Source organism: Emys orbicularis, chromosome 3 (genome assembly GCF_028017835.1).
Source record: "Emys orbicularis isolate rEmyOrb1 chromosome 3, rEmyOrb1.hap1, whole genome shotgun sequence".
Taxonomy (NCBI): domain Eukaryota; kingdom Metazoa; phylum Chordata; order Testudines; family Emydidae; genus Emys; species Emys orbicularis.
This window is the reverse complement of record NC_088685.1, coordinates 214,537,172-214,681,350: the sequence shown is the minus strand read 5'-3', so window position 1 is coordinate 214,681,350 and position 144,179 is coordinate 214,537,172. Positions and strand designations below refer to the sequence as shown.

The 144,179-nt window shown below is 43.7% G+C and overlaps 1 protein-coding gene across 1 annotated transcript; it reads left to right on the top strand.

Annotated features, from left to right (window-relative positions):
* Window positions 1–47,919: 47,919 nt before the first annotated feature.
* On the top strand, window positions 47,920–117,815 carry ZC3H6 (zinc finger CCCH-type containing 6). The gene is made up of 12 exons (XM_065400692.1): window positions 47,920–48,193; window positions 82,270–82,453; window positions 86,609–86,731; window positions 88,569–88,824; window positions 91,468–91,583; window positions 96,245–96,361; window positions 98,333–98,444; window positions 101,981–102,090; window positions 102,766–103,019; window positions 109,128–109,645; window positions 111,868–112,104; window positions 115,441–117,815. The coding sequence occupies exons 1-12, from the start codon at window positions 48,102–48,104 to the stop codon at window positions 116,943–116,945; spliced, it is 3,624 nt and encodes a 1,207-aa protein (XP_065256764.1). The 5' UTR covers window positions 47,920–48,101; the 3' UTR covers window positions 116,946–117,815.
* Window positions 117,816–144,179: the final 26,364 nt, after the last annotated feature.

Genomic DNA, 144,179 nt, shown 5'->3' with positions numbered 1-144,179 from the left:
CCTCCTTGTGACGCTTGCTGGATGCTGGTGCAGCGTGTAAACTTGGTGTAACAACGTGACGAATAAGGCCTGATGCCATACTAGACCTCCCTGCAGGGCACTACTGGTATGACTCCATTGGCTCAGGTTGAGTGACTTCTGGTGAATACTGGCGTAGCAGTCGGGAGCTTGAGTTGCATTGTGGCACTCCTAGATGTGCAGCAGTCTGTACTGCAGGGCTTGAATTCTTTAGCTCCTTGTTCTATATAACATGCCAAACCGGGCCCTGCCTGTGAGCCTGGCGCAGCTAGAGAATGCCAGGCCAATGGTTCATGCGCAGAAGCAGAGCATGGCACCAGGGTTCCGTGCCTTGCCTACTCTTCTTGTCATTCAGGGCTGCCTGCTGGTGGCACGTTGTGTCCTTGCCAGCTTTCCCATTTGTAAGGGTCTGAGTTTCTCACTCTGGCCCCCGCGTACACTGATATTTGCTACGTGACTCCCAGATCCACAGGTGAAGCAGAAAAAAAATAGACCTTGATACACGAGCAGACCCCATTAGAGAAGGGAAGTGAAATCTACTGATGTACCAGAGAGTGTGTCAAGGGGAAAACATGAAAGGAAATTGAACGGGTGAAAAAGGGAGCTGATCAGAAAGCTGTATTAGATGAAAACAGACCCTGAAAACAGCACATCAGAAGCCCACCCACAAAGGACCTAAAGTATATGAACAGAGAAAGTGGTTGGTTGAACACCTACTGAAGGAGTACAGAGCAAAGGTGCCTAATGGGAGAGTCAGGGCCCAGTAGGTGAAGACACCTGTTTGTGGATAAATTCAGTGCAAAGATGTAGAGCCACAGGAACATGTTATCTAAAGAGCACTTCAAGCCGAAGAGAAGCAAAGAAACAGGACAGCAAGAGTGGAGCTGGATCTACAGCCAAGGAGAGGAAAAGTTGATGCTTCTCTGACGTGACCCAGTATATTGTAGGGTAATCTCATTAATAACAGTGCATCTGGTATTCGCTGCTCAGAATGAGGAAGAGAAGCGTGTACAAGCTCACAAAGCAACAGAGGGTCCTGTGGCACCTTTAAGACTAACAGAAGTATTGGGAGCATAAGCTTTCGTGGGTAAGAACCTCACTTCTTCAGATGCAAGGCTTGAGGTTCTTACCCACGAAAGCTTATGCTCCCAATACTTCTGTTAGTCTTAAAGGTGCCACAGGACCCTCTGTTGCTTTTTACAGATTCAGACTAACACGGCTACCCCTCTGATACTAAGCTCACAAAGGTTAATGTGTTGATAGTTTATTGTAAGTAGTCAGTGCTTGGTAATGTTCTGTGTTTATGCTCCTGGTACAACTTTAGGGTTTTTTTCCCTTGTACAGTTCTAAAATTTTTAAATTATCCCTCTTGTCTTGGTTTGCCTCTGCTTCTCCTCACAGTTATCCTAGCCCAGTCGGGCTCCTGCACTAGGTATGCGGTGTTATTGCAGCTGTGTCGGTCCCAGGTCATTAGAGGGACCAGACGGGTGAGGGAATATCTTTTATTGGACCAACTTCTGGGAAACTAGTTTAAGCTTGAAAGTTTGTCTCTCTCACCAACAGAAGCTGGTCCAATAAAAGAGATTACCTCACCCGTCTGGTCTCTCTAGCCAGAATCCAATTGCCTACGTTTTCTTAGAACAATTTTTTGGGGGGTGCAAAAAAACCAGCTTTTATTTTATACAGGGGATCTTCTACAAGAGAAGCAAGGCAGTGTTATGTAGGGAAGTAGCAAGAAAGGGATTTTGGATTACTCCAGTAACTGACCCTATGGTGGATGTTATTATTTTCTTAAATCACTTGTCACCAAGCAGTGGGGATACTGGATACTGCACAAATTTGAAACTATAAAATAAATGGAACCCAGTGGCCCTGAAAAGCAGCCACTGCCTCAAACAAAGGGCAATGGTCCGAGAGAGAACCCCTGATAACGCACGTGAGCAGGTGGAGCTGAGTGAATAACTGATCGGTCGCTTCAGGGGTTGAACAAAAAAAAATTCAATTAGGGTCAAATCCAAATAATCGTTTTTGTTTTTTCTCACCCAAAATGGGGGGGGGGAATATTTGGGGGTGGAACAAAATGTTTTGTTTGACCCAAAATTATTTTGTTTTTGTTTTGTTTTACTTTTTTTTTTAAATTTCAACAAGCCTACCTAAATTCCAAACCAAACCATTGTTATAAAACCGAAAGTCGCAACGTTTCATTTAAAACAGGGGCAGCCAGCCTGAGAAGGAGCCAGAATTTAACAATGTACCTTGCCAAAGAGCCACAGTAATACGTCAGCAGCCCCCCCATCAGCTCCCCCCCACTCCAACCTGCAGCGCCTCCTGCCCGCCGGCAGCCCCACCAATCAGTGCCTCCTGCTCCCTCCCCACACCTCCCACCTGCCGCGATCAGCTGTTACGCGGTGCGCAGGAGGCTCTGGTGGGGAGGGGGGGAAAGCGAGGGCATGGCAGGCTCAGGGGAAGGGCTGGAGTGGGGGCAGGGCCTGGGGCAGAGCCAGGGGTTGAGCAGTGAGCACCCCCCGGCCCATTGGAAAGTTGGCGCCTGTAGCTCCAGCCCCGGAGTCGGCGCCTACGCAAGGAGCCGCATATTAACCTCTGAAGAGCCGCCTGCGGCTCTGGAGCCACAGGTTGGCCACCCCTGACTTAAAATATGTCAAAATGAATGTGGCTCCGACGTGGGGCTCAGCTGCTGTAGTCATTGGAGAAGGGCCTTGAACATAGGTGCCAACTGAGCACCCACCATCAGCCTCCCCCCAATCAGCGCCTCCCGCCCGCCGCAACCAGCTGTTCCGTGGCGTGCAGGAGGCACTGGGGGGGGGAGAGAGGAGCAAGGGTGGGTGTGCTCGGGGCAAGGGGCGGGAAGAGACGGAGGGGTGGGGCCTCGGGGGAAGGGGTGGGGTGGGGGCGGGGCCTGGGGCAGAGCCGTGGGGAGCACCGCCCGGCACATTGGAAAGTCGGCGCCTCTGGCCTTGAACTTGGGGATCCTCCAGCCCAGGTGAGTGGCCAACTGGCAGGCTACAGACTGAGAGTCTCTCTCTCTCTCTCTCTCTCTCTCTCAAATAATCTCAGGGTTCACCAGGACATGACTTGTGCTTTTTGCATGCTTGGCGCTGGCAATGCTGAACACCTCTCAGAAGACTGTATCCTAGCAGCCGTGGTTCTGTGGCCTGCTATACAAGTGGTGCTTGTCTATTGCTTGGAGACATGATTTCTTGGGGCCTTTTCCAGTGGGCACTCCGACACCTGGGACTGTAAGTTCTACCTCTGTACTGCTACAAATGTCTGGGGCACTGAAGCTCTTCACACATGACGGTCAACACGGTTAACAGAGCTTGGACTACATGATCACAATGATCCCTTCTGGCCTTGGAACCTACGAAAGGGGCTGAGGTTTTGTGCTGTGTGACCGTTTCAGGAGGAGAGAACACCACCTCGGAAGGTGCAAACAAGTCTTTGGAATCTCCAGCTGCGTGATGGACGAAGGAAGAGAACTGCCTTCGGTGACATGGTGGCTTTGCCAAAAGCTCAGCAGACTACACCCCCTTCTGGGCCTGTATCACGGTCTCCAAAGACGAGGGACTGTTTGCAACAATTTGTCCCACCTCCGTGAGTAAAATAAATTAAAAACCAGCTGCCAGATTTAATGTGTAAACAAGAAAACCATGGTCTGCATGCCTTTTTCCCAGGCTGTGGTTTTACTGGGGATGATCGTAGTCCTGCTTTGCACGGTGTATTATATTTTCATCTAGTGATTCAAGTTTTTTAGTCTGTTGCACCTGGATTCATTAAAACAGAAGGTGCCTGCTCTATTCCTGCCAGCTTTGAAGACCCAATCCGACTCCCATTAAATCTAATCATCGCCTCCATATTTGTTTCAATGGGAGTTGGCTCTGAAGTGACTGAGAAGGGACCAACATCCCCCACACCTAAACACCCCTCTGCATTGGGAAAGTTCAGCTCTGGATACAAACTTTGCAGCTCAGGCCTATTTCTAACAATGTAGCCTGCATCTGTGTTTAATTAATTAGCCTGGAACCGGAGCTATGCTGGAAAGCTCCTACTAAAGAGCTTTTTTGGATGCTGGTTACACTTCTATCTTTGCCCCTCTTGCTCCTTGAAAAATGTTTTCTTTGTTAAATAAAAGTTAAGCTTCTTGTTTAGGGAATCCAGAGCGGTGACTTTTGTTTTTGCAGTTGAAGCCTCCAGGGTTTCATTGCGCTGTTTATAAAACCAGAGTTGGGAATGCCAATGTTCTGGCCAATTTCCAATGTAGGTAATTACATTCTGTCTCCTGCACCCAAGTTCCCCCAGGACTTTCCCTCGGAGACGGCATTAAAGAAGAATCAAAATGACGTCTGGTTTTGCTGCGTGAGCTCTGAACAATGAATAGTTCGGTCCCTGTGAAACCTGCCTGCACAGCCTTGGTGCTTGGTACTGCCAAAGAAAGGCACCAGAATCCCCATCTAACCCTGTCCTTGTAGATAGCAACAAGTGCTTGAGTCAGGTTACTTTTGGGCGTCTCTCAATGAAATGTTCAAGAAGCTCTGTTGATATCTGTATGCAGGCGCCGGGGTCTCACCCATCACAACAGCCAACCTAGAGCTCTTCTGCAGTCCTCGGCGCTGAGTCTGTGAACTGAGAATTCCATCTGGACAGCTGGGCTCAATCGTCCGTAACTGTGTGCGTGGAGCTCCTGTCGTCTTTCATGTCTACAGCATCTAGATTTATAATTCAACAATTAATCAATTGAATCGTTACCTAACTACCCACCTGTGCAGAGTCAGACATTAAGGATTTTCAGGTTAATGGATCACTAAGGAATTGTTTTTAATGCAGATGATTTGCCCTTGAAAAAAATTCACAAAACTAAGCAAAGAAAACTTAAATACACTGCAAAAAATACTGGGGCCAAATTCTGCTTTTCTCCTTTATTTCAGTACCAGGATAAAGCTGGCTTATACTGACAAAAACATTCTGGGCTAAGATGAGGGACCAGTCCCGTGCCTCAGCCACAAGCCCATCCTTCCTACTAAAAGAGATGACATGAGCCTGTGAAACGTTTGAATTTTGAAGACACCCGTATAAAATTATTTTTGCTTCAGGAAGCCGAGGTCTATGTTTTTCTTGGAATAATTGCTCCCCCGGATGTGTTAGTAAAAGAAAAAGCAGGTTTTAGCAGCCGCAATCACATCTGCAGTGCTGGTGAGCCAAGACCATGGGGCACTGGCAGAGGACTCGGCAACCCACGTCTTATTTCTCTCAGATCCTCAAGCCATAAATAGGCTGCTGCACATACTTGCACAATAAAGTAGGTTAGAGCATAAAAATTAAAGCCGTGAAAGCCTCATGACTGGGACCTGGGCCGTGACTGTGGGCAGCAGGAGCAAATATCCAACTTGTGTTGGACGGGACACAGAGGCTGGTTTAGAGCTCACTGGATTGTAATTTCTTGGAATTTGCTGTGACCTGATGTAGGCATTGCATCCATATCCTACTGCTATAAATGTGCTTTTTCTAAATGGGCTAAAAGAGGTAACCCAGGAGAACGTAGGGTGCCTCCACGGGGCAGGATTCTTTCGGCAGTGCGCAATGTCCATACCGGTGTTACTCCACCCCACCTCCAGGGGTATAAATAGCAATGTAGACCGTGAGGCGTGGATTAAGCCCGAAGCACGTGAGTAAGTATCCTACATGTTCTCTACTGGCCTGAGCCTCCTGTCTACACTGCTAGTGTTAGCTGGATAGTGTCCTGCTCCCTGCTACTGCAGCCTTTCCCCTCCGCAGAAAAAGACTCCAGCAGCCCGGGGGAGGGGGCAGTGGGGAAAGGTTACCAGCTCCCCACAGCTCGAGCTCTTCTCCACTGCAGTGAAAGGCTCTGCGAGTGGGGAGGCAGCGGAGAGAGTCTACCACCCCTCTGCCAGACCCTTTCCTTGTCACAGTGCGAAGCTCCAGCAGTGGGCAGCTGCTTCAGTCTCTCCCCTCTGCCAGAGCCTTTCACTGACCCGTGTAGCTACACACTGCAGCGTGGACATGGTGTGCTTTCCACTGCGGACACCCCATCACCAAACGTGTGTCTTAGTGTAGACGTAGCCTTGGCACGGCCACGAGTGTGCCTCTTTTATATTCACATCATATAGACAGAGACGTTAGATAGATAATCTTGCTGGAAGGCTGCAATGTAAGATACTTTCATTCAGGGCCGCCCGGGGGGGGGTGTGCGCAAGTGGAGCAATTTGGCCGAGAATCCCTTCCCTGGCTAGAGGCGCCTTTTAAATTTTTACTCACCGGTCCGGGTCTTCGGCGGCATTTCGGCGGCGGGCCCTTCACCCACTCCGAGACTTCGGCGGCATTTCGGCAGCGGGCCCTTCACCCGCTCCGGGTCTTCGGCGGCATTTTGGTGGTGAGTCCTTCAGTGCTGCTTAAGACGCGGAGCGACTGAAGGACCCGCCGTCGCAGACTCGGAGCGCCGCCTGGTGAGTACAAGCGCCGCAGCGGGTGGCACCTTTTTTTTATGTCCGCTCCCCCGCTTTGCCCCAGGCCCCCTGAATCCTCTGGGCAGCCCTGCTTTCATTCTTAGACTTTAGAATGACGACACACCAAACCCAGAAACAGAGAGAGAACAACCTGCTCCCTAAGGCAGAGAGAAAGGCACAACTCGCCCCATCTTGCTTTAAAAATAACCTTAACTGGAAAGAGCCAAACTAAAAATAAACACCTTCAGGGTGAGGTATGGAAATTCATAGCTAAGACAGACAAACAACCTTAACTCTGCCCAACAGTGATGTTATGCAATAACCATGCAATCGTGATAGATGCATTTTAGTGCTGTGGTCCCAAATTAGATTAAACTGATTTTTAAAGCCCCATTTGAATTGTTTTTATATTTTTTCCTCATGGTCTCACTACAAGACAGAGATAAGGCAGTTTCTTTTTAAAAACTACTCATTGTATCAGATCTACTGAAGACGTAACTTCTCAGCCAATTTTTGCGTACGTATATAGTGCCTGAGATCATTTCAGATAAAAAAATGTCTGACATCAGCTGCTACATTTCTTAAAGCACCCACTTCTTAGTTCAGTTTTCATTCATAAATCAATTAACAGTTACTTGTAAATTCTCAGAAAATTTGTTCTGTCCTGAAAGAGAAAGTGATACGCTGTTCATGCATAATAGAGATTGAATTCCAGTTTTAAGTGTGAAACTGAACTCAAACATAACATGGAGTTGTGACCAACGCTTTCATAATTTAAAAAAACAAGCACATTTTTCATACAAACTCACTGATACACCCTATGGTTTTACCCACACTTGAATCATTTATGACTAAGTTTAAACCCCTTAATACTGGGCTTATAATGGAAACAAAATATATAAAATAATATTTATATTAAGGATATGAATTTGCTCTCCATCCCAATGTAACCATTGACCTCTGTGCTAAATAAAATCAGGTAGTGAGCTGTGAAGTGTTTCTTCAGTCACTTAGAAAGCTTACTTGAAATATACATCAAACAAATGGGATTTGTATTTAAATTCTTCAGTTTGTCTGCATACCTAGCTGCTCCTTTAGAAGACTGCTTAGTGGTGGTTTCTGCATTCTCCAGACACGCCCATGAGACAAACATTCACCAGGACTAGTTTAGAATTAACTTTCATGAAAGGTGATGCCCTTGACTGCAGATATTAATAAGGAGTGTACCAAATTAATAAGCACAAAATAATCCTGTTCACCTTGCCAGACATTGGATCTTCTGGGAATAACATTCCAGTCCAAATGAGGGGCACTATCTGTTCCCACTTGTGCGTTGCAGAAACTCAAGCAATATGCTTTCCCCCCTAAACCTTTATTGCCTAACTGAGGGAGTGTCTATGCTGCGGTCAGAGGTGTGACAGCAGCACCTGGAAACATACCTGAGCTCGCTTTGATCAAGCCAGCGCCCATCACAATACCAGGGAAGCCCTGGCAGCCTGGGCTAGTCACTTGAGCAGACACTCAGGGTCCCGGGTAGGCTTGGACAGCCTGGGCTGCTGCCCCTGCTGCTGCAGCTTCACTGCTGTTGTTCTTGGCGGTAGCTAGATCAAAGCTAGCTGGGGGTCGTCAACGCGTGCTGAGCTCACATCGCTGACTGCGGCGCAGCTCCAACATGTGAAGCTGGAGCCCCTTATTCGGGGAAGATCATCCTGAGATATCCCAGAAGAGCAGATAATGGCCACATGCCTCTCTGAAGCTGGCTAGACCCCAGCTAGCGCAAGAACATCCCCTTACATGGTCCTCCTTCTGCCATTGACAATACCACACCCACAAGACAGTGCTGAATCTGCCTGTAGACCTCAAAGGAATGTGGCATTTTTGTTTTGATATAAATGGGCCCAATTCGGGCAAAATCAATCCAAGCAAGCCATCCAGTGACATCCTGAGCTAACTGATGGGGGGATTGGTACTGGCACCTTTCACCTCTCCACCTCCTGGCCCAGATCAGCCGTGAGTATAAGTCATCGTTCTGTGACAGCTGGCCGGTGGCCTTTGTGAAATGAGTTGGATGATCTCAGTCTAGTGCCCTTGTGTCCAAGTCACTCAAAACACCCCCCTGATTGGCCTCCTTCGTGGCATTCTCAGCAGCAGAGAGGTCAAGGGAGCTCTAGAGACGGAACTATTTCTAGAAGCGGCTGCTCCAGGTCAGGACTGAGACGCACTGGCCAGGCAGCATGTGACGTTTGCACCGTCACTGTCCAAGGCGCCCTGGTCCTATAGATTAGCACAATAACTCACCGCGTGACCTCCGCTATCAATCTGAACTTTCCTGAGCGCTAACTTCAGTGTTAAACACCCAGCCAAGCTGTGGTCCTCATTTATAAAGTGGCAAAGAGTCCTGTGGCACTTTATAGACTAACAGACATATAGGAGCATGAGCTTTCCTGGGTGAATACCCATGCATCCAAAGAAGTGGGTATTCACCCACGAAAGCTCAAGCTCCTATACGTCTGTTAGTCTATAAAGTGCCACAGGACTCTTTGCTGCTTTTACAGATCCCGACTAACATGGCTACCCCTTTGATACTTGATTTATAAAGTGGTTTCTTTTGCAAGCTTCCCAAGGTTGTCATTATTTAGTATGTGTTAAGCACAAACAGTGTGTTTCATGGTACACAAAAAGGAATATGCAGGCGCTCAGCTGAAATGGAGTATTAAAAGGAAGAGCCTTCCCTTACCTCAGTTTATTCCTAATCACACACTGCTGCTCATGTTAAAACACAGTCATGTGGGAGCTTTCCTCAGCTCTGGGTCTAGAGATTTCCAGACTGAAGGGCCACTGTGGTCAGTGGCCGCTTTGTCTGTGGCAGAAGAAAGGTCTTAAGAGCTGAGAAACTTGACAGCAATGTAGGAAACAGCGAGATGTGACAACAACACAATCTGGACGCACTAGTGAAGCCTGGGTGGTTGTTTTTTCCCCCTGTTCTTCTCCATAGTTGCATGGACCCCAGTGGCCTCCACATATGCTAAAAATAATCATTTAAAAAGTGCACTATAGAAACAGGGTCATAGCTGGCAAATCGCGTATTCAAAATACTTTACACACAAATGTAGACTCCCTTGAACCTACCCACTGAATGCTGGGTAACCCATTTATGGCTGGGGTGTTATCTGTGTTGTGTCTAAGCTACCTACCCCCTGAGTAGCTAAGCTTCAGACAAGAATCATAGAAATGTAGGGCTGGAACGAACCTTAAGTGCTGAGGCAGGACCAAGTAAACCCAGACCATCCCTGGCAGGGGTTTGTCCAACCTCCAGTGATGGGGATTCTACAGCCTCCCTTAGAAGCCTGTTCCAGAGCTGAACTACACTTGTAGTTAGAAAGATTTCCCTAATATCTCACCTGAATCTCCCATGCTGCAGATTGTCTTACCTTCAGTGGACACGGAGAACACTGATCATGGTCCTCTTATGTAAGCAGGGTCAGGATGAGCTCTACCCTGACATCTGGTGGTGAATTATGGCTAGTGTGGAAAATATCTTCAGGGGCTGAACTTGTTTGCATAGGCACACCCACCCCACCTAGCATGAGCCCACGGCAGCCCCAAATGGTCACTTTGGCTGCTGTGGGATCCCCAGTTTCTCTGTTATTGGGGAAGAAGGAATAAAGTGTTGTTACCCTGATTATGGGAATCAAGGACAATTAAACTGTTTTATGACAGAGGGTCTCACCATCATCTAAGTAGCACTCACTAGACGAGGGACATGGGTTCCAAAACCCAGTGAATTGAGAGAGGTTGGGGGCAGGTATTTGTACCTGGTGCCCCCCCCCCTTGTGAGCCTGAAGCACCAATTGCACCTTCTCCTTTCTCCACTGTTGAATGTCAGAGCTAACTTTGATTCCATTAGGAGTCTAGTTACAGACTGCTGAGCTGAATTCACTTTGGGCCAATGGTGCACCAGCACTGGGGCTCCCCTACTACTAGCTGAAATCACAAAAGAGCTAAAGTTACTAAGAGCTGAGATCACTGAGTGCTGTGTTAATTAGTGGGGGAGCCTGAAGCTATATTGCTAAGCGGCTGGTGGAGCAGTTTGCGGGGATGGCTGGAGGAGCAGCTAGCAGAGCAGAGCCTTGAAGGGACGGTTGGAGTGGCCCAAGGAACGGCGAGCAGAGCAGAGCGGAGCTGCTTACGGGGACGGCTGGAGCGGGTCGGGGGGCGGAGCGGAGCAGCTGGTAGAGCAGAGTAGTTCATGGGACAGCAGGAGCGGCTCACAGGATGGCTGGTGGAAGTGGACTGGCTTGTGGTGAAGGCTGCAGCGGAACCCCCACGGAGAGGCGGCTGGTCGGCCTCAGATCACGTAAGGTGCCCCTTAACACCCTGCGTGCCCCCCTTTGAACTCTGGGGCTGCACTGACCAGGGACAGAGACTTTGGGGGTTGTTGGACTTTTGGGACTTTGGGTTATTTTTGGGTTGCTGGTTTCAAGAACCAATGGAAAAGGACACGACCCAATTTGCTGGGGTGGGTCTTTGCTCCTGGTTTGGTCTATGAACTCTAGTTGTGGTGTTTTCCCAATTTAATGCTATGTCGTTTACCTCATGTTATTAAACATTTTCTGCTACCCCGAGACTCTGTGCTTGCGAGAGAGGAAGTATTGCCTCTTCGAGGTGCCCAGGGGTGTGTGTAAGATTTTCCCAGGTCACTGGGTGGGGGCTCGAACTGGTTTTGTGTTACACTGTTGGGAGGGGACCTCTATGTACTGAACCCGGCCCTTGCTGCTATCAACTCGGCCTGGCAGAAGGGTTACACTTATAACAGCCCTTCACATAACAGTCTTCAGATATCAGGTCCTTCCTCGGTTTTCTTTTCTCAAGACTAAACGTGTCCAGTTTTTTTAACCTTTCTTCATCGCTCAATTTTTCTAAACCTTTGATCATTTTTGTTACTCTTCTCTGGCCTCTCTCCAATTTATCGACACCTTTCCAGTGTGGTGTGGTGCCCAGAACTGGACACAGCGCTCCAGCTGAGGCCTCACCCGTGCCCAGTTAAGCGGGACAGTTACCTCCCGTGTCTTACACGCGACACTCCTGTTAACATACCCCAGGATGATATTAGCCTTTTTTGCAGCTGCAGCACATTGTTGACTCCTATTTAATTTGTGAGCCACTGTAACCCCACCCCCAGATCCTTCTCAGCAGTACCACTGCCTAGCCAGCTAGTCCCTGTTTTGTAGCTGTGCATTTGATTTTTCTTCCCTGAGTTAATTAATCAAAGACCACGGGGGATTATGGGGCTACAGATGGGTACCACTCCTTCCCAGCAAGAATTACCGAACGTCAAACCCTCACTGGGACCATGCAGGGCCAGACTTTCACAAGCACTTAGCATGCAGCCTCTCCCACTGAGAGCACGGGGAGTGCTGGGCACTGAGCTCCTAGGAATATCTCGCCCGTGAATGCAATGGGAATACGCTGCTGGTGATGGCTATCTGGGCACTGTTAAACTCTCTGCTCGCTCTCTTCCTTGCCACCAGGTGTCTCCTGCCTCAGGCACCTACAAGCCCCTTCTCAAAGCCATATCCTGCCGGGAGTGTAGCTTCATAGTTTTCAAGGCCAGAAGGGACCATTGTGATCATCCAGTCTGATCTTCTTGCATGGCATGGGACAGAGAACTCCACGCAGAGATTCCTGCCTCCCCCATATCTGCTCATAGGCAGAACAGGCATCTAACCTCAAAACACGTTCTCCATCCTTGCTCCAGCACCAGCTCTCACCCTCATCTAAACACACACCAAGGGCTTTGCAGAAAGGAAGTGAAAGCGTGAAAGCCCAGCAAGAGACTTCGCCACCAACTGGCACCAGGCGTGCCCAGGTGGTGAGTGAAGGGCAGGCTCGAGTTCCATGCCAAACGGCCAGCAAGCCCTGTCTGTCTTAATCTCGGCTGTTTGGCTAATTGACCAGATATAGAAACTCATCAGTGCAATTGTGCTCGACTATCCTACGGGACTGACTCAGTACCATAAGGTAAGTTAACCTGTCCGGTCTGTTCTTTGAGACTGGTAACCGTTAGACTCTTTGTTAATTGCACCAAGACAACAACTCCAGTTTAAACCTCCCTGTTTAGTCCAGGAAAAAAAGATACATTATGCTTGAGAGTCAAGCCACTGTATCTGTCCAATTACACCTCTACCCCGATAGAACGCTGTCCTCGGGAGCCCAAAAACCTTACCGCGTTATAGGTGAAACCGCGTTATAGCGAACTTGCTTTGATCCGCCGGAGCACGCAGCCCCCCACCCCCACCCCCACCCGGAGCGCTGCTTTACCGCGGTATATCCGAATTCATGTTATATCGGGTCGCGTTATATCGGGGTAGAGGTGTACTACATTACAGATGAAGGTAACACACCAATGCCATCAGCTGTAGTCTTGGGAGCTGCGGTTGTACTTATGTGCACTTGGAAATTAAGATCAAAAATAATTCATGGAAAATAACGGAGCCATAAATACTCTGGATTTATTTACTGAGCATGATGTGCATCAGCTAGTTGCTCTAGCACAAATTATTACTGTAAGCTCATCTCTATCGTCCCAATATCAGCCTCCTGGGTGAATGGCTTCCATATGTGCGGCAAGCAAGAAGCAGTTGGCAATTGGAACTAGTCTTTCTCCAGGATCCAAATGTTATAAATGCAAAACTAAAATAATAAACAAATGTCATCTTGTAGTTTATTGGGGATGTGGCAAGCGTCTGATAAATCAGGGCTTTCATAAAATACTCGGTACTTTTTGGAAGTGTATTTAATGCCATTTATTTATTTATTTAGATGTTCCATTTATACCATGCACATGTATCTCTGTAATTCCAGGAACACAAAAATAGCTTTAATAACACACATCATAATAATGCTGAGTTACCCCTTTTAACCGAGGCCAGCAGCCAATATGCAGGCCCTTGCGGGTTGTTTCTGTTTAGAGGAGAGATTGCTGGTGGAGTCAGGTATCTCTTTGAGGCAATCCTGGGCATTTACAAAGAATGCACACAGTACCGTTTTCTGGAACGCAGCAGGCATCAAACAGGAGATAGTTTCTTTCCTTGCAGTTTCAAGCCTCTTTCCAGCCAAAAGCTCTCTGTCTGTCTTAGCGTTTTTTCTCGGGGTCATGCTACCAGTGCTTCTCTGGTTATCTCTAGGGCTTCCTTGCTGCCTTCTCTGTCTGCTTCTGTGGTGTTTTGCCCCTTCTCTCTCACACCCAGCCCCCTGTGTTTGTATTCAGGTTCCAGGGAAAACCCCCTCAGACCACATGGTTCATCTCCTACTCCGGCCTTGCATGTGGCCTGTGTCTTGGATGGTGGCTCCTATAGTTTCAGCTATTTATTCCATAAAGGAGCAAAATTTCTTCTGACATTTATGCGGAATCACAGGCGACTGGCATGCCCATAAGGTTCCTCCCAGCCCCAAGGATAATGCCTGCATCTCCAATGATTAGGTCTAAGCTTCCTAGTTTGGCCTTAGGTAACTTCACCTCAGTATCTGTAGTACTTCTGTAGTCTGAGTCCTGCAAATACTGAAGTAACTATCTCTAGCGCCTCCACATTTCCCCAGCCAGCACCCACCCTGTCCTAGTCAGACTGAGGTAAAGCCTAGCTCTCTTCCAAACCCCAATCTGACCCAGACCCCTGGATAGCCACATGATGGGAGCATCTGGGTCTGATCAAACGGAGCTGTAGCACCGAGTGCAGCATATCAATGGTGGCATTGGATCCCGGCCGGCTTCGCAGAGTACACAGCGTTTGGGCTGGCAGGCCAGAACCTAGTGGCACCCTGCACAAAAGAACCTTGGGGCAGATGAGAGACCACCCAGAGCTACTGTGCGGATCCCCTCCGAGAGAAAAGAAAACCACCATTTATCCTGCAGCAACCCGGGGCCAGCAGAGATCTAAAGTCGCCATGGATGCTTGTAGCCCGATTCTCCATTGTTACTATGACTATAGGATGGTGTGACTCCATTGGCTGGGGAAATTGAGGAGACAACCTGGTCCTTGGTGTTTGTGCATCACCAGGAACATCAGCCGGTGATGCTGTTCATCTCTGCAGCATGCCCCGTTAGCACCAGACTGAAAAGGGTCCATGGAAGCTACCTCCTCACAACTCCCTCAGGAAGGGATAGTTCGAGAGAGGACAATACAGGTGGTGAGTGTCAGGAGATGGAAGGACACCGTGGAGTTGCTCCACTTTGCACCCGCTGCAAATCTGACCTGGCTCTTGGAGCAAGGGCATTCAATCGCTTTACAGTGCTTTTTACCCTTGTCTGTCCTCTTATCACAGCCCTTTCTCGCTACCCCATTCATCATTTTCTTCCTTCCCTTTTCCTCCCACTCTGTTTCTGGTCCCTTCTCTACCTCTTTTGTCAGTTTCTTTCATCTCCGGCATATTCTCAATGTTGCCTCTCTCCTCCTTTCACTGCTGCCTGCTACAACTCTTCCACATCAAACTCCTCTACCTCTTACTCTCCATTACCAATTCTGTTCCTCTTGTCCTCATTGTAGACAGACACCACCCCCACCCTCCCTTGATGGCCAGGACATTAAATCATCCACTCTCCTCTGCAATCCTGCTGCCTTCATCCCTCTTTCAGGAACCTTTTCTCCTTAACTTCTGTTGTCTGTCTCTCTGACTCACATGACTTCAAGTCCCTTCGATTCCTTGCCTTCCCTTTGGACGGACACCATCATATCTATTCAAATGCAGTCATTCTTGGCTCTTTCCACTGCCACTTGTCCATTCCTTTTTCCTCTGCACTTCACTAATCAGCTCGTCTTTTAAAATTGGATTGGCTGTCTGTCAATGAGTGAGCTAAGGTGGGTGAGGGGATATCTTTTATTGGACTAACTTCTGTCGGTGAGAGAGACAAGCTTCTGAGCCACACGGAGCTCTTCTTCAGAGCTGGCCAAGCTACTCAGAGTGTCACAGCTAAATGCAAGGTGGAACAGATAGTGAAGCATAAGTAGTTAGCACATATTATAAAAGACCATTCAAGGGGAAGTGGCCCCATAACACATCTGCAGTCACAGGACAACAAAGGGGAGTTAGCGGGTTACAGATTGTTGTAATAAACCATAAATCCAGTGTCTTTGTTAAGTCAATGATTTTTAAAGTCTAGCAAAGTTATGAATTTAAGCTCCCAGGCTCGTCTTTTGAAAGTGTTGTGCAGGTTTCCTTTGAGGATGAGGACTGAGAAGTCAGATATGGAGTGATCCCTCTGTGAAAAGTGTTTGTCTGCAGGTGGTTTTGTCTTTTATAATTTTTCTCTATGACTGCATTTGAGAGCGCAGTGATTGTCTGGTTTCACCCACAGAGTTGTTATTGGGGCATTTAGAGCACTGGATGAGGTACACCACTGATAGGCTTGTGTGGGCATCTTGAAAGATGTGTTGTGGGGCATATTGATTATTGTATCAGCAGAGATAGGTCTACAGGTTTTCATCTGTTGTTCTGGCAGGGTCTGGTGCCGCTTGGAGTTGGTGCATCCTGGTCTGAGAGGAGCTTGCTTCCGATGATGAGCTTGGACAGGGTCGGGGGAGTTGTTTGAAGGCAAGAAGAGTGAGCTGTCACTCAAACATTCCCTTCCTACCGCCAGCCAGCATTTCCAATGAAATTCACACCCATGTATCCAAGTCTCATGCATCGGCACTCACCCTCCAAAAAATAATCATAAGATTGGATTTAAAATCATAAGGTTATTTAACAAAGTAACTTGCACTGTTGGGGGGTCCTGGTGTATGTGTCTTCTGGTGTTTGAGCCACTGGGGGGGAGCGGGCCACCCCCATTTAGAGTGTGCTCACTTCAGGTTCAAAATTCCAACTTACATATACACAAAACGCACACGCAAAAATGCTGCATCTCCACTGGCTGCTAGGCTCAGCCTTCCACTTGCCCTCTCCTAATCCCCTCTGCCGTTCTGCCCTTCATTCCCCAAGTCTCGTGCTCTCTCCATGCTCCCTCACAGTCGCTTCTCTCTCACTTGCCCCTAACTTCACCTGCCCCTTTATTTCCCCCTCCTTTCCTCTGACACTTCCACTTCTGTCCTGGACCCCATGTTCCCCTCAAGCTCCTCAACAGTCCTTCTGCAAATCCCAAGTCTCCTGTCCCCTCACACTGTCCTATCCAGTTTCCCAACCATGGAGCTTAGAGGGCAGCCATCTTCCTTGAGGGCAGCCTGGCTTCGGTCTCCATGGAAACAATGGGAGATAGTGGCCATCTTTACTAGGAGAGCTTTACTGTCACCTCCAAAGGCTGTTGTGAAATGTTGATCACCTCAGCGAAGGCAACTTGTGGCTCCAGCCCTATGAAAGCCATGCGCGAGGGAAGCCATTTTGAGGTAGGGGGAATATTGTGAGAGAAGCCCCCAAATCATGAATGGCTTTAAAATGAAATCTTCTGCGTGTGTTGGAGGCTGTGTCGTCCTCTTTTTGGTTTAGTACTTTTTCTTTGTATTTTGTAGTTATTTGAAAACTTTTCAACAGAACATACTCAGGCCCCAGAAGGAAACGTACAAAAATGCCTGTGTCCCTTCCACAGGGCTGGACACCAGTGAGCTAGCAGGGCAACCAGATGTAGAGAGAGAGTGAACGATGCTTCTGCCACGGTGTTCAGGGCAGCACTAGGTTCTAGTCAATGTGATGCACCTGTTGAGCATCCCTTTGGGTTCCCATGTGCAGAACGTGACTGAAGCAGGTGCATTCTCCCAGAGCAGAGAGCTCTCTGTCTTTGTCTGACCACCTGAAAATGTCTAGCCAGAGCACAAGCCCATGTGAAGCCTTCCCAGCTCTCCTGAAGGGGTGACACACTGCTAACAACAAACTCATTACACCTTCTACTCCTGTCTGTGCAGCAGCCCCAGAATTAAACCCCAGAGTGAGTTTAAAAGCAAGCGTAGTTAGCTAGCCATTGTCATCCAGGAGGCAGAAGTCATCAGTAGCCTATTAACTCGGACTAAAGGGCAGAATAACTTCTATGTCCCCCTGTGAAAGAGGGTTATAGCCTTGTGCAGCCTGTGGGACAGACCCCAGCCACTGCAGCTGCTGCTACTGATGGTTTGGCAACAAGAGCGAGCTCTTTTGGGGAATAGTGTGTGCACATGGCGGCCGTGCTTTGGAGTCAGCAAGTCTGGAATCCCAGCAGCCGGAGGAAGTCATTCCCACTCTTTCGGGGAAGTCAGCAGCGCAGCTGTGCAGAGCTAGTCTGCTGTTTGTCTGGAGAACTGAACATGTGAACTGCTCCATAAATATTAGTCGTGGTGTTGATTTTTCCTGGACGGGAAGAAGAGAAAAGCTGACTGAGGACAGAAGGAAGCAACGCAGACTAGAGCTGTTCTGAGCCCAGGTGCCTGAGCAGAAAGTAGAGACAGCTCTTCATGGGAGAGAGGAGAAAGGGCTTGGTGACAGAAACTAAGGAAATCAAAAATGAGAGGGCTAAGCTGCTGAGACGCTGGAGAAAGGGATGGCGGGATGCGCTTGGAACCGAGCTGAAAGGTGTCCAGGTTAATTCAAGGAAAAGAGAGACACTTTGGGCCAGGACCTGCCAGCAACGTGGCACCGTTGCCACATCCCTACACAACACTGCTCTCAAGCCAGTGGATCCAGTGGATGATTCCCCTGGAATAAGGGGATGCTCCAGAGGCAGCTCCCGTAATGGCTACGCTCCTGTCCTGCCCTTTCCCAGCCCTGACGCACCTTCCCCCATCTTTGCTGTGGAGGCACAAAAGGCACAGAGCTGGATTCCTCAGCTGTGGCTCGTTAAAGTCCCTTTGGGCCACTGTGGCATTGCAAAGAGACCTTAACCAGAACCCAGGCTCTGGTTCCTTTTATTCACACTGGGGAAAGGACCCTTAAAAGAGTTTCTTTCACTCGTCTTAGAAACTTGAAAGGGAATAGGAACTGCCCAAGGTCCTTTCCACACTGTTCCTGTTAAGTAAACCCAACACATTTCAGTACACTTCCACAAGCCAAGCAAAACAGATTTTAAAAATTCCACATGACACCATGCAGGAAGAGAGTTTAAAGAACAGCACGTTTCCCTGAAGGGCTCATAATTAGAGTAATAAATGACATGATTTTATTGACCTGGGTCCTTCTATGTGCTGCATTAACATGTCAGCAGTAGCCACTCTGGAATTTGTCCATTTTAACCCCATTTTTTACACAAATAAGCAAGTGCAGAGTAAAAGGCAGGATTCATAGAATAGAATCAGAGAATCGTAGGACCGGAAGGGACCTCGAAAGGTCTTCTAGTCCAGTCCCTGGCACTCAAGGTACGGGAATGGTTTGCACAGCAGATAGTTTGAAATGCTCCTGCAAAATACTGATAACAGTATTTTAAACAGAATAAACAGCCCAGGATTAATGGAGGAAGTTCCTTTGCCTGGAAACCTGGACCCCACAGGCCCCACATACACAAAACTTTTACTGAACTCAGTAGGAATTCCACATGCTGAGGTCATGCAAGACTGGGCCACCAGTGATTATTAACTCAGTTTGCACTGACAATAGCTAACTGTATGCAGAGCACGCAACGTGCCGTGCTTCCAAGTGTTTACCTTCCAAAAGTGGAAAATAGCAAATCTAAATCAACCAAATGGACAGAGAACAGATCCTGTCACTTAATCTTTGGAACCTCCTGCATTCTATTTCTAGTTTGCAATGCGTATTACTGCTGGGATAAATGAAAGAAAACAAGTCCAAGATATAAACAATGGGGTTTCCTTTGATAGTTGTTTAATGCAAAAATGTTCAAGACCAAGGAAAGGAAAGGAAGAGAAGAGAGCCCATAATTGTACAATTACAATAGTTCAAGAAAATTCTGTTTGTTTGACAGAAAGAATGACACACGGGATCAGATTCATCCCTGGTGCAATTCCACTGAAGTCAACAAAACTACACCAGAGAAGAATTCGACCCCTTATTTTTATGGTCTTTCCTCGCCAGCCCCCATCGGGAAGGGAACTCACATGGATGCAGGTCCTGATCGCAGAGGAATGTGATCCTTCCTCCTATATAAGGAGCTTATTTCCTGCCAACAGATGATTTTGAACCAGGCACATAAATGAAACCAAGATTAATGTGCCTGTGAAAATAACACATTTAAATAGCCCATAGGTGCAAAATCATGTTAAAAAATAACTGACCGGTCTGACACAAACCTTGGGCTCGTGGGGTTTGAGCGTTTTAGGAAACAGAGAATTAAGAAACATGCAAGTTTAAGTATCTCCTCTCCTGCTTGACTGTGCCTCTACAGAGCCCCACGATAGCTCATGTGTACCGAATGATGTGGCCATGGAACCTTTCAGTGCCGTCACACACATTTCCCACAAGCCTTTACTGCTCTGGGCCCAGGGTATAAACAGCCTTTCCCTACGAACAATTCCCAGCTTCTCTCTTTCCACCAGACATGGCAGGCTAGGAACCGCTCCCCTTTTTCTCTGTGCAGGGCAGGGTGACGCCATTTTCCTATGCACAGCTACTGCATATAGATAGTGTCACATGGCCTTCATTTTGTTTTCTTACATCGTCACCTTGAAATGTAGATTATGCCTGGTCTGATCTTCTGGCAGACCTGACGCTGAAAGTGCAAGAGTTGAAGAGAGGCATTTCTTGCCCCGAGAAGTTTTTTTCCTCTGACGGGCAAGATGAATGTTTTCTTTGCCTCGGAGAAGGGCATTGGGCCAAACATTGCCAGGGGTCACGCGAACAGAGATCTAAAAGAGAGAGAGGGAGTTCACAGAGCACAAGTTGTTCTTCCTTGACAGCTTCAGAGCTGAAGGCGGCAGAGTGAAGGAGTTGGTCTCTCACTGTCCTTTCAGTGTGTTTTCCAAACACTTCCCAGTCCGAGCTGAGTAGCACTGGGCAAAGAGACGCCAGCCACCAGCTCCATTTCGGATGTTGGTAGAAGAGTTTTTCCGCAAACGTTAGATGCTAGCCAAACTTTAAAGGCCCCATGTGAGTCACATTTTGCTTCAGAGGTTTGGCTGAGCAGGACGCTGTGGCTAGCAAGCTAAGTTCTTGGATTGTGGTTCCTTCAGGGGAAACCAGAGCCAATGCCGAGGGATCATTTCTGCAGCAGCAGAATCATTTCCAGCTGATGCTTTCATTGGCCAAAAAATGTTAAAGGTCAGGATTTGAAGGGAAGTTTTCTTCCCAGCACAGTCCTAGTTCCTGTGATGTGTTGAGCAGTTCGGGCAAATTTCCTGCTCTGACAAAAACTTCCCAAGTTCTCCAGCCAGAATGAAGTGATTCCCCTGGTCTGGTGAGAGAAGACAGCACAGCGCTTTCGCCTCCCCACAACTGCAGCTGGGTGCCCTGAGATAGCCGGAACCCGCTTACAGCTCTCCAGGGTGGGGACCCTTACACTAGTCATGGGGAGCCTCTGACAAGTCCCGTAGCCTGCTTGCCCTCGGGTAAGCAAAGCATGCACATCAGTCAAATTTAGAGGCTGCAGGTCCAGGATCATTGTTCCACTTCAGAAGCACAGAGGGGCCATGTAAGTGATGGAACCAGCCTCAAAGGAGAATCCGATCTCCCCTCCTAGCATGGGATTGTTATGGATCTCCTGACAGATCAGGCAATGTTTACGGTTAGCTCTCCAGCGGGAGAACCTCTTAAAATAGACATTAGCCCATGTAGCAGCAACTCCACAGTCTAACAAACATTCCTCAGGCTAGAATGTGGAGCTAGTAACTTCTCTGGAGGCTGTAAATATCCCATCGGCTAAGGACAATCACATTTTAAAACCAAAGCAATAGCTAGTGATGGGCCCAAATCTGTCACCCTTGCTCATGCTGATCACAAGCAGCCCCACTGATTTTAATAGGACTGTTTGTGGAGTAAGATATCACCTCCAAGGGCCAAATTCTCTGCTGGTGTAATTCAGCACAACTCCATTGACCTCACTGGAGTTACTTCAGCTGTCCAACTTCTGAGAATCTGGCCCACTGTGAGCCAGAGTGGCAGAATCGGGCCCTAAAATAGCAAATGAACATGGGCAAAATCCACAGCTTTCAAGTGATATCGCTCCCGAGAGAGCCCTGAAGATGGGACAGCTGTAGGAAATGTTGCTCCGGTCTCTTGGCTAAGTGTGACTAGGCAGGGGGCCGTGTCTTCCAGTGGGGAGGCCCTGGCTGGGGAGAGGAGTTGGACATGACTCTCCCCAGGAGGAGGAGATAGTGTCCTCAGAGCTGGCTGGAGTCTTAGCCTGTCAAATGAGACCAGGGGTTCCAGTGAACATCTGTCATTAAAAACCCCACGGTTTTCAGGTCTGGGTGCCAGTTTGTGCCCGTTCCCCATTTTCTAATGAATGCTGAGAAAATACGTGGCCCACCATGCAACAGGCATTTGGATTGGCATCAGTTAATTCACGCTAGTGTTGTCTGACAGCGGGGATGTTGGTCAGGATGCCACGGTCATCACGTCCTCACCGGTCCCAACAATTATCCAAAATATTTGTTAATAGAGTTAGTCGCTCAGTACCACGGACCCCTCCTTTTCTTCTTCCCTCCAAACACACATGTGCAATTCATTGTGACCTGAGCTGTTCTTGGAGATTTCAGACCGTGGTCTTCTGAGCTACAGGCGAGTCTTTGGTGCTCTGGGACTCCTGTTGCATTGAATAGTCTGCTTGCCTCAGTGAGGCCTCAGAGTTGGAGTTTAAGAAAGCATCACTCCACGCTATGCATTCCGCAAAGGGCAGGGGTTTCACTAAGTCCCCCACATTAAGCCATACAGTATCCAGCAGGATTCACTCTGTAGCCTTGGCATGACCCCATGGAAAGCTTTGTCTCCTGCACAAGTGTGGCACTTATGTGCATCTTGCCGGTCAGTCAGGCCCTAGTCCTCAGTGGGGGTGAGTCAGTGTCACTCCATTAATGCAGGTGCAACAATTCACACCAACTGAGAGTCGGCCCTCGGAGTTTAGAAAGGGCCTTGTGCTGATTTAGGGAAAAACACAAAATTTTAAACAAAAGCCAAGCTCTGGTAACACTCCATAAATGCAAGTGAAATGGCTCTCCACTACTCAGAAATCGGAGTCACACCTTATATTGAAAAGGATCCCTCTGCGTTAGTACCATGGGCATGATCCAAAAGCCATTACAATCAATGGAGAAACTCCTGGTAACTCTAGCAGACTTTATATTGGGCTCAGGACCTCGCTTGTAGGTGTTTTCCAAGGGATGCTGTAAAATCACCAACTCCTTTAAGTCACATTCCAACTTTAAATAATAGGCTTTGGGTCTATCTGGGAACCCTTGGATCTGACTGCAGTCCCATGGCAGCGTTTGTTGTTCCTGTGTATACGGCACCCAGAGACAGCCAGTGGGGCTTTTGTTAGGATATTTCCTGTGAAATACACCTTTCTCAAGCCTGTTAGTTTATTTTTATTTTTATTGTAAAGCTTTTCAGCAACTTCATGGTGTACCTCTTGAATGAATCACAAAATAGTAATTCCATGGAGACCAAGAAGATCTCATAGACTTACAGAGGGACTTAATAAAAGGAGATAAATGCCAAGACACTTTCAAATTCATGCTTTGGTGCTTGGAAAGAAATGTTCTCCATTGTTTCTTACCCTCTGAGGCTATAGCCAGTATTAAGAAGAATCTGTGGGCACCTATGATGGTAAGTGATAACAAGCTTGTTCTTAATTCCTGTGTCGTGAAAGAAAATGAACAGGTGTGCTAAGTGGCTCGTAATTAATGGATTTAGGTAGACAAGAACACAGTGAAAACCCATGTTTTTCCATGAAATCGTGTTGATGACTACTAGAGTATCTGGGTAGCCCAGCAACTCACTACATTAGCTGTTGCCTGATCTATTGGTTAGGGATTATTTAGAGTTTCCAATGTAACATTCCGTGGTTTGGCAGGATTCATTTGTCTTGAGATCAGCCATGGTATTACAGCTAGTTTGGGAGTGAGGCCCCCACCGTATGCAAGAGAGATACTCACACTTAAGGGAGACCTTTTGAATGTGCAGTGGTTTTATTAGCACAGTCAGCAATATCACAAACACTACATCGTAGCAAAGTAGAGATAATCCAGAATTTGTGTACATATACCATCTTATGTGGGGAGCCCCATAGTAGGTAAGATGATCCCCGAGTGGTCCTTGGCCTTGCAGGTTCCAGGAAATCTCCCAGGAGTGCATGGGCCAAGTGCCATCTTTAATCAGAGGTTAGCTAATCCCACTATGCCTAATGCATATACAGTAGGGGGCTCTGCCCCTTTTCCTTATGTGTATTTCCTCACTCTACTAATGTCAGAGTGTCCTTCCCCCATAGGTTAATAGGCCTTTTACTTCAAGCTTATTAGCATATGTATCAATTAGTTACTATGGCATTCTTGTGATTGGACATCTGCTAATGCTCCTAGCTTAAAATATCTAAAGCTGGTATAAACTGGCATCTTGCGGTTACCTGGCAGCAGTTTGGCAAAACTTGCTTATAACAGCACTCTGTCTTGTGCTATATGATCATTTACTCGTTAGTTGCTTATGTTAAGTCTTTAGGCCTTGGACCTTAGTTAGTTTTGCTAAACTATTATCTTTACAGGCTTGAGACCCGTAGGCTTTTGCATTACTGCCTTAATAAATACGTATACCTTATTTAACATATGCCCATATCTTGTGATATAGCATGGCCAGAGGGCAGCAGGGGAGTGATAGATGGGAGATATGTAAGCCCCAGGATGATGAGAGCCTTGTTGCCTGTAGAGGGAAGAGAGGCTGCCACAGATAAATTAGAGCACCTGAAACCAATTAAGCCAATTAGAGCACCTGAAGCCAGTCACCGATAAAAACCCCCTGCTTCAATCAGACAGTTGGAGGAGTTGAAGCAGTTTGAAGGCATTGAAGCAGAGTGGTTTGGTGTTGGAGCGAAGAACAGTTTGGAGGAGTTGAAGCAGAGTGGTTTGGTGTTGGAGCAGAGAGCAGTTTGGAGGAGAGCAGTTTGAAGGAGTTGAAGCAGAGTGGTTTGGCGTTGGAGCAGAGAGCAGTTTGAAGGCATTGAAGCAGAGTGGTTTGGTGTTGGAGCGAAGAACAGTTTGGAGGAGTTGAAGCAGATTGGTTTGGCGTTGGAGCAGAGAGCAGTTTGAAGGCATTGAAGCAGAATGGTTTGGTGTTGGAGCGAAGAACAGTTTGGAGGAGAGCAGTTTGAAGGAGTTGAAGCAGAGTGGTTTGGCGTTGGAGCAGAGAGCAGTTTGAAGGCATTGAAGCAGAATGGTTTGGTGTTGGAGCGGAGAGCAGTTTGGAGGAAAGCAGTCTGAAGGAGTTGAAGCAGAGTGGTTTGGTGTTGGAGCGGAGAGCAGTTTGGAGAAGTGCTGTGGCGGGCCAGAAGACCAAGACCCTAAGTAAAGGGAAACCCGGCTTGTGCAGAGCAGAGGGACTCTACAGACACAAGGGGTTGGGAGAAACTTGGCCCAAGCGGAGAGAGGGCAGGAAGCCCCACAAGCTGAAGGGCCGGAGAGGGAAGTAGCCCAGGGGAAGGAATCGCTAGTTCAAGTGGTTCGCCGCTATCTCTAGGTGCCCTGGGCTGGGACCCAGAGTAGAGGGCGGGCCCGGGTCCCTCCCTCTCCACTCCCCTTTTCTGGGACACTAGTAGAACAGTTGATACCCCAGTTCAGGGGCGAGAAACAGTGCCCTGAAGCCCCCACAAGAGGAGAAAGCGCGGGACCCATCATAATAGTGCCGGCAATTTGCCACAATCTGTAGCAACATAGCAGGTTACATAGCTCACCAGGATCACGAGCTGAATGTTCTTCGGTAATTAGAATTATTATTCATTCTTAATTACTGTCAATTCTTAATTATTCTTAATATTCATTCTTAACTACTGCTAGTAGTAGTATTATGGTAGTGTCCAAGAGTGTGTCTATAGTGAAATGTAAACCCAGGGTTAGTGGGACTCGACTTTGCAGACCCTGGGTTTGGATGGGGTCAAGCATCCACCATCATCGGCGACCCTAGGTTTACAATTTCTCCAGCATCCACACCACAGTACACAAACCCAAGTCAAATCACCATATCCCCGGCTTCCTAGCAACCTCCTGTTGTGGTTATTGGACCTACAAAGTTACCCTAAGCTCAGTTGTAAAAAGTATGTGAAAGATAATAAGATGTTACAATAACCCTGAAAAATAGGTCAAGTTGTTTATGAAGATGAATGTTGTAATAAGTCCATGAAAACCCAAAAAAGAAGTGGTATTAGTCCAAATAAAATGGCCTACTAATGTAAGTCAAGGACTGTGGTGAGGTCATACTTGGTAAACAAGAAAATGTGGGAACAAAGTTACCTCTGCCAAGTTTGGCCTTATGGAAATGGATTTAATTGGTAGACAAAATAATGAGGATAAAATATGTCACCCATTTTTCCTCCTTTTGGGGGTTCTTAAAAAGAGACTTGGGGGGAAAAAATCATTTTCCTCCAAACTCATCCCCTGGACCTGCCAGCCCTGCAACTCATCTCGACTCATCAAAAGGACTTTCTTCTTGCTTTCATCTGTGAGGGCTGAAAGTCATCCCATTATCATGACATCCAGTCCTCAGCCTGTCAGTGGGTATAGCTAATTGCCGTTGCCACAAAGGCCCATAAGAGCCTGGGTTGTAGGCCGTTCTCTTGTTGTGCTATTTTCTGCCCCACTGTTTCTTTCCTTCTATCCTATCTCATTCTCTTGGCTTTTCATTGAATCCTGAAGTCAACTACACGGCATTCATCCAAACCTGCCAGGTCTAAGGAGAGTGAATCTAACCAGATGACAGCCCTGACCAGACCATAACTAACCAGAGTCTAAACAGCACGTGTCATGGTTGACTTGCCAGCCAAAGCATCCACTCATAACTAACCAGCAGTCCTGTGCTTCAAAAACATCAACAAAAGCCGCATTTCACCCATCTTCTCGTTCCTGTCTCTCCTCCACTTTGGGTCTGTCTGTTTCTGAAAAACAAGAGACGTGAAAGCCCTTCACACCAAGACTCAGAGTACAATTAACCTTCTGATGAAAAGGAAAAAGGTTGTTCTGATACTTTGACTCCAACAGGAGAAAGATAAAGCCTGACTGTTTTGCATCATCACTCAACCACAGTTTCAGTACAAATGTTTGTCTTCATGTCTTGTGTTTAATCTGTAAACTTTCAATTTAAATAAATGCTTTTGAGTGTTTGCCACATAACAGAAGAAAAACCAAAAGCTCTGTTTAAAAATAACCCCAAGCCCATCTCTTACTGTTTAATGTTAGACAGTAAAAGAGTTTATAAACACTTGAACTCTTTAAGCCTTTGAGGCTATATCTACACTGGGATAAAAAACCCACAGCACCACGTCACAGAGGTCAACTGACTCAGACCTGCAGGGCTCAGGCTACGGGGCTAAACAGCAGTTTAGACATTCAGGCTCAGGCTGGAGCTTAGGGTCTGAGACCCTACCACTTGGAGGCCCTGAGAGCCTGGCTCCAGCCTGACACCAAACATATACACTGCAACTTCATAGCCCTGCCGCTTGAGCCCTGTGAGCCTGGGCAGCCGCAGCTGTGCCATGGGTCTTGTGTTGCAATGTAGCCGTACCCTAAGATCAATGTCTTTGCCACACCTGCCAGCTGGGGCCGCTCTAGCCCCTGGTTCATGGGGCGGTGGGGTACAACTTGACTGTCAACCCCCACCCGTTACAGGAAGTTGTCACAGCCTGCCAAGTTCCCAACACAACTCGCCGAGCTGTCTTTTGGGTCTGTGCACACCCGGCAACATGCAGGAGTCGCCATTTCAAGAGCTTCTCTTGCTTATGCTTTCACTCCTCTTTCAGCAAACGGGCAGCGCAGCCAGGAGATGCTGGTGGACATTCTGGCGGCATTTTCTGACCTCCCAAAGGTGCCTCATGGAAGATGAGGACGACAATACAGACCTGGCAGACTCAGATTGGCTTGTGCTGCTCATGACTCTTGGTTTAGCCACCAGGGCCCCCTACATCGACCGGCATCTCTGAGCAGGGCCACAAGCACAGACTGGCGGGATCAGATCGTCACACAGACCTGCAGCGACCAGCGGCAGCTCCAGAACATTTGCAGGAAGAAAGCGAAGTTTCTGGAGCTTTGTGAGCAGCTTGCCCCAGCCCTCCAGTGTCAGGACACGCAAATGAATGCAGCCCTCCCAGGCCAGAAGCAGGTTGCTATAGCCCTCCGGAAGCTGCCTTCCTCTGACTGCTACAGCTCCGTTGCTAACCAGTTCGGTGTTGGAAAGCCAATGGTAGGTAAAGGGGTGGTGGAGGTTTCTGAGGCAATCGGTTGTGTGGCTTACCCCCAGGCGGCGGGCATGAACAATAACCCGGAAGTACTTGCTGGTTTTGAGAGAGGGGGTTTTCCAAACTGCGCCAGGGCCATTGATGGGCCTCGTGCCCATAGTTTGCCCTCCTCAAGGAGCATGTGAGTACATAGACCGCAAAGGGCACTGCAACACTGTTATGCAGGCCCTTGTGGACCCCAGAGGCTGATTTATGGACGCCAGCGCGGGCTGCACTGGAAGAGTTCTTGATGCCAGGGTTGCAATGTTTCAGGGAGTGTCCAAAGCCTGCGATAGATGCTTCTATCCCTGAGCCGGCAGCGACGCCATTAGCTCCTAATTATAATCCCTTCCTCACATATAGCACTTTCCATCAGCAGATCTCCAAACCCATTACAAAAGAGGTTAAACATCATTGTCCCCATTTTAATTATGGGGAAACTGAGGTACGGAGCAGTCAAATGATTTGCTCATGGTCACACAGCAGGTAAGTGACAGAGCCAGGAAGGGATCCCAGGTCTCCTGAAACCCAGTCCAGTGCTCTGTCCACTGCACAACACCGCTTCCCTCCATTGGCTAGCTGAGATCAAGGACTCATTGCACAACATATTGTACAAACGCCTAGTCAGAGAGTCCAGGATTTGCAATCTACGTGGCTAAAACCAAGAAGGGAATCTTTATTACTACCATTTTACATGGTGCGGGGGAGATTAAGTGACTACTGCAGGGGCAGGAATTGAAGCCCCAGCTCCTGAAAGGCCAGCGAGTGCATTAACCCGAAATCCAGCCTTCCCACCCATGCAGCCTCGCTGAAGCAACTGCCCTGGCTGTTAGTTATCCGAAAGCGCTTCTTGTAAAAACAAGAGGCTCATCTCTCACACTGTCTCTGTCACCTGCTCTCTGATTCATCATTTTAAACCCCTGGCCACAGTACACCCCTACCCTCCTTGAATATGTGGCGGGGTAATGGCTTGCCAGAGCTGGGGGAGTGGAGGTGGAATCCTGAGCCAGATGCTGTAAATTGTTTGCAAAATCTCTCGCTTCCTCTTTTCAGTGGACTCCCAGTAAAAAAATTGCTCCTGAGGCTTAGAACTGACTGCTGTACGCTGTTCCAAAAATGCACCTAAGGAAACTCCTTCATTGGATTTTGGAACCTACGGCCCCAATCTTGCAAATACCAATGCATGTGCTTAGCTTATGCACATACCTAAATGCTTGAAAGATCGGGGCCTAAACGATTAAAGTCTGGTGAATCAGCGAAGGTGTGATGGGAGATATAAACCCCGCACTGGTGCTGAAAGCATTAACGGGAGGCCAAGAGCTCAGTGCAGCTGGCGTCCCCTGGAGGGTGTGTCAGTTTTAGCTGATTTAAGGGGGGGGCAAACAGGCATTAAGAGTCCTGGTATCTTCTCCTAGGGAAGCTGGTGCAGGGGAGACTAGGCCTTGGGATTCTTTCCTGAGCCAGGTGCTTTGGCAAAGGATCCAGGAACTGGAAAGCCTTGGAAAGGTTGTAGGAGGGAGTTTGCACCCTGGAACCGGCTGAGAAGGGCAGCAGGGGCGAAGGAGACTCCTGAAGCCGGCCTGGGAGAAGAGAGCCTCTAAGGAAGAAGCCCTGTGGGTCAGAGGCTGGGGAGGAGCTGGGAAAGCCCTGGGCAGCAGCACTCGGCAGGAGAGCAAAATGGAACGTGGCAGACCCGGGGAGGGCGGTGAAGAGTGTGCGAGGACTGAGCCCAGGAAGGGCGGAAGAGTTTGTTCCTTTGCGTTTAGTTTGGACATTGGGTGCCCCAGAAGGGTGGGGCTACACGTGAGCTGGTTGGAGGGCCAAGCCCCGAGAAGTGGACCCCGCGCAGGCCTGTATGGCGTCGAGTGGAGGCGATTGAGGAGAAGGCCCTGCAATGCCATGCCCAGCCACAGGGGGCAGGTGTGCCCATTGGCGACACGCTCGTCTGCATCAGGCAAAGCTGCGGCTTGCACTCAGAGTACAAACGCCCTAATCCAGCCCCGGTGAGCCGTGACCAAAAGCCGCCGTTGAACACTGTTAACACCCGATGGGGTTCAAGTGCTTCTGTAAACTAATTCAGTGACCCCACCCTTGCATTTCACACTGCCTGACAAGCTTGCCGCCAGCCTCAGCAGACGAGCCAGAGTGGCTGTGTCTTCACTGGCACACAGGAATGGGGGGCTGGACTAGAGCGAGATAGCTAACTCGCTGTAAGATCCTAAACTTAGCCAATGCCCTTAGAGTGTTGGCTGTGAGGGCAGCACTGTGCCCACTACCTGAGTTGGCCTCTTCTAGTTCACATGGCACTGCAACCAAAGTACCTTGTTTCTACACTGTGGATACAGTGGTAGTGAGAATGCATTAGGCCTGGTCTACACTAACCCCCAAATTCGAACTAAGGTACGCAACTTCAGCTACGTGAATAACGTAGCTGAAGTCGACATACCTTAGTTCGAACTTACCGCGGTTCAGACGCGGTCCACACGCAGCAGGCAGGCTCCCCGTCGACTCCGCGGTACTCCTCTCGCCGAGCTGGAGTACCGCAGTCGACGGCGAGCGCTTCCGACCAGACGCGATAAATCGAACCCGGAACTTCGATTGCCAGCCGTCGAACTACCACGGTAGTGTAGACCTGGCCTAAGTTATCCCATGGTAAAACACCCGTTTTTTTGCCCGTGCAGAGGCAGCCTACATGTGCCATGCAGATCGAGTTACCCTCTCCTTTCTAGTGGCCATCCCCGCATCTGCAAATGAAGGCACATCCGAAGGACAGCGTGAGAAGCATTCACTGAGCTCGCGGATTGCCAGTATGGCACTTTGAATGAAAGCTAAATTCAAATGGAAATGTTGAGTAAAAAAACTACTCTTAACGATTTTGCAAACACAGTGAAACGTCAGGGGAGTTCAGTTTACAAGCGCATTCTGTCACTAGAAATGAACAGACCAATTACTGCCCTGGAAGAATGAATTTGCAGGGACGAGCTGTATTTAAGGATAACAAAAAGTGTCATTTCCTTTTGGAAATCAACTCTTTATGAGGTTAGGAATAGTGGTTTGGGGGGGCTGCCTTCCTGCTCCAATGGAAATGGATATCGGATTGATGGAAAGCATTTCCTCTTTTCTAACTCTTGCCCTTCTGGCCTGGAAAGTGGATCTGGAAAAGCTGCCAGAAGAACTCTTACTTTGGGATTTCAGTGGCTCTCTGGCTTCTGAGATCTATTTGAACTAGTTCCAAATACTGGCGCCATTTCTTAGCAATTCATGGCTCATTCAGCAGGTGTGGGAAAGAAACATTAATGAAAAAATAGTAGGAGCAACATTTTTATTCTTTCCCAGGATGGTGGTTTCTCTGAAAGAAAGTGGACTAACAAACTCCAATTGGTGCAGTTATGCCAGACGTCCACTCAGCCAGAACCTTTGCTGGTCAGTCTGAGTCCTCCTTTCCTATTGCCCTAACGAAACCAAGCTGCATGCTTCCCTCTCTCTTAGTTACATTTGCATACCTGCTGATACTTTATTCTTCCTTTGAAGAGTGGAAATAGCATCCATCCCTTTTCCAATAAACATGCTGCAAGGGAGGTGGAATATATACTAGTATCTTCCACTCAGACATCAGTTTAGTTCAATTCAGGTACTGTAATTTTTTAATGAAACAGACCTTGAGACTTGGCATTTCAAATGGGTTTATGGTTTAGTCCTGTCACAGGCTGGCTGAATCTTTACGAGTTGGGCTCAGCCACACCAGCACCAGATTAGCTCCCTCCTCTCCCCCAGCTGGTACTGATCAGCTGGGTGATTTCTTTAAAAGGGCTGAGAGAGGAACCACAGGGAGCAAGTTGGGCTTCTGGGAAAGGCCCTGAAGCCAGGTCTGGAAGGACTCCAGGGAAGGAGAGAAAAGTAGGCTGGGCGGCTGAGACTGCGAGGGGACTCCACGGAAGGAGCCTGGGAGTCAGGACTCTACCCCAGAGCAGAGAAACTTAAAGGTAGCCCAGAACAGGCTGGGAACTGAGCCCAGAGGGTGGGGCAAGGAGCCCAGTGAGGTGACAGAACTCGTTTGCTTGGACCTTTCTTACCCAGAAAGGGGACTGAACTTTGAGTGCAGCCCAAACTTCACTGTAAACAGCTTACATTCATGCCCACTAAGCTGTAAACATGACTATGTTGGGTATATAAACGTCTAGCAAAATCACCTACTTAGCCATAGCTTCTTCTGGTAGACTATCTCCGGAAAGTGAGAGAGTCATCATAGTCTAGGACAAGTGTATAGTATTTCCAGCCAACGTAAATGAATCTAGGCCTACTTTGCTCCAGGGGGCCAGTTCTTCCTTTGCTACCAACATGGGCTCTTTCCCTCCACTTGGCCTGCATTTTTGGCATATATGACAAGCCTTGACAGCGTCCTCAGTGTCACTCTTCATTGGAGGCCATTATAAAATGTCTCTGGCCCTTTTCTTAGACTTGCCAATCCCCAAATGACCTTCATGTATCCTTTTCAACACTCTTCTGTAACACCATAGGAACCTCCATTCTGGTGCCTTTAAACAAAATCCCCCTCAAATTGATAATAGGATCTGGGAAGACCCTGTGCTCATAGCCTTCATTACTTTCTGCAGGCTGTCATCCTAAGCCGTAACTCCGGCAATCACAGGCCACATTTCATCTGAGGTGATACAGGATGGTTGGGGTTTTTTTTCAGACTGACGTGTAGAAAAATCTAGCTCTGGACTTTTCTCCACTGCACTTATATCAAATGTTCTAGTGTGTGTGTCTGCAACCACCCAATCTCTCCCAGGTTTATCTTCACAATCCCATCTTTGTTATCAGTTCATAGGATTTTATGGCCAGAAGGGACTAGTAGATCATCTAGTCTGACCTCCTATATATCACAGGCCAGAGAATTTCACCCAGTGACTGCAGCATCATACCCATACCCATGTCTGAACTAGAGCATATATTTCAAAAAGAGACATCCAATTTTTATTTTAAACCTTCAAGTGAAGCAGTATCCATAACACCCCTAGGTATATTGTCCGCAAGGAGAGAGCTGTTATCCTGTGGGAACTTGCCACTAAAGGAAGACACAAGCAGGCCCCTTAACAAACAACACAGCCAAGAACAAACATACGGCAGGTTCTTCCTGAGAGGCAGTGTGGCTAAGTGATGGGATTGGGTCTGCCATATTAGGGTTCTGGGCTTCAGTCTGCCATGCGTAACCAGAGTGATCCTGGCTCTTGCTCACTAAGGGTTGTGAAGGGTTTAGCATTTTTAACAGCAGCGGAAGGATGATCCCATTGTTAAGTTTTGTTCTATCTTGTTCTATAAATGGGGGTAAGCACAAGTTCAGGCCTTTCTCAGTAGGGGTATTGTGCTTGTTTATGTTCTGTAATCTAAAGACAAAATTTCTCTGGTTGACATCTCAACCTCAGATTGCTGTTCCAACCTCTGATTCACAGATCGACAGCTTTTCCACACCTTGGAATAACTTTATCTGAGAGGGTTGCTCTATTATACCTCGAGAGCTGATTGGGGTAGTTACTTTGCTAAGAGAGCTGCAGAAAAATACACTAAGTGAAGATGCCATTCTTTATAGCTCAGATAGTCTGAGATACAAGAGTATCTCCTTTGAGTTGCATTCTTACACAACAGGTGGTCCTGTCCACATCTCCGCCGTAAGATGCCTGGGCTTTCCATTTCGCTCAGACCACTAGAATGTCTGCATGTCCCTCCCCTCATTTACCCGTCCCCTCCCCCTCCCCAAATGTATCAGACTCCACCTATTCAAAGAACTTTGGCATTTTTTTAATATGGGGCCAAAGCTTATTGACAAGTCCCCCAAACGACTGGAGAGATGGAGTGGACGAGAGGAGCCAGTTCGTTATGGTCCAAAGGCTGTCCAAGGAATGCACAAAGTTTCACAGTTATCAGGGCTTCAACCTCCTGGAATTGTCAGTCCTTATCCCAGACAAAGGCAGCATCTGTCTGGATCGCACCTTATTGCAGGACTGCGTGTCTTTTTCTGTCGTTCAGATTCATTTGGGGAGATTGGTCGCCTCTATTCACTCCTGACTTGGCATCCAGAGCTGATGCTTGTTTGGCAGTTCTTGCTCACCTAGGACTCCTCAGCCTACCGCCCGGGGGGGTTAGAGAGCTCACTAAGCTCCCACAAAGGGGAATATGCAGAGGCAACTCAAAGAAGAAATGGTTCCTTATCTGTTACCAGAGTTCTTTGAGATTAGCCTCTGCCCCATTTCTTCCGAAGTCTCGGGTTAGGAATTCCTGAATTCATGGAAGGAACTGAAGGGTGGTTTGGGCCTTGCCCCCTTTGATACACTCTAAACCCGCGAGGATGAGAGAAGGCAGAAGGGGCAAGGGGCCTCAACGGACACTGCTCTATAGAAAGCTCCGGAAGCTCGCGTGCAGGTGCCTTGATCCCCCAAGTGTGACTATGCAGAGGCCATTCAAAGAATTCCAGTTGCTGGTAAGTTACCTTCATTTCTAGGCAAATCACAGACAATATTGTGATATTCATTAGCTTCTAATTTAGCCAAATCCGAATAGATTTCCATGGAGCCAGCTAAAGGCATTTCTTTTATCCCAGGACTATTCTCCTAAGAAATGTCAAAGTCATGATGCAAACCATGCAGGTCTCAGAGAGCTTCAAAAAAGGGTCACAAGAATCTTTTATACTGGACAGTGTTTGGCAATGTTAATGAGGGGTCACTGCCTCCTTCCACCCACCCCCATAATATAAAACTCCAGTGCCATTTGTTGTAAAATACGTAAATAAACATTTAGACTAAACATAGCTGGATTGTCTTAAACAAGAGAACAGTAGTGCCATTGTTTAGTAACAAATTCAGTTACCTGATTGGGGGGGGGGAATTAAATATGTAAGAAAAATGAATCAAACATATTAATCTTGAACTGCACATTAACAAGTACATGTTGTTAATTTAATAAAGAAGCAGGCATCTTTTTAAAAATAATTATTCTCTAACCATGGTACATGCATTAATTTTATGTTGTCTCCTCACTTTAAATAGATTCATATCACAGTTAAAGATGTTTACTAGATCCAGTAAGCAAGCACACATTCCAAAACACTTATTAATTCTGTTACAGGCTTTAATGAAACATTGAACCATAATATTTTTATTTGTTATGGTTGCTAGGTATGTTGCTAAGTTATACACATCATACACTGCCTCCAAGTATATTTGTGATATTTGAGAGCATATACTGGGGAATTTGTTTAGCTGATTTTTCCAAATTTAGTTATACTTTGAAAACTATGAAAGAAGAACCATTTATTAGCTTCCTATGAATATATCCTTTTTTTCCTTGACAACACAAACACATGTAAATATATTTAAACAAACAGTTGAACAGCACATGTTCTTGACACACTTTTCTGTTACTTTAGAATTAGTTTTGTCATTGCAGGGGAAAAAATGATTATACATGTGGATTTGCAGAATAGACTGAGAAGGTAAAAAAGTCATCTATCTGGTGCGGTAATGGTACATAGTGCTTTTACAATGTAAACAAAGACACCTTGGAAGCAGACTTCATAGTGATGTTGAACCTGCAGGTATCAATACTCAATCCTGTGTTTTGAAGAGCAGAATAAATGGTCCACACATCCACCTAGACAAGTAAAAGATCCATAGTGAAAAAGATGTGATGGGACATGTAAAGGAAGTCAGAATACAGCCACCTTTCAGGTTAATATTTCCCTTCTGAGTCATTTGGTGTGTTGTTATACTAGTACCTCTATTTAAATGTCTTGTTTTGCACAGATGGAATTAAAATAAGGTTGAACGATGCTTTACATATGAGAGCAATGTACTTCAATGGAGCTCCTATGGATTTACCCCAGCTGGGCTGAACCTGGCCTGTTGCAGCCATTGTAATGTAATCAATTTACTGATAAGTGTTCTTAGCTATCCCCCTTTCTGCCCTCGTATTCTACCAACAGAAGTGTTAGTGAACAATCATGTCAGACAATGAGTTTGACTTTTTTAATAATGAAACAAACAAAACCTGACCTGTTGCCTCTGAACTCCATGACAGACAACAGACACTCGATATCTCATTAGCAGCTAGTTGAATGAGACATTTCACATCTTAGTGTCTCAGCAGTTCCCAGAGTCTGTTTTAATGGTAGAATAATGGTCTTTCTTCATTGCTTGAAGACGCAGAATCTAATCCTGCATTCCTTGTGCATCCAGAACTTCCAGTGATTTCCGTATGAGATTTGGGTGCAGGGGGAATGCGGGATTAAGCCCAAATGTTGAACTGAAGTATGGCATTAAGCCATAGTCTTTTACTGGGGGTGTTAGTTTTTGTGTGCGAACATCACTATTAGACCACATGCTACATACAGCGTAGTAATTCTTACCAAGTGGAATTTTAATTGTACACTGCACAGAGAACCTGCAAACCCTTTTATGTGGCTAAGAGAGAAAATATTGTGACTGCACAGGCAAAAGAAGAAGCATTAGGTGCTCAATAATAGCTGTCATTGGAATAGTTGATCTGTGGCTCTTTTTTAATGCAAATTAAATGCAGGTTTTGAAAATGGGTGTTCTGACAATAGAACTGCAGTGGATTTGCAGTGAGTAAAATGCACAAAAGAGGTTTTAGCCTGGTATCCCCTGCTAAGTCATAGAGAAGCTCACGCTACACACCTAGAGTGAACCAGGATTCTGCATGCTCAGAAATGTAAGACATTTGGCACTTCAATTATACAGAAAATATTTGGAAGCAAAAAACTGTCCCCAAAAGTCCTTGTATAATGTGCTCTGGTCTCCAGGAGAGCAGAGATTCCATACTGTCTAAGGTCCTGATTCAACAATGCACTGAAGCACATGCGGGTGCTCTGCAGTCAATGGGACTATTCACTTGCTTAAAGTTATGCATATGCTTAAGCGTCTTGCTGCATCAGGACTTAAATGGGAAAGGAGGGTGTGTAAACCGAAAGATGTATTAACTGGCTCAGAGCAGATCTCCTCTATTGGATGTGGCTTGATGAACTGTTTCATCAGGAGCAAATGAGTCATGTTCTCACGGGCCAGTCAAGTCCCAGGGGCTGATGAGAGGCCCACAAGACAGCCCTTGGAATATAGAGTGTTTCACAATGCTCTGGGCTCCACCACGCTAAAGGCCATGGCTGGGATTGTCAAACGGGCCTGAGGGAATTTAGGTGCCCAAATACCAAACTCCCTTAGCTCCAGCCCCGAGTCACACTGAAGGCACTGCTGGAGCACAGTGTCCTTAGGACTCTGGGGCTCACCAAGGCTCAGGGGCTACTTAGGCAAATCAACTCCTCCTGAGGCCTTGTCTCACCTGCTTTGAGGATACCCGCACCTGATCCTTGCTATATATGGCAGTCAGGGCATGGGGGGGATGAGGTCAGGGAGATGGATGAGAATGAATGGGCCAAGTACCTCAAGCAGACAGCGCCACTGGGAGATACAATGCCTCACCTGGCTTCAAATCAGCCACAAGGGTGATGTGGGGAGAGACACGGACAGGCGTTTTCCCAAGCTGGCTAATGAGGATGAACCCTGATAGCTAAGAAAAAGTATCTTTTCAAAATTTCTCCAGGCCTTTGTTTTCTTGCAAAGTGAATCCATGAGGGTACGACTTTGCTTTGTAATTATTCACAGTGTTAATGTTTTTATATCACTGGGAAGTGTGTGAGTGACGAGGATATTTACTGCTGCTGTTTAAGAAGCCATCACCACCATCAGGGTATTCACAACTACTGAAAGACTGCTGAGCATGGATAGTTCACAGATGCCACCTGATGGGCACAAAATGAATGTCAAGCAACGAGCAAATTATGCCATGCAACTGTAGCACTACAGGAGAGCTGCACAGATAAACTCTTCTTTAGTGTAGTCTTAATGTACCATAGTCACAGACATGTCGTAATGTAGCTTTTCTTTTTCTTTGTTGGAAAAGAATCGCAATGTGTTTGGTGTGGAGAAAAAAAAACCTTTGTCTGATGCTGGATCACAGGAGTTGGAGGGCAGGGATTTTTCCCAAAGATGAATCAAAATTTACTTGTTTTCTGCTTGTGTTTGTCAGCACCAGAAAACACCTACTCACAGACCCACAATAGCTTTGGAACCACTTGGGGTTGCTATATAACAATAGGTTGACCAAATTAATTTGGATTTTCAAATAGCCTTTGACAAAGTCCTGCACGATAGGCTATTTAAGAAATAGTGGTAACGTAGTTAGACTCACAGATAAATTTCTGTCCTGGACTAGAAACGGGCTCAAACACAGAAAACACAGAGGTCAGTTTTTCAACATGTAAAAGCTTAACAGGTGAAGTATCCCATGGATCTGTACTAGGACCAGTGTGGTGGTTAGGCAGATGAATATACATTTTAAAGAAAAGGAGGTGAGTAATGAGGTGGCAACATTTGCAGATGACACTGAATTATTTTGTTCAGTCAAGAAGACTAACCTAAAATTAAGGTTCTTAACCAAAGCTAAGATGATTGTGAAGAACCTCAAAGGAACCTTTCCAAGTTATGTGATATGGCAACACAGTGGCAGATGAAATCCAAGGTTGAAAATACAGAATAACGTGCATTGGAATAAATGTGCATTGGAATAAATAATTTGAACTACTCAGACACATTAAAAAAACAACAACAACATCTGATGAAGTGGGTTATAGCCCCAAGAAAGTTTATGCCCAAATAAATTTGTAAATCTCTAAGGTGCCACAAGGACTCCTCGTTGCTTTTGCTGATACAGACTAACATGGCTACCCCTCTGAAACCTGTCAGACACATTACTGGCTTATAAATTAACCTGAAGGTAGCATCTGCCAGAATGGATGAGACTTTAGGTCCATCTTGTCCTATATCCTGTCTTGAATGATGGCCAACATGAGATATTTCAGAGGAAGGTGTAAAAACCCCTCAGTAACAGATGTTACTGCACCCCGCATTGGATCTCATCCTGATCTCTAATAATTAGTGATCACCTTTAAGCCCTGAAGCAGGAAGTTTAATATCCCTTGTCATGACTAATTACGATAACGCTGAATATTCTTATCCATATAAATGTTCAATCTTGTTAATTTTTTGGCCTTAGCAGTTTCCTGTAGCAGTAAGGTCCTTTTACCAGATTTGAATTTCCCACCTTTTAATTGAAAGTCCCCTTGTTCTTGTGTTACCAGAGAGAACAGATGTTTCTGATCTTCCTTCTTTACACCATTCATTATATTTTAGACTTTTATCATGTCCCCTCTTACTCCTTTTCTTTCTCAGGTAACAATCCCAATCTTTTCAATCTCTCTTCACAGGAGATTTTTTCCAGGACCCTCTTTTCAGACCCTCTAGATCTGCAATTTCCTGTTTGAGATGGGATGCCCCATACTGCACACAGTATCTGGGTGAGGCATTAGAATATTGTCTGTATTGTGCACTAAGCATTAGAATATTATGCACCATCTGTATTATGCACCATCTCTTTCCTTATGCATCTAAACGTCTTCTTTGCTTTTTTGCTCGCAGTCCCTTTCCAGAATTGATACAGTTAGCTTAGGACCCTGTAAGCTGTATGAGTAGTTTAAATTTTACCCTTCAATGTGCATTACTTTGCATTTATTGACATTGGATTTCATTTGCCATTGTGTGGCCCATTCTCCCAGCTCGTGTTGGTTTTTCTGAAATTCCTCACAGTCCGCTGTGGTCCTGACTAACCTAAATAACTTTGTGTCATCTGCAGATTTTGCTACCTCACTGCTCCCTCCCCTTTCCAGATCATTAATGAATATATCAAACAACATGGGACCTAGTTTGGATCCCTGAGGCCCTGCTGTTCATCTTTTGCCATGATGTAAATTGACCATTTAATCCTACTCTTTGCTTTCTGTCTCCTAGCCAGGTTTGGACCCATGGCAATACTTTGCCTCTCACTCTATGACTGTTTAGCTGCTTCAGTAGCCTCTTGTGCGGGACCTTGCTGAAGGTCTTCAGAAAGTCTAAATAAACTATGTCAACCCATTCTTCTTTATCCACTACTTTACTGACATGCTCAAATAATTCTGAGATTAGTGAGACACGATTTTTCTTTACTTACATTCCCTCAATCCAACCTGCCCTGTGCTCAATTTTTAAAAGGGCTCCAGAGGTGACCCTGGCAAGTGTCTCTGCAATGTCCAAAGAGACACTGCTTCCAAAGACACTGAGCACACATCAGCCTGTTAGTTTGGCTGAAGACTCACACTTCACTTTAATACACAGCACTGGGATGGTTTTGTAATAAAACAAGAAAAAGTGTGTTTAACAAAGAACAGAGATTTAAGTGGTGCTAAGAAGGATAAAACAGACAGGTATGGTTAAATAAAACAAAATAAAACACACTTTCTGGTAATTAAAATTAATTTTAGTAAATTGCAATCTTTGTCGAAGCAGTTTTCTTACTTACTTCCAAGTAACAGCATCCACAGTTCTCTAGACTAGGGGTTCAAATTTCACAGGCTCAGAGGGTGCTGTAGCCTATATGTCCCCTTAATGATAGATAACTAAGAGGTCTTTTTGCTCCCTTTATATTACTCAAAGATCATTATATCAGCCTCAAGAATCAGGAAGGCTTCCTAGGATGCAGACACTGTCCCCCAACATGAGTGTTAAATGGTCTTCTCCCTCTCTTGTTTAGCTTAATGGCTTTGTTTATCTTATATGTAAATGTACTTTCATTGTCCTCTGTCTGTAACCAAGCTGGTCAGAGAGGTAAAGCCACATTTCTTTGTCTAGGGCAGGCTGGGTTCAGGTGCTGCCTTCCAAACACATTTTAAGAATGTATTTGCAGCACACATCCATAACTCTTTGTACAAAACCGATATATACATTACGCAATGATTTTGAGACCAGCGTGTCACCACTTCTCATATGATACCTTACGTGACACCTTGAGATATATAATATGACAACAGTGTATTGGGACACTGAGTGTGTCAGGCCTGATGTGAGTTACACTATGGGGTGCCCTCAGTTTGCACTGAGGAGCTCCTGGAGTCTCAGTTTTATAGTGTTCTCATGTCTAGTAGCACCAATAAACTCTAGGACCATTAAATCCATACACAGTCCAGTTCAATCTAGCTCTTATAGTTAATGACTATTTCATCTATTATTAGAAGTAAGGAAAAATACATACAGGAAGGAATTAGTGAGGGAGGGAGAAAGAGGAAAGTCATTACAGTTGGAAGCAAGATCAAAGGAAAACTACTTACAATCCCAAAAGCAAATAAAAAAGGAGGTTACACTGAAAATATACATAATACCCCAAACCAGAAGAAGTCAAAACAACGATAGGAGATCAAAGAAATAAGAAAACGCTGCAGGACATATTGTGCCTTTTTGTAGGAAAATTGCAAAACCTGGAAATACTGCCAGATTTCTGAATGCTCTGTGAGATTCTGCCCTTTCGTAAGTGTAAATTTCACTCTGACTGGCAGCACCAGCAATTTGCACTGCACGTCACAAATGCATTGTTAGCCTTCCGCCGACAGCAAACACTGTATCTGGGGGCGTAGATTCTTTCCTGTTAATTTAAGGTGCCGTGTTGTGCCTCCAAGCATAATAGAGGCCTCCCTCATTTTGTTCCTTGAAAGTACACTGCTCCTCCCTAATACTATCTAAAGTAAATGTATATTCCTGCTAAAAGACCAAAGTTATGTCACATCATCTGAAAGATTATTCCAGAATGGATTACCTGGGAATGCTTAGTAAAAATGCCACATATCAGAGATGTGGGCAGCTGGATCTTTTGCTCTGATACCATTTGGATTATACTGCATTTATTTTTAGGAACCAATGTTTTCACAGCCATCCTCCATTTTTTAGGCCCCATTCACTTACTCTTAAAATCAACTTGCTTCGTTTGCCGTATTGAAATACCCTGCTACATGGCAGGGTCATGCATACTGCTTACTCCATTGTTCTTCTGCAGAAATCCACTTTTAACTCATTCTGGCTGTGAGTTTTCCCTTTAATTAGAAAAGTTATTTAAAACCCTTCTTTCACTGTCAGCATGTTGATTGATTCTTTACTCTCATATTCTCTCTCTTCTGGAAACTGACTTTATATAAAATGTCCCCTGATACTGTTGGGATAGCAATAGAATTTTTGATGCAAGGTTTGCATCAGAGGGCTGGTATCTTCTTCCCTTCTGAGATCTTCTCAGTTCTTTGGGTGTTGGTAAAGGTAGGGTGCCCTCTAGATGATTAGAAGGTTTTCTTGGCACACCAGAAGCCTAGCTGGAGAGAATACCGTAGGAAGAAGCGCTCTCTACTGTTGGTCAATTTCAGACATAAATCGCTTCTCTTTGTGCAAAGGCTTTTAAGATAAATGATCTCACTTCAGAGCCCAGACACTGAAGCTCTAGTTCAGACAGTTTAGCGTACCAAGGACAAGAGCCACCTTGCACTTTATCTCACTGAAAAACAAAGTTTGCAGAAAAGAAGCAGCTGCTGCTACTGAACCATTCGTTACTGAGACACAACATTCTCAGCTTGTATGTATCTGTTGCTCCATGGTCTTCAGGGGAACTTCCCCCGCTGAGAATCGGGGCCAATATTTGTACCTTTCTGAAAAGCCGGCCAGTACCCTTCTCTAGTTACCAAACAGTCCAAAATAATTCCATGCCACTGACAATGACAGCACCTTCTGTTAATTAGTAAGATGATGCTTTAATTCGTTGTATTTTAAAAATTTGAAGAAATCAATAAAATCAAAAAAATCAACATGTGACAGAGTGAACTCTTGACATGGGGGGGAGCAAGGGGGAAAGTACATAAGAACGGCCAGACTGGGTCAGATCAAAGGTGCATCTAGCGGTGTCCTGTCTTCCGACAGTAACCAATGCCAGGTGCTTCAGAGGGAATGGACAGAACAGGGAATCATCAAGCATCTGGAAAAAAACCAAGCACCTGACTCCAGTTAAGCAGTCTGCTCAGAGGCTGGGAGTGGGATGGGTCTGGGCCTATATAACCCAGACCCATCTCATTCCACGGGAGGAGCAAATGAAGGTGCACTCTGGGAGGCCCAAGCAGTACCTAGGAAACAAAACAGCTGCAGAAAGGGGCAGGAGAGGAGATAAATACCAGCTGGGGGAAAGGTTCAGGGTTTGGGGAGAGAAGGGCACAGGCTGGGGTCCACCTCCCCAGGAAACTGTGGACTTGATAAGAAATAAGATAAGAGGACTAGAGCCTGGGATGTAGATGATAAATTAAATACTGATTCACCCCTTTTATTAGAATTAGTGCATTAATGACTGTCTGCTGAACCACCGGGGGCTGGTGAGAATCTGCCAGTTCATCCATTTGTATTGGAGCATAAGAAGACAATACTTGTGAAGGGATAAGGTCTATATCAATTTTAGACAATTCTCATTGTTCTCCTCAGTGACTCAGGAATCTTTTAAGTACTTAATAGAGCTTGTACAGCAAGGTTTACAGCAGCAGATATGCAGGGTGTATCTTGAGGACATCCAGGAAAACTTCACTGACCGTCTCCATCACCTGTATGTGCGCACACAGAAAGTAAAAGACTGCCTGGGACCAATATTCATGTCCAGTTCAGCTACACATATACCAACTTTGGTTTTCACAGGTCAGTGTATGTGAAGCTGTGATTGTCTTTAATGTCCCACAGGGCGGAGTGGTAGGGATAGTGCAGTGACCCCTGATGCCATGTAGAATGTTGAGGGGGGTATAGGTAGGTCCCAATATTGAGTTCTCAATGGGCTGCAGAGGAAGGCAAGCCCAGGACTGTTGAACCTGCAGGTCCACCAGAATCTGCAGCATCTGTGTTTTCTGCCTGACAAGACTCATTATGTCCTGGTGCATCTCCCTCTCCTTTTCCGGCTGGGACTCCCAGACTTTTCTCCTCTCCACTCTTTCCTTCTCCAGGTTGCCCTCAATGTTCATCCTCCAGGCCCTGTGCTGACTGTCCAATGCAACATTGGCTTGCAGGATCTCATTGAACATGTCATCCCAAGTCCTCTTTTTTCTCCTTATCTGGCTCAGGCGTTCTCTGGGTGTGGAGGGAGAGACCCTGAAGGCCACAATGGCAGCAGCTGCAGATAAGACACACGGAGGTACCATTGTCAGTCTATTCACTACAGAAAACGAAAGTTAAGATGTGAAACTCACTCCCCTGGCTCCCTAAAGTTTTAAGCACTATGTTCTTACTTCTGCTTGGGATTGCTTGTGCACCATGTCAGTCACAGTACCAGCCTTGGTGAGTATGGCCCGCCAGAGGTGAGGGAAATGAGGGAATTGCTCGATTGCATGAATCTAGTGGTATAGAGCATTGGCACTGAATACTGGCACTGTTTTCCACAGGCGGGGGTGATTTTAGCTGATATTTCACTCCGGAGAGTAACAAAGGCAGAGAGAGCCCAGCTGCTGCTGGTGTCCCATATGCTGCTAGCCTGTGTACTGCAATGGTGCAAGCCGAAGTGATCGCTGACTGACATGGGAAAGTGTCCTACCGCAGAGGAAGAAATAAGGCTGCCATCCCTGGAGACCTTTGGCAGAGGACTGCAGAGCTCCTCAAACCTCCATGAAAGTGTCATCGAGATGTCTCAGGAGGATTCAAGCAACATCCCTGTGCACATAAACAAACTGCTCCGCATGGTCTCTCCTGCCTCTGAAAAGCAGATAACAACCACCTGAATAAAATAAAATAGAGGGAGAATGACTGGGTGCTGGGTGCAGGAGAATACTGTATGCAGGAATGAGACCCAGGGGACAGAGAATATGGAGAGTAAGAGGAGACGGAGTAACAGGGATAGCAGAGAAAGACTATGTGAGGGGTAGGAGGCTTTGAGGAGGAACAAAGGTAAACATGGGGGCAAGTGAATGTAGGGGACAGGTGGAGGACAGGAGACTCATGAGGAGCATAGAAGGAGAATAAGAGAGTGGAAAGAGACTTGGGGCTGCATCCACAAAGAAATTTAGGTCCCTAACTGCCACTTTAGGTGCCAAAATCCAAAATTTAGATTCTCAACCCCTCTGCTCAGCTCACCTAAGTGTACGTAGGTGTAGCCATGTCAGTCCCAGGATATTAGAGAGACAAGGTGGGTGAGATCATATCTTCTATTGGACCAACGTCTGTTACCTCACCCACCTTGCCTCACCCCGTTGGCACCTAAATTCCCTAGGTGCCTACATTTCTACCAGTAAAGTCCCCTTGGCGCCTAAATTTCTGCTGCTGGGCATGCCCAGAGCTGCCTAAGTCCTGACACCCAGCCCCAAGCTCACGCTGAAGCCCTGGCGTGAGCCTCATACTAAGGTGTGCAGTCCCCTGTCTCCCACATCCTGTGTGGGCGCTCTAACCACTGAGTTATAGCATATGGGGCGGGCACCAAATCCTCCTCCTCCACCTTGGTTTTGTTGTGGGAAAGGGCTGACGTGACTGGGGGTGACTAACTCTAGGGGATGAGGTTCATGGTTGTGAAACTCAAGCAGAGAAAGTCACCTCCCTCCATCCGGGAGCTGGCGCCTAAATCTCTCAGAGGGGGCATGGCTTAGACCACACCTCTCTCCTGGATTGGCCGGGGTTGTAGCCAGTCTGGTGATGACGGGAGATGCTCCAGCCCACTAACAAATTTCAGTCCTACTGGAGGGAAAACCCCTCTGATTGGCTGCTTTCCCCACTGCCCCACCTCCTGGTGAAGAGCAGCCAATCAGGGCTGCTACAGGAAGGCAGAACACTTCCTCCCTCTCCTCATGGAGGGGAGGGGAGGGGAGAGAGCAGAAAGAGCGCAGCAGCTCAGGGCATCCCTACCTCTTGCTCTGAGCAAGGTCCCCTCTGCACCTCCCCCCCTCCTGTGAGTAGGGTTGCCAACTGTCTAATCACACAAACCCAAACACCTGTGCCCCCCTGCCCCACCCCTTCTCCGGGACCACGCCCACTCCACTCCCCTCCTTCCGTTGCTCACTCTCCCCTACCCTCACTCACTTTCACCGGGCTGGGGCAGGGGGTTGGGGTGTGGGCTCTGGGCTGGGGCCGAGGGGTTTGGAGTGTGGGAGGGGTCTCTGAGCCGAGCCTGGGGCAGGGAGTTGGGGTGCAGGGCGGGGTGTGGGATGCAAGCTCTGGGAGTTTGGATGCAGGAGGGGGCTCCGGGCTGGGGTAGCGGGTTGAGGTGCAGGAGGAGGTGCAAGGTGCAGGCTCCAGCCAGGAGGCGCTTACCTCGGGCAGCTCCCAGGTGGCAGCGCAGCGAGGCTAAGGCAGGCTCCCTCCCTGCCCTGGCCCCGCTCCCAGAAGCGGCCGCCATGTCTGGCCCCGAGGAATGGGGGCAGGGGGCTCTGCATGCTGCCCGCACCCGCAAGCGCTGGCCTCGCAGTTCCCATTGGCCACGGTTCCCAGCCAATAGGAGCTGAGGAGTCGGTGCTTGGGGCGTGGGCAGTGCGCGGAGACCCCTGCCCCCCCCCACCTCCTTGGGGCCACAGGGACATGCTGGCTGCTTCTGGGAGCGGTGTCGGGCCATGACAGGCAGGGAGCCTGCCTTAGCCCTGCTGCGCTGCCAGAGTTTTAGCACCTAAAATCTCCCGGTTTGGCTTCAGTAGCCTCTGGGAGATAGGACCTGATTCCGGGAGACTCCTGGCGAAACCGGGAGGGTTGGCAACCCTATCTGTGAGCTCCCTGCACTCCCTGGCCTAGGAAGGGGCAACAGGGGTAAAGAAACCCTGGAGCTGCCCTCACACCTGGCTCCCAGACCTGGGGAGGGCAGCAGTGGGAGAGTGGCTAAAGAACCCCAGGAAGAGCAGAGTTGGGTCTGGGGAGGCAAAGCTGGTGTGTGTGGGCATAATTTAGGAGCAGCTGGTTGGGGGCTGAACTGATGGAGAGATTGGGGATGGGGCAGCTGTGGGGGCTAAGGGTCAGACAGAACTGATGTGGGGAGAGAACCAATGCCGGGCCTGGGTGGGGGTGAGAACTGATGTAGGCACTGTAAAGACGGGGTTGATTTGAGGGTAGAAATAGCTGTTGGACAGTGGACAGGGAGACATGGGGTGAGAGCTCCTGCAGCAAGGTCCAAAATCGCCTTACCAATACGTATTTGGGAGTGTGGGCAACACTACCTGTCACCCCAACGGGCCATGATTTTGGAAGCTCTGGGGTTGGCAGGACAGGGCTATGGGAGGCTGGGGCAGGGCAGACAGCCACAGCGGGGAAGAGGATGTCTGGTGTTCCCCTTCAGGCAGGCAGCCAGGGCCCACGTCGCCATGTGCTCTGCCACAGCGGGCTGGGCTGCGGACCTGAGGGGGGCACCCATGGGTGGGGACAGGCGGCTCCCTGGAGGGTCAAACACCAGGTGTGGTGGGTTTGTTACAGCCACTGGGTTTGTTATTTATCTGCTGGGGTACGGGCACCACCCAATGCTCCTGGGCACTGGCAATAGGGGTCTGCACCTCCCCCCAGCCCTGGGCCAGACCCTGCGGTCCCGCCCTCTCCCCCTTTAGCGCCTTGAAAGACACGTGACACAGGCGGACTTTTTTCCTCTCCCTGCCCTGAGATATCCCTGCGCCGCGGAGGAGGACGCTGTTCCTAGCCATGCCTTTCAATCTGACCAAGGGGAGGGCGGTGATCGGTAAGGCCCGCCTCCTCGCGTCCTGCGATCGGCAGCGAGTTCTCCCAATGGTCGGCTTCCCGTTCCGTGACGCTAGCGGCGCGGCCCAATGGGAGCGCAGGGGCGGGGCTCGGCGACGGCTGTACGACGCCATCGCCCTCCGACTCCTCCTGGCGCGGAAGACGCTGTTGTTGTTGGCCGAGGCGCTGAGCGCGTTCGGGCCGCGCCGCCGCCATTTTGTGAGAGTGTCTCGGGCGGGCGGGCGCCATGTTTGTAAGGAAGAAATAACCGGGCATCTCCGGCCACCAGCACTCCCTACCCCCCGTGTGTCCTCCTCCTCCTGTGCCCCGGGCCTGCTCCTCCGGGCCGCGCCGCCGCGCCGCCGGCCCCGCCTGCCCGCGCGGACTGCCAGAGCGGGCCGCGGGGCGGCCGGGCTCACCCTGTGCAGCCTCCTGCACAGAGTGACTGTTAGTGTCTCACTAAGTAACCGTGAGTGAAACCTTCATCATCTCTCCTCGCTGAGGGACCGACCCTCCTCCTCCTCCTCCTCCTGCGCCTCCTCAGCGAGCCTCCTGCGCCGCCGAGTGCGCGCCGCCTCCTCCTCCTCACCACCACCACGGGCAGCAGCAGTGTCCTGCCTTCCTCCTCCACCTCCCTCCTCCTCTGCTCACCCCAGGGCCCGCACCATGGCCTTTGAAAGCCTGTTCGCCAACCCCCCAAACCCAGTCCTTGGCCCAAACATGCCCGACTCTGACAGGCACCATGCGGGGGACGAAAGGTCGAGTAACATTCTTCTCTCTCCGCGTCTCATGCCGGTGATGCTGTGGGTTAATGTGCCTAGCGGGTGAAGGGGGTGCGGGGCTGGGGGCCAGGTCACCTCCAGGCTGCGAAGTGGGGGGTTAATAGGGCGGGGGGAAGGGGGTGGCGGGACTCCTGAGTACAGGGGCATTTTCTTGCATGCATTTGACATCTCATTTTTTGGTTCCATCTCTTTCCATACAATGCACTTTGCAGCGGGTGTCTGTTGACTGTCACCGTTGTGTTTGTTACCCCCCGCCCCGTGCTGCTCGTCAGGTGGAAGAGAATGTTTTTATCTATGCAGGACGCTTCGCACTAGGGCCATATTTAACCTCCTTTTCTCGCCAGATTACACCCGCCACATTTAACGGGATCTTTTTTTATGCAGATTAAGGTCTGACTGACGTTTTCTTTGCCACCTCTCAATCCCCATGCGCAGCAAACCAGAGTCCTTTTCCTGATGTAAGGAGCTCTGTTCCGGCTCCCTCCCTTTCTTTTCTGCAACTGTGGTTGGAAATCCAGATCCGATCCTCAGACAGCTCTGGCCTTCCTAGCCACTGCCCAAAAATTCTCTTCTAGCCTCACCACTCCCCATCATTCAGGGCACGTGGACAGAGAGCGCATGAGTGCCCTTGTAATGGTGATTTGCAACAGCAGCCCAACCTTCCCGCAGACTTCCCCAACCACGTACAGTGCTCTTATCAGATGATTGAAAAACATGACACACCCTCTGATTAAACCTCAAAACACCCCTGTGGGGTAAGAATTATTAATCCTATTTTTTTACTGGTAGGGAAACTGAGGCCCACATAGGTTAAATGTCTTTCCCAAAACACACCATGTATCCCTGATCTGGAATAGCCTCTAGATTGTCTAACTTCTAGTCTCATGATTACCCCTCCCATCTTTAATTTTAAAGTAATCTAAGTGCTACTGCATATAAAAGTTAATGATGGAGAAGGCTACCTTTAAATAAATTTGAAGAGTTCAAGGGAAGATACATTAAAAAGTAATAATATTGTATCACTAGTCTTGAACTGTGACAGCATTGTCCAAAGAACTTGCTTAAAAGGTATACTTGCATACCAGTCAAATATTAATGGAACATGCACTTTTTACCATAGAATATAATTCAGGTTTTGTAAATATTTGGTTCACATTTTCATTAAGAATCTGTGGTGATGTTGGGGCCCAAGAATTCTTTACCACTATGTCACTAGAGACTAATATTTCTAATTTGAAATTCTTCAGAATCAGTATTATAGCTTAAATTGTTACATGTAAAGTGTCTTTCAAAAATTATGCTCACTAGTATACTTATTCCTACACTGGGAAAACTGGTAAATTCTTATTTTATAGCTTTGTTTAAATATCTTCAATTTAATAGATTAATTGTACCATTAACTTATTACATTTCTTCACATCTATTTATACTATTTTTTAATTCTAGAAGAACATAATGCCCTAACAATAAATAAATTAAACATGCCTTATAAATAATACATTTAGAGACGATCCTGCTGACTATCTGGATTACCCCTATTAATAGTTTATAGCAAGGTGTGTTCACCATACACTTACCATAATTAAAAGAAAAATAGTAGAGATAAAATATATGCCTTCTCATTTTACAGTAGATATGCAAATTCAACCCAGTCAAAATGCATTATACATTTTAGGAAGTTTACAGATTTTCCTTATGGATTGATTACTCTGAAACAGGCACAAACTCATTTAAACAAAAACACAGTCCCAGAAAACATGATTAACACTTTAGGGGTGTGGATTTCAGTTTGAACAGCTTTAGGTGAAATAGTTTTGCTTGAACTGTCCCTTGTATTATCTTGTTGAAAAGAAAAATGCAGTGTTTTTAGGTTGATACTTTGGATAAAATCTGAGTAACTGATCAATGTCCATTCCAAATTGAAGAAGTTAATAGAAGCAGTACTATAATATATTTTAGTAGCATAAAATTATAGTGTGTATAGTCTGAGCCAATTCTGCCTTTCATTCAGTGTTTTACTACATAAGTAGATCAGTAGTATGACTTTACTATGGCAGTAGTCCCATAGATAAGTAAGGGTGGCAATATAGTAGGTAACCAGTACACAAAAGGTTGCAGATACTGATTTTATGTAAATCAGTGACACTTCTATTAACATTTAGCAATCTTGGCATTAATCTAATCTTTAGAATTACAGAAATGAAATTTTCATTACAGCTATAGATAGTTGCAAATTACCTTTCACATTTACCCCCAGTTTGATCTTGTTTGTTTTTAAGAGGAAAGTATTGCTTTGGGCTGTAACTTTTCACGGCCTTACTTTAAAGATAAATTTTTAAAAAACAGAGAAAATTAATTTAACTCTTTTGACTGAGTGTGAGGAAAATACTTTTCTCCCCCAAAAAGCTGTTTAGGACTTTTTCTACATGCACAGATAACTAAATAAAAAAAGCTCAACTTTCACATGAAGTTAGTTCTCCTGAAAGATTACTCACAGTGTGCATTTTTTAAAAATATGGAAAAAATAGAAACAACCCTTTCCTTACACAAACAAGAAACAAACAAATTGAGACTACAGCAAATAAACACTAAACACAAAAATACAGCCCTATTTACATATACAAAGAACCACAACATTTCTGCAATAAAGCAGGTGTCTTAAGAGGATAAGTGAAGAGAACAGTCTGTGATCTCAAATAAATACATAAACACGGGCCCTAATCCTGCAACACATGGTGTGGACAGACTGCTGGACTGCCCCCAAGAGCCCCACTGAAGTCAATGGGACTTGGCATGGGTGCAGCAGTGTGCTGGTGCTTCTGTCAGTTGCAGGATCAGGGCCTTGCTTTTAAACTGTGATCTGCAGGCATGCATATTGTTAAATCACGCAGTAGATGATTTTACTAGATATATCCCTGCATGTCTGGCATAGGAACTGAATACTTAGTTTTTACAGATACAACAGAATATGGCACCAGTACAACTCTGACTACTTTGGTCTCCTAAATAATATTGAACTACAGGCATATAGGGGCTTGATTGCAATAAGTAGGGTCATGTTTGCACTAGTGCCATGTTTACCGCAGCAGGAAAGTTTAAAAATATAGATCTTTCCATGTTTTGGGATGAATATTTTTATTTGAAAGTTCAGATCAGGTACTGGTTCCATTTTTGCAGGTGTATAAGGCCCTGTTTTGCACCTCTCTAAATATATAGTCAGGCTTTAAGATTTTATACCAATAACTATTGTAAAAAAAAAAAAATTAATGACCTAATCAGTCAGAATGTTTAGGCACTAATTATGGAGGCTTTACTAGTGATTCTTTAGTTAATTTTGTGTTGTGATATCAATTTAAAGCATGACTAAAATATACTACCTCTGTTTTATATGATGAAGATTTAATTTAGTCTCCAAATCTGACAAAATAACTCTCCAAGGGACAGTTGAACTTCTTATGTAACTTTTGCAGTGAAATTTAACTAATTTTTGCAGAGGAAACATTTGAAAATGTTTCTTTTTTTGAAAAATTGGCTTGTTTCATGTTTTTGGTTCCTTTTGCTAACAGCCACAAACCCCAGTCATCACACAAGTACGCATTCTGATATCCTATGCACATTCTGATAGTATCTTTGAGGTAGAACATTTCTGACATTTTAAAATTAAACACACAAGATAGCCTGTTTGAGTTTCACTGAGGTTAGCCGATGGAACAGCTCATTCTGTTACTACCATTTTCTGATGCTGTCCCGCCTGTCTCAACTCGCCAGCTGTCATCTGCGTATATCCAGGTGAGCCAGATAGACTCATGGCTGCCCAGCCTGTCTGTCTCACAGGTTTTCTGCCTTTCCTGTTCCCTGTGGCTCCTCCAGCTATCCCAGGAATTTCCTGGTCCCTTCTGGCACCCCAGTTCCTTGGCACTTCCTCATCCACACCCTGGCAAGCATAACTTCAAGGTCTGCTACTGAAATAGTACTTATCTGACAAACTTCCTGTGGTTTACCAGAATGGTGCTCTGCTCTGATAAGTCATAAGGCCAGTGGGTGATAGAGAGTAAGGATTGTGGTGGGAGAAATGGGGCTGGGGTTAGGTAGGCTGAGCAACAGTGAGCTTAAATCGGCATACAGTCTCTATCATTCTCTGCTCCACTGTAGTTTGCAAGTTCCTCGCCCCCAGCCTACCTAGGTCTCACTGGCTCCCCAATTGCATGGAACACTGGAGGATTGTTATTCAGGGGAGTGAGGGAGCAAGAAAGTTGGAAAGACATTGAGCTTGAGAGCCAAAGCGCAGAAAAGCCGAGGGGCTTGAGAGGTACAGCCTAAGATATTCCTGCTATCCAGCATGCCTGTCCTCCTAGTCCCCCTTCTCTGCTTTCCTGCTCCTCTATTAATTCATCCTGGCTCCATGCTATTCTGTGTAATTGCTCTCCTTTTCCAGGCCTTCACTCTATACCTCTTGTAGGCCATTGCCCTCTCTCCATGCCCCCTCTTTTTACTCATGAGTGTTCCAGGTCTCTTCTCCCTGTTGAATTTGCAAATATTTGCCATGACCAGTTACTTTGAAAATTTTAAAATATATAAATATTTATTCACCAGAGGAAAAAAATAATTAAGGTGGAGTTAAGCTTGTGGCCGCATAACATTGCCTAGTGCTGATCATACCTTTCCTGGACATGAGTTTAAATGTCCAACTTCAAACGTTAGAAAATCAGAAAACGCAGAGTTAAGTTCCTCCACGTGTCTCTTACCATAAAGGAATGGCAAATGCCAGAAAACTGGGAAGTAGGGAATAAGGTGACAGCATGCAAGATAACTACTCAAGGCAGTGTCATGTGGCTGAAATCTTAACTCCATCTTAGCAAAGTCTTTTTTCTGCTGAATTTCCTTAGTTATTTTAAATAATAACATGAGACTTGAGAACAGTGGAACCTGGGATTAGGGGGAGTAGTCCCTTCTTTGTCCCTGGCAGCTTGCCATTGCTCTTCCTGGCAGAAACCCACTCTGATCATGTCCCCATAGCCTGTTTGGAGGTGGGTTTCCCAGTGCCCTACCTACAAAAGGCAGACTAGAACCCAGCCAGCTCAGTGTGACAGGAGAGCAACAACCCTTCCCCAGATGATTTCTCTGCCTGCCCTTCAATTTGAAAAGCAGTGGCTAAAACTAGTGGACACCTGAAAATTCTGATAAGTTACTTGCTCTGCATCACATAGGAAGTCTTTAGCAAAGCTAGTTCTCCTGAGTCCTATCACCTTAACTGCAATCATCTTTTCTCTCCTGCAGCTCCCTTCAGTGTTCAGTCAGAAGTCCGATCATGTGCAGTTATTTGCTAGGGCAAGTTTATCTGTATGTATGTTAGTTGGTCACAGGCTTGGCCGTGTTGTGTAGACAGCTTGGCCAAGAATGTAGATTTGACCTGATCTTTGTGAGAGGCAGCATGGCTTAATGGATGAAACTTGGCTCCGCAATAGGCTTGGCAGAATTTGATTTTTATTTTTTTATAATCTCAGTGGATAATCTCAGTGTTTATTTTTAAGTATTTTTTCCCCGTTTTTATTGATTTAAACTTTCATGATTGTGCAAAATTATGGGCTTCAGGTATTTTTTTATTGATTTACATTTTCAGTTTGGGGACATTATGGGGAGTTCAGACACAGGGTCAGACAATAATTATTTAATGAAAGTAGACATTGAAAAGTTAAAGCTTTATAACCGTTAAAACACATTGTCAGCATTGCATGTCAAATTATAAAAAGTAAATATCCTTAAATCAAACTCATGTTGTCAGGAAGCATTTTTCTTATTGTGCCTATCTGTACACTTTGATTATTATTGATGGAAATATTTTTTCATCAGTTTGTGTGTGTGTATAGTGACATCTATATATAAACATTTAATCTTCCAAGCCTATATACGAGACGTGGCTTCTATTTCTGGCTATGCCAGAAGTGGTGATCTGAAATCTCTCTGGTCCTCAGTCCTCCCATCTGTAAAAGGGGATGAATACGTGCATCCTTTCTAGTTTTAATATAGATGAAGCTTTTCTCAGTGTGAGTTGCAAAGGGATTTATTAATGCCAGTTATTGGAAGAAGGGAGTGTAGAATTACTGGTTTCCAGTGGAGTGCTCGTGTAGCCTAAAAGGGATATTTTTATGAGGGCAAGTAAGAAATTTGCTGGTTCAGAGTGTATGTCATATCTCTCTCTTTACCCTATGTAAGAATAATGCAACTGGGTAAGAAGCAACAGAGGGTCCTGTGGCACCTTTAAGACTAACAGAAGTATTGGAGCATAAGCTTTCATGGGTGAATGCTTGCGTCTGATGAAGTGGGCATTCACCCACGAAAGCTTATGCTCCAATACTTCTGTTAGTCTTAAAGGTGCCACAGGACCCTCTGTTGCTTTTTACAGATTCAGACTAACACGGCTACCCCTCTGATACGCAACTGGGTAAAAGAGTTATTCTGCTACATCATGTAATAGATGTCTGCTTTGTGATGTTAGAGGTCTTAGGTTCAAATCCCTGCAGAGAAGCGTTTTTCCTGTCCCGTATGTGTTCTCTTTTAAGTTCAAAGGGGGGCTGGTGTTGAAGCTGTGTCAGGAGTTCCATCAAAGTGTGTATGTTCCATGCTCGTAATCCATAAGAGAATTGCCAGCTCTGCCTCATCTCACTCTGTAGTTCCCAAAAGGTCTGTTAACTTCATGTTTACAATTATGGACCTTCTTTTTTGGTACCATGCACCAGATGTTAGCTAGGAAAGTTGAGTGATATATATTTTATGCAGTTCTTGCCCTGTTTCTTTCATAGGTGTATATAAAAAAACACTAGGACTTGTCTACGTGGGGAAATTTTCCAGCACAGCTGTACTGGTATAATTATACTGCTACAGCTATGCCAGTATAACTTCTCCAGAAGGCATGCTCTTTTGGGATTAAGAGTACCTTTTTCAGTTTAGCTTGTATGTCTCTTTGGAAGTGATTTAAGCTAAAGTGGAAAAAAAAGGCACTCTGAAAAAGCATGTGCATGGGGAGTTATGCCAGCGTAGTTACAGTGGTATAATTATACTGGTGTAGTTAGGTCAGTAAATTTCCCTATGTAGATATGCCCTTAAAAAGCTTTTTGCAACTTTGGAAAAAGCTCGTTTTAGGGTGCCCCTGTCTTGGGAACCCCCTTGTTCAAATGATTTGGATTTTACCCTCTAGGTCTACCTTGGCCCTTGACTCAACTGACCAGTTTTCTTTGGGAATTTTACAGAGTGTACAAAATTGGCTTTAAAAATATAGCTTCTCAGTTAAGTTGCAGTTGTATTTAGCATTTCTCCATAACCGGTGACGGTGTGAACGTAAGTGAAGGAGGGGTAAAAGTCCATGGAGCCATACACCTTCTGCCTGGCACTGTGCCTTCCAGGGGACATGTGGGCATGAAAGATGGGTGTGTGAAAGAAGCTTTAGGGGATAGGGAACCATGAATGGAAAGGTTGGGGGAGAAGGGTATTTTGGAGGACTGTTAGAAAGGGGGAGAGAGTGCACAACTTGAAGGAATGTAGAAGGCAGTTACAAGGGATGTTGACAGACATGAAAAGGGGACAAAATGGGGGAGGAGGTAGTCATGGAAACAGGAAGTGTGTTCTCTATGTTAAACTTGACTGGTTTAAAACATTTGATATGTTCAACATTGATAACATTTCCCCTCTTAAGTGCCCCCAATTGGTATTCTACCAGTTATAACCTTCCATCCTACATCCAAACACACACACTCCACTACATATGTCCAGACATCTGTAGAAGGTGAGCCTAGTGCAGTTACATGCCTGCTGCATTGAACCTCATACGACCAATTAGAGCACTTTTGTGTTCCGGCAGCATTTATATAAAAATAATTTAGTTTTCTTGCCAATTAAAAACTAGGGAAATTCCCACATGCAAATTAAGGCGAATCAAGTGTATTTCCCATCAATACAATCAATAAAAACAAAGAAATCACCAGCTAAGCCAACATTTTCATCCACACCAATCACAACTCTCATACAATACTACCCAACTATACACAAGCCACACATTTATTTTCAGTTCCAATTTAGAGCACTCACTGTGATGATAATCCAGTTCTTCAGAGTCACATTGAAATGCAAAACATAAACTCTGACCCCAGAAAGATAAATATCTTTCCGGTAGAATAGCTGTAACAGTCAAGTCTAGATGTCATTTATACATGAGGAAATTAGGTAAATATTTAGCTTTTGTGTTTGAGTGTAATTATGAGGAATTGGACGTGCATTTGGAGTGGCTCTGTGTTAGAATTACAAGTGAGTTGCTTATGAAGTTTCAGAGTTTGTGACTGTTTGGCAGTAAAGTTGAGAGAGTAGAGGTGAATGTAAATGTGAATGTTGGCTTAACTGGTGATTAACATGATATATTTTTATTATTGTGCTTGTAGGAGATGGACTTGAGCAAATTTTTAGTACAAAGTTAGCAAAGTTTTTCCGGGTGGGGGGTATTACATAGAGGGATGTCAGGAAAATGTTTTAACAGTTGGCTTGAATCTTTCACTTTGTTATTGCAGGGAGTGCTTACTAACAAACTTGGATGTTCCTTGTCTTTAGCCCCCATCCTGATCATATTTGTGTAGACTTTGCATATCTTGCGCAGTGGCCTATTTTCTGTCTGTAGGTCTAATTATTTTTCTACTGAACTTTTTGGTAAATTAAGTACTTATCACCTCCATTGCCCAGTCTGTTTTATTGCTCTTGTATGTGATCTGTATGATTTTAGTAACCACAACTTCTTGTCACACAAAAAGGTCCAATGTATACAAAATATACATGTCTAAGAACTAATCTTTCCTAACAGAAAACCTCTTTTTACTCTCAACTGAAGTTTCAGATAATAGGCAAGACTAATGTTTCAACACTGAATTCTAATTTAGGAAGAAAAGGATTCGGTTTGGTTGAATGGACATATACTGGTATTACCATAATAGCTAGGTTTAAGCAATTTCTTATAAAATTTCAGAAATTGTAGGAGTTCTGTTCATGCAGTCTGTAAAGATTAAGAAAGCAAGTTTGAGTAGTAAAAACATTAGTGTAAGGTTTGCAATTTTGTCATCTTTTTATCTTTTCTTTTTTCTATTACACATCTCTGTAAATGATAAGTTAGATGTAGAGTTTTGAGGCTTGTTAACTTGTATGTACTTTATACTTTTTCTGGTAGTAATGTCCTGCAAACTATTGGTAATTGTTTCCCTTTAAGGCTTCCTCTAACTTTAAAGTTGTAAGTGACAGCATCCTGTTTTAAAGCAAAATCCTTAATTACTTTTTAAATGAGACCTTCTCTTTACTTCACATCTCATCAGTCAAAAATAGGTTTAAACAGAGGGCAAAGATGTCTATTAATAAAAAATTAAATTAAAAGTTTAATAAAATAGGATGTGTGCGCGTTGTGGTAGTTTCATGAAGTAATGGATGCTGGTATAGTCCACTACAAATGCTGGGAAAATGTCTGCACTCCCACAGTATTGCACTTTGGTGCGCTGGTTGTGCACACACCTGATCCAGAGAATTTTGCCTAGCAGTATCCATACAGTGGCGGCGCTTGCGCCTCGTGGCCATAGCCCATCCCCTTGCTACATGAGGCAGCAACGCCGCTACACCTATATTCCTTCTTACCAAGCATGGCTGAAGTTGGACCTCTTTGTGGTTTTCACCTCACAATCCCTCTAATTTTAGTGACTTTTCTAGTTGTATATAGCTATTTAGTACCCTTAATATAGTATTAATTAGAGTTAGTGTTAGTTAGGTGTAGTTTAAGTATTTCCCTGGTGATGCCCTTACAAAGGTTTAAACATTGTCCCTCATGTAGAGGAGCAATCCCCAACAACGATCCCGATACAGGATGCTGGCTGTGCCTAGGCGAAACCCACATCAAGGAGCAGTGTTCAATTTGCAGATCATTCACCAAATGGACCCAAGTGCGGAGGGAGCTTCGTCAGAAGCAGCCCTTGTCGAACAGGCCATGCATCTGCTTCGGCACCAACGCTCTTGTCAAATTTAGGTTGCCCTTGAGTTCTGAGAGTGCTGCCGCTTCGCGTGCTGGAGTTGATGCCTTTCCAAAGAGATTGAGGAGTTGTTCCCTGTTGAGTGCACAAAGGAAAAGGTCACATCAGACCGATTGAGGCCACTCCAGGTCATGTGGGGACTCATCTCCTTCCTCCAGATGGAGTGTGGATCGGCACGGTGAATACCAGTGCATGGGATGGAGCAGGTCCTATCAACTGCTCCCTGGTAACAGTCAAGGGGGTCGGAGATCCCGTACCATTGACTCTGTTTCTGGCCCCAGGGTGTCTGTTGATTCTGGTACCGATGAGGGTGATGCTAGCACCAGCTGTTTCTGCACTGGTGCATGTCAGGCAGCAATATAACCTCGTCTGCCTTTCTGTCCCAACCACGCCCTTGGTCCATGACTTTGCCAGGACTGCGTCTTTTATAGCCCTGTTGGCTGTGCGGGCCGCCGAACCTGTGAGTCTGTCAGCACCGTACCGTGATGTTTCCCTTTCACAGTCAGTAGAACTGGGGCCGGTACCAGGCTCAGCACAAACTCCCCCCCCACCCCCACCCCCACCCCCCCCGGTACCAGGAGCGTCTTTGGCACCCCTGTGACCGCTGTCACTGATATTACTATGGTGGCATTCCCTGCCTTCCACTTTGGCACCATCAGTTTACCTTGGTGCACTGCCGACTTCGGGGTCGACACGGCTTCCAGCACCGGAAACAACAGAGGCATACTCAGTGGTGCTGATACCGTTTCCACCGTTGGCGCCATCTCCCTTGTCATTCTTGGCTACAGACAACTCAGCGTGGTTGCTCGCACTCTCAGGGCTGGCTGTACCTTTATCCTCTGCAGCCTGAGACTCTTCGGCATCCACGGCGAGATCTTCCTCCTCTCATTCTCCATCGTGTGACCCGCGTCTGAGACCATTCTTGGAGCATTCTGGGTAGCAGGATTGGTGTTCGTCTTGTGGTCGGGATGTGGGCCCCTGGCCTGGCATCTACTGGCCATCAATGCCCTATCTATACCAGTGGTATCCGTGGGACACTCCTTGGTCGCAGAGGTCCCACTCCTCATCTCGCTCAAAGGCGAAATCACCAACCAGGTGTGTAATGGTGACTATCAAGTCATCACAGGCCAGGCACTGGTGAGCCTTCCCCTCGTGGAGCCTCCAGAGTCCTCATATCCAGGCCCATCAGCCCTGGAGTAGGATCCAGCTCTGGCACAGTTAACCGCTTCATCTTTGTCCCCAGACAATTCCGCGGTGTCTGTCTCTTTCTTCCCTTTGGTACTGGAGGATTTCAAGGTGTGCCTGAACCTTTTGCGGTGCTTGGCTGCTTCCCAAAGTATTCAAGCAGAGTTCCTGTAGGAGAACACCCACGAGTTAGTGGATATCCAGCAGCCATCTGCTCCTGGGAAAGTTGCCCTCCCTGTTCACAATGCACTCCTTGAGCCTGCTAAAGTCCTCTGCAGCATGCTGGCTTCGGTACTGCCTGCAGCAAAGCACTACTTCATTTCGGTGCAGGGATTTGAGGGTTTTTACTCCTATCTGGCCCCAGATACCCTGCTTGTAATCACGGTGAATGATAGAGCCAGGCAGGGCGGGTTTAAGTCCACTCTCAAGGAGAAGGACTCTAAACAAATGGACCTGATGAACAGGAAGATTTACATCTCCTCTTGTGGATGCAGATTGCTAACCGGCAGATATTACTGTCCAAGTACAACTTTGTGAACTGAAGGACTATGTCTAAGTTTGCAGACCAGTTGCCCAAAGCCTCGAGAGAGGAATTTCAGGCATTTGTCACCAACGGCTGATTGGTGGCTAAGACTTCATTGCAGTCCGCACTGGACGTTGTGCATACTTTGGGCAGAGTGATGGCCTCGGCTGTGACCATGAGACGGGCTTCTTAGCTGCAAAATTTGGATAGTGCTCCCAGTGTGCAGCAGCACATAGAGGATTTACCCTTCAGTGGCCAAACATTCTTTTCAGATGAGACTCTGCACTCCTTCAAGGACTCAAAGGCTACTCTGTGTTCCTTGGAAGCATACACACCAGTGGTGCAGAGGTGATCAACAGCAGCAGCACTATCGTCCGCAGCACACATTTAGGCAGCCTTTCCCTCCCCCAAGACAGCAGGACTACCCCAGAAAAGGGCATACGTCCCATAGGAGGAGGCAGTCTGATCCAGGATTTGGCCAGCCGACATGCCCTTTCCTGGCATCCCCAAGAGACCATTTTGACTCATTAGTCCAGAGCAGTGTTCCAGTCATCACTCCTATTCTCCCCTTTCCCTCTGTTTGGGGACAGGCTGGCTCACTTTCACAATGGCTGGGGCTTTATCACCACCGACATCTGGGTCCTAAGCACTGTCAGATTGGGCTATGCCATCCAGTTCTTCTCCATCTCTCCCCATCTCTCTTCAGGGACCCCTCTCATGAGATACTGCTCCTTGAGCAGGTTCACTCTCTACTGGCTTGGGAGTGGTGGAGGAGGAGGTTCCGCCAGAACACCAGGGTCATGGCTTCTATTTCTGTACTTTCTGGTGCCCAAATCTAAGGAAGTGGCAAGACCCATTCTTGATCTTTGTGGCCTCAACAAAGGTGGATCGGGCCAAGCTCATTCTCATTGTACTGGCATGGCCCAAGGCAGTGCTGGTTCTCCAGTCTTCTCGTGTTGTCAGTTCAGCCTCTCGTACTGCTTCCTCTCCATCCCAGCCTACTCACTTAGAATCACGGCTGCACCTCGTGTCCCACGCTCAGTCCCCTGCATCTCACAGTGTGGCTGCTTCATGGCTAAATGAAGAGGAAGAGTGGTGTTCTGCAGCTGTTCAACAGGTCCTATTCAACAGTACAAAGTCCTCTATTAGAATGGTCTATTCAGCAAAATGAAAGTGATTTTGGTGTGGTCATTGACCCATGGAATTCAGCCAACACTGGCTTGTATCCTGGACAACTTGGAATACTTGCTGCATCTTACTTGCTCTTAGGTCATTGAGCGTATAGTTGGCAGTGCTACCAGCATTTCATCCCCCCAGTCAAGGAAGATCTGTCTTCTCCAGTACCATGATAGCAAGATTTTTTAAAGGGCTTCTTCATCTCCATCCTCTGGTTCAAGACCTGGTTCCTTTGGGGGACCTTAACATGGTCCTAGCAGCTTTAATGGGACCTCCATTGAACCACTGGTGGTGCAGTCATGAAAAAGGCAAATGTAATCCTAGGATGTATCAGGCAAGTTATTTCCAGTATTACAGTATTTCCAGAGATAGACAAGTATTAATGACACTGTGCAAGGCACTGGTAAAACCTCATCTGCAACAGTGTATGATTCTGATCACCCATGATCAAGAAAGATTAATTTAAAAAGGAACAGGTGCAGAGAAGGCCTATTAGGATGATCAGGGAATGGAGACCTTGTCTTATGAGAAGAGAGTAAAAGAAATTGGCTTGTTTTTAGCTTAGCAAAACAGGTTGAGAGAAGATCTGATAGTTGTCTATAAATACCTTGTAGGATAGACATCAGGGAGAGAGAAGAGCTATTTAAGCTAAAGGATAAAGTTTGTACAAGAACAAATGGGCATAAAATGGCCATGAATAAATTTAGACTGGAAATTAAAAGGTTTCTAATCATCAGTGGAGTGAGGTTCTGGAACAGCCTTCCAGTAGAAGGAGTGGGGATAAACTTGAATGGGTTTATATGATGATGATGCCAGCAGGGGATTGGACTGAATCCATAAGATCCATTCCAGTTGTAAGTCCTATGTTCCTATTTTCTTGGGATGAGTCTTCTGAAGACCCTTGGGCCCCTCAGGAAGGGACAACTTCCTTTTTGTCAGTTCAAGGACTTTATGCACAGCTCTAGGAAAACACCTTTTAAAATCTCCTCTTTGTTCTGTTCTGAAACCACTTCTTTAGTTTCCTATTCTTGGCTAGAGGCATAGATATTATTTTGGTTTTCCTACTGTTCCATTTGATCCAACCCTTGTCTGTACAGGCTACCATCATTTCTGAAGCAGAGTTATGATTTTTTCTTCAGAAAGCCTGACAATTTAATTGTCTCTTGTTATAAAATGCATTTTAACATTATAACCAAGAATAGAGTTGAATTCATTCTCTTTGCATTTGAAATGTAACTAGATAGCTAAACCAGATTTCCCTGTCGTGTTAAGGACTGTGTTTTTCTTGTTTTTTAAGAGCTATCAAGACCTATTATAGCTAACTGCTCACATCTGTGGTTTCTGGCACAGTGGACAAGTACAGATCTCAAATTTTGTGTGATCTTGCATTTGAAAAATTATGACGTATTAATCACACAATTGAGCAATTTAAATTTAGTGGTAATTTTGTCTCCTCAAATCAACACAGATTGCATTCCAGGGATGGTAAGAAGTAGGTTTAAAAGTTTTATTTAGCTTATGCTAAGGACTTCAGAAAGTCTAAAGATATTCATCAGTTTTCATAAGGGAGAAACATCTAAAAACCATCCTTTGACTGATGGCTTAAAGACGACAATCTATTATCCTACAGACAGCTTGAGCAGTTTTTTCTTGTTTGAATGGTATTCTGCTAGGGAGATACCCACTCCCTTAAACTAATTGAAATACATGACTAAAAAAAAAATTTACGGTTTTTCAGCTTAATTTTATAGAAATAATTTTTGAACAAATAACTTTGTGTTTTACATTTTCTGTCAAGTATAGTGGGGAGTGGAATATAGAAATATCAATTATTGTTTCCCAACCTTGAGGGGCCAGTCCAGACTAGCTGAGGGGATGGGGGAAAGTGAACAACAGTGCGGGTAGAGAAACTTGCAGGACCCCAAATCTTATCTTTACAAATACAAATGTATTACAGCAGATGGAGGTGAAGCAGTGTCCCTTAATGAACCATGCTGCAGGAGAAGGTCAAATGCACATGACTGCAGGCTTGAATAGTAACTTCCAGGCCAAAACTTCTCTGTTCTGTTCATTCAGTGCATTCAGTTCAGCTGCAAGAGTTGGTTTTGGTTTTATGGGAGCCATCAATTAATGCCCCTATCCAAGTAGCATGTAGTCCTGCTTAATGGGAAATGGAGAAGGGGTGCCACAAAACAAGAGAACATAAAATAACAAAAAACTAGAAAATAAATGCAGATGAAGAGAAAACCAAAGGAGAAAGGCAGAAAAGAAAATGAACAGAAAATATGACAACTGTGCCAAGGCAGGAGCATGGGAACATTGTGTGTGTGTGTGTGTGTGTGTGTGTGTGTGTGTGTGTGTGTGTGTGTGTGTAATATCCCATCTCAAAGTAATTTCGCCTCAAAAGATTGGAGAACCAACAACAATTGATAGATACAGAAGATGTCTCCGTTGGTCACTAATCCTGTACCTGAGGTAGCGCCAGTATTGAGCTATGAACTGAAGTCTTCTCAACCTACTCCACCAAACAGCTGTAGGATTTCCACTGTGTTGTGGATGCCATAGCCGAATTTTAGTATTTTGATATGAGATGATTTAACATATCTAGGAGGAGTGGATTGTAGTAACTTTTAAAGTCTCTAGTTAATGCCAAGTGTGATGTTTTGAAATAGTAGATGCATTTTGAACTTGATATTGATAAGCACTGTCTTGAGACGGGTTTATTTGGCTATATTTCCAAATTCTAACACTTTGGAATTAGGGCTTGTGTATGGAGTGGAGACTATTCTTAGAACTATAGATGAGTTTGGTATCTCTGTATATTTCAGAACCTCAATAGATTGAACTAACTGCCTTTTGTTTATATGTTTAATACATCTATTTTATGAAAAATAATCATTCTTTTAAATTTTCTCTTCCACAGTTCCACATTACATTATAATAATTTGTTTTCTTATCTGGACTTTTTTCCAGTTTTTGTTATGTCCTTTGTGAGATCAGGTCACTAACACTAAATCCAGTATTCAAAATGAGGATTTACCCTGGTTTTAAATAGCATATTTTCCATATTGTTTGCTATCCCCTTCTTACTACATCATAACACCTTATTTGATTTTGACCTTTGCTGCATATTAAGAGGATGTCTTACTGAGCTGTCCATGTAATTACCTAGATCTTTTCGTTAAAATGTGGGGTGATATTTTAAAAAGATGTCCAACTTCCAGTGACTTTCAGTGTCTAATTCCCTTAAGCACTGCCCACCAGTGAGAGCCAATTAAATTTAAATGGGTCCTTTTAGTATGGATTATTTTAATTTGTTTAGATTAAATTTGATCTATTTTCATATTGCCCAATTTTCTAATTTTGTTCTTTTGGAGTTCCTCATAAGCCTTCCTGCTTCTGTGTTCACTTTTGTTTTCTCCCTCTGCTGAGAAAAACAAGATCTTGCTCATCTTTCTATCAAGATTTTGGTCTCATTGCCTCTTCGATAGTGGTGGAACATACTCCTCTATGTCACTACAGTTAGGCTAGCAGGCCTGCTGCCTTGTTCAGAATTGCTTTGGGCTCCTACACAATTTGTACCTGTCCTTGGTTTTCCATGCAGTGCTGCTCCCCCATCTGGCTCGTAACTCAAGAGAGATTGGGAATGGATGGCATCTGGCTGGTCCTCTCAGGCGTACAGGCCGCATGGAGGGTGGAGTTTGGATGTGTGTTTGCAGTAGAGCATAAAGGAGAGGCAAGGAAGGTTGTGGTTTTCTCTCCTAGGTTCCTGTTCACAGAGTAGTCAGCAACTGGCATCAGACTGGGTTGATAATACACTGTGAGAGCAAGCTCAAGGTGGATGTTTCCAGCAGAAATGACAGGGCCAGTTGCTCTACCTGTCAGTGGCTAAAACCAATTTTTCCTGCCATAATACTCCCAAGTGGGCCCTAGACAGATGAAGAACTGACCTGTCCTTAAAGTGCTTAATACCTTGAGATTAGGTGATGTCCAGAGAATTAATTCTCTTGTTCCAAAGTCCAAATAAATTATCTCTTCCCTTTCTATTTGTTTCCTTCTGCTGTTACTGAGACTCCTCAAATAATGCTGGCATTAGAAAGGCATGATTTTCATTTCCAAATGTTGTTGTTGCAAGTTTTTATTAGTTTAATAGCTTGATAATGTCATGATGGTTGAGCTCCGTCCAGAATTCACCTGCAAACTGAAAAATCTTAACATCACAAAAATTATACGTTATCTGAAAAGGGTGCATTTTATTATATATTCAGACAATAATGGATACATTGCACATTATTTGTTTTATGGTGTAGTATACACTTTTACAACTTAAACAGTAAAACAGTATGGTTAATTAGAAAAATTGAATTGTGAATACTTTTTATGTGCAATGTGACTAAATTAATGTTGGTGTTGAAAACTTAATTTTTGCATTTTCTTACATTTTATGATTTTTAATTGCAATTTTAAAGTTGTAGTAAAATCTACTTCTGCTTTATATTTATTTCCAGTTAGACTTTGAAGCTTGCACTTCACTGAAGTGAATGAGATGAGTTACCATGTTAACTTCTGCTGTTTGGTTAGAAACAGTTCTCTGCAAGATTGAGTCAACAGTGCAGCTGCACTTCTGTTTAAGTTGGGACGTATCTTTGTAATGAAAATGTGATAGTGAAACTTTTTTTCAAATTTGCAGAACAGTGGAGAATACAAAAATATTGTGGAGATCCTAAAATTGTTAGATCTCCAATTTTTTACACTGTTTTCTTCTGAAAAAGCCGACGGGTGCGGAGGAGCACACGGTTCGGACAGAGACATCCCTTAGGGGAGGATCTATTAATGAGGATTCTCTATATCCTAGTAAGGAGGAGAGGATGGAAGATGATAAAGTACAGGTAGGATCTGATGAGAAACAGTCAAATGAGAGTCCCATTCAATTACATCACATAGTGGCAGACAGCTAAAAAGTGACAAATTTTATAAGTGCTTATATACAAATGCTAGAAATCTAAATACTAAGATGGGTAAACTTGAGTGCCTGGTATTAAATGAGGATATTAATAGGCATCACAGAAACTTGGTGGAATGATGATGATCAGTGGGACATGGTAATACCAGGGTACAAAATATATAGGAATGACAGAATAGGTTGGGCTGGTGGGGGAGTGGCATTATATGTGAAAGAAAGCATAGAGTAAAATATAGTAAAAATCTTAAATGAACCAAACTGTACCATAGAATCCCTGCTTGAAATTCCATGCTTGAATAATAAGAATATAGCAGTAGGGATATACTACCGACTACCTGACCAGGATGATGATGGTGACTGTGAAATGCTCAGGGAGATTAGAAAGGCTATAAAAATAGATAACTCAATAATAATGGGGGGATTTTAGCTATCCCCATCGTGACTGGGTACATGTCACCTGAGGACGGGATGCAGAGAGTTTCTTGACACCATAAATGAGTACTTCTTGGAGCAGCTAGTCCTGGAACCCACAAGAGGAGAGGCAGTTCTTGATTTAGTCCTAAGTGGAGCACAGGATCTGGTCCAAAAGGTGAATATAGTTGAACTGCTTGGTAATAGCAACCATAATATAATTAATTTTTGGGAGGGAAAGGGGAGACACCAAAGAAGCCCACCACAGTAGCATTCAACTTAAAAAAGGGGAACTGCACAAAAATGGGGCCATTAGTTAAATGGAAATTAAAAGGTACAGTCCCAAAAGTGAAATGCCTGCAAGCTGCATGGAAACTTTTTAAAAAACACCGTAATAGAGGCTCAAATTAAATGAATGCCCCAAATTAAAAAACAGTAAGAGGACCAAAAATGTGCCACCATGGCTAAACAAAGTAAAAGAAGCAGTTAGAGGCAAAAAGGCACTCTTTAAAAATTGGAAGTTAAATCCTACTGAGGAAAACAGAAAGGAGCATAAAGTTTGGCAAGTCAAGTGTAAATGTATAATTAGGCAGGCCAAAAAAGAATATGAAGAGCAACTAGCCAAAGGCTCAAAGTAACAGCAACTAAATTTTGACGTGCATCAGAAGCAGGAAGCCTGCTAAACAATCAGTGGGGCCACTGGACAAGGTGGTAAAGGAGCACTCAAGGAAAATACCGCCGTTGTGGAGAAACTGAATGAATTCTTTGCATCAGTCTTCACTGCAGAGGATGTGAGGGAGATTCACACACCTGAGCCATTCTTTTTTGGTGACAAATCTGAGGAACTGTCCCAGATTGAGGTGTCATTAAAGGAGGTTTTAGAACAAATTGATCAACAGTAATAAGTTGCCAGGATCAGATGGGAGTCACCCAAGAGTTCTGAAGGAACTCAGTTGGGAAATTGCAGAACTACTAACTGTGGTATGTAACCTATCATTTAAATCAGCTTCTGTACCAGATGACTGGATGATAGCTAATGTGATGCCAATTTTTAAAAGAAGGCTCCAGAGGCAATCCTGGCAATTACAGGCCGGTAAGCCTGACTTCAGAGTAACAGACAGATTGGTTGAAACTGTAGTAAAGAACAGAATTATCAGACACATAGATGAAAATGATTTGTTGGGGAAGAGTCAGCGTGGCTTTTGTAAAGAGAAATCATGCTTCACCAATCAATGAGAATTCTTTGAGAGGATCAACCAATATGTGGACCAAGGTAATCCAGTGTACACGGACTTTTGGAAAGCCGTTTGCAAGGTCCTTCACCAAAGGCTCTTAAGCAAAGTCATGGGATAAGAGGGAAAGTCTTCTCATGGATCAGTAACTGGTTAAAAGATAGTAAACAAAGGGCAGGAATAAATTATGTTTTCAGAATGGACGGACGTAAACAGTGGTGTCCCCAGGGGTCTGTGCTGCGACCAGTGCTGTTCAACATATTCATAAATGATCTGGAAAAAGGGGTAAATAGTGAGGTGGCAAAATTTGCTGACAATACTAAATTACTCAAGATAGTTAAGTCCAAAGCAGACTGCGAAGACTTACAAAGGGATCTCACTAAACTGGGTGACTGGCAACAAAATGGCAAATGAAATTCAATGTTGATAAATGCAAAGTAGTGCACATTGGAAACCATAATCCCAACTATACATACAAAATGATGGGGTCTGAATTAGCTGTTACCACTCAAGAAAGAGATCTTGGAGTCATTATGGATAGTTCTCTGAAAACATCTGCTCAATGTGCAGCGGCAGTCAAAAAAGCTAACAATGTTAGGAACCATCAGGAAAGGAATAGATAATAAGACAGAAAATATAATGCTTTATATAAATTCAGTGTACGCTCACATCTTGACTGTTGCCTGCAGATCTGGTCGCCCCATCTTGGAAAAGATTTTTTAGAATTGGAAAAGGTACAGAGAAGGGCAACTAAAATGATTAGGGGTATGAAACAGCTTGTGTATGAGGAGAGATTAGAAAGACCTGGGCTGCTCATCTTGGAAAAGAGACGACTAAGAGGGGATATAATAGAGGTCTATAAAATCTTGACTGGTGTGGAGAAAGTGAATAAGGAAATGTTACTCCTTCACATAACACAAGAACTAGGGGTCACTCAAATTAATAGGCAGCAGATTTAAAATAAACAAAAGTTAGTACATCTTCACACAACGCACAGCTAACCTGTGGAACTAGTTGTCGGGATGTTGTGAAGGCCAAAACTATAACAGGGTTCAAAAATGAACTAGAAAAGTTCTTGGAGGATAGGTCTATCAATGGTTATTAGCCAGTATGGTCAGGGATGCAATACCACACTCTGAATGTCCCTAGCCTATGATTTCCAGAAGCTGGGAGTGTATGACAGGGGACGGATCACTTGGTGACTGCCTGTTCTGTTCATTCCCTCTGAAGCACCTGGCTTTGGCCACTGTCAGAAGACAGGATACTGGACTAGATGGACCATTGGTCTGACCCAGTATGGCCTATGTTGTCCCTGATATTAAGCAAGTGCTTTTTATTTTAATTAAGAAAGAGTTTTCTGTATTTTTTTTTTACACTTATTTTCCTCATATATATTGCTCTATCAGCAGCTCCTCTGTCTGTTAAGATGGTGAGAGAGAATGTGCAATGATATCATGGGGTCGCAGGGGCAAGGTTTTATTAGCACATGCCCTGTGGATATCCATTGGATTTTTTGCAATCACTTATAACTTACTTTTCCCCTCCAAAACATTTTATTTACTCCTCAATGGGGACAACAGTATATCCATGCAAAGTTTCATGTTTTAAACTTTAGCTGTTGTTGCTGTAACCAATTTATTTTTTAAAAAGTGGTTAGATATTTTACCAAATTGGAAAAATGTATCTTTCACTCTCTCATAACTCAAAAACAACTAAAAGGATTTTTCTTAGTCTGTCAAAAAAAATCACCTCTGGGCAGAAACCAAGCACACGAGAATGTCAGCTTCAAGGGTAAAGGTCTCAGAAAGTTATCTGCATGTTACGAGAGGTTATAATACATTCCAGTCTTGGGTCATTTCTCATGTTTGACCTACTATCTTTCATTAACATTGATTTTTATTTTTTTATTCACTTTTAAAAATCTCCCTGGAAGAATATATTCAGGATAAAGTGCTTCAATAATTTCTTTAAATTGTTCATTTTGTACTCCATGGAGGGGTTAATGTGGGCATAAAAGAAGGTTGCATCTTCCTTATCAAGTTCATCTTTCAATTTTCAGTTATTTTTATAGCCTATCTGCTGATCTTTTTATAAATCTATTTTTATTGATTTTAATATACAGAACTGTCTTGTACAATGCCAATAACAAGAGTCAGAAGATCAAAAACACAATTAGAAAAGATGGTGTATGCCTCTTATGAGTAATTACATGCTGTATCTTTTTTTTTTTTTTAACTTAAGCTTAAAATCAAGTATTCTGGAACAAGTTTTTTCAATATAAAGTGCTTTAATTTAAAGTTCTAAATTGTATGAGCATATCCCTTTTCTTCTGAGATACTGAATAATATACATTACTATATACAGTACATTAATCTGACAGGTTTTCTCCAGTTGGGCTGTTGGCTGAATTGTCCCCAAAATATAAAACTTTTTTTCATGGAGGACTTCTGGGAACTATTCATGGATTAGACCTCCTCGTTTCACCACAGTGAAGGCAGTTTAGGCTTGTTTTATTCCTTTCATCCTTTGAGTTCAGACTCTCTCTGCTGGACTATTTAAGCATGGCATTCCAATCTTGATTTATTCAGTCTCCCTCTGAGCAGCTTTAGGCTCACTGCTGTTAAGAAACAGCGTTTGAATGTGGGAATTTTATCTCACAGACTGCTGAACTTCAGATTATGTGTATTTTTCAGTAATCATAACCTGTTGACTTTCCTTTTAAAGCAGACTGAGGATCCAATGTGTTTAATCTTCATTCTTTCTGGTTCCCTTTGCTCAGAATGTGTGTCACAGTGGCCTAACTCTGCCTGCCATTATAGCACACAATATACTGTTCCAAAAATTTCTGTGGGAAAATATATATATTTACAATACTATTCAGCTCCTTAAAAATAGTTTGAGTTCTTGATTAAAGTGGCTGGGTGCAAATTAAAATGTCCTGCATCATCTCTGCAAAGTTACCTTGGTCCAAAGTTCACCAATAAAAAGAGAAATTAAGATCCTTCACACAAATCCCATGTGTATTATGGTGTCCTTTTCAATGGAACTAAGTTATTCGGACAATCCCTTAGAACACTATCTTGGGGTTCAATCCAATCTGAACAACCTGCTTTCTCAGTATTGCTTTTTAATCAGGGATGAAAAAACATTGTGACAAAAATATAGATGAGCTCCTTATGGAACATGCAGTCATTCCCACCATCTTGTTTTACTGAAGTTAGAAAGTATTTTTCCGGCTTTGCAGAATGGAGGTCAACATAGATCTTCCTTCCTTTCTTCAACTCAAAAAATAATCTATTGAGGAATATTTAAAGCTTAAACATTTGACTTTCTCTTCTGGACCAAGTCTACCTCAGATGTGTTCTGTGTCATACAGAAATTGGGTATCTTATAAAATTTAAAGAGATTGCCCCTCTTTACCATATATGCTATATAAAATCTAGACATAAAAGCCAAAATCCCAATGTCACCCGCAAAACATCATCCTGATATTTTTTCACATCATTTATGGTCCCAATGAAAACAGATGACATCTATCTGTTTTCGACATATGTCTGTAATGGAAGCAAAATTCAAAATGGAAAATATTCCATAACTCATTCAAGAAATGGCTTCACTCTATTATTCTGTTCCATAGATCTGAAGAAATTAACTTTTGTTTTCCCATCTGATCTCATCTCCATCAGTCTTATTTCCTGCGTTTAAAGGAAAATGCCTGTTCATGTCCATGTTATTTGGTATTTCGTCTTTTCCTGTAATGTGCAAGGTGATGTAGCTCATTAAGATAGCATTTACATCTGTTACTTGAATGACCTGCTGCTGAAAATGTACTTAAAGGCAACTTTTCTTCACATAGTCAGTTCATAATTAAACAAAAATATTTTTGTGCATACCCTCTGGACCATACCCATATTGGAGCTCATTTTTAAGACCACTCAACTGGGAATTCTCCCTTTATTCTGATTTCTAAACATCCAGATTTTAACCGGTCTGTTCCAGTGTTCTGAACATGTAGTTTCCTCCCAATATCTGCACTTCATACTTGTGTTGGCATTGTGCATATAAAAATCCTGTGGACAACACAGCATCCCTAATTCCTTCAGTTTTTCCTTTTAAACAAATGACACTAACTTATCTTAGCCTGATGTTGCCTTTAAAGCAATCAGCAGTGCCATTGGAGCCCTCCATAAAATTAACAGGACCATCTCATCTCATTTCACATCAGGAGCAACAGATGAACAAACATGGCTTACATAAACTGTCTGGGAGGAATAAAAAGTATAAATCTGAACCATGTGGCCTTTCATTCATGGAGAGGCAAAGTCCATCTGTCTATTGGAGCAATATACACCAAGGACATGGCAGTTCTCAAATCCAGCTAGCTCAGTTGCCCAAGGGTGGCAACAGACAAGTTGGGAGTCTTTGATTCATATATTCAGCAAGCCATTTTCTCTCATCTGAACTTATTTGCAACTGAGAACAACAGGAATTGTACTTGTATTTTGCTTTTGACAGTGGCATCCCTAGATATGTTACATGGACACGTTCTCCTTTCAGTGGACAGATATACTCATGTATTGAATGTCCTCATTTTCCTCTTGTTCGAGAAGATAAGACTGATCATCTGTAATCAGATATAAACTCTTTGTTTCATAGATCTCAGTTTTGTAGACTTATAAAGATGGCAGTCTGCTATATTTGGAAGCCTCTAGTTTTTCCCCAGCCATGTTCACCTTCCCCACCATTTCCCCAGTCAGCCTCAGTCTGCTCCTTCAACAACCTGATTATTGAGAATTTGTCAACTTTCTGTTAAAATATCAGAAGTCTTCCTTACCAAGAACATACAAGACTTGGAAGACTTGTTGACCTGATTCATAGACCTGAGCCTAAATATGTTCATATTGTTTGTTAGAGACATCCTGGCCTTCGTAAGAAATTATGCCTTAGGTACTTAGGGATACATCTACATAGTCCACAGCAGCAAGCCTCTGAGCCTGAGTCTACAGATGTGGGACTCATTGCTAGCACTCTAAAAATAGCTTTGTAGAAGTGCTTTGAAGTTGCAGCACAGCTCTGAAGCCTAGGGATGGGGGGTGGGCTTCAGAGCTCAAGCTCCAGCCCAAACTGCAACTTCAAAGTGCTGTCTACACAGCTATTTTTAGAGCACTATCACAAGCCCCTCAAACCCAAGTCTGTTGACCTGGGCTGGGAGGTTTGCTGCTGTGGGCTGTGTAGACATTCCTACTATGTTCAATCCACTGTCCCCAAGATTCCTAGTATCGGTCTCATCCCATTTCTTCCTGGCTGGTGAACGAGAGACTCCCAGTGGAACTATAACACTTCAACCTCATTTTTTTTAATAAGGTGGTGGAGGGCTCCCTGTTCATTTGATTTTCATTCTTTATAGCAGTGTTGCAGCGGTACACCAGAGGGTATATGAAATCAAAGGGGGAGGGTGGGGAAAAAGCTTCCTTGGTGGTGGAATGAGCAGGTCCAACCCATGAATAGTGTCCAGCCCACTGTATGCCCTTTATAATGAAACATTAAAAATTACAGGTAAGGAAACATTATTTCTTTTTGTTGCTTCGATAAATGATGTCACTTGCTATTTCAGCTGCTTTAAGGATTCTGAGTTTGTCTTCAGTATTAGTTAAGACTTCATGGATGGTGTTGCCAATGTTGTCCCTTTCAAGATTTGCACATAGGTATCCTGTAGCAAAAGAGGGTCTTGGTTGTACAGTAACTCCTCTCTTAACGTTGTAGTTATGTTCCTGAAAAATGCAACTTCAAGTGAAACAATGTTAAACGAATCCAGTTGTCCCATAAGGTTTAATATAAATGCGGGGGGTTAGGTTCCAAGGAAATTTTTTTTGGGCAGACAAAAGGCATTATACTGTATACTGTACAGTACTGTAGTGTGGTTGGGAAGTGCCCCTGGCTTACCCCACACAGGCACAGCCCGCGGCAGGCAAGGACGCTAGGAAGCACCTTTGCAGCGGCAGCTTCCCCAGAGAACAGGCTCGGATTTTGCCAGGAATGCTCCAGGCCCGCCTCTTCCTGTCCCCACTCCACTCCAGGCCCACCTCTTCCCACCCTCACTCCACCTCCTCTCCGGAGCATGCTACATCCCTCCCCCCCAAAGTCCTAAGCGCTGCCATAGGACTTTCTGGGAGGGAGAGGGAGGAGCGGAGACGCAGCGCTTTCCCGCTCCTGCCCCTCCCTCCCAGGAAGTCCTAAGCACGAAGTGCTGGGAGGGAGGGGAAGGAGCAGAGAAGCCCTGCGTCTCCGCTCCTCTCCCTCCCTCCCAGAAAATCCTAAGCGCCGCTAAACAGCTGTTTGGCAGCGCTTAGGACTTTCTGGGAGGGAGGGGGAGGAGGCAGAGAAGCGGAACTTGTGCAATGCTTCCTTGTAAAGTTGCTGCTCTTCCACAGAATCTTACAAGCAGGCAGCCGGACAATGTTGTAAGGGAGCACTGCACAACTTTAAACAAGCATGTTCCCTAATTGAGCAGGGACGTAACATTGAAACAACGTTGAATGGGACAACGTTAAATGAGTTACTGTATCAGTTTTAGGTGACTTGAAAAAGAACCTAGAAATCGAAAATTATGAGCTCTCATCTAGTTTTCTAATTTGTGCTGTCTCTTCTTTTGTTTGGAAGTTCTTTTTCATTAAACATTTTGTGAGCCTGGACATTTCACTTCCTGCTTCTTTTTTGGTGGTCGAGTCCACATGACTAGCCATTTTTTGTCATTGTCCATGTGAGAATCCAGGGTTGATTATTTTCCCTGACAGACTCAACTTCTTCCTTAACTGAGGACATAGACTTTTAGAGAACATATAAAGCTGAAATTATCTCTGTCTGTTATGGGAAAAGGTAGTGTGGGTATGCCCCACTGCATAACATAGTCTTGGTATGTAAAAGTCAGCCCCATGAAGTTTTGCTGTGTTCTTCCTTACCTGTTTCCATTGTAACTGACCACAAGGTTCCTGAACAGGCTGACACACGCCCGCCCCCCTCCCCCCCCATCAGGAAAAAAAAGAATGTTGCATTAATCAGACTGTAGGAATTTACAACTTCTCAGAACCAAAATTACCGTGGCCACCACCCACAATAGATTTTTCCCAATTTTGGTGTGACAGAGGAACAGAGGCTGCTCTTGAATAAAGAGAATGTTGAGGAACTGCTAGAATGCCTGAAACTGGGATTTGAATTATACTATCTTTGATGTTTGAGTGGCATTGGTAGCATTAAAAATGTCTTGCCTACAGGGTCATCAGACTCATTAATGCACTTCAGTAAACAAAATCTCATTCAGTGGCTCATTTGATCATGAAGAGTCTGATTTTTCTGCACCATTTGAGATAAGCATAAACCCTTTCTATCTTGCTACTGTACATTTTGTGAGAGTTGCTTACATTTTACTTTAGGAGAATTATTTATGTTCATTGTCTGTTAAATCATTTGTTTCCTGCTGCTCCAACTTTGGGCACATTGAATCAGAAATTCATACAGTGATGTTTGATATCACTCCATTTGCAGTATTGATTAGCAGCTTTCACCTTTACTACAGTTGAGGAACCACCACTTATTGAATTCAGCACTGTGAAGACTAAAAACAAGATGAAATAGCCAGCTTCATATAGAACTGTTATCAGATACCCACCTCCCAAAAGATTCTAGAATCTTGCACATCAAGTGCCTTAACAGTTCAGAACTTACCCTCCCCCCCCCACACACTTTTCTCAAGAACCACTGATAATTGATCCATCTACCAGCCATACACCTCTCTGAAATCACCAGTGTCTTCACTCATCCTCTAGCTTTTGTGGGAGTTCTCTAACTTTCTTATCTCTAACTATCTTATATTTTCTTACAGGCATAACAAGTACCTTGATATTTTCATGACTTTCATTTTTTGACACTAGTTTGTTCTTTTTCAAGTCCAGGTCCCCATGGTTATTCACTGTGGGTACGTGTGCCCAGGACCAGTAATACTTGTGTAGCAGTTACCGTTGGTCCATGCCTGCACCTCCTCATGCTCCCAAGTAAGGGCCTAAGCCGTATGGATGGACTGCCTCTCCAGTTCTTTTTCTATCTCTCGTGGTCTGGAATGGAACCTCCTGTGTCCATTTCTGCTCTTCAGCATTCTGCTTCTTCAAGTCTGTAAACAGTTGTTAAGTTTGGATAGTTGAGTTTTTTAGTGCTATTTAGTTGGTGATTGGGGGGACCCCCAGCTCCTCTACCATTTCAGGAACCTATTATGCCCAATGTTCCAGGCTTCAAGCCTTGCCTGGCCTGCCCCCGGGTCTTCCTGGTGAACAACCCATACAAAACCTGCCTGTATTTCCTCAGGGAATCTCACATCCTTTCAAAGTACAGCATCTGTCTGTATGTGGGAGGAAAGCATGGCAATCTCATGAATTCTGACTCCAGACACACCTTATGGAGCTCTTCATGAGGCCCCGTTTGGATCCTGGGCCTTCCTGCTGCACATTCACCCATCCCGTACAGTGTCCCGACCCAACGGATCAAAGTCCTCAAGGACCTATAGGCACTTCATGAGGCAGAAATACAAAGAAGACAAGGGCAAACACCCCCACAAGAAGAGGGACCAGTTTCCTCTGAAAAGAAGTTCTCCTTGCCACTGGAGACTCCATGCCCCAGAATGGTTGCTCCTGGAGCTCACAGGAAGGAGGAGGAGCAGATGGTTCTGGGAGCTCCTAGTGCCTCAAAACCATGCACTGAAAGGATGATGATAACATCTGCATGGCAGAAGGGATTGTTCTCCCTCTGTTTGACATTACTGCCCTTGCACATGTTATCTTAGGCAGGACCTCCGTCTGCTCTCCTGGAGGGCCTATGTATACAACCTGAAATTTCTAATTTTCTCAGAACTGATCATACTGCAGGAAGTCCCAATGCCATCCACTTGGCATTTGCCGGTACTGGAACCCAGCCATGTACTGGCAGGTCAAGCTTAGTCACCGTGCTACCCACCTGCTCCCATTACTGGTTGGTAGGGATTGGATCCCATGGCACCTTCAGCCCCATCATTGGATCTTGAGGACTCTTTTTCATCAGACAAGAATAAGCCAGTACCAACAGCTCCCCCCCTCCCCCCACTACCTAACTGAGAAGTATCAGTTCAGACAGGACTTCCAGATCCACTCTTGCCCTTGTCTCTTCACCAACAGCATTTCTGGCCTACTTGGCCTAATTGTCGATAGTGCAACATAGCTTTCAGTAGCGATGTTCCTGTCTTGGGATCTCTTCACAACGTAGTGGAAAAGAACTGTCTAGCATGCTGCTTTCCAGGCCACCCACGGTCTCAGTTCCAGAGTGGATGCCTTCCTGGTATAATGGTCAGATCCACTGATACACATCTTCCTTCCCATTCTCCTGTTTCCTTGCATTCTTAGGAAGATCAAGCTCTACAGAGTGACAGTAATCCTGATAGCAGCATGGTGGCCAGGGCATTTGTGGTTTACCACCATCCTACAGCTATCTTACCATTCATGAATTCACCTACAACCATTACTGGGCGTGCTGTCCCAGAACAAGGGCAGGATGAACCATCCCAACCTAGCTTTTCTGCATCAGATAGCGTGGTTTTTGAATGGTCAATGTACATAAAGAAGAGATCATGCTCTGAGAGTTTACTCCATCCTGAATAACAGCAGGAGATCCTCGACGCAGAAATGCTGTGCCGCTAAATGGAAACAATTCTCCTTGATGTCAGCAGCACCATTTACCTCCTAAGGCATCAGGAATCTTCCTCATGCTGGAATATCTTCTCTCAATGAAGATGTTGGGCTTGTCTCTCAGCTCCCTATGGGGACATTTTGCAGCCATCAATGCTTTCCACCCCCCAATGGAGATGTGTTCAGTCGTTACCCATCCTACTACTGCAAGGTTCCTAAAGGGCATTATGAAGATGTTCCCTCCAGTTTCAAAACTGGTCCTGATCTGGGATCTAGCCCACATCCTTTCTGCCCTCACAAGACCACCATGTGTACCCTAGGTCTCCTGTTCCCTCCTGCACTTTTCTTTGAAAGTTGCCTTCTTGACAGCTATTACCTATGCTACAAGGATAGGGGAACGTGCAGCTTTTATGTATACAATTTTTCACAAGGACAAGATTTCTTTTCAACTGTATCCAAAATGCATACCTAAAGTGCTTTGTGAGTTTCACTTTAACCAAACTATTCGCCTTCCACTGTTTTACCCTTAACCTCACCACAGCACGGAAGAGGCAAAACTGTATTCCCTAGGCATGCACCAGGCTCTAGCCTTCTACCTGCACAAAACAGCACCCTTTCGGAAGTCTCTAAGGTTGTTCATTACTATTGCCAAAAGATAAGTAGATTTCCTCCTGCATCCTCTTTTGCTAGGATCTTATAAAAACCCCTCCTCAAACTATTAGGGCTTACTGTACGAGAGCCCTTGGAGATATGCAGAGCAGCCACTCGGGGCTTCATTCATACCTTCACCACACAATTGGTTCTGGCTTTGGCTGGGGATACCTCTTTTGGGCTTAGTGGGCCTCCTTTCTGTAGTACAGCATATTTACTTGCACCCTCCTCTTCAACCAGCACTGCTTGGAAGTCACAGTGAATACCCATGGGAACCAGCACTCGAAGAAGAAAGGAAGGTTACTTACCTTTTAGTAACTGGACTTTTTTGAAATGTGTGGTCTGTATGGGTATTCACAACCCGCCCTTCTTCCCTTGTGCTCAGCTCATCATGTGATTCACAGTAGAGTCAGAACTGGAGAGGCGGTTAGTCCACACCACTCTTTCTGCCCTCACTTGGGAGCACAAGGAGGCACAGAGCACATGCGCACCGACAGTGAATACCCATAAGGACCATGCATCTTGAAAACAGTCAGTTACTAGAAGGTAAGTAACTGTCTTTTTTCATTCACAGATTGAAATTACAGTTTGATGTTTCTAGTGTCAGTTTTCAAATATAGCTTGTGAAAGTATTGAAGAGTGACACAAATTTTAAAACAAAACAAAAACACAACCTTTGATAAAACCTGAAAAGAACCACTAAATTAGGGGGTTTTCGGGGGAGAGGAAAATCAACCAGGTTTTTACACAACCACAAAATGATGTGCATGGCCTAGTTTATACAGTAGCAATCAATACATTCTGTGTTTTGATTAAAAACAGATTTATAACTTCATATATAGTTTGCTGCTTCAACAAAGAAGCTCTTTATTTTCTACCTATTGTAATTTGGCTGTGTATAATGTTCACCACAAGCATATCTATTAATTTTTTTGGTATATGATCATAGAACTGCACACACAGAATAAATTTCCACTAATTGGAATTATCAAGTCAGTAGCATAGATGGCCTACAAAGTTTGAGTTTATTTAGATAGTTTTTGCATCCTTCGCAAGTTGCTAACAGTAAGAATTTTTGTTAAGTACTGGTATATCAGAAGCAGGAAGCCTGCCAAACATGCCATGGGGCCACTAGAGATAACCAAGGTGTTAAATGAGTACTCAGGGAAGACAAGGCCATTGCAGAGAAGCTAAATGAATTCTTTGCATCAATCTTCACAGCACAGAGGTGGGGGAGATCCATCAGAGCTATTCTTTTGGCGTGGCAGACCTGAAGTACTGTCCCATATTGATGTGTCAATAGAAGAGGTTTTAGAACAAACTGATAAACTAAACACTAATAAGTCACCAGAAGCAAATGGTATTCATCCAAGAGTTCTGAAGGAACTCAGGTACGAAATTGCAGAACTACTAACTAGTATGTAACCTATCACTGAAATAAGCCTCTGTATCAGGTGATGGGAAGGTAGTTAATATAACACCAATTTTTTAAAGGAGCGATCCTGGCAATTACAGGCTGGTGAGTCTTACTTCAATACTGGATAAATTCGTAGAGATGTAGTAAAGAACAAAATTATCAAATATAAATAAACATGATTTGTTGTGGAAGAGTCAGTCTGGGTTTTGTAAAGGGAAAGCGTGCATTAGCAATCTATTAGACTATTTTGAGGGGGGCAACAAACATGTGGACAAGGGTGATCCAGTGTACTTGGACTTTCAGAAAGCTTTTGACAAGATCCCTCACCAAAGGCTCTTAAGAAAACTATGTAGTCATGAGATAAGAGGGAAGATCCTCTTTCATGGATCAGTAACTGGTTAAAAGATGATAAACAAAGGGTAAGGATAAATGGTCAGTTTTCACAGTGGAGAGAGGTAAATAGTGGGGTTCCCCCAGGGTCTGTACTGAGACCTGTCCTGTTCAACATACTCATTGATCTGGAAAAGGGAGTGGACAATGAAGTGGCAAAATTTACAGATGGTGCAAAATTACTAAAGTTAGTTAAGGCCGGGCCAAAGCTGCCTGCAAAGCATTACAAAGGGGTCTCACTAAACTGGGTGACTGGGCAACAAAATGGCCGATGAAATTCCATGTTGATAAATGCAAAGTGATGCATGTTGGAAAAATTAATCCCAACTGCATATATAAAATGATGGATTCTAAATGAGCTGTTCCCACTCAAGAAAGAGATCTTGAGTCAGTCATCATGGCTAGTTCTCTGAAAACTTCAGCTCAATGCACAGCAGTGGTCAAAACAGAATGTGAGGAACTATTAGAAAAAGGATAGAAAATACCAAAATGCCACTATATAAACCCAGAGTGTGCCCTTGAATACTGTGTCCAGTTCTGGTTGCTCTATCTCAAAAAGGATATAGTGGAACTGGAAAAGGTTCAGAGAAGGGGAACAAAGATGATCAAGGGTATGGAATGGCTTCTATACGAGGAGAGACTAAAGATTAGGGCTATTCGTCTGAGAAAAGAGATGATTAAGGGGAAATATGATAGAAGTCTATAAAATCATGAATGGTGTGGAAAAAGCGAACAGAGAAGAGTTATTTACCCTTTCCCACAGTACAAAACCAGGGATCAGCCAATTAAATTAATAGACAGCAGGCTTAATACAAACAAGTGGAAGTACTGTTTCACACAGTGCACAGTTAACCTGTGGAACTCATTACCATGGAAAGTTGTGATGGGCAAAAGTATAACTGGGTTTAAAAAAGAACTAGATAAGTTCATGGAGGATAGGTCCATCAATGGCTATTAGCTAAGATGGTCAGGGATGCAATCCCATTTTTGAGTGTCCCTAAACATCTGACTGCCAGATGCCAGGAGGAGAAAATAGGGGTGGATCGCTCCAAAATTACCCTGTTCTGTACATTCCCCCTGAAGCTTTGGTACTGGCCACTGATGAAGAAAGGCTACTACATAAGAACGGTCATACTGGGTCAGACCAATGGTCCATCTAGCCCAGTATCCTGTCTTCTGACAGTGGCCAATGCCAGGTGCCCCAGAGGGAATGTACAGAACAGGTAATCATCAAGTGATCCATCCCCTGTTGCCCATTCCCAGCTTCTGGCAAACAGTGCCTAGGGACACTTCAGAGCGTGGTTTTGCATCCCTGCTCATCCTGGCTTATACTGCCCATTGGTCTGACCCAGTATGGCAGTTCTTAAGTTTTTATGTCACGGTAGTGTTCTTTTTCTAACCTAGATAGAGTTAATATAGTGAAATGTGTGAAATTAGTCCACCTTCAGTTGCATTGTTTAGGACTGTTAAAATCAGCTTGCTTCTTTGAATAGCTGCTTTAGCATCAGAGTTATAGGGCAAGTTTCTATAATTCTTACTTATGAAACAGTTCCTTTGTCTTCAGGGGGATTTTTCACATGGGGTAAGCATTGCAAATTTGCTACAGTTATGGGCCCAATCTCAGTTTTATGATAAATTTTGTTCCTAAAATGAAGAAAATTCATTTGTATGAAGTGTAGTGTTTTCTAAGGGTGGAAGCACTTCCACGTTTATTGTATAGTCCCACTTACTACTCAGCTTTCTAAGAGCCTTACTCATCTTTAATTTATGCCCTGACTACGCTACATACACAACAAAATTAGGGCTCCTGGTGGTAATACTGTTGTTCTGTAATTCAGTGGAAAACATTATAGTTTGTAATGTAAACTGGACCTTAACTCTCCTTGATGATCTGGTGAAAGCTGTGGTCTGACCAAGGCTTTTAGCCTGGTTATGAAACATAGTTAAAGACCCATTGTACACTACAAATCAAAACTGTAACCAAACTAGGACACTTTGTAGTTGCCAGTGCCCTGATGTGTCTGTATTCCTAATGTAGAGAAGACCTTAGTTATGAGTGGTTTAAATTTATTGTCATTTTTATTTGTATATAAACTACTTCTGGTATTGAGGCCAAGACCAATTTATGATTTAAATACGCTATTTAAACTATGGGAGAAAATCATAGTAACTTTTTGGGTGAAAGTTTAAAGATTTATTGTTTAATAAATTTAGTTGAAGAAAAGAGACTTGGTAGTAAAAAAAAAATCTTTATTGACTTTTATTGTTGAAAATGGGCAAATGAGCAGTTTTGTACTACATGCTTTTAATTTAGGAAATTCATATTTAATCTAAATCATACCTTTCCCATACAGGGAAGATGGTGAGCTAGAAGATGGTGAAATAGATGATGCAGGATTTGAAGAAGTTCAGGAAGAACAGGATGCAAAAGGGGAAGATAAACAGAAAAATGAAAAAGCACATAGAAAATCACGAAAGAAACGCAAAAAAGAAAAGGAAAAGAAAAAATCAAAAAGGAGAAGACGGGATAAACATAAGGTTAGAAAATGTAAACCAAAATATTGGATATGATTACTGTAACTACACAGTTTACTTTTTCTTGTCCAGGAAATTGGACAACATATCTGAAAGTTGTTTTATCCCTAAGCACCTAGCACTTCTTTGGACACTATATGAATGATAGAAAAAATTGGGCCACTGTATAAAAGGCCCCTCAAAAAATGTTTATCATGGAATGTTGATGTAAAATACTGGGTTGTATTGGCTCTTAACATAAACACGTGTAACGCCACTGACTTCAGTGACAGGGAATTTGTCCAGGACAAGAGATGGTAAATCAACAATTTCTCTGGCTACTGCGCTGCAAAAATCACAGTTTCAGAAACTCAGCAGCTAGCTTGTTATAAACTCCAAATTATTAATACAAGTATTTCAGGTAGTTCCCTTTCATTATATTACTGCTCTATTAGTCCCTGTTCAGGTTTAGGTGAGTTATAAACTGTTTAAAATCTCCATTTTTCTTCTGTTGCTTGTGTATAGTGGGAAACTTTTGGCAGCATTCCAAAATAACTGAAAACAAATATTCTAAAAAGTAGGCCATCGGCAGCCAGAGCAGCCCCATGCACTGGCCTGGGAGCTGTCAGAGCAGCTGTTGCAGAAGATTGTAGTGGAACTGGGCTGGGCTCTGCTCCTACCACACATCCTGGACCTAGCACGTGGGGACCCAGTGTCCCATCTCTCCTCTGGAGGCACCATGTGGGGCAGAAGCTCTCCCATATCTGGGCATAGAGACTCATTGTGAGCAGAGTTAGTTGACGTTATGCTTAAATGCTGGTTGCTACCCGGAGCCTTAGGGGTGAAATCCTGGCTGACTTCAGTGGGACCAGGAGTTCACACTAGAGGTCCCATGCTTGCTGTCACTAGTGCCGCTGAACCAGTGGTGGCAATGGTGGGAAATCTTTAGTGAAAACGTCTAGTGCAGGCATCCTGGAGGATGCATATTACATCCACATAGAACTCTGAAATGTAACACTGAATAACACAGAAACAAGTGGAGGCAGTGTAATTATGCCTATCCTCTCAGGACTTATTAATATTTTCATAAGTTAGAGATGGGAACCTTTGAGATTGTGTAATGTTTTATTATCCATGTAAATTACAAAGATTTCATAGGAGTTCTATTTTATTTAATAAGTGATAAAGTATTGACTGTCCTTTGCACTTAATCTGGTGTAGTCATCAGAGTATTTCTAAGTACTTTACAAAGGTTGGAAAGTATACCCATTTAATAGAGAGGGGGAGAAGGAGGTTAAATGACTTGCTCAAGGTCATTCAGAGACAGTAGCAGAGCTGGAAACAGAACCTAGATTTCCTGACTCCAAGTCTCCTGCTCTTAACTATAAGATAGCATTTCCCAGTCTCACTTTATTTTATTCCTTACCTTTTTGCTTCATCTAGCAGAAGAATTTTAGGACTGTGAAGAATAAAGTAAATTTGGTTTTAATTATAAAGTTATACAAGATCTGAAAGATACAAATTCTATTTGTGTTTAAAAAAAAGTAATTAAAAAACAGGACTAAAACTATAAGCAGGCCTTCCCCATACCACTCCCTACACCCAGCACAGGGCACAAGAAGCGCATCACCCCTCTGCGATAAATAGCCTTCTGCTGCAAATGTGTATAATAGAACTTGTTTTTTCCCCCTTTAAACAACAACTAGGAAACCACATACTTTTTGTATGTTAAAAGAAAGTTATGTAGTTTGAAAAGTCAAGCACTTGAAAGTTAGAAAATGCCAGACTTACAGTTGCCTGTGTAAACTTAGTTCTGCCTCCGTATACATTATGCAATATTATTCAGTCTTTAATTACACAATCACATGCTATTTTTTCCATAGGACCCCACTGCAGTTCACAGGTGGGATGCAGGGGGGGGCACAGTTAAGGTTGCATAGGCAACTCTAAATCTGTCATTTCCTAACTTTCAGGTGCTTGATTTTGCAACCTAATAACTAAATGTGATCCAGGGATGCATAAACAGGGAAATCTCAAGTAGCAATAGAGGTTATTTTACCTCTGTATTGGTAGTGGTGTGGATGCTAGTGGAATACTGTGTCCAGTTCTGGCGTCCACAATTCAAGAAGGATGTTGATAAATTGGAGAGGGGTCAGAGAAATAGCACAAGAATGATTTTAGCTGTCCCCATTCCCTGCCTACAAGCAGGACTCCAGCAATGTCTCCCTGACTCTGCTGCCTGGCTTCATGGAACAGTGCAGTTAGCATGCACTGTAGTCCCACTTAACTGCTTTTGTGCAAAGGAAACTGGAGAGAGGGGCATTTGCAGATAGATCCCAGCTGGGCAGAGAGAGAAAACAAAATGTGAGGTGCCTTTCTATAGCAAGATGATGTATTTGATGATAAAAATTCTGAATTACATGGCCCCTTGGAAAATGCTAGATGCCATGGTTGTGCAATTGCAGATTCCACAGTACCCTGATTGAAATTACTAGGATAGATTGCACGACTTGGAGCTATTATTTCAGGCTCTCTGCAGACTAAGGAATCAATTAGTGAATTGTTTAGTGCATCAGTTTAGTCAATTGTTTTCAGTGTTCTATCATTAACCATAAGGACAAGAAGCTGATTTTATAAATGAAAGCAGATTCTGAAGCTACTTATTGGAAATCTTTGATGGGGCTGCTCAAACAAAATAAATTCTCTCTTTAGTCTTCTAAATGAGTCTAAACACATACAGGTCAGCAGATGAAGAGGGAACACTGTCTTGTGTTGTCATATCCCTCACATATAAGGTTCTAGCCATAACTCAGATTTCTGTTAGTCTCCAGCAGATGGCGGACACATTCTTTTCCTGTAATAATAACCTTGGGGGACAAAGAAGCAGGCCTCAGACACTTATAAGAAGGTGTAGTGATCAGTTGCCACAGCAGCACATGTGAGGCACTGACAGCTTGGGACCTTCAATCCCATAAGCAGCAGAGGACCCAGTACCTTCCCCTGTGCTCCCAACCTCCTTACCAGGTTTCCAAAATGGCTGAGAAGGAGCAAAGGTCAGAATCATTCTAGCATTACCAGCCATTTCTGCCTCAAGTGCAGGGGCAGCTTACACTCCAAAGGGAAAATTAGGGAAGACTGTCCCCTCAGAAATCCCTTATAGGGAGGAAGCTCTGTGAAGAACTTCCCCTCCTCTTGCCAGGGATTCAGCCCCTCTAGAGTAGGAGGGAATTCTGAAACTACCCAAATGGATTACTACCTCAGAGTCCAGCAGCCTCACTCGAGGGCAGCAGCTCCAGCCCCCAGAATAAAGGGGTGGTTATAGTACAGATGCAGTCTCAGCTCTGCCCCTGCCCTTAGGAAAGGTATTGGCACAGGAAAAGAACACGGAGAGCAGGAAGACCCTCGTTCATCGATCTAAGCACCATGGTCTGATCTGCACTTTAAGTTCATCTCACCCCACAATCCACCCTCCTCCAGGAGTCAGGAGCAGCTCTGACAACAGAGGGTTCTCCATGGAAAGAATTCATCCTCAATGAGAGATCAGGAAGCCAGAAAAAGTACAGACTGTTCAAGCAGCAGCAGCACTGAGAATAAGTACCCTGCAGTCCTCCCACCGTGAAGAATGGAGAAGCTGCTTCAGCTCTTCTGTCAGCCCTTGTAGAACGCAGCACTTCAGCCCCCTAAAAATCATGGGGAAGATTCAAGGGCATCTTATTGGATTTAGCTCTGCCTAGAGATCCTTACCAAGCATGATCAGATCTGACCCCTCATCTTCTGTCAAGGCAAGGAAGGGGATTAGTGGCAATAAACCATACGCCTTTCTAGGTTGCCCCTGAAAGCAGAGAGAGATAGTAGATAGTCTGATTTGATATCATGAGCTAATATTTTTATATCATATACTAATTAATATATACAGTCCTTTGTATAAGAACATTATAGAAGCAACAGAGAGTCCTGTGGCACCTTTAAGACTAACATGTATTGGAGCATAAGCTTTCGTGGGTGAATACCCACTTCGTCAGACGCAAGACGTATTCACCTACAAAAGCTTATGCTCCAATACATCTGTTAGTCTTAAAGGTGCCACAGGACTCTCTGTTGCTTTTTACAGATCAAGACTAACACAGCTACCCCTCTGATACTTAACATTATAGAAGTAACATTGGTTTTCTCTTTCAGCATAATTCCCCCTCCAGTGATGACAGTTCAGACTACAGCCTGGATTCTGATATTGAACGTACAGAAAGACCACATAAGAAGGGAGTTGGTTTGTACAGAGATTATGATAGCTCATTCCTTCAGGTATAACTTATAAAACTGATTTTTCATTTCTTCCGTTTATCCACAATTTTTAAATAGTATTGTGCTATTTATAAATCCATATGTTCCTAATCCATGCTCAACAAAGATTTCATTCTGGCAATATATTTAGATCTCATTTCTGTTGGGTAGGTTTCCAGATGTACTACTGTATTACCTTTTTAATGAACCTATAAAATTTTAGAATAACTCTGATTTTACAGTTTAACATTTCCTGAGCAATGGTACAGGCAAGTGGGAGTATCTTTTCCGCTATCAGAAAAGAAGGTGCCAATGGGAATTAAATAACTTTCATTTCTGCCCATTTCCAATCCTTGTAGGCATTTTTTTTCAGGGAGTAGTTGTAAGAGGACCCCCTCTATCCCTCTATAGTTAATATGGTGGAAATGGGCTGTGCTTCTGTGGATATGGCAGTAGTTCTCTCTAGAAGCTACCCAATAAAAATATACAGCTTGCATGCTGTTTGGGGTTTTTTTAGTGTAATTTGTCCTGGCTTTTTCAGTTTAGACCATCAGATATCCCTTTAGAAGCCAATGGAAGAAACTGACTCTGCCTTTCCCCTGAAGGAGGGACAGAGGAGCTGAGGCATTGGATCTCTGACTGAGAAACTGGAGAAGGATAGAAGACTTTCATGAAAACTTGAGTGCAAAACCTCTTCAAAAAACCTTTTGGATAGCCTAATTTATTTATATCTCTAGTAGTCTAGTCATCAAACTCAAGAGTCTGCCTGCTGACAGTGGAAAAAGAGTGGAGCTGAGCATGCTTCATTCTATTTGGCATCACCTTGTCTGATTAACTGAGAGACAGACACACTTACTTGTTTGTATCAATGTCATCATGCTATGGGAAAATGTTAAGAAATCTGATTTTACTTGAATTTTCTAGATTTTACTGTAGACATAATTAACAACAATTTTTTTATCGGAATATCACATTTCTCCTTTTCCATCAGATTCTAAAATACATCAATAATTATTATTTTATTTAGATGTTAGTTTCAGTCATATCAGTAGCTGAAAAAAGTATGTTTTTTACTTTCTATAAATCTAATGTATGTTTGTTGATCAATACCTGAGACAACCTATCAGTTCTGCCATGCGTCTACTGCTTTGGTAATTACAACTAAAATTCAAAGAAATATTTACATAACTGTTTCATTTTAATTCACTCTCACAAAAAATCTGTTAATTTATCAGAAAAAGCCATAGCCTTTCTTTTTTTAAATACATTTGATGATCATCTATATGTAACTTACTTTTCAAGTAGATTGATCATAGTAAAAAATTTGATATGCTAGCAAATTTTGTATTTATACAAATAAATTTAAAGTATATTTGAACTAGGTGAAAGGTACATTGCCAAATCAGTTTAGGTACTAAATTTTTGTTTTGTGAACAGCTTTTTTTCAAAACGGAACATCAACGGACGTATTTCCATGACTTTTAACTTATTTTTAAAGGAATAACATTCCCCTGACAGTGCGATATTACAAAGGAATTGTGGTAGCAGATCAGACTAACGTCCATTTAGTCCATTATTCAGTCTCAGACAGAGATTTGTATCAGAAGTCCTGAGGAAGGCGTAAAAGCTACATAATGGACAATTATAGTATAATGATCGTTTTGTTACTGAATAATTAAATTGTACTTTACAACAATGACGTTTGCTTGTGCAAATCGTGGAAATCATGGAAATAATGAAACACTTGATAGTAAAACAATTGTGTAGAAATAACCATCTTAATAAAGTGAGGACAAGGGGGAGTTTGGGAGAGTGAGATGTTAAATTGCTTCTAATTGCGACTACCCCTTTCATGCAGCATGGACATTTATCAGGAAACTACATGACTTCCCAGAAGGCACAACATAATAAAAAATTAAAAAATAAGGAATATGATGAATACACTAATTACAGTGATGATAACTTTGGTAACTATAATGAAGAAGAAAAGGAGGAGGATTTTGCTGATCAGTTAAAACAATACAGAAAAGCTAAAGAAACTTCAAATACTGATTTAGGAGCTCCATTTCCTAAAGAACCAGTGAAAAAACAGGGGATGAAAGGAATCCAGAAAGGTACGGTTTGGTTTAATAGCTAATTTAGTTCATTTCAGAAACTTTCAGAATGGGATGGTGTCCTACAAATGGTGAAAAAAAAATTAGACAAGGTAGGTTAGGGTAATATCTTTTACAAGCTTGTCTCTTTCATCAACAGAAGTTGGTCCAATGAAAGATACTACCTCAGCTACCTTGTCTCTCTCATATCCTAGGACCAGTCCAGCTACAACAACACTTCAAAATTATAGGTCATACCCAATTTTTCAGTAGTTTCTCTTAGTTTAAGTCCAGTATTTCAGAAGTCTCCTATAAATCTTGCTGGTTTTTAACACCTGAAATGTTTTTATGATGACAGCATTTTTTATCTATAGCTGATAGGATCCATTGTTTTTTGTTTCATCTTCTCTTGTTTTTTTTGTCTTCCTCTTGTTGTCTATGGGTTGCTTTTTCTTGTCTTGCTTCTGCCCTCAGTGCATCTTGCCTCTACTATCCAACTGTCGGAGCTGTACAAACGGTAGATGGGTGCTGGTAGTTTTTCTACCAGAAGGCATCTATGGTGTGTCATGCTAGTAATTAAATGCAAAGTGCTGACTGTAACTCTCCTCTTCTTATATACAGCTAGCAAACACATATCAGTAATAAAAATTACACAGTCACAGATCAACAAGGAGTCCGGTGGCACCTTAAAGACTAACAGATTTATTTGGGCATAAGCTTTCGTGGGTAAAAATTCTCACTACTTGAGAGGTTTTTTACCTACAAAAGCTTATGCCCAAATAAATCTGTTAGTCTTTAAGGTGCCACCGGACTCCTTGTTGTTTTTGTGGATACAGACTAACACGGCTACCCGCTGATACTAGTCACAGATCAGTGCTGCATATCCAGGTTAATGTTCCGTGTTCTGCAGTGAATAGTGTAATTTTTTTAATAAGTTAAATCTTGCCAATTGTTGTCAGTTGTATAAGTATTTGAGTAGTAATATTGCTTCAGAATTATTTTCTATATGATGTACTCTATGAAAGTGTCATACATAGAGCTGGGTGGGAAAAATTATATTTTGAATAAGGCCAGGTTTGTAAAGGTATTTAAGCACCTAAACATGCAGATTGATACCTAACGGGATTTTCAAAAGTGCTTAAGATGCCTAACTTCCATAGGCATCTAAATACATTTAGAAATCTGGTCCTTAGCCATGATCATGCCCCTTTTTGTTCATTTTTTCACAAATTTTCGTATGTTCAAAATTTTGTTGAATGCTCATGGAAAATAAATATTGGAACTATACCTAAAACAACTTACTTGATAAATTAATTATGCATGATATTGATATTATGTAGCATCCACTTAAGAAATTAACCTCGGGGGTTTGTGAGTAAAGGAGAGGAGGGAGTAAGGTAGTTACAGAGAGAGAGGTAGGTGGAGGGGAGAAGATGACTAGCCTGAGAAGATCCATCCCTCACCAGAGGGGCCTCTGTTTCAGAAGGGTTGCAAGGGAAAAGATGGTAATGAAAATAACCTGATTCTAAAGCCTGGGTATCATCTAATTCATAAAATTGTTTTTTCACTGTTGTTGCAATTGTTTCATTGGGGTTTATTTTTAGTTTAAAATAGGTATAAAGTATCTGTCCACAGGCTTTGATTGATCTGTCAGTTATTTAAAATCACAAAATACAAAACCAAAATGCAATGTTATTGAATATTCTCTGTCAAGTTTTTTTCAAGTTTCACAAAATTTCAGAAATTGGTAATAATGGTACCTCCAATATGGTTCCCTTTGATTAGCAGATTATGGGCACTTGAGTCACGTGGTTTTGTTGATGTCATAAACAATTCTTCTTACCCAACTAAATAGGAAATACGGTGGTTAAAGTAAATTAAATGAAGAAAATATTGGATTTACCATTTATCTTACCCAACTGTTCTCTGGGAACATTTCTATTCTATAATTAGGCTTGGCAGAATTCAATTTTTATTTTTTATAATTTTGAGAGATAATATTGATGTTTATTTTTAAGCATTTATTTTTATTTTTACCAAATTTAAATGGTCATAGTGGCTGGAAATTGGGAGAGTGTAATTACAGTAGACATTGAGATTCAAAACGTTAAAGCTTTGTAACTGTTAAACACAAATTTTCAACATTATATGTTAAAATATAGAAAGTAAATAGCCTTAAATCAAACTCTTAAGTTCTCAAGCAGCATTTTTCTTACTTTGCCAATTTGTAAATTTTGATTATTATCAATGGAAATGTTTTCCCTTGGTTTTTGTGTGTACAGTGAAATTGACTTTTGACATTTACCAATAAAAATCTAATCCTTCCAAGCCTATTTGTGATTATAGAGATTGCATCATGTGTAGGAGAGAGAGATCTGTGGGTGCAGAAAATAGTATTTTGTTATGTGCATATGAAGGTAACATCAATATTTCAGTGATTTTTATATGTACTCTTTAAATATTAAGGGTATTTAAAGGGAATTCATGTTATACATGGTATGTTAAGGAATTTAGAGCTGAAATGTAGTATCTATATAGTAACTATATCTACTCTTCTAGTTTCTCATGTCAGTTAAAGAGGAGGCCACGTTAAAGAGCTTTTTGCTTCTGAAGAATAGTCTTTTTTTTTTTGAGGTATCTGAAATATGTTTTAATATTTTTCAGGTATTGCACAAAGGGGTTTTGGTGTTGGTCGAGGGCGTGGAATTCAGAAGAAGTTGAAGCGTAAAGATCGTGGAAGGGGGAGAGGGGCCAATAAAGGACCTGATGGCTTTCAAGAGGTACATGGAATTGAAGTTAAAAACACATACATGTATTTGCAAACACCTGGATACTCCTTGTTAACAGAGATGTAGACAGAATTGCCTAATTATGTTTTCTACCTATTTTGTTCTGTTCTCCAGAGGTTAAGCTAATTCTTTTCTAAGAAAGGAAGTTCCTAGCCCATCCAGTTGAGAAAATAGTCTTGTTTAGTCCGCACCCAGAAAGACTGAAACAATACTAGCAAGAGAATTATAAACTTCACTTTTTAATGGGATGTTAACTTTGAAGCTTTAATAGCATCTTAATTGAGGATTAATTCAAGTTCTGAGGAATTGGCTTACCTGCTGACACCAAATCACGGGGGGGTTTTTTAGCCAGCATAATTAGATTGGGAGACTCGATTCAGTTCCTAGCTGCCTACTCCCATTGATCTTCCTCACAAGTTTTTCTCACTTTCATCTAAAATAAAACGTTAGACTGTAGTCAGTGTCAGCTGTTCATCTTTTCAGCTGTCAGGACTCTCTTACTCTATTCTTTAGACAGCCTAAACTGTGGTTCCTTTTCAAGTGATGGTCCTTATGTATATTCCATGCATACCCACCATACACCTGAGTCTGGAATTTTTTAGTAAGCCGTGTCCACTGGTCCATACATGCGCTATAGTTCTCCTCATGCTCTGAACTGAGGACATAAGGGATGATGCGGACCAGTGCCTCTGTGGTTTCTTCTTACCAATGCATGGTCTGAGTCAGAATCTTCTGTGTCCTCAGCACCTTCTGCTACTGTATCATTTCTGTAAATAGATTGAGTTTGGTTTTAGTATTTTTCTTCTTTTTAGACTCTAGTATAGTGTAGGTAGTTAGTTGTTTCCACTTTTTCCCCACCCCAGGGAATTTTTCTCCACGGGGGGCAGTGGAGAAGGTATAGTGTATGATGTGCATGTATATCCCATATGTGGAATACAGATAGGGCTCATGCGTCTCAAATATTCTCTAGTTACAGGTAAATAACCACCATTTCTGGCTCTTTCCCACTCCCTGGCTGCAAACTGGATTCTTGCTCAACTGGTTCTACAGGACCCCATTCAACCTGGTTCTATAGATAGAATAATTAAAGGCGCATGTACCATAATCCAGTTAACTCTCCTTTTGGAGAAGGATGCAAATGAGACAAATACAGACAGGCCCTAGCAGGACAGGAAGAAAAAAAATCCTACAGATGGTTCCTCAGATTTCTGGTAGGACCAGAGTACTACCAGTTCAGAGTACTTCGGTTTGGGCTACTACCAGCACGCAGAGTCTTCAGGAAGGTCCTCTCCGTGGCGGTGGCCCAGATGAGATGAAACAGTTAAACCATCTTCCCATACCTGGACAATTGGCTCCTAATAGGCAGATCCAACCAGGAGGTCCAGTCGGCTGCCCTATCCTTGTTTATCTTCTGGCATCCTTGGGGATCTGTGTAAACAGAGAGAGGTCTACTTTGACTCCCACAAAAAAACTTTATCGGAGCAACCCTAGACTCAACCTCAGCAAAGGCCTGTCTCCATATGGACAGAGCCCAGGCCGTGAACAGCCTGATAACACAAGTCACCCTCAGACCTTGTCCCTCTTTCCCTGCTAGGTCACATGGCCTCATATATCTATGTAACACCATTCACCCAGCTTCCCCTCCATTGCCTACAGGCCTGGCTCTAGTCTGTTTATTCACCAGAAAGAGACAACAGGAATACTAAGGTAACAATCCCTGCCCAATCCCTGGCTTCTCTTGTATGATGGACAGACCTTCAACAGCTAGCTGCCTGCCTTTCCTTCCACCCACGCCTGACACAACCATGATCACAGAGGCGTGTATCATAGGATGGGGAGCCCACCTGGGCAGTTACACTGTGCAAGGCACGTAGATTCCTCAAACGACTAGGATGCATATCTATCTCCTACAGTCAGCCTAGCTTGCAATGCATTCCTTTCACTTATACGGTCCCATCATATCCAGATAATAACCGACAACTTGATGACCATCTTCTATATAAACAATCAGAGTGGAGCGAAATCTCTTTCTGTGTAGAGGCAGTCAGTTTATGGAACTGGTGCATCAGGTACCACATATCACACTCTGCATATACCTACCAGATGTTCAGAACTCTATGGCGGACAATCTGGCACTTCATCACAGACCACAAGTGGGAGATACATAATTCAGCCCTGAAAGAAATCTTCATTCAGTGGGGAAAGCATCCTGGGACCTGTTTGCCTCCAAGATGAACAAGAAGTTCAGTCTGTACTGCTCCAGAGCAGCATTGGCCGGGACTCTGGGCACGATGCCCTTTTGTTACCCTGGACAAACCACCTGAGATGCACTTTTTCTCCCATCTCACCGCTACCACATGTTCTGTGAAAGATTTGGCATAACAAAGCTCAAATCATTCTCATTGCATCCAGCTGGGCCCAGACAGGTCTGGTTTCAGGACCTTTTACAATGTCAGCCCATCCTCCCATCAGCATCTGACCCTTCCTGGATCTGTTAACTCAGCAGAACTGCAAGATCAGACATCCCAACCCGGACCCTCTTCATCTTATGGTCTGTTACTTGGATGGGCGTCAAACCAAGAGCATTTATGTTCAGAGACAGTTCAAACTATTCTCAATCACAGTAGAAAAAGATTCCACCAGAAAATGCTACATAGCTAAATGGTGGCATTTCTCTGCCTGGACTCAAGAGAACCATCTATTTCCAGAAGATGAAGATACTCCTGCTTTTTAAAATTATCTCCTCACCCTCAAGACATCAGGACTTGTCATTCGTTTGCTGCAGGTCCACATACCACAGCACTCCGTGCCTTCTATCCTCCCATAGAAGGCTCACCCAACAGTCAGATACCTGAAAGGTCTCATTATGACCTTCTCACTGTTAGAACCTCAGTCTTGTGCTCTCAATACCTACCCTTTGACCACTCAAGACCACCCTTTGAACCTTCTCCTTAAAACACATGGTGTATGAGTCAGCCATAAATGCTGCCCAGTTCACTTACCCTTCTGGCTAATGTGAGGGCGACAAAAAAAAGTATCCTTCATTGATAGGTGGGACATCCTCACACCATCCTCCTGTTTGAATACTACTTACCAATCATCCACATGTGGAATACACACAGGGACCAGCACTCAAAGAAGAAAGGGAGGTTATTTATCTGTAACAGGAGGTTCTTGGAGATGTGTGGTCCCTATCTGTATTCCACTATCCGCTCTCCTTCTCCTCTGCTTTGGATCATGACTGGATTTGCACAAAGAGGAGGAATTAGAGGTGTCAGAGATCGCTGCCGCTTATACTCTTGGTACAGAGCACTGGGGTCGGGGGTGCATGCAACTGCACAGGCATGAACTTGCTGGAAATCTCTAGTCTCAGACACATGGAGCACATGAGTACTTATGTGTAAGTTCAAGAACTGACTCCGGTATGGACTTCCTGTGTGACCTTGGGCAGGTCACTTTATCTCTCTGTGCAGCAGTTCCCCACTTGTAAAATGTAGGTGGTAATATTTCCCTTTTACTGTCTTGTCTATTCAGATTGTAAACTTCCTGGGGTAACAGCATTCTTCCTGTATTTGTACAGCACTTAACACAGTGGGGCCCCAGTTTCAGCTGTTGGGGCAGAAGCTAGGGGGAAAGCCCAGAGCTGATGCAGCAAGTTGTTGACACTTCAAGTTCTCCCCCACCACCAGGAGCAGCCCTTGATGCGGTGTGTTCAGCTGTCACCCCTTCTAGGTTCTGCCTAGTTCTCCTCACGCAGCCCTGTTTGTGCCCTTCCCTCCCACATGTGTTGGGGCATCCCCTTTTCTGTGAACATCCCTGGACCTCTTCCTGCTCATCAATTGGGTGGAGGCAAACAGTTCTGTAGTGGGCCTGATGGATTATTTTCAATCTGGGTTGGGAAGTAAAGTCCCAGCCAGAGGAGGGTTCTGAGACTGGCAAAGTGACTGAAGAGGGTGGTGAAGACCCCATCAGCACCATTCTGTTGTCTTCTTTCTGATTTTTTTCCTTAAGAAGAAAATACCAACCACTAAAAGTTTACATTAAAATATATAACGGAAGGAGACTTCATATCAGATTTGAGAGTTGGCTTATACTGCTTGGCTAGTAACTGTTAGTATTCTGGCATTCCTGAGGGAACTCCTAGTTGCTGTATTTGGGCCCTAAGCTAGTGACTAATCTAACTGTAACGTTATTGTCTTGAGATCATTGAATATATGAAGTATTAGTTACTGTGTCCCATACAACAGTGGTATATTTTATTTTTTTCCTGTATACTTTTGCAAAACTGAGATGTACAAATCTTTATGGTATCTGAAAGAAGATTCTAAATTTGTTGCATTTATAACAGAAAGCTTGCTATTTTCACCCAAGAATTTTATGTTACTTGGTCTTACAGAACAATACTAGAACATCAAGAAAATTTAAGATGCATATTTGGTTTTACTTTGTATTTTGAGATAGAATAGCCTTTCTCTGAACTGCGTACAGTAATCTGAAAACACTCAAGTCATGAATTACTGTCATTTTATTTTGAAATTTTATTCCACTTTGGGGTAACTACTGCTTTGAATGCTGTAATTGTTGTTTTGCAAATATATTTAAAATAGTAACTGTAACACATAAACTTAAAATATTTTTATTTCCTTTTATAGGAAGGCAAACCAGTGAAGAAATGGGTGAATATGAGTCAGGAATTCATAAATCAACATACGGTGGAACATAAAGGAAAACAAATTTGTAAATATTTTCTCGAGGGAAGATGTATTAAGGTAAATATATACTTTATATGCATGTATATATCTCTAGCGGGAGTCGGGGAAAGGGTGGGCATTCTATTTCAATTTAGCTAATATCAGGAAAACTTGTTTTATGTAACTTTGGTTTTTTGCCTTAGTATTTTTTGGCAGGAAGTATAAATAAAATAAATGCAAGAGAAATTTTTGAGGGAAAACTATTAAACTACATATCCTTTCACTGTGCAATGTAAATTATATAAAAATGATATACTATTGATCACTTATTAGCAGTTACAGTATGATAAATACACCTGTGTCCAGCAGTATTAGAATCTGAAATTAGTGTAATATGTAATCTGTATTTTTTATATTTAATTTTGGACATATGAAGGGTGATTTAGTGATTCATTTCTGTTTTAAAAATAATGTTTTCTTGGATATTATAGATTTTGAGATATAGTGAAAAACAGTGCTTTAATTATGCACAAAGAGTACTTCTCTCTCCAGCCTAAGAAAGGGGGAAAATATGCTTTCCCAAACATCCAAGAAAGGCAGACCTGAAAAACCTCAGCAGCTAGGAGGGGTTGGGAAGCAGGAAGAAGAGAAATTGAATTAGAATATTAGAGCCAGACATAATCCATGGCATGCTAGCCTGCCATTATGTAGATTCTGGTATTGCATCATTCTGAAACTAATAATACAATGCAGCTTAATTCTCTGGTACCAAAGTTAATCTTTTAATCAATTATAAGATATAATATAGAAATTTGAAATAAATTATGAAAAAATTACATATTTGCTCTTAATCTGATGTGTGTATGTCAAAAATGTTTATTATGTCACTTATTCCTAGTTCCACTGTGAATTTGGAGGTACACAATTTTCTGTGTCTTTTCATGATTGTGAACTTTTTTCTTCATCATTTACTTCCAAAGTAAAAATAAAATGTAATTAGGCTCTTTCCAAATTCCTGGTGGAAATATAAGGTGATAGCCATAAAATAGTCTTGAATATTTTCATGGCTTTGTCTGTTATGGTATTTAAATCCCATGGTTCCCAATATGATGAGTATTTAGTGCCACCTACAGTTCATAGAATCATAGAATGTCAGGGTTGGAAGGGACCTCAGGAGATCATCTAGTCCAACCCCCTGCTCAAAGCAGGACCAATCCTCAGACAGATTTTTGCCCCAGATCCCTAAATGGCCCCCTCAAGGATTGAACTCACAACCCTGGGTTTAGCAGGCCAATGCTCAAACCTCTGAGCTATCCCTCCCCTTATAAAGTTATAAAACAGTTATAAGATAATTTACTTTATTTTTTGAAAGTACTTTCAAAAATTATTGTTGTGTAAAACTTTCCATGGAACTAGTCATAATGTAAAGTAATGCAGTTTATATGATTTTTTTGATTGTCTAGATGGGCAGCCCCTATATAATAGTTTTTAATACTTTTTCATAGCATAAACCACCTCCCCTTGCATTTGTGATCACATAATTTTTTGCAACAACTACAGCATTTGCTTAAATTGAAAGATAATATTTAGTAAAGTATTTAATGTTTCTTCGAGTAGTGTCCCTATGAGTGCACCACTTCAAGTGCACACGCACCTCAAAGTGGTGCACCCATAAGGGGATACATCTCGAAGTACTCCGATTATTGCACAAGGTGAGTAACCTCTCCATTTTTAGCTTCTTTTAATGCAATTTACCAGATGGAATCAAGGAAAAAAACCAGTGCCATGTGACCAGCCTACTCTCCATGGACTACCAGCATATACTCTGTGGACCCTAGTCTGAGAATGTACTAAAATGTTCTTTATCTCCACTTCTTTTTGGAATCTCAAGAAAATTGACACACTTGTTAAATACATGTATTGTCAATAGAGAGAAAAGTTCAAAACTGGATAAACAGGATGAAAGCATCATTGTTAAAATACGAAGTTGAATAAATTCAGCATTTAGAATTGATAATCTTTGTCTCTCCTTTTCTGTCATATTTACAGGGAGACCAATGTAAATTTGATCATGATGCAGAGATAGAGAAGAAAAAGGAAATCTGCAAGTTTTACATACAGGGTTATTGTACCAAAGGAGAGAACTGCATTTATTTGCATAATATCCTTTGGGAAAAACTATATTTGAATTATAATCCTAGTTAAGGTTTTTATATTTTAGTATAATCTGATTTTTCTTTAGACACTTTATAAACACACTGACTGTGTTTTATTGTGAAATATCATTTGCCATGTTTGTGCAATTAGTGTATGGTGATATGTGCGTGAAAGAGAGAAGTTTTTCAAATTATAGTTAGGTATTTTCCATGGATTCTTTACAATTTTTCTTTTGAGATTTAACCCGATTATATATAAAAAAAATTAAACATTACAGTTGGTTCACAAGCTTTTATCCCATGAATTTGTTTTTATGAAAGCAACATTGACAAGATAAAATTATAGAGTACTTAATTTTTAAAATCCTTTTTGCTATTGGGGTATTATTGGAAGATTAAAACTGAGAACTCTTAGAAATTAGTTTACTTTTTACCACATATTTTGTGTGTCTGGCATCCCATAAAGACATACATTAGGGAGCCTGCAACATCATAGTCACCTCTTGATTCCTTCAGTGGAAATGGTAAACACAGCAGCCAGCTCTCTCTGTGGTAAGAATGAGATATGACAACTTCAAGATCTCCATGTCCTTCCAGTCTGGAGCAGAAGGTGCAGTTAAGTACCATCCTATACCTCCTTAGCACAAGGAGCTGGTGTACATCATTATTTGATCCTATTTCTGAATGAGGGGGCAGGACAGTGGTTTGTGTGAGAGGAGGATAAGAGCTGAATGGGGACAGGGTGGCTTTTCCCAACACACACACACAAAACACTTTTTGGAGTTGGAGGGGGGAATGGGTTACTTGCACCTGTGTAAAGTGAGTATAAAATACTCCTCGTTGAATAGCATTGTACACCTGCTTTGCTCACATATTGCACAGATGTAAATGACTGCACAAATCAGGTCTGCAGTCTTGAATTGTTAAAATAGCACTTGTGTATTGTGCATGGTTATACAAAGCCACAGAGTTGGTACAACTATTTCATGAACAAAAATAAGGCATTAGTTTTTATGTGCGGTTGTGTGATGGATGGTTAACACTGATTCGTATTTTGTATTCACTGGAGTTCTTTTAACTGTGCAAGCAGAGTTAATTTTTCCCTGACCAGCAATCAAACTTTTCTATTGAATTTGGATGGTGAGGGTTTTGTGTATGAGAGAGAGAACTGGATGTTATGGTTGCTGACAGTTATGTAATCTTACCTTGATTGCTTTAGTGTGTGTGATGTTTTTAGTGATCTAAATAATGGCATGGCTTGTTTTGAAATGCCCTTACCAATCTAAAATAAAGTTAAAGTTTTTGGGGTGGGAATTCAGAGTCAGATTAGCTTGCTTTAATGAATAAATGAATTTTACTGCTCTTTATTCCATTTAGCAACACAACTAAGGCTTGGTCTACACTTACCCCCCAAGTCGAAGTAAGGTACGCAAATTCAGCTACGTGAATAACGTAGCTGAATTCGACATACCTTACTTCGAACTTACCGCGGTTCAGACGCGGTCCACACGCGGCAGGCAGGCTCCCCCGTCGACTTCGCGGTACTCCTCTCGCCGAGCTGGAGTACCGCAGTCGACGGGGATCACTTCCTGGTTCGATTTATCGCGTCCACACCAGACGCGATAAATCGAACTCGGAACTTCGATCCGCAGCCGTCGAACTACCCGGTAAGTGTAGACTAGCCCTAAGAGAGAGAAAGCAGGAGTCTCTTCTTTCATTGCTTCCTCAACAGAATTGTTCACTGAATTTTAATCAGCTATGCTTGTGCAAATCCTACTGAAGGCAGCTGGGTTGCATGAGTGTCACTAAGGGTATAATTTGTCCTGCAGAGCCTTTTCTACTGATGATCCATGACAAGGAAAGATCATAGTTTAACTCTTAAAACCTGGATTAAGTTTGAAAGTCTGGCAGTTTAAAAAAAAGTTTATTTGCAAACTGAATATATTTCAAATTGTACACGCAAACCTGGAACCTGACAATAACACTTTATCATTTTTTAGAGCAGAACCACACTTTATAAAGCTGTGAGTGTGTGTGTGTGTGTGTGTGTGTGTGTGTGTGTGTGTGTGTGTGTGTGTGTGTGTGTGTGTGTGTGTGTGTGTGTGCGCGTGCACATACATTAAAAGCTTTGTTATCTGGTATGATGGAGGAATGGGGTGTGCCGGTTGATCAAAAATTCCAGTTAACTAAGAGTTATATTTACCAATGGAATACCAATTTTCAAATAATTAGAATACAGTAAAATGAATAAAATACATTAAATAGCATACAGATACTCACCAATCCAGTAGTAGTACTGCACTGCAGAGTGGTTGGTTTCTTGAAGCACTTAGGTGTATATAGGTAAAGTTTTCTATATAGTAGGTTATCTTATGACACTACATATCACTATGGGCAGCACATGGCATACACCCAAATCACTAAAAATACAGTTAACACTAAAACTAGACTGAACATAATTTAATCTTTGATCATTCAGAAGGCACTTCAGGATCTTGCAGTGCCTCAAGGTCATTATTATCAACATTAATTATCATTGTGGATGTAGACGGTGTAGGAGCTTGGGCTGGATCTGTAATGACCCTATGACACACCCTGGAAGCTGCTTTTTTGAATAAATCCCTGATATCAGCTTGCTTACTTGTCTTCTGCCTCTTTTGCATAAAAATAGAGTGGAGAATGTGCAATTGCATAATCTCCTGGGCAGTATACTAGTCCCGGTTACTAGATTGAAGATTTGTATTGGGAGATATCAGAAATGCCAGTTAATAGAGCTTTCTGGCCGATAAAGTGCCGGATAACACAGCTTTTACTGTATATAAAAAACCCCAAGAGCTGCTGTTTCAACCATTCTCCCCCTCCCCCCCTCCCACACACTTCAGTGAAGATTCCCTTTTCTTACACATAATCTGTCCCTAAATTTCATGGACCAGTATATGGTTTTTAATACAAATAACAGGTTTTGATTATTGATTAATACTAAAATTGTACAAATTTTAATTTAAACAGATAAATACCTGGAAATTTAAAGTCCGGGATAAAACTTCATATTTAATCCCTGTCATAAGTAATACATCATTTAAAGGATTAAATTTCTCTTGCTTCAAGAAGAGACTATACCTAATAATATATAACTTCACTATATTGAGATGCTTACAGTAGGAAAAATTAGATAGTCTAAGGAGGGAACTTCATTTTTTTCTGTAATTATTGGCTTTAGTTTGACAGATTATTAGGTTATTTCATATATTAAAGATTAATAAAGACTTGAAGTTAGACTTTAGTAGGGGATTGGGGGGGTTGGTTTTTTTTGTTTTTGGGGGGAGCAGGTTAAATACATATAATCAGTCTAGCACAGTGTCAAATGGGATTAAACAGTGAATTGCTTATTAGTCTGGTCATAATGCTTAAAATATGATTCTGGAAATGGTAATTGTTTAGGAGCAGTGGAAGTCTCACTGAAAATTACTTGTAAAACTGTTCCAAACTATGCAAATTAAATGTTGCTACCTGTTAGAGTCCTTAATATTTTTGCTGCTACATGAATTTCCTTGCAAGTTCTATCATACAGGAGCAAAATGTTACCAAGGGGATAAGTGCAAGTTTTCTCATGCTCCATTAACTAAAGAAACAAAAGAACTGCTAGATAAGGTGAGTAATGCTTATACTGGCACAGTAAGTGAAAATTATTTCTGAGTGGCAAGGTAGTCAAATGGAATAAATATAGGCTGGGATCTTTCAAGAGGTCTAAAGGAGATAGGCACCCATCTCCCAGTGGTGTTTAACATCTTAGCTCCCTGAGAAAATCTCAGCCCTGAAGTTTGGCTCTATGACCACATGCTACAAAATGAATTCTCTTTTCCTTCTCTCTTTTTCCCCCTTCATTTTTTTCACCTCTCTCCTCCTCCTCCGTCCATTATTTTTCCTGCTCTACTCTTTCACCCTTCTTTACCACCTCTTTGACAACCTCCCTATTCTCTCATTTTTAAATGTACACTCATATAGCATGAAATATATTATATGTATTTTAGAACATGTTACTGCTTTCCATCATCTGAAGTTACTGATCAAAGGACATGGACCTCCTAAAAGTGTATGTTCCCATATTGCAGAAATAGTTTAATTCCTGGCTGACCTAGAAGAAATTTTGAGGGGGGATTTAGAATTCTTCTGAGTTCGATGTTAAATGGCAGGCAATATATAATAGACATACTATTACAGAGCAGCTTAATTCTTTTAAAATATAAAATGAAGTGCTACAATGAAATGTTAAGTTCAGTGCAAATTTAGTACAATAAAAACTTTCACTGCATTGCTTTGTTTTAGGTTTTGAATACTGAAGAGGAGCCACAAAATGAAGATGAAAAAGAACTGGAGGAACTCAGAAAGCGTGGCATAGTTCCTCTTCCTAAGCCACCTCCAGGAGTTGGACTTCTGCCAACTCCACCTGAGCAATTTTCATTTTCTGAGTCTGATACAGAAAATTTTCAAGATCCTTCTGGTGAATTCAAGAAAATTCCATCTCTGTTTGAGATAGTTGTGAAACCTACTGTGGATTTAGCACACAAGATTGGAAAAAAGTAGGTTTTAGAATGAAAAATGGCTTTATAAACATTTGAGAAATGGACCACACTACATTTTTAGAAGAAATTGATAGTCTTGAGGATTTCCAGCATTTGCTTTCTAACTGGGGAGGGGGGGGGGAATTTCCACTATTTGCCATCATAATTTTAGTATCTTTCATGTATCTAATACCCTGTACACAGGATTACTACTCTTGGGTCTTGACCTTCCCAGAAGAAACAGGCAAGGAATTCACTCCCTTCACTCTGTTTTTCCAGTCCTCTGAATGACTATGAACCCACCTTCCTTTGCATGGTGAACAAACCTCGATCTCCCTCTAGTCTCCCTGATAGTCAGCTCTTTCTTGACTTCAGTCAGTGAAGGAACTCCCTGATGAAACTGTGTGCAGGGTCTTCGTTGTTGCTATTTCAGCTCTGCCAGATGTCACTGCCTTTACCTGAGCTGTTCTTCTTACCCAGCCACCTCCCATAAAACTTAGACCTAATTGTTAGATACAAAGTTTTATCTTGTCCTGTTGAGTTGGATTTCTTCAAAGCTCTTTGAGTTCAGGTCTTTGTTGGTCTTGGGATGTTTTAAACTGGTAATTTGGCAGGTGTTGTGCAAACTTACACACGCAGTTCTGCCAATACACGTTGCTGTTGACTGCAAAAACTATTCTGCTGCTCCACTCTTGGGCTACTCATGATTGCCATTTGTGATGGATTTGTGGCACACAATGTGATGTGTTTGTAATGTGGACAGACGTTTACTATAAGAATTAGTTTGCCCCTGCCAACCTTATATCTACTTGGCACCAAAAAGATTTGAACAGATATCCCCAAGGACATTTGGAATCTAAACAGCTTTATTCTAACTCCCCCACTCCTTTTAGGCGAAAAAGTGTTGTTTGCAGTGTTTTTCTATCCATGTTGGTCCCAGGATATTAGAGAGACATGGTGGGTGAGGTAATATCTTGTATCTTTTGTTGGTGAAAGAGACAAGCTTCCAAGCTACACAGAGCTCTTCTTTGGGGAAAAAAATGGAAAGGGAAACCATTACAGTATGGAAAAACTGTAATCATTCCCTGATGGTCTGAAGAACCACTCGACTAAGAAAATACAATTCCTAGTGCTGTTCACATCCATACATCAGTGATATTCGTGCAGGTTAAAGTGAACAGAAGATATCTTGCAGTATTAAGTGCAGTGTTTACCTTAGACCTTAGTTTCTCCTGTACAGCTGACACATCAGGTAGTCCAATTCCTCCACCGATCACGGTCACTAGCGAGTTGTGATGCTTCGTCTCAGATGATGCTAGCGCAGTCAATATCCTTTGTTTACTGTCTTCTTCCTGTTCTTCCTTGGCCTTCCTAGCTTTCTCTTTCCTTCTTCAGGTACTCAATTCAGTGTTTGTTTAGCATGTCTCCCACCCTCCATACAGTTTCATAGAATCATAGAATCATAGAATATCAGGGTTGGAAGGGACCTCAAGAGGTCATCTAGTCCAACCCCCTGCTCAAAGCAGGACCAATTCCCAACTAAATCATCCCAGCCAGGGCTTTGTCAAGCCGGGCCTTAAAAACCTCCAAGGAAGGAGACTCCACCACCTCCCTAGGTAACGCATTCCAGTGCTTCACCACCCTCCTAGTGAAATAGTGTTTCCTAATATCCAACCTGGACCTCCCCCACTGCAACTTGAGACCATTGCTCCTTGTTCTGTCATCTGCCACCACTGAGAACAGCCGAGCTCCATCCTCTTTGGAACCTCCCTTCAGGTAGTTGAAGGCTGCTATCAAATCCCCCCTCATTCTTCTCTTCTGGAGACTAAACAATCCCAGTTCCCTCAGCCTCTCCTCATAAGTCATGTGCTCCAGACCCCTAATCATTTTTGTTGCCCTCCGCTGGACTCTTTCCAATTTTTCCACATCCTTCTTGTAGTGTGGGGCCCAAAATTGGACACAGTATTCCAGATGAGGCCTCACCAATGTCGAATAAAGGGGAACGATCACGTTCCTCGATCTGCTGGCAATGCCCCTACTTATACAGCCCAAAATGCCGTTAGCCTTCTTGGCAACAAGAGCACACTGTTGACTCATATCCAGCTTCTCGTCCACTGTGACCCCTAGGTCCTTTTCTGCAGAACTGCTACCTAGCCATTCGGTCCCTAGTCTGTAGCAGTGCATGGGATTCTTCCGTCCTAAGTGCAGGACTCTGCACTTATCCTTGTTGAACCTCATCAGGTTTTTTTTGGCCCAATCCTCTAATTTGTCTAGGTCCCTCTGTATCCGATCCCTACCCTCTAGTGTATCTACCACGCCTCCTAGTTTAGTGTCATCTGCAAACTTGCTGAGAGTGCAGTCCACACCATCCTCCAGATCATTAATAAAGATATTAAACAAAACCGGCCCCAGGACCGACCCTTGGGGCACTCCGCTTGAAACCGGCTGCCAATTAGACATGGAGCCATTGATCACTACCCGTTGAGCCCGACGATCTAGCCAGCTTTCTATCCACCTTACAGTCCATTCATCCAGCCCATATTTCTTTAACTTGGCGGCAAGAATACTGTGGGAGACTTTGCTAAAGTCAAGGAATAACACATCCACTGCTTTCCCCTCATCCACAGAGCCAGTTATCTCATCATAGAAGGCAATTAGGTTAGTCAGGCACGACTTCCCTTTGGTGAATCCATGCTGACTGTTCCTGATCACTTTCCTCTCCTCTAAGTGTTTCATAATTGATTCCTTGAGGACCTGTTCCATGATTTTTCCAGGGACTGAGGTGAGGCTGACTGGCCTGTAGTTCCCCGGATCCTCCTTCTTCCCTTTTTTAAAGATGGGCACTACATTAGCCTTTTTCCAGTCATCCGGGACCTCCCCCGATCGCCATGAGTTTTCAAAAATAATGGCTAATGGCTCTGCAATCTCATCCGCCAACTCCTTTAGCACCCTCGGATGCAGCGCATCCGGCCCCATGGACTTGTGCACATCCAGTTTTTCTAAATAGTCCCGAACCACTTCTTTCTCCACATAGGGCTGGTCACCTTCTCCCCATATTGTGCTGCCCAGTGCAGCAGTCTGGGAGCTGACCTTGTTTGTGAAGACAGAGGCAAAAAAATCATTGAGTACATTAGCTTTTTCCACATCCTCGGTCACTAGGTTGCCTCCCACATTCAGTAAGGGGCCCACACTTTCCTTGACTTTCTTCTTGTTGCTAACATACCTGAAGAAACCTTTCTTGTTACTCTTAACATCTCTTGCTAGCTGCAACTCCAAGTGTGATTTGGCCTTCCTGATTTCATTCCTGCATGCCTGAGCAATAGTTTTATACTCCTCCCTGGTCATTTGTCCAATCTTCCACTTCTTGTAAGCTTCTTTTTTGCGTTTAAGTTCAGCAAGGATTTCACTGTTTAGCCAAGCTGGTCGCCTGCCATATTTACTATTCTTTCTACACATCGGGATGTTTTTTTCCTGCAACCGCAATAAGGATTCTTTAAAATACAGCCAGCTCTCCTGGACCCCTTTGCCCTTCATGTTATTCTCCCAGGGGATCCTGCCCATCTGTTCCCTGAGGGAGTCAAAGTCTGCTTTTCTGAAGTCCAGGGTCCGTATTCTGCTGCTCTCCTTTCTTCCTTGTGTCAGGATCCTGAACTCGACCATCTCATGGTCACTGCCTCCCAGGTTCCCATCCACTTTTGCTTCCCCTACTAATTCTTCCCTGTTTGTGAGCAGCAGGTCAAGAAAAGCTCTGCCCCTAGTTGGTTCCTCCAGCACTTGCACCAGGAAATTGTCCCCTACACTTTCCAAAAACTTCCTGGATTGTCTGTGCACCTCTGTATTGCTCTCCCAGCAGATATCAGGGTGATTAAAGTCTCCCATGAGAACCAGGGCCTGCGATCTAGCAACTTCTGCTAGTTGCCAGAAGAAAGCCTCATCCACCTCATCCCCCTGGTCTGGTGGTCTATAGCAGACTCCAACCACGACATCACCCTTGTTGCTCACACTTCTCAACTTTATCCAGAGACTCTCAGGTTTTTCTGCAGTTTCATATCGGAGCTCTGAGCAGTCATACTCCTCTCTTACATACAACGCAACTCCCCCACCTTTTCTGCCCTGCCTGTCCTTCCTGAACAGTTTATATCCATCCATGACAGTACTCCAGTCATGTGAGTTATCCCACCAAGTCTCTGTTATTCCAATCGCATCATAGTTCCCTGATTGTGCCAGGACTTCCAGTTCTCCCTGCTTGTTTCCCAGGCTTCTTGCATTTGTGTATAGGCACTTAAGATAACTCATCGATCGTCCCTCTTTCTCAGCATGAGACAGGAGTCCTCCCCTCTTGCGCTCTCCTGCTTGTGCTTCCTCCCAGGATCCCATTTCCCCACTTACCTCAGGGCTTTGGTCTCCTTCCCCCGGTGAACCTAGTTTAAAGCCCTCCTCACTAGGTTAGCCAGCCTGCTGGCGAAGATGCTCTTCCCTCTCTTCGTTAGGTGGAGCCCGTCTCTGCCCAGCACTCCTCCTTCTTGGAACACCATCCCATGGTCGAAGAATCCAAAGCCTTCTCTCCGACACCACCTGCGTAGCCATTCATTGACTTCCACGATTCGACGGTCTCTACCCAGGCCTTTTCCTTGCACAGGGAGGATGGACGAGAACACCACTTGCGCCTCAAACTCCTTTATCCTTCTTCCCAGAGCCACGTAGTCTGCAGTGATCCGCTCAAGGTCATTCTTGGCAGTATCATTGGTGCCCACATGGAGAAGCAGGAAGGGGTAGCGATCCGAGGGCTTGATGAGTCTCGGCAGTCTCTCTGTCACATCGTGTATCCTAGCTCCTGGCAAGCAGCAGACCTCTCGGTTTTCCCGGTCGGGGCGGCAGATAGATGACTCAGTCCCCCTGAGGAGGGAGTCCCCGACCACCACCACCCTCCTCCTCCTCTTGGGAGTGGTGGTCGTGGAACCCCCATCCCTAGGACAGTGCATCTTTTGCCTTCCAATCGGTGGAGTCTCCTTCTGCTCCCTTCCCTCAGATGGGTCATCTAGTCCACTCTCCGCATTAGTACCTGTGGAGAGAACATGGAAACGATTGCTCACCTGTATCTCCATTGCTGGTGCATGGACGCTCCTCTTTCTCCTTCTGGAAGTCACATGCTGCCAAACCTCTTCACAATCCTTCTGTCCCTGCTGTGCCTGCTCTGAATCTTCAGAACATTGTGGCCGTAGAAGCATCTCCTGACGTCTGTCCAGGAAATCTTCATTTTCCCTTATGCAACGCAGTGTTGATACTCGTTTCTCCAGCCCTCGAACCTTCTCTTCCAATATGGAGACCAGCTTGCACTTTGTACAGACAAAGTCGCTTCTGTCCTGTGGAAGAAAGACAAACATGGCACAACCTGTGCAGGTTACATGTCCCAATCACATGAGCTTGCTTTCTTTGATATTTTCTAACATGTTCTGCTCTGTCAGCTCCCACAATCTCGCATTTGTTATTTTGTCTTTCCCTGAAATATGTAATGTTTTCCTCGGCTATCTCTTATCAGCCTCCTCCAATCTCTTTTTGTTAGCTACTGTCATCAGCCAAGTCTCCGCTCTGTACACTAGCGTGCTTAATGCAATTGCATGATATAATCTGACCGTTAGTTTGGTGTGGAGATCTCTGTTGACCAGATGTTTGCTTTTCCTCATCTCATGTGGATATCTTTATCGCAGCTACCTTCGAGTGTCGTCATGTTCCCCAGAGAGCACAACTCTTCTACCTGTTCAATTTCTTTTCCATCCACGTACACATTTGCATGTGTTGTCCAGTTTCCTACATTTATCATCTTGGTTTTCTCTGATTTACTTTCAATCCAATTTTTGCTGCTTCCTGTTCTTCCTCTGATGTAAAGCCAATCATTCCGTTCCACATCGTACTTAGTAAAGCAGTGACTTGTTTATCATAGGGATAGGGTAAAATGTTGTGGAAGACAGATGTCATTCCAAACTTCTAGAAAGGTATGGCAAGGAGAGGAAAGTGTATTTTTTAAAATGTTGCCTTTTTAAAATATATAAATTATATTTACTGCTATCTGGTTTTGTGTAGCATGTATATGTGCTTGTTCTTTACTTGTCAGTTTTCTACCTACAGGCCACCAACTTTCTATAACAGCACATCACCACCAAGACCACAGTTTCAGGGAAATGACCCACATCCTCAGCATATGTATAATCCAGGGTCAAGTCCAGGGCCTGGTCCCAGCATACCACAAGGACATAATGGACCAGTAATGCACCCAGGTTCTCCTGGGCATCACCAATGTACAGGATCCCAAGGTCCAGCAGTGCCACACAGCCCTCCTTTGCAACCTGTTCCACCAGGCTTTTTAGGACCACAGGGTCAAACTGGCATACCAATTCAAGCACAGGCTGGTCCACCTTTAACACCACCAGGCATTGGTGCACCATACAACACTCCAGGAGTTCAAGGACATATGATGAATATACCCAGAGAGAATCATTGCCCACCAGGCCCACTGTATCAGCAGATTCCTGGTGAACGACAGCAGAATATCAATTATGAATCTATTCAGAACCCAGCTGATTTCTATGACAATTACTATTCACATCAAGCTGTACATAGCTTTCAGCCAACTAATAACACAGGAGGTAAGTTTGTGTTCAGAATTGTTTTTGTTCCTTGGTGAGACATGTTTTTGTTTTCTGAAGTATTACTGCACCTCTAGAAGAATCAAGAGAAATATTAGAAAAAATAGCCTGTTTGAGATGTATCTTTAAAGAATATTGTGAAACAACCTTCTTTTAAAAAAGAAAAAAGCTATTCTAGAACTTTCAAAAAAGAGAAAAAATCTAGCAGAGAGCCATTCTATAGAGCTGACTGAAGTAAAGACACTAGGACTAGGACTTGTAAATTTAGCATTTACAAGAATTCTAATGCATCAGGCTAAACAAGCCAGTCAGTTTTCTTCCCTCGGACTCCTTCAGCTCTTTGTCCTGTACTCACCGTACGCAGTGTAGTTGTAGCTATGTTGGTCCCAATGATATTAGAGGGACAAGGAGGGTGAGGTGATTCCTTTTATTGGACCAACTTCTGTTGGTCAGAGAGACAAGGTTTCAAGCTACACAGAGCTTTTCCTCGGGTCAGCTGGAAAGCTTGTCTCACCAACAGAAGTTGGCCCACTAAAAGATATTACCTTGCATCTTGTCTCTCACCATATAAGTTATTCATACAGGAAAAATGTATAACAAATTTTAGAAGTATTACATGCAGATTGTAAATCAAATGTCTAGCTCAATGATACTCAGACGGTGACTTGTGAGCCACAAGTGGCTCTTTAATTTGTCTTCTGCGGCTCTTTGCAGTACATGATATTAAAACACTGATTTAATTATTAACCAATCAAGATGCTTTTACTATGTTATTAACCAATTGTAGTTGATAAAATAATATTTGATGAATCATTTTGACTACTCACTACTAACCAATCACCCACATGTAGAATACAGATAGGGACCAGCACTCGAAGAAGAAATGGAGGTTACTTACCTGTAACAGGTTCTCCGAGATGTATTGTCCCTATCTGTATTTCACTGCCTGCACCCCTTCTCCTCTGCTCCGAATCATGACTAGATGCACAGTAAAAAGGAGGAACTGGAGAGGTGTCAGTCCACACTGCCCCTTACTCCCTTGGTTCAGAACATGAGGAGAACAACTGTGCACGTGCAGGTCAATGGATACTACTTGCTAGAAATCTCTGATTTCGGGTGCATGGTGTGTACCCACAAGTTGAATACAGATAGGGATCACATGTCTCGAGGAACCTCCTGTTACAAATAAGTAACCTCACTTTCTCTGCTAAGATCAAGGTAGAGTCTAACTTTTAACCTGAAACTAGATGAATCTTTGAGAACTTGTTTATCCTGAACAGCTGGTGGTTGTCCTTGTTCTCCTTCAGACCAAGAAGTCATCTTGCATAAAAACCCTCCTATTTGGAAGATATTCAGGAGCCTCATTTTCAATTGACTAGACACAAGGAGCCTAAATACCACTCTTTTAATTTTACTCATAGTCTTAATGCAAACACTGCCTCAGTTAAGATCTGCTTTTTCTGTTTAATGTATTTGAGTGACTGCCTCAGCACCTTGTGGGTCCAATATGGCTGTTTTGTGAAACTTTCAGGTATTGTCTAGTAAAATCTGGCTTCTCACCCTCAATCTTCCTCATTTATCAAGGCAGTAGAGAAGCTCTGTCCACCTCTCAAAATTTATAGAATTTAACGTTACAATTTTTTTCTATCATAATGCAAGTATACTCACAAAGAGACATAATTAAAGTTGCAGTGCTAACCTTAATTCTGATGTTTCCTAATTTTTGAGTGCTCATCTTTGCAATTTTAAAATATTTTTAATGTAACATTTCTCTCTCTGTTTGTAGATGCAGATATTCCCTTAAAAAAGCAGTTCTATTCACATTAGATTTGATAAAACCCTTTCTTACTGGTGTTCTAGCCAAGGGGAGAGTATCATTTTATAGTTCATTTTAGCACACTATATGTGTGCAAATTGGTGAAAAGTCATCTGAAAGCTTGAGAATTGTAAGATTTTTGTTACAATTTATTTTATTTTTATTTTATTTTTTGCAAATAAAATAAACAGTTTTTTTCGATTGGGGAAAAAATCAGAGCTGACTTTGCAGTTTGTATGTCATGTTTCAGCCTGTTTCAATATGAAATAGTTGAAAGATTAACCTTTATGCGGTGGGATTTATAAATATTCTCAAATTTATTTCAATTAATATTGCCTTGTAAAGTCTTCTCTGGCTATTTGTTAGCGGTAAATTAGCTGATTCTTTTTTAATATTGTATATGCAGATGGAACATGGCATGGAGAATTTACTGATCACCAGGCTCACCTCATTGTTCAAGATTCACATAAGAGTGGAAATGAGTCAGATCGTGTCAGTAAAACAGGCCATAAACCTGCTATTAATGTACCGGATTTTCTTCCAGCAATGCAGAAAGCCCTTTTTGTAAGACTTAGTCAAAAACAGCAAGAAGATGGAGAACCAATCAGCAGTCAGTCTCAGAGGGCAATGAGCAAGGAAGAAGGTAATGTTAACTGTTACATTCTAAACAAAAATGTTCTTTTATATTGTGTCAGTATAATATTCCCATTTTTATTTTGTGACTATTTCTATTAATTACACTATGCCTATATAAGTTCCTACTTCAATTTCAACTGAATAACTTATTCCTTGCTTCTTTTCCTAACCTGTTCTTTAGTTTTTCTGTGGGCTCTTTAATACAGTAGCACCTCAGAGTTAGGAACACCTCGGGAATGGAGGTTGTTCGTAACTCTGAAATGTTCATAACTCTGAACAAATTATAGTTATTTGTTGCAAAAGTTTATAACTGAATGTTGACATAATACAGCTTTGAAACTTTACTATGCAGAAGAAAAATGCTGCTTTTAACCCTCTTAATGTAAATGAAACAAGCACCTTGTCAAATCTCTTTTTAAACTTTCTCTTTATTTAGTAATTTACGTTTAACACATTTTTGTTGTTGTTGTCTCTGTTGCTGCCTGATGGCATACTTCTGGTTCCCAATTAGGTATGTGGTTGACCAGTCAGTTCACAACTGGTGTTCTACTGTATTAGTCTTGGTACCAGTCTTATTCGTTATTTTTATTAATAACCATGGGACAGAAGTACAACTGTGCTAATGAAGTGTGCTGCTGATAAAATTTTGGGAGGCATCCTCAATACAGAAGGAGGATCAGAATATTATACGGAAGGTCTGGATGACCTTGACAACTGGAGCAACAGAAATGGGATGAAATTCAATAGTACAAAGTTCAAGGTCATGCACGTAGGGTCTAATAATACGAATTTCAGCTACACGCTGGGGAATGGATGGCCAGTCTTAGGAGACTGAGTGTATGTGTACACTGCAATTAAAAACCCGCAGCTGGCCCATGCCAGCTTACTCAGCTTGCGGGGCTCGAGCTGTGGGGCTATTTCATTGCAGTGTCGACTTCCGGGCTCAAGCTGCAGCCTAAGCTCTGGGACCCGGTGAGGTGGGAGGGTCCCAGAGCTTGTGCTGCAGCCTGAACTCGGAAGTCTACACTGCAATGAAACTGTCCCACAGCCTGAGCCCCGTGAGCCCGAGTCATCTGGCATGGGCCGGCCACAAGTTTTCATCTGCAGTGTAGACATACCCTGAAAGGGCTTGGCTTGTTTAGCCTAGCAAAAAGAAATCTGAGAAGGGGATATGATTGCTGTCTATAAATACATTAGGGGGCATACATCAGGGAGGGAGAAGAGCTATTTAAGCTAAAGGACAGTGCTAGCGCAAGAACAAATGGGTATAAAGTGGCCATGAACAAATTGGAGCTGGAAATTAGAAGGTGGTTATGGAATAGCCTCCCAAAAGGAGTTGCAGGGGCAAACAGCTTAATCAGTTTTAAGAGAGATCTGCACAAATTTATGAGTGCAGTTGTATGAAGTGGTTGCTTGTGATGTTGCGGGGCAGAGCTTAGCAGCCCTGGGGCTCACTCTTGGTTTATGTCTTGTGTTCCTAAAAGCTCATGCATCAGGGCTTCAGCCAGCCATCTGCAGTTGTCAGGAAGGGGTTCTCCCGCCTAGTATATTCAGAGTGGGGGAGGGTTGGTCTCCTTCCTCGGAAGCATCAGAGATGCCTGCCGTTGGAGATGGGACACTGGACGGTGTCGGCCAGTGCTCTGAGGTGACACCGAGCATTCAGGTGCTTGGCTGGTTGGTACTTGCTCAGGGCCTAACTGATTGCCATATGTGATGTCAGGAAGGTATTTACCCCCAGATCAGGTGGACACTCTGCTTCAGAGTGTTGGTGCTGGTCACTTGACAGAAATTATCTGGGTATGGCTCACTTAATCATTTCCCTGCCATTGCAGGTGCCGTGGGAATTGGTGCACCTCAGGCATTCCTGTTCTCTCTCTGCAGTCTAGTCTCCTCTGGGCTGTAATATTTTGATCCAGCTTCAGTTGTTGGGTTTAGTGTGTGGATACTGAGTGGTGTTGGTGGCCTATGACCTAGAGCAGATAAGACTAGATGATCTGGTGGTCCCTTCTGGCCCTAAACTCTATGACTCTATTGCTTCCTTGAAGGGAGGGCAGATTACCTGTTTCGGTTAAAGAAGGATCAGTTCTGCCACTGCCCAGGAAATCATTGGCAGATGCTGACAATCTGGCCAGCTATCACCCTGTGTCCTGTCTTCCAGTTTAGTTCAAGATTATCAAAAAGGCTGTGGCAAGACAACTCTTGTAGTATCTAGTGAACTCAGACCTCCATGATAATCTGGGTATGATCCTGGGTCTGGGACATAGACTGCATTGGTAGATTCTCTCTTCCTGGCAATGGATGAAGATAGTGTTCATGCTGGCATTATTAACTCTATCAGCTGTCTTCAGTGCTGTTGATCAGGAGGTGTTGCTGACTCACCTTCAAATCACATCAGTGGCAGACGGGCTGCTTTAGAGTGACTCAGTTCTTTCCTTGTAGAGCATCCTCAGAAGGTGGTGGTAGTAGTAAGAAACTGCTCCTCCTCTCTTAAGCTGCTTACACATGGAGTCCTCTGGATTTCATCTTGTAACACCTATTATTTAATGTTTATAGGGAGCTATAAGGGTTAGTAAGGGAACATGAGCTTTGGTGTTTTCAGTATATGGATGCCACTCAGCTTTGTCTTCATTTCATCTGACTGGTCCAAAACAGTCAGTGATCTTATTCAGTGTCTGGGTGAGACTGGGGCATGGATTGAAAGTGAGTTGGTTGAAACTTATGCTAGACTTGACTGAGGTGATGTTGATGGGCTGGGAGATGATACTAAAATTACAGGGCTTCCCACTAACTGCAGTAGTGGTTGTTAATTTGTTCTCAATAATCTAATATTGTTTAAATACCTTCCCTTATCTCCCTTTCTGGAACCTGATTTCTCCCTGAATCCCTTACATTTTGGGTTTCAAATATGAAAGGGAAATAGAGTAGCGGTTCAGCATTTCCACCTTATCCATTTAAGACAGCAGCAAGCCATGTCTTTCCCCCCTCAACCAACAATAAAGGTCACTTACATCAAGATTCATGTGTTTAAAAATACATTTTTTATGAAATTTAAGTTAGAATTGTTGACAGGAATAGTTATTTTCTGACACAAAAATATTGGAAGAGGTATACAAGAGAAGAGAAAGCAGCAGTTGAGTATTTATTCTTAAATTGTTATAACTAGATTTTTTTTTTTGCTCACTTCCACTAGCTGATTTCTGTGATCCTAATTTATAGTTGCTATTACCTTATTTTGCTAAGTCTTAACATCAGACAAAAGCCAGTTATTAAGAAATTATACTTAGTTCAAAGTCTATTGAATCTCCAGTGATCATTTGTTTGACTAATCTTTGTTTTCTTTCAGATGATAATGTAAACTGGTACTCCAGTAGTGAAGAGGAAGAGGGAAGCAGTGTTAAATCAATATTAAAAACCTTAAAGAAACAAACTGAGAATATTAGGAATCGGCAACAACATTCCACAGAACAACATATGGTTGTTGTTCCTACTGACCCAAGACTTGCTAAAGAGAAATGTACAGGAAACCAGGCTGTTGATCCGAGACTGAGATCCACTCCTAGATCAAATACTAGGAAACCTACAGAGTCGTCATCTTTTGACCCAAGGCTTGCACGGGATCCCAGAATGTTAAAGGTTAATGAAAGTGGTCTTGCAAGTTCTTCTGTTGGTGGAACAAAGTTAGATTTACATCATGCACCCACTGGAGTTAAGGTCAAGCAAAAAGGAATGGATGATGATGAAGAGGATGCAGAACGGGAATTGAGAGAGAGAGCTTTTCTAATACCTTTGGAACCTTTACCTGGTGTAACATTAAGGGATCCGAGATCTCAGCTTCGACAGTTTAGCCACATTAAAATGGATATTATCCTGACCAAACCAAACTTTGCTAAACATATTGTATGGGCTCCTGAAGATCTACTTCCAATACCCTTGCCTAAACCTGACCCGGTGTCTTCAATTAATTTACCTCTTCCTCCACTTATTGCTGACCAGAGGCTTAATAAATTACGTAATTTAAAAAGTGATCCCCATCCAAATGCAATGCCAGCTGACCCAAGACTGGCAGGAAAAGCAAAAAATAATATAACAAGCAGAAGTGGCTCTTTGGATCAATCTGCAGATTTGCATGCCAGTAGTTCAAGCAAATTAGGAGATCCTCGCTTACAAAAAAATGTTGATCCCAGACTCCACAGACTGTCTAGTACAGATACTCACCATGGAATCACAAAGGATTCTCATCCTCCAAAATTTGACCCTCGTCTAACCAGATCTGGTATTGGTTCATCCCAGCCCTCAGAAGCTGTAATATGTAAATCTGACCCGGACATTCTGCCTCCTTATGCACCCAAACTATCATCAACGGGTGTTAGATTGGGAACTCCAAGCTCAATACTTAGTGGTATTAGTTTGTATGATCCAAGAGACCACAGTTCATCTTCATTAGACCCAGCGCCAGTTAATTCAGGAGAGAATGGAGAGAACCAGAAAAAAAGTATTTTGAAAAATACTAGCAAAAATGAATCTACTCTGTCAGAAGACATGTTGCCACAGAAGTCTGTCCCAAATATGGATAAAAATACAGAAGGGTCAGCAGAGGCCAATTTAGAAAAAGCAAATAGCATCAATACATCTCAGGCTAAGCACTCCAGTACTGCACCAGCAGTGCATAATCTTCCTATCCAAGCTTTATCAGGATTGATCAGACCACAGTACAGTGATCCAAGGCAAGTTAGACAGCCTGGACAGGTAAATCAAATGCAAGATAACGATCCAAGTGGGGAATCTGATGATAAGTCACTAAAAGATGTTTTCAAGACTTTTGATCCAACTGCTTCGCCATTTTGTTAGCAATTGATTTATTAAGTCTTTTTACGGTTGTGAATATTGCAGTTTTCTGCTGTTTTGTAACTGGTTTACCTATTTGCTTTATTTATTTTTAAATTATAATTATCAACACTTTTCAGCTGCTAATCTCAGAACCACATGCAGTTTCACAGTATGCTATAGTGTTTGCACAGTATTTTCTATATAATACTTTTCCAATTTCAGGGAGACTAATAATTGACATGTAGAAAAGACCCTCTATCATGTTAGATCTGATAAAAGCACTTTCATTGTAAATAAGTCATTATGAATTCAGCTCGGAAGACCTGTATATGTGTAAGCTGTCTCTTTCATAATCAACATTTAGATATAATGATTGCCACTTTTGTATGATTGTATAGATTCAAGCAATATGATGTACATTACTGTGAGAGAGACTAAGACAAGAATTGTCTTACTTATCAAGCCAAACCTACTAACTGAAATATACATAAATGAAGTAAAAGGAAAATGTTGATCCTCCTTTTCAGAGCAGTTGATGTAAGGCATTGTTTTTATTCATGCAGTCAATATTCTTAGTGTAAAAGATACCTATCACATATTGAGGAGTTAAAATGTCATATCTTTTTAAAGTATTTTATTCTATACTGTATATAGAAGAAATTGTGAAGTACATAACTAGAAGAACATTACTGTTAAAGTGGAGAATACCTAAGTTGTCTAATACAAAAAAGTTTATTTAATTTTTCATGCATACACAATTCTGAATTAGTGCGATAGCTTACATTTTGGTGTTCATGTATTTCAATGTATTTTTGTATTCAGCTGCTTAATTTGTATTGCTTTTTTTGTATTGATGTAACTGCAGTACTTGTATTCATTGTGTCTTACGACATTTTTAACAAAAAATTAAAAGATACAATCAAAGTCTGGTAGTCACTGTTAAATTGATACGCCTGCTAAAATACCAGATAGTTACACACACACGGACAACAGTAATTGAGCACCTCTGAAGCAGAGATGATTAAACTTGCTGTATTATACTCACTTGCCACAAGAACTTGTGTCCCAATTCTGCACTCCTTTAGTAGGCAAAACTCTCCTTAATTCCAAAGGGGGTGTTAGCTCAGTCATGGCTTCAGGGTCAGAGCTTTAGTAAGAGAGAGGGTTGGGGTTTTTTGGGAGGTGGAGTTGCTTTGTTTATATAAACTAAAAATATCTAGATGGTTACTCACAATGACACACTCCATATGGAGTGTCCAGCAGTATCATGGCTTTCCTTTGAGTATTCATGGAGTAGCAGGCTCAGATCACAGCTGTCCTCATTGTCTCCTTTGTTCCTCTCTTTTGGGCTGTTTTTGTATATAGGTCAGTTGTTATATAGCTAGTTGGATTGTTTTTTGTTTAATTTAAAAAACTAGATTTTGATGCCTTCACTGCTGCAGGAATCGTGGCTCCAGCCCACTTGGGTTACTCCCTTTCATTATATCTCCTCTTAGTTGGGCTTTTTTTCCTTTTCCATTTAGTGTGGTGTTTGGCCTAGGGCATGTCATGGCTGAGATAACACCTTAATGTTGGTCACAGATGACTATTTTAAGTGTCTGTTGTGCCTGTGTGAAAGCAGTATTCCATACAGGTGCTGTAGCTAGCTATCTTACCTTCATGAACAGAACCCAGAAGAATCAGGAGGGCGATCTGATGATAAATATTACATTTGTGCTGTGTGGCGGACTTAACATTGCTTATAGGAACTTCACTTTTCAATTTGACTTCCTGATTAATTTCTGAATCTTAATGCTGTATGAATAAAGTAGCACTATTCAAAATTAAAATGGCACATATTAAATGGATAAAAAGCTGGCTTGCTCATAGATCTGAAAACAGTTGTTAATTCAGAGTTATCAACTAGTGGGATGCTACAAGGATTGGTTGTTGGCCAAGTGCTGTTCAATACCTAATTATCTGGAAAAAATACAAATAATACAAACGTATCAAGTTTCCAGGTGACACAAAGATTGGTGGGGTAGTTAAAAAGAATTACTTGGACAGGTGAGTGACCTGGAGTTTTTGGTAAGCTCAGGGCAGTCGAGCAATATGCATATTAATGCAACCAAATGCAAGGCTTTACATCTAGGAACAAAGAATATAGGTCACACCACCTGAGGGGGGCTGTATTCTGGAAAGTTATGACTCTGAAAAGAACTTACGGGTTATTGTAGGTAACCAACTGAATATGAACTTGCAGTGTGATGCTGTAGTAAAATGGGCTAACACTATACTTAGAGAATATCTTGCAGGAATAGGGAGGTGATATTACCTCTGTGTATGGCATTAATGAGACCATTACTGGAATACTGTGTCCAGTTCTACTGTCCACAGTTCTTAAAAGATGTTGAAAAACTAGAGAGGGTTCAGAGAAGAGCTTCCAGAATGATTTGAGGATAGCTCCTTAAAGTGAGAGACTTTTAAGGACCCGAGCCTATTTAATTTATTAGAAATTTAGCCATGGCTGTAAATACCTCCACAGGGAAAAGATATCTTTAATACCAGATAAAGGCATATCAAGAGCCAATGGCTCGAATTTGAAGATGGCAAAGTTCAACTGGAAATAAGATGAAAAAAAATTAATGGCAAGTGTAACTAATCATCAGAACAGCTCGCCTAGCGATGTGGTAGATTCTCCATCACTTGTGGTCTTTAAATTAGCCGATCAGATTTGTGGGGGGGTTTTAAAATGGAATTGTGGGTTTTGTGATAAAAGCATGAATTTTGCCACAGTCTCAGGGCATGGCCTAATAAAGATTTTCAGATATGGGGCCATTGCCAACTCTTAAAATGTCTGCCAAAGCCAACATAACATTGTCCTAATCGGCAAATAATACTGTTTTACAGTTGGACATACAAGGGGTGTATTCTTGAGTTTGCTTCAACTTGACCTTAAAATTGGTGAACACATTTTTTACTAATTTTGATTGTCAATGTGGTCTTGGCAGAATTTAATCACATTTCCCTTTTTTCAGATGCTAGCTTGGTTTTGTGAAAGCTGCTTGGTGATTGGATAATATTAACTTTACACAGTAGCTAAAAGATATTAGATTACTATTGGCTATTACAAGTGCTTCAAACATGTTAAAAAGATATACACTTGCTCGAGAGCCAGCTCCATCAACAGAGACATCTCATGCCTCTACTGACTGCAGCGAGTATGTGTTATGCCAGAAAGAGACAGATGCAGAGTTGATTAATCCAGCAGAATCAAAAAGAGAGTATGCTGGATCTGGCTATCAAACTCTAGAAGAAAATATCACATGTTTTCATAAGATGAATGCACTTCTCGTATGCATAGATATATGCAGATTAGATTATGCTGGTTGTATTGAAAAAATTCTTTGAACAAAATAAATGGATGTTGGCACAAATCTTGCTACATGAAGTTTAACAGGACCAAACTTAAAAGGGCTGGGAGGCAGGGGGGGAAGCTGAGAAAGTTGTGGCTCAAACTGAAGAGGAAATACACACGTTGAAGAGACCAACAGGAAAAAAAGGCATCCTTTGTTTGTGAAATGAACATACTTTCAGAAGACCTCCATGAAGTTTCTGCCCTCGGCATTGATAGTCGGACTAGTTGCAAGAGTGTACTTCAGCTGCAAAATCAGTGCTTGTTTGCAAAACTAAGTGCAGCAGACTTAACGGCCCAAGAGACAATATGTCATACAACATGTTTGGTGTCTCTCTACAACAAAGTCAGGGAGAAGAAAACCAAGCAAAGCAACACAGAGAATATGTTGCATGGAATTGCCTTTGTTGAACTGATAGCATACGTTGAAGAGACTAGGCTGAATGAAGATGTGGCTGAAATCTTTAAATTAGCAGACCTCACAAGGTTCTGTACAGCTAGATTAGAACAGCTGGGGATGACACTGGCTGGGCAGATTCACAGCGCTGAACTAAAATCCCATATTCTTTCATGCATTGCAGATCTCTAAGCACACACACAAGTATATGATGTGCATCTTGCCTTCAACCAGAATATTGGGCATCCCCTCCGAAAAGCATGTGAGGAAGACTGTGACGAAGAAGCACTTCACCTGTCCCAAACAGCAAAAATTATTCAAAGGGACATGTTTCAAATGAAAACAGTTTACTGGATCATTTGACGCAGGATGCCAAGTAAAATGTGTTCCTGAGTGATTATTGGCACTGATGTCCATGATATTGGATGGTCCAAACATTTAAAACTCAGAACAAATTTCCATTCATCCAACTATCCTTATTTTGGCACAACTATTGCAGTATAACAGCAACATCCATTGCCACAAAGGAATAGAAAATTTGTACCACAACAAAGCTCAATAAATGCCTTTACCAATCTACATATGCAGTGCTGTTGTAGCCATGTTGGTCCCAGGATATTAGAGAGACGTGGGTGAGGTGATATTTTATTGGACCAACTTCTGTTGGTGAGAGAAACAAGGATTTGAGCTACACAGAGCTCTTCCTCGGGTCAGCTGGAAAGCTTATCTCACCAACAGAAGTTGGTCCAATAAAATACCTCACCTATCTTGTCTCCCTTAACCAATCTACGTTGGTTTTACACTTCATGCACAGCCATGAATAAGTGATCTAGTAGCTACCTTCTTTAAACTTGGATTGTCCATCTCCTATGACAGCGTGTCGGCCACTTATACCAGCATGGCAAATAGTGCATGCCAACACTTTGAGGATGAGAACGTAGTCTGTCCTCTAAAGCTTCATGATGGTCTGTTCACTACTTCTGCCACAGACAGCATAGACCACAATCCTAGGCTCACCACAGCAACGTGCTCCTCTCATGGAACTAGGGGATATCACTTTTTCAGCATCCCAGTACTCAAGTGGAGGCAACTGTCTGTGGAATTCCCACCCCAGACTTTGAGACTGCAGCATCATGAAGAAGACTATCTCATCACTTCCTGAGTCTTACACACTTGTCCCTCCATTCATCTTAAAGAAACCCAATGCCAAAAATGTTGAAATCAAGACTGAACGCCAACTTATTACCCAAGCCCTGCAAGAAGAGTACAGGTGGCTTGAACAAATACGGCAAGCAGCAAATCTGGTTACCTTCAATGGAGATCAAGACATTTCCTAGGCCACTTACCAGGCTAGCAAACAATCAATGCCAGAGATCACCCCAGCCATCACTGCTCATCATCCCCATTTTTCAAATGATTCCAAGTCTGTGGCAATGATTTATCATGCTGTGGATGTGATAAGGAATGCTGCACACCACCGAAATCCATGCCAAGTTCCAGTGATCATTGTGGATCAACCCCTTTTCACCATAACCATACAGATGCAGTGGACCTGGCCTGTTGGGTATGGGGAGGACAAACCACTTGTCGTTATTCTGGGTGGACTTTACCTGGAAATGGCAAGTCTAGAATCATAGAATATCATAGAATCATAGACTATCAGGGTTGGAAGGGACTTCAGGAGGTCATCTAGTCCAACCCCCTGCTCAAAGCAGGACAAATCCCCAACTAAATCATCCCAGCCAGGGCTTTGTCAAGCCTGACCTTAAAAACCTCTAAGGAAGGAAAAGCTGATTGGAGATAGTAAATGGTCAGAAAGGCCATTCTTCAGGCCAAACTGGCTTCTCCAGGAATGGTTGACTTTCTTGAAAATCTCTCATGTCATATGTAATAGACGTGCCCCAAGTAACAGCCAGTAACCTGTACATCTTGCTCCAAAATGCATAGACCACAGTATACCTAAGGTCTCGGGGAAGATGAGGCCCCCACGGGGTATGATAAATGGTGTGACAAATGAAAGCTAGAAAACCCAATGTTCCACTTCTGGCATACCACACTTCATCTGGAGCTTTTTGTATTGACCTATGTTCTGTCAATCCACCTGTTGTTCAATGTGGAGCCTGGCATGCACACAAGCTTGCTTGTGTGCTGGTGCTGAGGACTGTTACAATCCTCAAAGTGACCAGTGTAAATCCATATGAGTCTGAGACTGCAGATGGTTCAGGTTTAGATATGTAGCATTCAGCAAATATGTTGAAAAAGGCTAGACACGTATACTGTCATATTGCCCATTGCTGAGGAGTGTTAGTGTTTTGCTAGCATGATGGTGTGCAATAGTATACGTGGCTTCTGTTATAATGAATACGGTATTAAAAAAATTGTGTCAATGAATAATTATGCATTTATCAACACAAAGCACAAGGCTAACGCTCCCTAAGTAATGAGCCATATTAATTTGTGTCCGACCATTTGTAGGAGTTGAATTTTTCTTTTAAAATAAAACAGTGATAATTTGTGTCAAAGAAATCTTTTGCATTACTAAAATTTGTCTTTTAAAATAAATTAAATCCCATTTTATTGGTCATTTTTTCTTTCAAACTTATCTTGACAACTTAAGGACATTTTTGTAGCCTTTTCACTTGCACAAAAGGTACATGGGTACAAAAATCTTGCATTGGAATACCTTGCTACCCCTTTACAACACCACATCCACCCTAGATAAGTATCTAAGGAACACTTCTATTAAAATAACATAGTTGTTGCTTTTTGTACAGGGGCTGCTTCATTGCCAAGAACGGCCAGCCTGGGCCTCCAGACTATATATGCTAATGGCACTTATTTGTGAAGGTCTCTCTTGCTCCTGGGCAGCATTATTAGCTTGTAAGGAGGTAAGTGGCATTATTGTACCTCCCCATTGGTGATGTCATTTCCTGCAAGAGTTAGGGACCAATGACAGAGGCCCCTTCCTACTCCAGGGCAGCACCAGCCACCATGGTTAGTTGTTGACCGGGCTTGGAATTTGGGGGTGGGGGGAATAGTTCTTAATTCTGAGACGATGGCTCCTGAACCATAGCTGTAAGGGTGGGTTCACGCCCTGCACATGTTCTGCGAAGTCCGAATTCATCCCTATCTGGGTTTAAAGCTGCTTTGACTCTGTGCCACAACAGCTTTTTCTTCCATTGAATACAAAAGGCAGCTGCCTCTGCTTCTTCTGAGTCAGGATCTGGCTTTCGCAAACCCTGTTTGAAGGAAGCAAAATAATTACACACATTAATATACTTGGATAGACAAAGGGGTTTAAAATTTCTTGTAGTACAAAGGGGCCTCAACACACCAAGTCTAGATGCCCACATGTGGGAACCAAGTTAACTTGGTTAGCCTGACACCTCTCCTAGACTAAACAATGGAACAGCTGACCCAGGACTGTCAGTAAAGAGTTAAAGGATGGAAATATAATGAAAGCCAATCAGCATGGTTTTATGGAAAAGAGGCACTTAGTGCAGTGTGACATTCTGATTAACAAGCTGGTACTCTGCAAAATGATTGCCCATATTAAATAGATCAGAAGCAGGCTAAATGATAGATCTGAAAACACAGTTGTTAATGGGGAATCAGCTAGTGAGGCCCCCAGGGATTTATTCTTAGCCCAATGCAATTCCGTATCTTCATCAATTAATTGGAAGAAAAGAAAATCATTGCTGAAAATAATCAGTAGATGACCAAGATCTGTAGGCTGGTAAATAACGAGGACAGGTCACTGATACAGAGCAAGCTGGATTGCTTAATAAATGGGGTGTAGCCAGGCAGCATTTGTTTTAATACAGCCAAAAGCAAAGTCATAATCTAGGAACAAAAAATACCTGTGTCCTGGAAATCAGTGACTGAAGAGGGTTACAGGTTATTCCCAGCATGATGCTGTGGGGACAAAAGCCAGTGCAATCCTTGCATGTACAAATAGGGCAATATGTAGCAAGTGTAGAGAGGTGATACTGTCTCTGCATACTGCATTGGTGAGGCTGTGTACAGTTCTGCTCTCCACACTCTGTAACAGTATAGTTATGAGCTGGGTAAAACCTTGTTGGTTAGGTTAAACCTCATTTAAACTGCTGGGTGTGAATGTGCCCTACATTTGAGATAGCTATAAGAGACAAGTTAAGTTCCTAAATAAGTCATAGTGGAGTCTACCAGAAGCTAGCAGCACCATGTTGGCAAGGTTCAACTGGGTATTTTTTGAGGGGAGGGGGGAAGGTTGGTTTTATTGGGGGGGAGGGGGGGGCAGGAAATGACAGGCTGGTGTGCAGACAACAATCAGACTCAGAGAAGGAAATCCAAGCAGCAGCCTGTAAGCATGGTGTGGCCCTGGGAGAAGCTAGGGAGAGGTCAGGGCTGCTGGCTGAGAGAAGCTTTGGCCTGTAAGATGAGAAACTTTTAAATTTTGGTTCTTCCTGCATTTGGAAAAGCAGGACTATGTACTTCCTTGTCAATACACAATACTGCATCAAAGAACATACCAGTCTCCATCATACATTTCTACTCCCAACTGGAATGCCCCTGGGGCCCCAAACTTTGATTAACCACTTGGGTTGAAAAGGAGTAACAGTATGTTGGGAAAACGGAAAACAATTCAGAGAAGAGTTGCAAGAATGGATTTATGGTCTGGAAAAAGCACCTTAAAATGAGAAACTAAAGGAACTCAGTCCATTTAATTTATCGAAGAGAGAGAGAGTCTATAAGTACCTAAATGGGAATGATTTCTGTTAGTAGAAGGCTCCTTAATCTAGTAGACCAAAGACTGGAAGTTGAAGTCAGCAAATTCAAACTGGAAACGATGCAAATTTTTTAAGAGAGCTGATGATAACCATTGCCATTGAAACATTTTCCCTGGGGATGTGGTGGATTCTCCGTCACCTGGAGTCCTTATATCAAGACTGGATCTCTTTCTGGAAGATGCACTGTACCTGAACCAGAAGTTACGAGTTCCTTGTATTATACAGAAGGTCAGGCTAGATATTCACAATGGTCCCTTCTGGCCTTAATATTTACGACCTATAATTTCTGAAAAGTTGTATTAGCTGAGCCTGGTTGAATGAGTGCCTGTTTTCTGAGCGCGCTCAGTTAAAGATTGCTCTATTAAATTATTTAAGGTATTTAGTTATTTCTTGCTGTCCTCATTAGGAAGCCCTTGAGAGTTTTAATGGAAACTTAACTGAGCCAAGACAAAGCCTAAGAGACACTTCACCTGTCTCTAAAGCCCCAGCTGAAAATCTACCTCCATGGCAGTGTGTTTCTTTTGGCCGTCTGCCTTTCTGTCCAAAATCAAAAGCTGAAGGCACTTTGATGAACTTTGCCTATAGATATGGCCCAATACTTACTGGGCAGTTCCTCATCTCAGAGGGCAAGTTGGAAATTGTGACCGTGAAGGCCCATTTTTGGGGGGATGATTCAATACGGTAAGTACAGGGCAGGAGCAAAGGTTGCAGATCCAGGAAGCAGCTGTCTCCATTATAAGAGACTTGACCACAATAGTCACATTGTGTGAGAGATTCTAATTGTGGGTTTGCAGAACACAACAAATCCAGGCTAAGGAACATTTATGGTTCCCCCAGGAAGATAGAACTCCAGTGCGATCAGCTGCCAGGGAAAGTTTGTTCTAGAATTGGTGCCTGGTCACCTCTGAGAGGCAAACACAGATTCCAGATGGGATTTGCAAAGGCTTTTCAGGGGGTGAGTTAAGTGCCCAACTTCCAGTGAGATTTGGACAGTTAACTCCCTTAAAATTCTCTGAAAGTTACAGCCTGAATCCAGAAGTGTTGGGGGTAAAAATGTGAATATATTTGAACTTGCCTTTTGAAAGAATCTTGACCTATACCAGTGCACACTTACTTTGATGCACGCGGCCTCTGCTGCCTTCAGGGACTGTAGGACCACTTGAAACAGATTCTGTGCATTGTTCACCAGTAGTTCAGCAGAGCACCTACTCCCTGCTGTTGCTGCTTTTACCCTTAAAATATTTAAAAATTTAAAGCAAAAGCATTACACAACTTGCTAAGTGATTACATACTGTCACTCTAGAGTCATGGCTGGCTGAGGGCTTCCTGGATCTAGGAAGGTCACAGAACAAGCTGATACATGTGGAAGGAAAGTACTCCAGTACCGCTGGCCCTTGCTCATGGAACAGTTTTGACCACAGAAGAGATTTTCAGCTTTAAAAAGGCGTTGTAGGGAGAGCAAAAGAATAAAAGCAGGAGCGCTAGTAGCCAGAATGGAGAAGTAGCAAACGCAATGTTGAAACCTGCTGTAGCCTGAATGCCCAACGATACTGCTGCCAATGCCTAGTTACAGACCCTTTCCCTTAATCACCCAGTGTGAGCTGGTCCAGTGGTGGTCCTTCCGGCCGAAGGGGGACAAAGAAAAACTATTGCTATTTGGACTTAGCCGGTGTGCTCAGAGTGTGGAGATGGGGGTGACATAAGCACTGAGACTGTGGCAAGAAGAAAGGAGGGAGATGCCTCTGAGCTCTGTTTAACTAGCACAGAGAGCTATGCAGAGATATTCAGGACTCCAGAAAGCCACCAACGGCATGGCACTCATTGATCAAGGAGCCCAAGGGACAAAGGTGCCCAACTCACACTGGGTTTCGAAGTGTCAATGGAAAATTAACCGCAAGGAGCCAGAGAACCTCCAGGCAGACGCAGCATGGCTGGAAGCCTGAGATCAAGAGGGGACATAAGTGCCTCCTAGTACAAGTAGTGTTAGCTCTGGAGAATGCTGTTCAAACATTAGCTCAAGGCTTATTCTAGGCTCAGCTGAAGCCCAGAGGTGGCTCAGCACTGGCTGCCTGGGAGCAGGATCGGGCTCTCGGACAGATCGAGTTTACCACTGGGCTATTTTAGAAGGGGAAAGATACGAGAGCGGAACCTTCAGTTCTGCACAGCAGCGTATAACACTGCATGGGAGGGTAAGATGTGCAGCTCCCGAGAGGCTCCCTATTGTCTGCTATAGGAGTCGTTTCTATAGACACACCTCATGCACATGCACTGATTTTAAAGGGACACTGCTGTGGGCTGTGGACCCCACCATGCCACATGCTGAAAAGTGGAAGTCGGTGAGGAAACTTCGTGAATAGAAATAGATAACTATTTTAAAAAATCCGTAATTCAGAAACAAACTACAAATAGGATAGTTATAGTGATCTCAATAGGACTTTGGTTAAAATGCCTTCACTCTGCTGACTCGGCAGCGGCAGCCAGTAGCAGGGATCACCCTAACCTAGGATGTGGGAACGAAAACCAGGGGATATGTTGTTTTTTAGCTTGTAAGAAGGTAAAACAAAGAGGAAAACTCTTCATGGCAGAGACGGTCTTCAGCCCAGTAACTAGATGCCTACCACTGGTGCCATATGCAAATACGAACAAGAAAGATAGTCAGCAGTGTCCTTTAAAATCCCTTTTTAAGAAGGCGCGAACACACACACCAGCCTTGAGAGAGAATATGCTTTGAACTTTCGGTTTACCTGGAAATAATTCTGAGCTGGTTGCTGATTGTTTGGATTTGCTCGGTGACACACAGCAGTTCGGTTGCACATCTTTCATCTAGGCAGTTCTTTGCAATCAGGTGGCCAAATCTGACAAACACTTGCCCATTGGAAGCCATTTGACTAGCACAGGCAATGAGCTGCTCTTTGGTCTAAAATTAAATCAAAAGAAGTCGGGCAGGATAGGGGGTGTTTGCTATAAAATGGATGTAAAATCTACTGTTGCCTTATTAGCGCTAGCGCATGTTAGCACAACGGAACCTTTATCCGAGCCTGGCTGAAGACACTGATTGCCCAGCTGTGTCGGTTTTGATGATGTCACATGCATGTATCAACTCCCAAGGGGGCACAGCTGGGCCCTCACAACAGAAACACCCACAAACTTCCCGATGCCCCTTATGGGCATGGGGTGGGGATATTAATGGACAAACAAACATCATAAAGAGACCCTGTGGGAATGCTTCAGAGGCTGATGGAGAAAACAGGACAGTTTTAAAGTGCTTTCAACATCTGAATTGCAGCCGCTGCAGCAGCAGTTCATGGCTCATTCCGCCATTTCTAACCCGCTCTGTGACAGCTACATTGGGGACTGTTTGATCTGCCAAACTCCATCAAAGCACTGGAGCTGCAAATAGACTTTGGGCCCCAACCTGCAGCAGCCAGCAGGCCTGTGGGGAGAAGAGGGAGGGTAATAGTTCCGAGAGCCAATGAATAGATTGAAACAGCAGGGGAAAGGGGCTGAATAATCTTCCTTGCCTTCCTCTTCTCCTTTTTGGAGGAAATTCTTTTCAGAGCATTGCAGATACACTCACCCTAATGCTATTACACCTGTTTTAAATGAAACGGACATTGATTGAGTCTTCCCGAGGGGTGCGCAGGAGTTAGTGCGTGTTCAGCCTTGTCATGGTAACACCCCCTTTCTGACTTACTGAGGCATTGTGCTCTCTCTACAATGTGGCTCAGACATTTGTCATCGCCACAAATAGGTGCTTGGAGGATTTAGCTGGCCCTGGTTGCTGAGTGAAATATTTCCTCCCATCCTATAACAACACTGGCAATACCGTTATCGGTCCCTTCCTCTTTAGAAACCGTGCCATGTGAGACATCCCAGTGGCCATTTCCTTGGTGACTTGGGACATTGTGTTGCTGTCATCCTGCCACTGTCCAGCATCCTCTGGCAGGGCAGCAGGAGCGGCTCCCTTACCCTGCTCACTGCTAGTGGAGTGGGAGTCGTTTGAAGAGTCAGTCAGGAGCTGTGAAGACAGTGAAACAGATTCACCTCAAACAACCGACCTTCCCTTTTACCATCTCTGCATTACTGACGTCCATGGCAAAGTGCTGTCATGAAAAGGGTTTAGACAGTCCCTTTTTGGCAGAAATACCCATTTCCTACATTAAAAAAGTATGTTTTGAATTTTTACACACGCATATCCTTGGGCTTGTTCCACGGGTTTATTCCTTGAGTCATTTCTACTAAGCAAAACAAACAGAAACATTGCCTAGATCCATCCCATCCAGTAAGCCAAGCGTCAGTCCTTGCTTTCCACTGGACTGAGTCTAGCTACCCCAGGGGTCCCTTTAAACAATCTCCTCATATTATCCCCTGACTTGCATCCCAAAGACCATCCTCATTGGAGCTGACAGCTCTAGGGCAGTTAGTTGTGAGCTAAAACAATTTTATCTGGTTTATTTTGAAATGTGTGAATGCCTGCTGCAACTGAAAGCAATTTTTTTCAGAAGCCGAAAATGGCAACCTCCCACACACTGCCTGACTAACGCATCATATTGGCTTCACTAGCTGCAAGGTGATCATGTGGTTTAGAAGCACTACCGCCCAGGTCCTGTCCAATCCTCCATCCTGCCCAAACAACTGCAAACGCTCAGCAGGATGCTGGGTGGAATATTGCAGTAAAAGAGAAAATTAGAGTTGATTAGAGAGTTTAGGGGGTAGCAGATGTAACTGAAAGAAACCCTGCCACATAAAGAGCTGGGCAGAGAGTTCCCACAGCTGGGCAGGCGTAACCGCGGGAATCCCACAGCTGTGCCCAGCCATCAGACTCTCCTTTTGTCATACCCACAAAGGCTGAAGATTGGAAGATTTATTCAAATGACTTGATGTCCAAATTGACATGTTTTGCAGAAACGGCAGCAAGCATCCCGCTTACCAGCATAGCAAGGCTACAGCATGGAGCACGCTCCATGGTGCAGGATTCTCGGGGTACATTGAAACAGCTGTTACGCAAACCAGGCACAGCACCCAGCCGCCCTTTGTGAAGCCCAAAGGAAATCCTTGTCAGCTCGGCAAGGCCTTCCGTATTCGTCACTTTCAAGCTTCAGCCCTAACTTGGCACCCGAGCGGCTTGTTCCAGCACTCTCAGAAGTCCTTCCCGTCATCTCTCGAAGTCAATGGAAAGATACCCAGGGACTTTAAAGGGCACAGCATCAGCCCCATATTGCACGGCTGATGAAACTGTACATGGCCACAAGCTAATTCTAGGTGCCCTGCCTGTCTTCCTGGGCAGGGATTTTAAAAGCGGCTGCTGGGGCTCCCAGCCCCTGCTGACATTCAGTGCGACTCATGTGCCTAACTCCCTTGAGCCCCTTTGAAATCTCTGCTCTCACCCCCCCCTTTTTTTTTCTTTTTACTTAACACAAGGAGGAAAATATATACGTGGAGCTTCTGCTCTGGTAAATTCAGGCCCTCTCTTCCCCACACCCCAACTTCCCTCAAAGAAAAGAAAAAAAAGTCTGATCTGTACCACTGAGGTAGCCTCCAATTTCATTCTGCAAATCTGCATGTTCTCACTCTATGTTCTGTGCTCTCAGTATCTCCAGTCACTAGGCGTCCCCTGTGCAGTTCAAAAGATCTGGCTATTTCAACTGGAGAAGAATGTGCTAGCCACTCACTAAGGGCAGGTCTACGTTACTGCTTAAGTTGATCTAACTTACATCACTCAGGGGTGTGAAAAAGACACCCCCCTGAGCGACACACGTTACAGCGACCTAAGTGCTGTCCACACCAGTGCTATGTCGGTGGGAGAGCGTCTTCACCAGATGCGCAGCTGCATTGGTACATCTGCACCGACATGGCGCTTTTAGTGTAGACGTGCCCTAAGTGCACCGACCTTGGCACTTTGCAGTGAATGCTGAATTATGTATTTTGCTAATTGCAGTTATCTCCATTTCAGGAAAAAGCTCTGCAAAATGTTTACATTGTGCCTAGCCTCTCAGAGCTAGCTGGAAATACTGACCGATGACTAGGTGCCGATACCTTTTGTATTTGGTTTATTTTAAATGTATTCGTCCATCAGAAGTGACCGATATAAAATCTGGTTTCCAGTGAACTCCAGTTTCCAACAGTTTTGCATCAGAGTTAAGTGAGGCACAAGGCAATCAGCCGGCTTACCTCGTTAACCCAGTGACTGTGGTGCTACTACACCTAGGGAATCTTGAGCCCGGCCATAGGGGGCACTCACTGCATGTAGTTCTGCTGCTCGTAGGATATGGAAGCAACAGGGACAGTGAGCAAGAGGGGAAGATGGTTCTGTGCAGCCACAACTCCAAGCCATTGCATAATTTGATTTAAAAAAACCCCAAAAGTCTGAAATGAGCAAGACATGGGACTCTTGGACAAGCAGTGAAATGCAGTTGGCACAGTTTTGAGATTACACAGTTTAGAGATAAATAGCTAAGATCTACTATACCATGATTTCAAATGCATCCCCGGCAGTTAAACCTTTGGATTCACTCATGGTAGGCCAGGCATTTGCTGAATTGGCTTGGTGTGTGTGACTCTGGTGTTTGGTGCTGGGTATCTTGGCGGGGGAGAGCTCTGCTTTGCCATGACATTGATTTGCAACAGCACGTGACTCGCTGTTTTGTAAACACTGCTTAACGAGCTCCAAGGCGGCTTTATCAATGTCCTTCACTGACTGAAGCTGCGTGACCACATAGTGAGCTTTAGCAGACCACGCCCATGCAATGTAGTCTAGCTGGACCAGCTCCTTGTCCTGCTGGCTTTGAAGCTGCTCACCAGCTCTTCCTAGTAGCTCAGCAGTAAGGAGGAGAAGGTGGTCTGTCAGAGAGAGCAGGCTTTCCCGCATTTTTAGATGAGCTGTGTTCTCCAAAGCGTCTTCTATGATGGTCTTGACCAGCTGGACATTTGCCATTATCTGACCTGCCTGTTTAACCATCACTCCGTCACCTCCCTGGGCACGCGCAGGAGGCCAGGCCAGTCTGAGGATGTTTTGGATGACCCTCATGTACTCCCGATTGGTGCTGGTCAGGAGGAGCAGAAGTGCTTTCACTCTAACAGCAAGCTCTCGTTGGAGCAGCTCAGCACGAATGGACAAGTTTGTAGCAGGCCCTGGGGAGACAAACAGAACATCCGCCACTTGCAACAGAGCTTCAGTTAGTACCTTTACCTCCTCCCGGAGCGCTAGGATGTCACGCTGCACGCTGTGTTCAGCACAGGCGAGAGAGGACAGCCGGGCTGCCTCCTGTATTCTCAAAGAGCTCTCGGAGACAGCTGCCAGGACATCCCACAAGCGAAGCTTGTACTTCATTGTATTCCTTAATTCACCTAGGAACAAAACATCTCGTCCTATGAGCTGATCCACCGCACTCAGGAGCACCTGTATGCTGACAGACCAAAGAAGGCAGATCCCCTCGAGATGGTCCTGGTGAGAATGGAAGCAGTCAGAAGACAGCGCCTTTTCAAGTAAATGCTTTGTATTAGTCTGAGCACGTGTGAATTTTGCTTGGACCCGTACAAACCTTTCCTGAATCTTAGGAACTATTGTGCGCTCCTCTTCACAATCTGTATGTGCAACATCAGCCGCTAGCTGAACAACTGTTGCTAAAGTCTGCATTATCTCATCCAAAGTTTGTTTGCTCTTCAGAAAGTCAGCTGGAGCTACTGTGCAGAATAACTGCTGGACTAGACTGTACCAAGAGCCTGCCACAGCCACCAGGCATTGGTTAGTTTCACAAATCTTCTCCGATAACAAAACAGCTGTTGGAAGAAGTCTGTCTGCTCTGGAAACTGGGTTTGGACCTATCTCCCTAGCTAAGCTAATCACAGATGGTGTTAATAGAACTATCTGTCTGTAGTGGGTCAGCTTTTCCAGCAGTGGCGACTTGACAATTGGTAAGGCTTCCTGAGCTGCATCTACGCAACAGTTGGAAAGTTCAAGTAAACCAAAGCAAGCAGTGTTTACAGCAGTAATGTCATGTTTCTTTGTTGCAGTGATGAGTTCATTGATCACAGGATGTAAATCCACTGTTCCTGGGTATAAGTTACCTGCTCTTGGAAGCATCTCAAGAGGAGAGGTGGCTGATGGAAGCCGTTCGCTTAAAAATTCTTCCACTAATTCAGTATTGTCAGTCGTGCTCTGTTTTATGACATCTGGTGCTCTGAGCTCTACGTGGTCCTGGGCTGAAAAGCAACACAGCTCTTTTGGAATGTCAAGGCTCCGAATTTGTTCCCGAAGTGGACTCAGAATATCTGGATGGTTAGACTCATCCAGCCCCTCTCTGACATTTCGAGTGGAGTCCATCAGATGCTTTACCCTCTTTGAAAATGCGTTTCTAGTTTGTAGACAAGAGATGCCTCCTAAACAGTGGCTAGTAGCAGTTCTCACTTCCAGAATGGAGATTTCCAATTGCTTAACTAAAACTAACAAACCATTCTTGAAAATGGGATCTCTGATTTTATCCACAAATCTGTTAGTAACTTGGATCACGCGAGCAGCTCGGCTGGTCATATGCGCGGCATGCCATGAAAACCTTCCAGAGTTCTGACTCTCTAGTTCTTGTTCACAACACTCTCTGTGATCGGCCATTTCCTGAATAGACAGATCGAGGAATTCGGGCAAGTTGATTGTCTCATCAACACACGCTAACAAGCTTTCTGTTGTCCAAGCCCATCTTTGATAGAAGGTTTGTAGTTGTTCCTGGATGTTAATCTTATTAGGATCTTTGCTCATTTCCGTGAGGAGTAGAGGCACCGTGGCAAGGAGTCTATTTAAACAGTCTACACGATCTTCAATTTCTTTAATGATTTTGAGGTTGGTGCACCTGGCCAGAACAAAATTTGCCACTTTGAGCATCTGATGAGCATGACTGAAGAAGGCAGTAATGAGAGGCTGAAGTTTTCTTAGAAATCCCTCCTCTCCTGCAGGAGAATATTGCACAGTAGTAGGTTCCAGTGCAGCCTCCATTAACCTTTTCAGGGGTGCATTAATGTCTGTGAAAGTGTCCAGAATCTGACACAAAACAGCAGTGAGCATGGTTTGATCAAGAATCTCCACCTCAACTCTCATCGCATGACATTTCTCTTCTAGGTTGTGTTCTAGTTGGCTTTGTGCTGGCAACTCCTCCATTATGCTTCCATGGTTGGAAATGCTTTTCTTGAGCATTAGCAAATGATGGCAGTGCTTTATCAACCTCAGCTTAATACTTGGCCTTGATGAGTTAGCTAAAAGCATGCAGTGGAAGACCACTGTTTCCACACAAAAACTGAATTCGTCCTCAGCTAGGTGAGCAGGGTTTGGGTTGGACAGGAGGCCCAGCAGCTGGCTCGGGTGCTGGGAAAAGAGCCCATTTCTTTCCAGTAGTTCCTTGTTTCTGGTGGTGTTTGTCAGCAAGGAAATCAGTTCCTTTATGGTGCTATCCATCAAATGGAAAATGTAGTTTTTGGAACCATTCACTTGCTGGTCCTGGGGGTGCTTCAGGTGACTGTGTTTTGCAGCATGCAGCATCGGGACGCACTTCCTAAGGATCTGCAGCATCTGGGCCAAATACTTCTGAGGAGGAGAATCTCGGAGCTCTTGGATGCGTCTTTCTGTCAAATTGTTCAGCAAGAGCAAGGACTCTGAAAAGTCACGGAAAGCAGCCAGCAGGGCTGGTATGTCTCCTGCAAACTCGAGTGCAGTCAGGCAATGCCGAAGCCAATGAGCGGCCTGGATAATCCTCATCACTACAGCATCATCTTCAAGCTGGAGGATCTAGTTGATAAATCAGAACAAAGGTCACAAAAAAGGAAACCTTGAACATTTCCCAAGATCTGTGGTGTTCTTTTTGCTAGGAACGTACTTGTCATTTTCAACTTGCTGGCTTTGTTTTTAAAATGCCTGTGTGCACTGATAACATCTGTCTAGGTGAATTTGAGAATAAAAGTGCTGCTGGTGAGCGATACTGGATCGATGGTGCTGAAACCTGAGAGTACAGAACTCTCGTGACATTACAAAAACACCCATAGAGCATCTCAGCACTTCATGAGCAGTGATGATCACAGCTTCTCCACACTATGGAAAGCGAGGGAAGCGTTACTAACCACATTTTACACATGAGGAAATTGGGGCACAGAGATTAAGTGACTTGTCCGAGGTCACACCAGAAATCTCCCAACTCCCAGTGTCGTGTCCGACCCACAACCCCAAACTACTTCTCTTCCTTGGCTTTTATACCTCTTTATAGAGAGAGACGTGGAGCAAAGTTCTCGTATTTTCAGTTGGTTTGGGGAAAAAATGGTTAAAAGCAATGAGATGATTCAAAATGTATTACTGCTAGTAGGGTGACCCTAAACCCCCAAGCAACTGGGCACCACATTTTGCTCTAAGTTCTGGCTGGGCTCGGGGTACAGCGTAACTGAGCGGCTAGCACACTGGGTCAAGTCCTATCCCTGGGCTAGTCCCTAACCTGCTGTGGAACTGTGGGCGAATCACTTCACCTCATTGGCTCAGCTGTAGAATGGAGGTACCAACACGGCCCTTCTTTTGTAGAGTGCTCTGGGGTTTGCAGATGAAAAGGACCATATAAGAGCTACAATATATTCTGTGTGTGGCGAGTCAGAGCCCCGTTGTGCTGGCGGCTGTATACTCATGTAACATGACAGTCCCACCTCCAAACAGCTTGTAATTTAAGGGCTTGTCTACACTGAGGCTTAGAGCGTGTCCAGCTGGGCAGTACATCTAGAGTGCACTAGCCTGCCATGCACTAACTGGCCATACAGTCCCTGCTCCATGCACTAAAAATTCTGTCGTAAGCACCATTGCACAACTTCTGGTGCACAGTAGTGGGGTCCATGCAGCCAGTTAGTGCACTGTAGCTTTACTCTGCACCACTTGCCACACACTCACGCTCTGTGTAGACAAGCTCTCAGTACCCACCTGTACAATGGGGGCACTAGCAGTGCCTTGCCTCCCAAGAGCATGAGGCTATCATTATTTATTATTTCTCCGACACTTAGGGTTGCCAATTTTGGTTGGACATATTCCTGGAGGTTTCATCACACAACATAAACTTTAATTCCTGGAAACTCCAGGCCAATCCTGGAGGTTTGGCAACTCTACCAATGCTCCTGGATGGGCAGGGCAGGGCAGACTTGTCCGGCAGCTGATCTTCATTCCCCACTACAACCTCATCCTCCACATGCACCCCACTCCAGGAAACATGGGCCTAGGGAATTAGCCACTGTGCAGATCTCCTCCCCGAGAAGGCAGAGCTGCTGGGAGGGAATGAAGGGTTAGTGGAGGAGGAGTGTATTTATAGCATGCAAATGACACAGCTGCATTACACTCACCTGTACAGTCTCCATTAAGACCCTCTTTGCTGAATCAATCAGTTCCTCCTGATGACTCTGAACGTCTGGCTGAATATGAAGTTTCTGGGCCACCAGTAAGATGCTTTTCCCAGACGCGAGGAGAGATTCGGCAGCAGGCAGCATCTCCCCAGCCAGCAGCTCCTCGTTGGACTCATGAGCCACCCTGGCAGAAGGATGCTGATCTCAGGTACGCAAGGTCACACAGACGCCTTTAATGAAACGCGTCGCTGTAAACCAGCGCCAGCATGGGACTGGGAAAGCTGACTCCAGGGAGGAGCCAGGCAACCTGAACAGGCAGGATACAACCAGCTCCCAATGAACAGAACTCCGTGGAGGGTAAGCAGATGTAGGGCAGGGGAGGAGGGGGTGGGATTGTGCTTTCCCTTAATTAAATGTTCTGGTTTTTAAACAGCAGCCACATGTAAGACAGTCACATGAGTGTGTGGTTGGGGGTAGAATGGACCCTCTGCCCAATCCCAGTAAGAGGGGAACCCCCTCCCCGCTTGCCTGCACCCCATCCCATACTAACTGTTCCCCTGCCTCTACTAGGTGGTCAACCAACCATGAAGGTATCTCTGTGGCTAGTAAAGGAGGGGCCAGAAATGACAGCTGTACTGCAGGTGAGGAGTTAAAAATCAGAGACATCTTCCAGAAAAGCAACAGACTAGAGTTAAGCAACACTATGGACACAGACAAAAATTAAAAACTAGAACGCCCATATCCCAGTGTGTGAGGCACTTCAAATCAAAACAAAGGGAACCAGAATGCCTGGAACAAACGGATAAATTTAAAAGCAACAAGAGAAATGTGGTCTACAGGTGTCCATGCCTGCTCCACCTATAACACATGTACGTACATACACACACAGATGGAAATTCATTTTGCCCTCTTTAAAACTCAGTGTTACCTTCTTGCAACATAAGCAAGTTCTTCAGTAGCTTTGGCTAATTCTTCAGCAGCTTTTTCTAAATCAGCTAGGCGCTCGTTATTCACCCCTTCCCACTCGGCTGCTATCATTAAATGACAAAGTTGAGCTGCCATGGGTGAAATAATTCTCTCAATGGTTTTGTTGGAGGTTACAGCCCTGATGTCATACAGATAAAAAGGCTCCATTGCTCTCGGCTACAAACAGAAGACACAATTAAAGATTCATCTCCACAACACAGTAATATTAATTAACAGAATGCACTGACTGCACCTTCCATCCAAACATCTCAAAGAACCTTGGGAATATTAATGAATTTAGCCTCACAACGCCCTTGCATTATCCCCAGTTTTGCTGCAAGCTGTTCCTACAATCAGAGATGGGGTGTGCACCCTGCACTGGCTCTGGTGGGGTTAATACAGGCAAAAGAGGCCAGTTAGCCATAAGCTGTACCTGGAGGAGAGCGAGGAGGCAGTGAGACTGAATTGGGGATGAAGCTCACCTGGGCAGGAGCAGGGGCGGTGTCTATAAAGCCGGGAGCCGGCAGCAGGGAAGGGGCCCGCAGTGAAGAAGCTGGAGAAACACTTCCTGGTACGAGGGGGGAGAGCAGGAGCCTGTCCCAGGAGTGTGAGCAGCAATCCAGGGAAGGAGCAGTAAAGGCTGGGGAGATTTGAGCTGCTGGGGGAGGGTCCCTGGATTAGAAGCCATTGTAGAGGGCAGGCATAGGTTCCCCTACAAACCACTGTAGCAGTGGCATGTTAGGGGCAGCCTATCTGGGGACTCCCAGGGATGGTTTGGAAGGAGATGGATAACACCCCAGAATGGGGGGGGGGGGCTTGTTTGTGACTTGACCAGAGGGTTAAGCCATGAAGAGGAAAGTGCTACAGCTCCCGGAGCATGAGAGAGGTCACAGAGCAAGTGATGGGACGACGGGTTGAGCAACCACAGGAAGGGGTGTCAGAGCATGTGGTGAGCTAATCCCCAAATGGGCCACTAGGAGGTGCCAGACCGGCAAGAGAGCGCCCCCTGTTGCAGGCATGGCTCTGGTTTGTGGCATAATTAAATGTTTGGGGGTCTGAAGCACGCCACTGATGTCAGTACCCATTTACATCAGTAGTGAATTTGGCCCAGCATGTTAACGTCAGCTCATTAGTCAAAATGGCTCAGATGAAACAAGAGTCAACTTGCTCCACCACTCAAAATTCAAATGTAACCCCAGCCACCCCTTTGAGTTTGTACTATTTCCCCTTGATCAGTTTTCACTTTCCTGGGCTGCTGCACTTCCTACTGCCAGACAAGTCTAGAAGCAGAAAAGATCAGACACTTCCCAGCTGCTCCTGCAGTCTGACCAGCCTGACCTGACACAGGCATGCCAAAAAGCTTGTGGGGAAACCCGAGCTAGGCTCAGGAGAGCTCCAGCTTAATTCTGCAGCCTCAGGTTTCCCCTCCACCTAATCTTCTCATCACAAACCACCCAAATCATGCTACTGCGTGGAAGTGAAATGCTCCAGCGTCTGGCCAAAGTTAGAGTTTGCACTAAGACCCTTACAATTATTCATCACCTGCCTGTCTCATGGTTTCAGACCACCTCAAACTCACCTCCAGGACCAAAACTCTGCTCACTAATTTTGTATACACTGGTTGCACACAGGCAAGCATTTGCACATGCCAATTGGACAGTTAGATGTTCATTTACCCACTCTGTATGAGCAGAGGTTAGTTTTGAATGCAGCTGTACATGATCATTTTAAAAATCTGACTCTTGGAGTCTGTTACAATTATTTTATTTCTATTGAATCTTCTATTTTAAATAGAGAATATTCAGACTCTCAACCCTTTCCCTTAAAAAAAAATGTAACAGTACTACATGTGCCTTAAATAACTGAATAGCAAAGTGAAATTTACAGGGGGGTTAGAAATATAATTTTTAAAATAAACAACATGTGCTTGTCACCTCTGCCCAGTGCAGACTCTGATGTTGATGATCGTGTATAATACATAAGAACATAAGAAAGGCCATACCGGGTCAGACCAAAGGTCCATCTAGCCCAGTATCCTGTCTACCGACAGTGGCCAATGCCAGGTGCCCCAGAGGGCGTGAACCTAACAGGCAATGATCAAGTGATCTCTCTCCTGCCATCCATCTCCACCCTCTGACAGACAGAGGCTAGGGACACCATTCCTTACCCGTCCTGGCTAATAGCCATTATTGGACTTAACCACCATGAATTTATCCAGTTCTCTTTTAAATGCTGTTATAGTCCTAGCCTTCACAACCTCCTCAGGCAAGGAGTTCCACAAGTTGACTGTGCGCTGCATGAAGAAGAACTTCCTTGTATTTGTTTTAAACCTGCTGCCTATTAATTTCATTTGATGACCCCTAGTTCATCTAACTATTCCCTAGTTTATGGGAATAAGTAAATAACTTTTCCTTATCCACTTTCTCCACATCACTCATGATTTTCTATACCTCTATCATATCCCCCCTTAGTTTCCTCTTTTCCAAGCTGAAGAGTCCTAGCCTCTTTAATCTCTCCTCATATGGGACCCGTTCCAAACCCTTAATCATTTTAGTTGCCCTTTTCTGAACCTTTTCTAGTGCCAGTATATCTTTTTTGAGATGAGGAGACCACATCTGTACGCAGTATTCGAGATGAGGGCGTACCATCGATTTATATAAGGGCAATAATATATTCTCAGTCTTATTCTCTATCCCCTTTTTAATGATTCCTAACATCCTGTTTGCTTTTTTGACCGCCTCTGCACACTCCGTGGACATTTTCAGAGAACTATCCACAATGACTCCAAGATCTTTTTCCTGACTTGTTGTAGCTAAATTAGCCCCCATCATATTGTATGTATAGTTGGGGTTATTTTTTCCAATGTGCATTACTTTACATTTATCCAGATTAAATTTCATTTGCCATTTTGTTGCCCAATCACTTAGTTTTGTGAGATCTTTTTGAAGTTCTTCACAGTCTGCTTTGGTCTTAACTATCTTTAGCAGTTTAGTATCATCTGCAAACTTTGCCACCTCACTGTTTACCCCTTTCTTCAGATCATTTATGAATAAGTTGAATAGGATCGGTCCGAGGACTGACCCTTGGGGAACACCATTAGTTACCCCTCTCCATTCTGAGAATTTACCATTAATTCCTACCCTTTGTTCCCTGTCTTTTAACCAGTTCTCAATCCATGAAAGGACCTTCCCTTTTATCCCATGGCAGCTTAATTTACGTAAGAGCTTTTGGTGAGGGACCTTGTCAAAGGCTTTCTGGAAATCTAAGTACACTATGTCCACTGGATCCCCCTTGTCCACATGTTTGTTGACCCCTTCAAAGAATTCTAATAGATTAGTAAGACACGATTTCCCTTTACAGAAACCATGTTGACTATTGCTCAACAGTTTATGTTTTTCTATGTGTCGGACAATTTTATTCTTAACTATTGTTTCGACTAATTTGCCTGGTACAGACGTTAGACTTACATGAAACCAGACTGTGTGACAATGAAGTTAATCAATAAAAAAAACAAGAAGTGTGTTTTATTCTAGTAACACCATTACAGTGGCGAGTGACAGTCTTTTTGATAGTGATATACAATTAAAATGTTTTTAATACAGCTTAGTGCAATTTTACTTTGCTTATCTCAGGTGATCTTATCATTTGAACAGCTTTCCGCTGTAAATTATAAATACAAAAAAGCTATGGTAATCGCAAGAACCACATCAAGTACAATACCCCCCTGAAAGCACTCTCTAAAATTAACAGTAAAGGTTATTAGACACCTGTGAGACCTTATTGTTATTCTCCAGCCACACAACTCAGAACATATAATTGACAGAAAAACTGAAATGTCACTTTACCTTGTGGTGAAATGTGTTTCCACTGGTTTTCCAGCTGCAGTTTAATTAAGGTAACAAGCTAAAATTCAATACATGGTGTACACTTGTTTACAAGTAACAAGAAGCTAGTATTGCTGTGTGGTCTCATAGCTACAGGCAGTCAGCTGATGGAGGTGCTGACATCAGAGGCGGTAGTGTTAACTAGCCCTCCTTCCGCACACACGGAGCTAGTAGAAACTCCACAGCCCCCAGGAATGAGCACAGCGCTGGCCAGTGAGCTGCTATGGTGGGGAAATCTCAGCTACTTATTCTCATTTCAATCCCCTCCTCTCTGTGAGAGAACCATGTTTCTAAATGCACGGGGAACAATGCCCCTATTCATAAGTGCAACCCAATTCCTATTGTAGCTAACGTGAAAAATGAAGCAGGCAGCTGTACAGCAACGGGGATGTTCCCAATAGTCATTGGTTGTGGCCAGATTGGGCCCGGCCCTGATGCAGGCTTGCCAGGGAATAAGCCCCCCCGCCTTCACTCTCCCCCCCCCCCCCCCACACACACAGTAAACACCCACCCTCCTAGCACACGGGAGGAGAGCTCCCCTGACCTTGGTTCCCGAGACGGGGAGAACAGGCTGTGTACCTGCTTTTATCCCACCCAGATAGGGGGGCAGTGAGGCCAAGCAGAGCTGGCAGCACCAGAGACGGGTGCTGTGGAGAGTGGTCTGGGAGATCAGAAACCTGCTGCCAGGGAACAAGAGACAGCCACAGAGATCCCAGCGAAGGAAAGTGAGTGGAGCAGCAGGGAGGGGTTGAGCTGTGGACGCCCAGTAACCCCCCTACCGTACTGCTCTGAGACCAGCCGTGCAGGGAGCTGTAACTGGCCCCGGCCTGGGGGAATTCGTGCCAGCTCATGTCCAGGGAGAAGGTGGCGAGCCCTGTGGGGTGATGGCTGCCTGTCTGCAGAGGCATTCCCAGGCCAGTCCTGAGGCAAGCCCTGTCTGAGCTGTGCATAGCCCCAGACCAGGCCACCCCACCTTGCAGCAGCCAGCGGAGGGCTGAACTCAGACAAGGCCAGGGTTTATTCCAGGGGTCAGCAACCTTCAGAAGTGCTGGGCGGAGTCTTCATTATTCGCTCTAAGGTTTCGCGTGCCAGTAATACATTTTAACGTTTTTAGAAGCTCTCTCTCTGGATGTCTATAATATATAACTAAACTATTGTTGTATGTAAAGTAAATAAGGCTTTTAAAATGTTTAAGAAGCTTCATTTAAAATGTAATTAAAATGCAGAGCCCCCCGGACCGGTGGCCAGGACCCAGGCAGTGTGCATGCCATTGAAAATCAGCGTGCGTGCCATAGGTTGCCTTCCCCTGGTTTATTCTGTTCTCTTTTTCTTTCCTTTTCAGTTGACCCTTGACTACAGGCAGGTGAGCAGCCCGTTTCCCTCCACTCCCCCTGCCATACTCAGCTGGTGCATTCACGCACTTGGGAGATGGGTCTTCATTCACTTAAGCCTCCTGGAGAACAACATCCAGTGACCTTTTGAACCGGGGTCTCTGTTGTAGGGAAAGATTTGGGGCTTGTACAAAATGGGGGGGTGGGGGAGATTGACGCTGCTGGGATAATTTTGTGTGGCACTCTGACACCATCACTCAGCGGGCAGCGCAGTATCCTAATCACACCCACTGTCTGGGGCTATCAAACCAAAGAGCCTGGCTTCACCGCCAAGAAGCAAATGTTACTGTTTAGAGTGGGGGTTTGTAGGTATACATAGGAAGGAAATAGGTATGTATATTTTCAAACCTTTCAACTGCTCAGTATATTTCGAAACCTTCTAACAAGTTTTCAGGCTGTTCCTGAGAGAGAGAAATTGGTTTGGTTTGGTGTTGTGTGTGTGCGCCCTCTTTAACAGTTTAATTCAAGACACAGCTACTACTACCCTGGTTAGGATATGTTAATTGTTGGGAATCTATCTAATGTGGGCGGGGAGCACTCTACCTCAGAGACAGACGTGGGCAAGAGGAGCAGCTGGTGAGGCGGTACCAGGACAAGAGGACATGGCAATTTGGAAGCTCCTTCATTATAGTCTCCAGGTGAATGTTACCAGGGGTATCCTGGTACCCAAGGTATCCCATACTCTTCTCTTCCTCAGAAGCAGCATTGCTGGTAGAGCACAGTGAGATTTTGGAAAATCAAGTATCTGGTATTTGCCCACACCTTTCCCAGTTCTCTCTATAACCTTTCTTAGCAGGAATACCGAGTAAGCAACTATTCCTTAATAAATCATGTCTTTTGTATTCCACTCCACAGCAACCATCCCACAGTGGGATTTTGTTTGCAGGATATCCTATAAGTGGGAGAGCTTTATGCTTATAGGTAAGTGGAAAGTATGGGGCATAAACAGTGACTGCTACATTTGAAGTAGCATTTATTTTTACGATTCCTGAATTTCCACTCTTTCTGAGTTCTCCAACGGCCAGAGAGCATGAGAGAGAGAACTGTAGGTAGGAGGAACACCATGCGCCAATCTCAGTGCAGGTCAATAGCAGCATGAACGGAG

What these genes read in the sequence shown, in the direction of transcription:
- ZC3H6 (XM_065400692.1), top strand. Translation starts at nt 48,102, where the DNA reads ATGGCCTTTGAAAGCCTGTTCGCCAACCCCCCAAACCCAGTCCTTGGC. An exon ending in ATGATAGCTCATTCCTTCAG is followed by an intron (nt 86,732 to 88,568) that starts GTATAACTTATA and finishes CCTTTCATGCAG; the next exon opens with CATGGACATTTATCAGGAAA. An exon ending in GACCTGATGGCTTTCAAGAG is followed by an intron (nt 91,584 to 96,244) that starts GTACATGGAATT and finishes TTCCTTTTATAG; the next exon opens with GAAGGCAAACCAGTGAAGAA.